The 121896-nt window shown below is 44.5% G+C and overlaps 1 protein-coding gene, 2 long non-coding RNA genes and 1 other non-coding gene across 5 annotated transcripts; 2 read left to right on the forward strand and 2 right to left on the reverse strand.

Annotated features, from left to right (window-relative positions):
• Positions 1–14290: 14290 nt before the first annotated feature.
• On the reverse strand, positions 14291–66552 carry B4GALT1 (beta-1,4-galactosyltransferase 1). Its single transcript, XM_072841626.1, has 6 exons — positions 65990–66552; positions 37018–37253; positions 22245–22432; positions 19628–19750; positions 17308–17412; positions 14291–17099 (listed from the first exon to the last, which is right to left on the reverse strand). The coding sequence occupies exons 1-6, from the start codon at positions 66405–66407 to the stop codon at positions 16967–16969; spliced, it is 1203 nt and encodes a 400-aa protein (XP_072697727.1). The 5' UTR covers positions 66408–66552; the 3' UTR covers positions 14291–16966.
• LOC140641585 (uncharacterized) lies at positions 30379–46187 on the forward strand. 2 transcript variants are annotated; one of them, XR_012038173.1, is made up of 3 exons: positions 30379–30555; positions 32424–32664; positions 42437–46187. It is a non-coding gene; the product is annotated as an uncharacterized lncRNA (long non-coding RNA). The 2 variants fall into 2 exon arrangements; XR_012038171.1 differs by lacking the exon at positions 42437–46187 and having other exon boundaries at positions 32424–37882.
• Positions 66553–77539: 10987 nt separating the features above from the next.
• LOC140641586 (uncharacterized) lies at positions 77540–121468 on the forward strand. The gene is made up of 5 exons (XR_012038174.1): positions 77540–78032; positions 79312–79412; positions 90646–90740; positions 115481–116143; positions 119333–121468. It is a non-coding gene; the product is annotated as an uncharacterized lncRNA (long non-coding RNA).
• Positions 110592–110698, reverse strand: LOC140642099 (U6 spliceosomal RNA). The gene has a single exon (XR_012038666.1). It is a non-coding gene; the product is annotated as a U6 spliceosomal RNA (small nuclear RNA).
• Positions 121469–121896: the final 428 nt, after the last annotated feature.

Genomic DNA, 121896 nt, shown 5'->3' on the forward strand with positions numbered 1-121896 from the left:
GACACACAGAAAACACTTAATGAAGTGATAGATTTAGACTGAAATATATCAATAATTTCTTTGACTATAAATGGAAAAAATTCTCCAGTTAAAATACAAAAATTGTTAGACTGAATTTAAAAAACAACTGTATGCTGTTTATAAGAGATACAGGTTAAAAAAAACATAAGGATATAGAAAAATAGGGATCCCTGGGTGGCGCAGCGGTTTGGCGCCTGCCTTTGGCCCAGGGCGTGATCCTGGAGACCCGGGATCGAATCCCACATCAGGCTCCCGGTGCATGGAGCCTGCTTCTCCCTCTGCCCGTGTCTCTGCCTCTCTCTCTCTCTCTCTGTGACTGTCATAAATAAAAAAAATTAAAAAAAAAAAGGATATAGAAAAATATAGAATATGAAGACTAACCAAAAGAAAGCGGATGTAATTATATTACTATCAGAGGAGGTAGATTTTCTCATACCTTTTAAAGTGTACAAGTTAATGATTACTTCCAGTACATTCACAAGATTATGCAACCGTCTCCACTAATGCCTAGATAAAGTTGACTTCAAGGCAAAAGCTGCAAACCTAGAAGACATAATAATTCTAAATATGAAAGTCTCTAACAATATAGCCTCAAACAGGAAAGGCAGGAATCAATAGAACTACAGAATAACCAGAAAAATGCACATAGTGGAAGATTTTTAACAAGTAAAAGATATAGAAGATCTGATTTAAAATTTCATTAAGGCTATAAAAGATTTGAACTATACAGTTAGCAAATTTGACCTGATGGGCATACACAGAATGCTGTCCTTCAAAATTCTGACTACATTGTCTTTTTATGTGCCCAAGAACATTTACAAAAGTTGACCATATGCTGGACCACAAAGCAAGTCTCGACAAATTTCAAAGGATCAATATCATACTGAAGATGCTTTCTGCTTACAATGAAATTGAGCTAGAAAGTCATAAGAAGCAAACAGAAACTTCTCAACAATTTGAAAACTTGAATATTGATTTAAAAATTTGGGAGCTTCCTGGGTGTAATCTGAAACTGGCTTCTATACACAGAGGGCAGGGAGAGATGGAAGAAAGAGGCGTTCCACTCTAGAATGATAAGCAGCAGGTTTAATAAGCAAGAAGACTTATTTATGAGACTTGTCTTAGGCTACTGCACCCACCCAATAAATCTCAAAAGTTTATATAGAGGCCTTAACTGGGTTCAGTCATGTATACTATCCACATTGTCTGAACACCTTATCTCTCAAGGCCATGTTCTCGAGGCAACAGTTCCCACTATGGAAACGGTAAGCTTAGTGTACATTCTAAGGACAGGGGAGGTGGTGAGGAGTCTCTGATTGCTCAGGTCCAGCTCGTGGGTCAACCGGCAGTCACATTCTTTCCATGAATTTATCTCTACACATGACAGGACATTTTAGAAAGTACATTTCTATGTTACTAGTAGATGAAAGAAAAACAAGTTTATTGGAGTGAGAAAAAATTCCAAAGTAGAAACTAGTTAGTAAGAAATAGGACACATAAAATTGTAGAATATAGTTAAATGTGTGCTTAGAGGGAAGTTTCTAGCTTTCAATAAATATACTTACATATATATCAAGAGCTAAGCCTTAATCTCAAAGCATGAGAAGAAAAGCAAATTATACCCAAATAGAATAGAAGGAAATCTTAAAAATTAGATCAGAAATTAATAAAATGGAAATAATGCAATAGAGGGAATCAACCAAATTTTTTTTTAAGATTTTATTTATTTATTCATGAGAGGCACACAGAGAGAGGCAAAGACATAGGCAGAAGGAGAAGCTGGCTCCCTGCGGGGGGCCCAATGCAGGACTTGATCCCAGGACTGGATCATGCCCTGAGCCAAAGGCAGACGTTCAACCACTGAGCCACCCAGGTGCCCCTAAAATGTTTCTCTCTGAACATTTCTCTCTGTAAGATTGAAATGAAAAGGAAAAATAATTCCTTCAGAAATATAAAAACCTGATGGGGATATTATGAGAAGGAAAATTATCTGCCGATCTCATTTATGAACATAAATACAAAAATCTTGAACAGATTAATCAAGAAAACTTTGCAGTATGTAAAACAGTTAGTAGATAGTGACTAATTTGGTTCTGTTCTAGGAATGTGAAGTTGGTTTGATATTTAAAAACCAATCTGGGGCACCTGGGTGGCTGAGTTGGCTAAGCATCCAACTCTTGATTTGGGCTCAGGTCATGATCTCAGGATCGTAGGATTGAGCCTTAAGACGAACTCTGCACTTAGAGTCTGTTTGTCCCTCCCTCTCTGCTTCTCCCCACCTCCCTCCTTATGCTCTCTCTCTCTCAAATAAATAAAATTTCAAAAAAGAAAAAGAAAAGAAACCCAATCCAAGCAATTCACCTCCATTGAAAGAATAAAGAGAAAGTCATATAATTTAATAGATGCCAAAAAGCTTAATAAAATTCAAAATTTACAAGTAGGGAAAAAACATCTTAGTGAGCAAGAGACAGAAAGGTATTTTCTTTTTCTCTTTTTTTGTTTATTCATGAGAGACACACAGAGAGAAGCAGAGACATAGGCAGAGGGAGAAGCAGACTCCATGCAGGGAGCTCAATGTGGGATTCAGTCCCCAGACTCTGGGATCACACCCTGAGCCAAAGGCAGACACTCAGCCACTAAGCCACCCATGCGTCCCCAGAAAGGTATTTTCTTAATGTGGCAAGAAATAACTACATAAACCTACATTAACATCAATTTTTTTTTTAAGTAAGCTCTTTGCCCAATGTTGAGCTTGAACTCACCACCCCAAGATCAAGAGTTGCATGCTCTACTGACTGAGCCAGCTAGGCATCCCCAGCAAATATCATTCTCAATGGTGAAATAGTAAAGATTTTCCTTTACATATGTGAATTTCAAATAAGCAAAGAATAAAGCAAAAATAAGGGGGACAAAAACCCTACCTCTACTACTTACATTCAACATTGTAATGGAGGGAAGAAATAAAAGTTATAAGGATTGGAAAGGAAGAAACATCATTTGCAGATGATAGGATAGTATACATAGAAAATACAAAAGAATATAGAAAAACTATTAGAATTAATTAGGAAGGTTACAGAAAACAGGGTCAATACACAAAAATCCATTGCATTTCTTTATATCAGCAACAGAAAAAGAAATTTTAGTTTATTTTTTTAAAAGATTTTATTTATTTATTTGAGGGAGAGAATGAGAGAGAGAGATCACAAACAGGGGAAGAGGAGAGGGAGAAGCACACTCCCTGTTGAGCAGGGAGCAGATGATGTGGAGCTCAATCGCAGGACTGTGGGGTCATGACAAGAGCCCAAGGCAGCCGCTTAACCAACTGAGCCACCCAAGCATCCTAGAAAAATAAGTTTTAAAGGCTATTATTTATAACAGTGTAAACATATCAAATACCTAGGAAAAAATAATAAGACTATGTGAGACCCTAAATATAAAGAAGACCTAAGCCAAAAGAGGATTATATTGTGTTTATAGATTGAAGGCTCAGTGTTTCAAAGGTATCAAGTCTCCTTATAGTGATCCATTTCAGTCAGAATCTCAACAAGTAGGGTGATGGTGGTGATTTTTGGTGGAACTTGACAAGCTGATTATAAAATTCATATGGAAATGCAACAACCAAGAATAGCCAAGACACTTATGAAGAAAAGGAATAAGACTAATTGAAAGGTAAACTAATTAAGACAGTATGGGGGTGCCTGGGTGGCTGGGTCAGTTAGGTTAAGCATCTAACTCTTGATTCTGGCTGGGGTCTTGATCTCATAGGTCCTGGGATCAAGCCCCGAGTCAGGTTCCATGCTCAACGGGGAGTCTGCTTAAAGATTCTCTCCTTTTGCTTCTCCCCCCACTCTTGTTTGTGCTCTCTCGCTCTCTCTCTCTATAATAAATAAATCTTAAAAAAAAAAAGTATGGTCTGCACAGGATAGATAAATAAAGCAACACACCAGAATAGAGTCCAGAAATAGACCCTCACAGGTATGGATATCAGCTTCATGACAAAGGTGGCACTGCAGAGCAATGGGGAAAGAACAGCCTTTCCAGTAAATGATGCTGGGATAATTGAATATCTGTACAGAAATAACATAATTTGCCCAATGTCCTACAATGGCTATGTGGTGAAGTCAGGTCTTTTTTTCTTTTCTTTCTTAAGTTTATTTATTTATTTAAGTAATCTCTATACCCAACGTGAGGCTCAAACTCATGACCTGAGATCAAGAGTCACATAGTCTTCTAACTCAGCCAGCCAGGCACCCAGAGGCAGGTTTTTGAACCCAAATACATCTGGCCCTATTTTAAGTCCATATCCTTTACATTCTGCCAATGGCCCAGTCACCTCTCAAAGCTGTCATGAACAACGGGACTGGAAGTTATGGAAGGGCTTTGTGAACTGTGAGTTCTGTGAGCACCTGTAGGAGAGGCTACGTCCATTGAGATGATTGCTGCCTTCCAGGAAGGTAGTGTGGCTTTGTCTGATGGCCCTAAAGCCCCTGGTTGGCCTCTCTCCTTTCCAGTGAATCGTAGCTGGGCCTGAGTACCAAGTCCCCTTTCAAAGAGCAGCCCTTGGGTTAGCTACCAGCTAAGGCACTGGAGCAGGAGGCTGACATTTGGGCACAGATGCTCAGGGCTGGAGCGCTTCCAGGGCACGGTGAGAGTCTGACGCTCTGATATTCCCTTGGGGTCTGTCTCCAGCAGCGTTTGGGAGAAAACAAGAGCTAGGCCACGAGAGACCATTGGGACAAGTTTGTGTTTCACTTTGCAAGCTGAACTTGGTGTTTTTGCAGCTTTGGTCCAGGTGATAAGGGAGTCTAAAGAAGGAAGAGCAACAGGGCCCTCCCGGAAGGCTTGCAGCAAAAGCCTAGCTCCCTTCCTGTGAGCCATGCCCCTGGGAGTGCCTCAGGATTGCCCGGAGTTGCCCCTCCCTGCCCGGTTTCCTGGATTGACAAAGGAGACCTTTGTTTCTGGCCTTGAGTCCTATCTTAAGCACCCCAGCAGGAACCTCAAACAGCAGAAGGAGCTGGAGAAATGAAACAACTTGGAGAGTTCTCCTAGAACCGCAGCTGGCGGCCCTAAAGGGTCCTCACAGCCTCCCCAGTTTCTGGCCTTGGTCACCCATGGAGTCAACACTGGGCTCCTAGTCCAAGGTTTCCTTAGCTCCCTCTACTGCCTGCATCCGCCCCAAGCAAAGCCCCTCCAGCAGTGTCCTCACCCCAGAGCTGGTGGCGGGCCAGGGAAAGGCTTGGCAGGCTTTATTTCCCATGAAGAAAAGCCCTGGAACAGTCTTCTGGAGGGTATGGGCAGTGAGCCTGCAAGATAGGGCAGGCCCAAGATGGGGAGAGCGCCCACAGGCCCTGGGCAGCTGGCAGGACAGACTCATCAGTCAAACCCACCAGTCACCAGGCCCAGGCCTGTGAGAGGCAAAGGTGCACCCCAGCCCCAGAGGCAGAGGCAGAGCAGCCGGCTGCCTCTGGGCTGAGACCAGTCATGGGGGAGGTTTCTTCGGATCTCAGCAGCAAGTCTTGCCCATGGTCTCATTGCGGCTGGGTCAGCTTCCATCCAGCGCAAACCACATGAAACATGAATCAGTGAGGTCTGGAGTCTGATAAAGTCAAACCCAAAGACTTGTTTCTTAACACTCTTGGTTCAGTCTGTCTAAAAATCATGAGTCATCAGACCAATGAAAACACTGCCCTGGCTTCACTTAGGAAGGTACCATTAGGGGCACCTGGGTGGCTCAGGGGTTGAACGACTGCCTTTGTCTCTCAGGTCGTGATCCCAGGGCCCTGGGATCGAGTCCTGGATCAGGCTCCCCGCAGGGAGCCTGCTTCTCTCTCTGCCTCTGTCTGTCTCTGCCTCTCTGTGTCTCTCATGAATAAATAAATAGAATCTTAAAAAAAAAAAAAGAAAGAAAGAAAAGGTACCATCGGCTAAGAACTTGAGATTGGTGGGGCAGCTGCCTCCTTTAGGCAGAGGCTGCATGGTGAGGGAGGATAGGTGCCTCGGGACAATACCTTAGTGAATCCTCCTGACACCAGGTGTCAGCCCAGGGCAGGGACACTGCTGAGCAGGGCATGAAGGAGCTGTGCTGGCAGTGAGCCAGGTTGTTGCTTACCCAAGTGATGCTTCCAGAAGCAGAAAGCAGCCTCACTTCTTTGGGGCCACTGGGGTCTTCAGCCCTCAGGGGTCTTCTTTCCTCCTCATACCCCATGACTCAGGCCTTCTGCATCCCCATGGATGATTTCTTTTTTTTTTTTTTAATTTAAATTCAATTAACCAACACATAGTACATCATCAGTTTCAGATGTAGTGTTCAATAATTCATCAGTTGTGTATAACACCCAGTGCTCATCACATTACGTGCTCTCCTTTGCCTATCACCCAGTTACCCATGGATGACTTCAATGTTAACCACCTCATGTGTCTCCCAGACTGTGGTCACAGTGATGTCTCTGCTCTGGGAGCCGCTGCCAGGAGCTATGCTTGATTCCCAAGTCCTCTAAACTGTAAAAGGAAAACAAAACAAAATGAAAAGTGCACAAAATAAAAACCATGCTCTTGAGCTCAGTCCTCGATCTACACACTTCCTTTGGCAGTGCTGCTGATGCCAGGCTTGAAGTAAGGACCACAGCCTTCCTGCTGGGGTGGGGCACCGCTCAGCCTGCAGCCTCTAGCTTCCTTCTACTTATTCTGTGGAGGGAGTGCTGCTGAGTCTGGACGAACAGCTGGATCATGGTCCGGTGGCCAGTGGGACTCAGGAGAGCTGGGGTGGACACTAACCCGGTGTGACCTTGTACAAGTCACATGACCTCCCTAAGGTTCAGTTCCTTGTCATGGGGATTATTGTGTGAGCACCGCAGAGCAGGTAGGAAAGTGCTAGGTGCGCTGGCAAGGGCAGGGCCTTGTACCTGCAGCCTCCCTTGCCTGCTCTCACTGCTCACATGGCTCTGGTGAGGTTGTAAACTACAGAGCTGGGACCTTGAAGCCAGCCTGTCTCCTGCGTTACTGTTATTAGAGGAGGCCAGAGTCACTGAGATAATAGGACGCTTTCCCACAAACGGAGTGACTTACAAGGCCCAAGTCCCTGGCTGGATAACATCCCCTAGCCCACCATGTCCAAATTTCGCAATGCAGACAGCTCCATCTGGCTGAGCCCCATGGAGCTGGGCAGGGTGGGGCAAGGCTGAGCCCACAACTCTAGGCACCCTACCAGATGAGGATTCAAAGTCAGAGGCATACCAAGGCCTGGTATCCACCCTCCTCTGGCTCATGTCTTCCAGGCAGGGACCAGGTCCAAGAGTACAGGCCAATTGTCCAGCACGCCCATCTGGACCGGACATGAGTCTCCATAGCTCTGTGCTCAAATCTGTGTCAAAATCCAGATGTCAGGGGCTCCCTCAACAACAGAGCTCCTGGACTCTGGGGCCAAAGATCCCTGGGCAGTGGAGACCCCCTCACTTCCTCATTAGGCTCACACTCCTCACTGGGTCATGATCAGGTGCCTGAGGCCAATCTTGCTCCTTTAAAGCTGGGGCACAATGCCCTCTCCCATTCTTTTTGTTCTTTAACATTTTTATGGGGCCGCCCCCCCGTGGCTCAGCAGTTTAGCATCGCCTACAGCTCAGGGCGTGATCCTGGAGACCTGGGATCAAGTCCCACGTCAGGCTCCCTGCATGGAACCTGCTTCTCCCTCTGCCTGTGTCTCTGCCTCTCTCTCCTCTCTGTGTATTCTAATGAATAAATAAATAAAATCTTAAAAAAAATTTTTTTTTAATTTTTTATTTATTTATGATAGTCACAGAGAGAGAGTGAGAGGCAGAGACACAGGCAGAGGGAGAAGCAGGCTCCATGCACCGGGAGCCCGACGTGGGATTCGATCCTGGGTCTCCAGGATCGTGCCCCGGGCCAAAGGCAGGCGCCAAACTGCTGCGCCACCAGGGATCCCTTAAAAAAATTTTTTTATAACCCCAAGTATAAAAGGCATGAACGTTCAATTGTACTCAGGAAAGAGTGCCAAGGAATGCCCCACCTTTTTCAAAATCTGAGAGAATAGCCAGAAGCTCATCAGCTCAAGCTGAGCTCCTGTCTGGCCTCCCTGAACATCCTCACAGCGCCATGTCCTACCACATGGGAACAGGGCACAGGCCTCCACCATTCCTCTGTGGGAGGAAGCCTCCATCCTCCTTCCAAGTCTGGGCACTTGCAAGGAAGGCATGCAACCCCCCAGGGGACAATCCAGCTCATTCTTTCAATGGGGCCAGCACTGTTAATGCCCTCAGGCAACCCCCAAAACACTAAAGATTGTTACCCCCAAATGGGAGACTGGCTGTAGTCTGTGCTGAGAAGGGAAGATCATCTCTTCATTTTATTGCTCATGCATCTGCTCCCACAATCACAGAGTAATTTCTGCACTAAATTATTTGTGTATTTCCCTACCATATATGGAAATACCATTCTCTAGTTTGCTTTTTTTTTATACCTCTTCCTAATCAATAAATATAGATCCACTTCATCATTCTCAATGGTCACTCTGTATTTAATTGCTTGGATGCACCTCATTTTACTTAGCAGAGTCCTTCATTGACGGTAGCTTCTAAGTGTTCCTATTACAAGCAGTGGCCTAGCAAACGCTGCTGCACATACATCTTGGTGCACAGCTCTGTTTTCTTTAGATAAATTCCTAGAAGCTGAATTGCAAGGTCAAGGGATAGGTCCACTTTTAAGATTTACTTCTCTACTAGGGTGCCTGGGTTGTTCAGTCGGTTGAGCGTCTGACTCTTGATTTTGGCTCAGGTTGTGATCTTAGGGTTGTGGCATCGAACCCCACACTGGGCTACCTGCTCAGTGAGGGAATCTGCTGGAGACTCTTTCTCTCCCTCCCCTGGCTGGCTCAAACATGTATGCATGCATGATGGCTCTAAATAAATAAATCTTGGAAGATTTTTATAAAGATTTTTTCAAGATTTTTATTCTAAATAAATAAATCTTGGGGAAAAAAAAGGATTTACTTTTCTACTGTTTGCTCCCAGAAAGGTTGTACCAATATAGCAGCGTGAGGGTGGAGGTTCTCCTGCCCTCACCCACACCAAGTCATAGGACCATCTCTTTGAAGTGTCTCTCCTATCCTCCAGAACCCCGTTGTGCTCTCCCTCCTGACCCTTGGGGGGGTCTTTCCCCTTCATCTAGACGGAACCTGTTAGGTGACTGTTTGCATGCCAAGGTGTAATCTTGCCCAGCTTGTCATTTCTTCCTTTAAAAAGTCTCCACCTCAAACCCTAGTTTCTGCCAACCAGTAAACGGGAACCAAGGGGGTGCTCTGGGAACAGGCGCCTCCTTGCCCCTTAGTCTTGATATCCTACCAGAAGAGTCCAGACTTCACCTTCTCCACCCAAACGCCCCTGGCTAAGGGATAGTCGTACCTATGTCATAGCTCTGCTGCATCTAGCTTCCTTAGGGAAAAGTGTTGGTTTTGGGCAAAGGTAGCAACTGCAAAGCCAGTCATCTGGGGCAGAGCGCCAAGCTGGATTCAGCAAGCACGCTGAATGCCCACGGTTTGCAGATCCTCAGGGGGCCAGCCCTTTTCACGCTCAAAATCTCCAGGTGGATGCTGGACTCACACCACCATACTCAGCCACCTCTCAAAGCAGGATGAACTCAAGTTTGGCTATGGGGAGCTGCTTCATTTTTTTTAAATTGTGGTAAAATATACTAGCTTGGTCTTTTCAGGCTGCTATAACAAAAATCATATAGACTAGATGGCTTATCAACAACAGAAATTTACTTCTCATAGTTCTGGAGGCTGGGAAGTCTAAGATCAAGGTGCTGGCAGATTTAATGTCTGGTGAGGGGCTGCTTCCCGGTGCACAGACTGCACACCTCACCTTCTTGCTATAAAACCTCACGTGACAGAAGGGATGAGGGAACTCTCTGGGTCTCTCTCTCTCTCTCTCCTTTTATTTTATTATTTTTATTTTTTTAATTTTTATTTATTCATGATAGTCACACACAGAGAGAGAGAGAGGGGCAGAGACACAGGCAGAGGGAGAAGCAGGCTCCATGCACCGGGAGCCCGACCTGGGATTCGATCCCGGGTCTCCAGGATCACGCCCTGGGCCAAAGGCAGGCGCCAAACCGCTGCGCCACCCAGGGATCCCTCTCTCTCTCTTTTTAGAAGGTTTGGTGGACTTCTTGTATTTTTGGGTTTTGTTTTTTAAGATTTTTATTTGAGAGATAGCGAGAGAGAACAAGCAGAGGAGAAGGGCAGAGGAAAAAGCAGGTTCTCCTCCCACCATGAGCCCAAGGGGGCGGGGGGCTCCATCCCAGGAACCTGAGATCATGACCTGACACTTAACTGAGCCACCCCGGTACCCCTCCCTGGGTCTCTTTTATAAGGGCATTTTTTAAAAAAATATTTTACTTATTTATTCATAGAGACAGAGAGAGAGAGGCAGAGACACAGGCAGAGGGAGAAGCAGGCTCCATGCACAGAGCCCGACATGGGACTCGATCCAGGGTCTCCAGGATCACACCCCGGGCTGCAGGCGGCGCCAAACCGCTGCGCCACCGGGGCTACCCTTTTAAGGGCATTAATCCCATGCATGAGGGCTCTGTCTTCATGACCTAACCACCTCCCAAAGTCCCCAGCTCCAAATACTATCATATTGGGAATAAAGTTCTGTGGGTTTTTTTTTTTTTTAAGATTTTATTTATTTATTTGACAGAGAAAGAGGGGGAGAGAGCACAATCAGGGGGAGTGGCAGCAACAGGGAGAGGGAGAAGCAGGCTCCCCGCTGAGCAGAGTCCAATGCAGGGCTGGATCCCAGGACGCTTAACCAACTCAGCCACCCAGGTGCCCAGGTTAAAGTTTCAATATGAATTTTGGGGGGATGCATTCAGTCTATAGTAAATATACATAACATGGAATTTAACTACTTTTAAGTACACAGTTCGGTGGCATTTGATACATTCATATTGTGAAACTATCACCACCATCTATCTTCAGAACTTTTTTATCTTCTACCGCTGAAACTCTGGACTCATTGAACACTTACTCCCCATTCTTCCCTCTACTCACTCTCCCTTCTGGCCTTGGACAACCGTCACTCAACTTTCTGTCTCTATGAATTTGATTACTTAGGTATCTCACATAGTGGAGTCATGTAGGATTTGTCCTTTTGTAACTGGTTCATTTCATTTAGCATAATGTCTTCAAGGTTTCTCCATGTTGTAGCATATGTCAGAATTTTTAAAAAAAGATTTTATGTATTTATTCATGAGGGATACAGAGAGAGAGAGAGGCAGAGACACAGGCAGAGGGAGAAGCAGGCTCCATGCAGGGAGCCCAATATGAGACTCGATCCCAGGATTCCAGGATCACTACCTGAGCCAAAGGCAGGCACTAAACCACTGAGCCATCCAGACATCCCTCTTTTTTTTTAAACCACTGAGCCATCCAGACATCCCTCTTTTTTTTTTTTTTTATTAAATATTTTACTTATCTATTTCAGAGAGAGAGAGAGAGAGAGAAGAGGAGAGGCAGAGAGAGAAAGACTCCCAAGTAGACTCCACACCCAGCAGAGAGCCCAACACGGAGCCCAGTCCCACAACCCTGAGATCACAACCAGAGCTGAAACCAAGAGTCAGACGTCCAACTGATTGGGCCACACAGGTGCCCCAGAATTTCCTTACTTTTTTAAGGCTGAATGGTATTTCACTGGATGTATATACATTTTGTTTATCCATTCATTTGTTGATAGACATTTGGGTCATCTCCATCTTTTTGATAGCTGTGAATAAGGCTGCTGTGAACATGGATACATCGATGTTTAAAGTCCTTGCTTTCTTTTGGGTATATACTCAAGTGAAATTACTGGATCATATGACAATTGTTTAATTTTTTGAGGAATCACCATGTGATTTTCCAAAGGTGCTACACTATATTACATTCCCACCAGCTGTGCACAGTGGTTCCAATTTTTCTACATCCTCACCAACACTTACCTTTTTTTTTTTTTTTTATTACAGCCATCCTAATTGGTGTGAGGTCATATCTTAGTGTGGTTTTAAGCTGTACAGGGCAGGTGGGGGTACTATTTTTATAAATAAAAACTCAGAGATAAAGTGACTTCTTTCAAGGTGGTATGAAGGGTTAACCTCAGAAATAAGAGGAAACCCAAGATGAGGGCACTTCCTACTGGAGGGAAGGGCAAAACTATGGGGAGACCAGAGGTGGATTCTGAGGGCAAGTCCGAAAACTGAGGGCTCAGAGAGGGGACTCCACTTCCCAAAGTTACACAGTGAGTGGGAAGGCAGAAAGAGCCAGAGGTAATCACCGCTGTTTATAGGGCTTTTACTGGCCACTTTCCCTGTCTGGTGACATGGCAAGCACCTTGCTCAAGGGCAGATGTCCTTGGAGTGTCACATTCCTCTGGTTTCTGGTCCACTGACCCTATCGCTCCCCACAACAACCATGCCCTGAAGGTTCCTCTGCCTCACAGCCAGGGTACAGTTCCCTGAGCCCAGATAAAGGCAACAGCCACATTCCCTGCCCGGGTACTCTGCCAGAGAAGGAAATGAGGCTGGTCTGGCATGACCTGCTCAGCCAGACAAACCTCATTTCCTTTCTGACAGGGTTAAGAGGTTCCAGTTCTAAGAAATGGGCCCCTGGGAATGTCCAAACTCTCTCACCTCCTGGAACAAACGAGAGGAGGGGAGTCTGCAAGTGTGGCGGAGACTTGGCAACATCTAGAACTTGGCCATCTTCTCATTTCCTTGACCTCTTCCCCCATCCTCCCCACACACAGCTTCCCTCTGTCACCAGCAGCAAACAGTCCTGCCTCGAGAGGTTCCACTCATACACCTCCACAAGTACCCACCAGCCTGGGCACCACAGTCCTGCCTCTGAAGGACGTTTTTAAGTCAGTGATTTGGCATCCAGCTCACATTCTTCCATGTAGGGGGGTCTGGTGCCCACCAAATCCACACAGTAACTACTGGGCTCTGCTGGCTCAGACTTGGTCTGGGTCCATGTGAAGTGGGAGACTAGAGACAGAGCACATCTCAAGGAAGTGGCCAACCCCAGGAGCCTTTCTGCGTCCCCCCACCTTCCTCCTGCCTCCTTCCCTACCTGGCACCCTTGGAGCCTACCGGGGGTTCAAGCCCCCTTCCTCTCCAATCCTCCCATTCTAAACACTTTTGTTCAGGTAAGGCAGGTGGGAAAACATCCCCCGGTGAGGCCCTGGCTATCTCCGGAAGAGGAGTGGTCACATCACAGCACCAGGAAGAGGCAACGGTAGGACTTGAACCCAGGCACTCTGGTCTCTCATAGGCACATGTCAGGTGGTTCTGCATGTTCGTAGGTATGTATCTATGTAGATATGTGCATCTTTGGGGACAGAAGATGCTCCACTTAACCCACACCTTACAGCTTGCAAAGACTCATAAGGCAGCACTCTGTCCAAAAGACCAGAGTCTCCTGTTCAAAGGTCAGACCTGAGCCCTGGGCCACCTCTGTCCAGGTCTGAAGCCCTAGGGGTCCTTCTAGCAGTCACAAGGATGGGTGGGGACAGCTGAATGGCACTGTGGGCACTATAAAGCACTGCCTTTCCTGTTCATGTTTCCCCAGTTGGTTCCATGTTCACAGCTCCGTCAGCCCAGACAGTGAGGGTGAACTCTCTTGCCCACTGGTTTCCTCCAGATGCCAAGTCAACCAAGCCATCATCTAGGAGGCTGCTGGTGCCCGATCCTGGGGGCAGTGAGAAGGAGGAGGCACTGGGGGAGATACAGTCTCAGAACCTCGAGTCACAACTAGACCCCACAGAACACCTCCATAAACTTCCCAGGGCTGCCAGGAAATCTTATTTTGTAGAATACCATTTAGTTACACTGTGAACACCTTGTGCAAATGGCTCGGAGCCCGAGCTCAGAACTATCTTGGCATTTGTTGAATAAAGCAGAATGTGGCCAGAGAATCACTAGGGAAAATTTTATCTTGAAGTGGCACTAGCTACTACGTAGTAAGCACCTGTGAGGTGCCAGGCATTATTTTAGACACATCATCTCTTTTAAGCCTCAGAAACAGCTGATTCCAGGGAGGTGTTTGGAGCATAGATGAGTGAGCAACCCCCCCCCCGCCCCGCCCAGCCCGCAATGATGGGGCAGGCGCAGATGGCAGACCTCTAGTTTCTTCTCATCCTCCCAGTAGGCAATCCCAGTCACTTCCCTCCAGCCCTGGGAAAGCCCAAACCCCTTAAATCAGAAAACAAACCACCTGAGGTTACAAAGATAAGGTCATTTATTCACGTTATATTATTGGATTTTAAAGACAAAAATACAGTTGTTTTGAACACCAAGGTCAGACACCTTCCCCTCACCCCACTTACAATGGTAAATTCATACATTTGCATACACAGGAGATCAAAATACACAACAGGTCCCTAGGACAGGAAAGCTGCCCCCTCCTGGCTGAGTGGGGGCACCCCCACACCCAGCCCTGAGGTGGGCAGAGACCTGCCTGGACTGAGAGCCAGCACCAGCATTTCCTTTTAATCTTTCCCAAAGGCCACTTTTACAGGGTCACCAGCAATGGGATGGACAGAAACAGAGAAAGACACAGCACACAACAACATCACGGTGACAACTTCCAGGCAAAGGAAATGCTCCCTGAACCCTCAGCCCTGAATTTCTCAGGGAGGAAACAAGACACCTGCAACTTAAGAACCAGGCAAGCATCAGGGCCTAACCTTAGACCCAAGTGGGCCCCCCTCCGAGAGCACCAGAAGGTCAGCAAATAGGTAACAGGTGAAAGCAGGATTTCCCTTGGTTCTGAGAATGAACCACATACTTGACTATTCCAATGGAACGTAAAGGAAAGTGCACCAGTAAAACAGAACGTCAGAATTTTCTTTAAGAGTAAAGTAAGTAACAAAGAAATTACCACCCAGGGTATTTGTCTGTTTTCTCTTAAGGCACTTCGGAAAAGTCAGGATCTGGGGACAGAAAGAGGCCTTCATTCTTTGCATTTCCCTACACTCCCTCTCAGTGCGGTCATTCCTGGTTCCACTGACATCTCTTTTAGGGAATGGGGGGAACTGACAGAAGGAATACTCTTTGCATAGCCCAGCTGCTCCTGCAGTGGAAAAGAATTTTTAACCAACACAAAGGCTTCTGGAAAAGAACCACGTTAGCATCTCAAGATGCTCAAAGCAATAAAGGCACAGGTAAGATTGGGGCTGGGCGCTAGCTCAACCTCCACACTAAGGGCGGGGGCTCTGGGCTGCCACCAGCTTAAGGGTCAGCCCTGGGATCAGACTGCTGAAATGCAGGAGCACCCAGTGGTAGCAACTGCCTTGTGCATCTCACCCCGGGGAGGCTAACCCTCTCCCAGCAGAGATGGGTTTGGAGAAGTCACCCCAGTGGATCAGCCTCCCTGGACTGGGAGCACCGGCGAAAAACCTGAGGGGTAATGGGAGGCTTCAGGCACCATGAATGGTTGTCGGGGAGCGTGGGAAGGTTCAGCTGAACTTCTTTCTAGATCTCTAATTAAAAGGCACATTCATGCTGGAGAATGAATAGTCTGTTTGACCCTGAGTCCCACAGGCAAGGTTTAGGGAACGGGCAAGAGGCAAAGGAACAAGAAATTGGGAGGAAGGAGAATGGGTCCTGCAAGGTAGGCCAGGAAGTGTGGCCAGCACAGCAAAGGAGGTGGCCCCCTGACTCCACAGGGGCCGTAACAGAGCTTTCCTCCCCATCCCCAGACTAATGGACACAAACAACCTGATGGCTGTCATTTACAACTCCACAGCCTAGGGCCCCCTCCCACCTGGGGAGGGGGGTGGGGAGCTCTGCTTCACAGGCCTAAGCTTCTGCCTCCCCCAGAGGTCTAGCAAGATAACTCTGGCCAGGGAGGCCTTGCCCTCAAAGGGCCCAAAGGTGATTTTATTCTTCACAAAATCTGGCCTGCCAACTAAATCAGAGGTCTGCTCATGGCCAGTACAGCATACAATATTTTTCCCCCTAAAAATGCTCAGTCCCTCCCTACATTTAAAACACCACAATAAAAATACATAGGAAATTCAAGTTTATATAGCATGCTCAGAAAAATAAATTGCCATGATTTAACACTAAATAGCTATGCAAATCTGGATCAACACAGAATCAAGCTAAATCATAATTAGAACCCGATTTGTTCTTTCTTTAAAATACTACAAACTGCTTTTTAAAAAAGTCTTTACATTCAGAAATCAGACAATCTGGAGAAAGGCCACTGAATGTGAGAACACCCAAGGCTTTTGCTCTGATGACTAATGTTGCCTTGGAATTCACACATAAGCAGGGCAAAAGGTCCAAGGCTCAAGTTTTAAAATCCTTTTGCTAAGAAAAGACACACACACACACACACACACACACACACACACAGTGATTACAGTAATTGCATACCACTAAAAGAAGGTGGGGGAGGGGTAAAATGAGAATAGTTGAGATAGTATTTTTCTGTTAAAATATGCAAACAAAAAACATCACACCAATTCAATTTCAGCAGCACTCTCCATTCTTTCATAAAGTAATAAGAATACCACAATTTAAAGCGAAATTCTTACCTATTTCACAACTAATTAGCAGTTTGTCACTGGGAATGAGTCCCAAAGTCATCAAAGTTGGGGCTGTGTACTGATTCTTTGGGGTGACACTGTGAACATGCCGAGAGTCCCCCAAAGGCTGATGGTTTCTACATTTACAAACACCTTGTAGAGTTAAGAAGTCACATGCTGAGCCAAGTTTGGGGCAAAATATCCCACTTGTCCTGGTCATCTGGGAAGGCATCAGAATGATGAATGAAGGAGGCCTATCACTCTGATTGTTAAGAATGAAAGGGACCAGCCCAGCAGATTGGCAGAGACGCACAGCAAAGGTCCCTGGCCATTTTCAGGTCTCTTACTAGTGTACCAAAATGCTAGCTCGGTGTCCCGATGTCCACTGTGATTTTGGTATACAATGGGTTTCGCTCTTTGTCCAAGACCTTGTAAGTGAGAGTGTTCAAACCATCAGAGAGCATTGTCTCCTTGGTATGTGCAATTCGGTCAAACCTACAAAGAAAAATAGGTAAAAGGTTGGTGTCAAAACAGAAATCTTAATTAAACATCTTTCATCACATGCCCACCAACTCAATCTACCGTTCCCATGGAGAGAACCCTCCCTTTTCGTCAAGGCATGGAGCCCTCTCCAGAGCCTCAATCCTGTAGCCTACCCCATTTGAAAGGGGAAAGAAGGAATGTAAATGAACACAGAACATACCTCTGAGGATTGGGTTCATTTTTCTTGTCTCTTGAGTGGCGGATCATCCGACACTTGCCAACCATAGCATTCGGGCGAGATACAGACATACCTTTAAAAACTAATCTGCAAGGAGTAAAAAGACAAGTCATCACTGTAGAGCTGCCATGAGGCTGGGGTCCAAAAGCCCCAGCTATAAGACTTGTACCCCATCCACCATCTTGTTTACTATTCTCACTCAGCCCATATCCCAACCCACTGTGGTACTGGTTAAAACTCACACTGGTTCTGCAGTTGGTGTTGGTGACTGTTCTGTGCCAGGCACTGGGGGTGTCTGCCCTCATAGATCGTATAGCACAAACTTAGAACATAGGACCATCAGTGTCCAGATGGAGGTGAAAAGGGGAGGTAGGGCTGCTGAGCACAGAAAGAGAAGCCACTCACTCTCCCTGAGCAAGACTAGGCTGAGCCAGCTGTGAAGATGAAGGAGTGTGTGCTAGAGGATTTCAGGCAGCCAGGACAGCTTAGGCAGAGGAAGAGAGAGCAAACACAGGGCCCTCGGGGAACACAAACTTCCGGGGACTGGTGGAAAGGGTCTGGAGTAAGAAGTGGCCAGAGATGAGGCTGGAAAGAAGGGGGGAAGGCTCAATCATGGAGGCCTTCTCAGAGCTTTTAGCCTCCCAATGATCAGTGCCAGTGTCTGAAAGGGATATCATACACCGTTCCCCAAAGGTTTTTGGCCAAAAGGAAGACTCTCTGATAATCATTATAAGAATGAAGAGCAGAGAACAAGACTAGAGGCAGCCAGAACAGGATGGAAGATTCTGTGGAGGTCTGCGGGAAAGGAATGAGGACCAAAACCAAAGCCTTGACAGCAGAAATACAAGTTAGTTAAGAGGCAGGACTGGCTGGTTGTGGATATACTTGAAGGTTTCTGGCCTCATCTCCCCCAGGGCTGAACTAGTGCCTGGCACATGGCAAGTCAGTGTGTAAGAGTGAAGTCCGTTATCTTTCAAGAAAGCTGCTCCACAAATCACTCATCCTTCTAGTCTCTCCACCTTCAGTGCTCCCTCCCATTAACCTTCTTAACCGCTCAGGTCACATCAGCCCTGAGCACCATCCCAAAGGCCCAGTGCTTGCTGCTTGCCCAGGTGGCACTGTGGAAGCAAGTTTGTTTCTGTCTGGACCCCCTATCCTGGGCTTCAGCATTTTCCCCACTGGGGCCTGTATGACACAGCACTCTGCATGCTGGAGATGCCTGTAAATCAATTTGCACACACTCAAACTCAGGTTTTCTTCCAGGCTGATAGTAAAGACTTGGGTCGTATGATAGGTTCTCACATTAAGCTGACATGGGTGCTGCTCTGACAGACACCTTCTGTAAACTGATCAAATTAGTGTACTCGAGGGCACCTGGGTTGCTTAGTGGTTGAGTGTCTGCCTTCGGCACAGTGCATCATCCTGGGGTCCTGGATCGAGTCCCTCATTAGGCTCCCCATGGGGAGCCTGCTCCTCCCTCTGCCTATATCTCTGCCTCTCTCTCTGTGTCTCTCATGAATAAATAAAATCTTTTAAAAAAATTCAATGTACTCCAATTCAGGAAGATGCTAGGGTATATTCTGATATCAAGCTCATTGATAAGCTCAGGCTAGCTCCCAGAGGGAGAAGGTGCAGATAAGATATCTGTGGCTGACAGAGCTAAAGTCCTCATGGCCAGGGAGAACTGGGCAGAGTGCAGTTTCAAATGCCATTGGAATTTTTTTTTTAACTATTTGCCATGACAATCCATATGATAAAGGCTTACCAGCTTACAGGGAGCCCCGGGGTATGGATGGGGCAGGGCTGGCAGTGGAGAGATGGTTGTTGGGGCTGGGTGGGTCCACAGAAGTTCATTATGCTACTCAGTCCTCTTTTGTGTATGTTAAAAATGTTCCAAAATAAACAAAGAACACAAAGATTCTGTAAAGGAACTTAGGATCCTGCCCAAAGAAACTTGTTTCATAATCAAGCGCGACCACAAAGAAATGCCGAATTTTTACAAAGGACACATGTTTACTTCTTCAGGACAAAACAGCATGTGTTATAAATCAAAGTAAACTCAATTCTTCACTTGGTTCTCATTTTGCATGTTCCAAGACTAATGCAAAAATCACAGAAGCTAATCTTCCTGAAGACATTCTTCAGCACCTAGAGCACTGACAGCGGGGTGCATCTAAGAATATGGGCCAAGTGGGGACTATATCCACTGAAGGGTCAATCCTTGCAGAATAACCTGCTACTGATTGAAAAACTGGAAGTGAAGGGAGACAGGGAAGAGAGAGATCTAAATTGTGACCATTACCTGTTATAAATGTCATCATCTTCACCTCCCCAGCCCCAATAATTATTAGGAAATCCATTGATGGTGAGAAACTGTTCTTTACTGAGAGCAGAGACACCTCCAAAGTACTGAACATAAGGTAGGCTGGGGGAAACACACACACACATACACAAAGAAGACCAGTGATTAGTTAAGTTTTGACTTTTCAAAATAAAGCCTGCTCAAAGCATAAACACTTTTTTTTTTTTTTTTTAAGCATAAACACTTCTAAAGTTATTTTTATTTTCTGGGACTTTTTAATTGGGGATTTATGAGGGTTTTCTTTGTTCTGTTTTTATATCAGACTCAGATTATCTTAGAGAAGACACAGATATCAAAGAGTATAATCTTGCTCTAAGAATACTGTGTTGTTTCTGTGGTTACCTGGAAAATTAGTCAGTGACAAGAGCATAAACCCACTTCTTGTGCCCCGTTCAGGAATCTGCTTTCCATGTGTCCTGCTCCTGCATGGAAAATCTTATCCAGGAGGTCCAGGAAACTGAGACTGTGGTAAAGTCTCCCTATGCCCACTCTGTTATGCCCTCCCTTCCCACCCTCAGCCCATCTACCAGTCTAACTTTCATTCTTCCACAGGTATACTTTGAATACTGACCCAAATAGTTGAAATAGCATTTCTGAAAATCTGCTAAAGTAAAATTTTCTAGGAAATTTCTACCACATCCTAACTTGGCAAAATGTATAATGGTGAATCTATTTTGACACATTTTCAAGCATTAGGGCATCTGGACTCTCATCTTTCCACCTTTTTGTATTTTACTACTTCAATGGTAATGAATCATGGGCTCCTGAAGGATGCAGCTGGAGCAACAATGAGAAATGTTAAAGACTCAAGTCATGCCCAGAAGCCATGCAAAGGCTTTCCCATGGGTCCTTTAAAGGCTGTGGTTTTGTGATGACCTTGTGTACAGCACTAAACCACACTAGGGCTCTTACTGGAATCCAAAGAGACTGAAACCCATCATACAAATTAAAGAAAACTTTAACTCAGACTTTGAGGGGGAAAGTCAGCCAAACCATATAGAACATACAAAAAAAGGTGCAATTATTATTTTCAATACTGTTAAGTATCCACGAAGAACCCTGGGGGCCCAATTTAATGAGTCAAAGGTAATCTATCTGTAATTACATGTCATCACCTAGGTGCCTAGTTATCCACCTTTGGGCATACCTCATACTACAGTCTGTGCCTGACAGCAAGGAAGGGTTTGAACCAGGTGGCCAGGCCAATATGTTCTCACAATCAGTGTTTTTACAAAAAAGTACTCTTGGTGACCTCATCGGAAAGTACAGCTGAGATGATGAGATTTGGTTTCACTGTCTGCGCTGTTTTCTCTAACCAACAGCCTGTCCCCCCAAGCCTGACTGGTGCTGGGTAAAACAAGCATGGTGCTATGGCAAAAAATGATGTCATCACCACCATGCTCTAAGAGAGGGAACAGGGTTTGAGCCTGTGTATCTCAAAGAGAAGATACACAAACAAGGAGAGGTAGGGAGGAAAGACGGGAGATGCAGGGTGACATTTATAGTCAAATTCTCCCTTCTTTAAGACAGCGAGTTTAGGGTCAGGTCTGGGGAAAGGACTTCACAGCGTCCATATTTTCTTTTCTTTTTAATTAAGTAGGCTCCATGCCCAATGTAAGTCTTGAATTTGGGAACCCGACATCAAGAATCACATGCTCTACCAACTGAGCTAGCCAGGTGCCCCTTAGCATCCCTGTTTTCATTTCTCAGGCCCCAGCCCCCCAGGAAAGGAGGATAGAATGAAATTATGGGAGTAAAATGAATCTGAAGAATAGCATCTGTATCTAAACCAAGGGATTGCTGGTTGGCACAGGACTGCCACACTGGGGTATCCGCCTAAGCCAGGGATGCATAACACATAGAGTACCTACAGCAGCTTCGTGGAACTTCACGCTGACTTAGAACAGGGAAGGAAAGGTCAGTTTACTCAACTGATAGGTGATTTAAAACAATTCTATATTAATAGAAACATGGATAATTATGGAACAAAATACAGATTTATTTTTTAAGATTAAAAAAGAAGTACAAGGCTATTTTCCACCTATGACAATATGCTTTGGATTATCCCACTGCCCTTGGGGGACAGGCATCAGTTGGCACCCTCACTAGGGGCATTTTGATGGAAAAGTCTGGGTCCCAATGTTTAAACAGAAGCCTGTGCATCATGTTCTTTCTTAAAGCACCAAGGTATATCTGCTAAGGCACCCAAATCCAAGAATTTATTGGGGGCAAATGATTCCAACTTGCTTCCCAAACTGTGTGGGGAAGGGGACAGAAAAAAGCAAGGAAATATGGCAGCTGTTTGGAGCTTAAAGGCTAGAGCCATCCCAAACATAAACACTCTTCTTGCCTGGATATGCAGAGGTATGTGTGTTCCTGGATTTCACTTTCCTCCTCAAACAATAACTGACTTTGGACTTAAAAAGCATCCTGTTCTCAGGGGAAGGATTCTCCTCTAGAACCTACAGAGAAACTCCTGGGCTGGAGGAGCTGCATCTCCTAGTCCTTATGTAGGGGCAGAGCATGTTTTCTGCAGATTCTGGTAAATATCTCTTACCTAAATCCAAACTTATCCATTGCTACAGAAATGTGCCGTGGCTGTGAAAAACACCTGTAGGCATTATGGTCGTTCATTGGAATGAGGTCCACGTCACTGAACACAAAGCAGTTGTAGTCATAGTCCTTCAAGGCCTCTTGAAAGCCAATATTGAGGAGCTTAGCACGATTGAACATGGTTTCTCCAGCCTGGTGCAGAAACAAAAGAAGTGATATCAGATATCATGAGGCCACTGAGCAGAACACTGACAAAGACTGGTGACTTATCGGACTACATGTGATCACGAGTCCACTCGTTTCTCTGCTCTCACTTTATAAATCAATACCAAATGGCATGCCCCATGTCAACAATCCCACTTCTAAGAATTATCATGTAGGACTTGCAAATATGAACAACTTGCTCACCATGGATTTTCATTATAACAAAAGACTGCAAACAATTACATAAGCATTGCTAAGGAAATGGTTATATAAATTATGGAACATCCAAATAATGGAATAGAGTTGTTTTAAAAAAATAAGGAAGCTCTAAAAGATAATTTTCAAGATAGTATTGTTACATGAGAAGGCATTTAAACATATGTGTCATATATTTATGTACTACATATAGATTAATACCATAAAGATAGCCAGGAAACAGGTGTCTATTGGACTTTTCGCTTCTTCTCTTTTGGTATGGTTGACTATTGTTTGATTACCACATTGTGTGCCTTCCCAGGTGTCTGTCACTAAACTAAGTACCAGAGAAATATGATTAACCCAAATCAATCTTAGCTCTCGTTGTGTTCACAATTTAGGGTAGGAAGCACTGTGATACAGGCTATGACAGAAACAGGGTATATGAGAGAGAAGAGGACACCTGCTTCTGGAGGCCAACCACTGAGTCCTGAAGCACCAAGTCTGTTGGTGCAAAGGTACTTCATATTTTATTTACTTACTTATTTTCAGTTCCTTCACTAGAATATAAATAAGCTCAATAAAAGCTGAAATTTTTAACTTTTTGTTCACTCAGTGCCTAGAACACTGCGTGGCTTACAATAAGAGCTCAATAAATAACTGCTGGATGGATGTATGGACACACGGATAGATGGATGAGTAGACCAAAGGATGGATTTCAACAAGTAATGGCAGAAGACAATTCTTCTGGGAAGCTTCAACCATAAGGCTCTCTCAGGGTCACCACCATGGTTCTCTGCTCTTACCAATTCTCACAGCCCCATGTAAGGACAGTAACAGTATCAACACTGCTATCCTTACCCTTAGCAGTCTATAAACCCTTCCATACATGTACTCACCCCAGTCAGAATCCTCCCAAAAATGCCATGAAGAAACAAAGGTACAAAAGTGACACAACTGATGCTGGACCCAATACTCTGAAATCCTCATTTAGTGTTCTCTCCCAATATCTCTTGGGAATCAACAAGACCAGGGCCTAGGACCTTCTACTTTGGGAAAAAATATATCTCACAAGGGCCTACAGTGGCTACACATTCTCAAAGGTGGGATCCCCAATATCCTCTCTCCAGGCCCCCAAGAAAGGATTTGAAAACTAGTGCTAAGGCTGCCTGTGTGAATATAGAGCATACGGATGGTGCCACAGATGCCCAACCTCAGGTGGGTGACCGAGAGAAATGAACACAAGTACCAGGAAGTCAGAAAGAGCAGCCAAGAGAACAGTGAATGAATTAAGGAAACATTTTATACAAGAGAGAGCTCCTCTCTTCAGCCCATGACAAAGCTTTCTAATCAAGCATGGTGAAAGGGGGAAGGCTGAGCCCAACAGCATGCACTGTGATCTTTGGTTGTACCCACCACTGAAGAGTCATTCAGAATCCTGCCTTCACCTAATTCTCTGCAAGTCTTGAGGTGAAAAGAAGTTTAAAGTTTAGAAACCAGACATAAACTATAAAGTTGTTTTAATTGCTATTATTACAACACATTGCTAAAATTCATTGGGAGATACGACATGCAGGGCTAGTGTTTTACAGGCTTTTAAACGTCTCAACAATCTTGTAACAACCTTCATCCCAACCCAGATTTCCTTCATTCTTCCCAGACCCTTACCTCCTGACAATGGAGAGAGGTGTCTGCACCTGGTACTTTTCATCCTCTAGCTCCTCTAACTCCATGAAGATCCTAAATGTTAGCTTCCTCTGAATAGTTTCAAACATAATTCAGCCCCACCGAACACTTTTCTGACAAGTGAAAGGGTGTCCCAACATAGCCTTTTCATACCTGTGTAGTAGATGCTGGAAGATAGCCACTCCAAGCTCCCTTCATTTAATACATTCTCGAGTAACAGGGGCAGGGAGCTCTTGATGGCCATGCTCAAACCACAGGGCCTGGCCTGCTAGCCATCACCGTTTGAGCTAAGTAGATATCTGACTGAGACTATACTAAACATTTTTCCTCTCCCAGAAACCGGGAATTTGGAACCATGAATGGATACCTCTGGCACCATGCCCCAAGAACAATGGCAGCCTAGAGGAGAAATCTAAGGAGCTGATCTATTCTTTTTTTTTTTTTTTTTTTTGAGCTGATCTATTCTACCCTTCCCCCACATGTGGCATAACAGCTCCTTCGACTCAATGAGGCACTTCAGTGTCTGATCCACAGTTAGAATTAGGTAGGCATAGCCTGCACTGTATGTCACTCCTCTCATCCTGGCCTCACCTCTATGACTCTGGTAGAGGGGAAAGGAGGGTACATTTTTACAGTTGTTAATTCCCTACTAGGGCCCTTTGAAACATCAGACCAGCAGAATGGTATAAGGAAAGTACGAATTTTCTCTTTCCTCTCCTAAGAGTCTAGAAAACTCTAAGCTTCTTTGGGTGAAATGGTATAACACCTTGAGTAACCTCGATAAGAAAGGCGGGCCCTGGCAAGTCTGCCAACCCCCACCACTAACTGGAAGTGTTCATTCCTGTCTAGAGGGTGGGAAGACAATCAGCCCTCATTCCTGCCCCTTCTCAACGGGCACATGCATCTGTGAGTCTGCTTCCTTCCCTCAGGTAAGTATTTATCAAGCACCACTACAGTCCAGTCAAGCCAATTATAGACACATGCATTTTTATCCCAGGAATGACAGCTTCTTGGCTTCTTACCTATATGACTTTGAGTAAATCACACCTCTAAGTCTCCATTTCCTCATCTGGTTATTTGGATGACAACAGATATGTTTTATTAGATCAGACAATGCATGAAAAGGCCTTTGCACATTGCCTGGCAACAAATGTCAGCTACTATCATTATTATAGGATTAGGTCTTCCCATCCATCTTGAATAGTCAAATCTTTCAAATTGTCTCCCAGAAATCCAACATGGAGACTTTCCCTTCTCTGGTGTTTGTGTGTGTCTTTCCCAATCAGCTTCAAAAGCCCTTCCAAATCCTGCTTCTCTGACAGTGGGTGGTGGGGGGTTCTAAAAAGGATTAGGGTTCAAGTGAGTTAGCCTGTGCCTCACCTTTTTTTTTTTTTTTTTGGTGGGCAGCAAAGCAAAGTTTGTTGAGCAATACAAAGCTCCCAAACAGGGAGGGAGACCCAAGAGGCTCACAAAATTAGAATCTCTATAGCACCAGAAGAAAGTCAGAGAGACCTTTAGAGGTATGATGTGGTTGGGAAGTCACATATGAATAGGAACTGGGGCACTAACAGCAGAAGTCCCTCTGAAAGGCTGAGCGTTTTAGTGCAGGTTTCATCTTATGTTGGTAGGCAAGAGTTACATATATCCACTCCTTTAAGGACAACTGGCTCCTCTTAACAGAAGGGAAGGAGAGGAAGAAAGAAGGAAGGAGGACAAATATAATATGGCATTCCCACAGTTGGGGACAGAGAAACTGTCTCACCGGTCAAAGCTCATAGAAAAACCTGTAAACCTTTTATGACTGGGCCTGTACCGAAAAATGGGTGTATCACTCAGTCAAGCAAAGCCAACAATGCCAATCCGGAGAGGACTGAAACCTAGGTATGACCAGGCATGCTGGCCTGGAGTAGTAAGGAGATTAGCACAGGTGTGAAGCCAAGCTCCTCAGGAAGAAGAAAAGGGGAAGAGGCTGCCCTCAGTCACCTCACACAACAAATCTAGGGCCCTTCTGGCAGATCTGAATGACAGGAACAAATGTCATAAGAAGCATCAGATAGCTCTGTAAGACTGTTACAACCTTTCTCTAGAGCCCTCATATAGACTAAGGAGAAAACAAGTAGTATATCCATTGAAAACAGAACCCTCATACACTGCCAGTGGGAATGTGAAATGATGCAGCCATCTTAGAAAACAGTCTGGCAGCTCCTTAGACGGATAATCAAAGACTTAGCATATGATCCAGTGATTCCACTCCTGGATCTATATCCAAGAGAAAGGAAATCTTATGTCCCACAAAAACCTTTCTACAACATTCATAACAGCATTATTCAAAATAGATAAAAAGTAAAAACAATCCAAATGTCTGTCAACTAATGAATGGATAAATAAAATGTGGTATATCCCTAAAATGCAATAGTATTCAACAATAAAAAAGAATGAAGTACTAATACATGCTATCACATGGATAAACCTTGAAAACATCATGTTAGGTTAAAGAAGTCAGTCACAAAGGACAACAGATTGTATCATTTCATTTATATGAAACGTCCAAAATAGGCAAATCCATAGAGAGAGAAAGTAGATTAGTGGCTGCCCAAAGCCAGGAGGAATGAAGCGATTTAGTAGCTATGAAATACAGGGTTTATTTTTGGTGCAATGAAAACTTTCTAAAATTGATTATGGTGATGGCTGCACAACTCCTGAATACACCAAAAGCCACTGGATTATGTACTTTAAGTAGGTGAATTGTATGGTATATAATTATATCTCAATAAAATGATTATCAGAAAGAAAAAAAAAAGTTAAGAAAGAAGAGAAAAGCCAGCTCCAGACACAGAAGAGGACCGAGGGTCATATTTCTTCCTCTATCTCATATACTTATTCTGGTCATTTATTGGATGTCTACTTCATGCTTAGCTGTAGGGATACAGAAAAGGAAACACATAGGCCCTACTTTTGAGTAGTTCTGAGTTATAAATGGGGAATTGTAATGGGGTGATGTGGAGTGTGAAAACACTGATCAAATCCTGGGGGACTAGAGAGGCATGAGAAAAGTGTTCCTAGAAGAGAAAGCAGCATTTCTAATGGCTGTGGGGGAGGGGGGGGGAGAACCATTCAAGGAGCTATGAGAAATACAAATGGGGAAGCCAGAATAAAACATGAGAGTGAATGTGGACCCAATCATGCCAGGGACAGGGAGCCTGGAAACTCTACTAAAGTACCCAGGCTTTGTCCTTTATTTAAGCCATAGGGAGCCCTTGAAGATTATAAACAAAGATTGTTCTATGTGTCAAGGAGGGACTTGTGCCCCACCTCACAACTGAAGGCAGGGAGATCCAGTTGGAAGCTGTTGCATGATTCATAGGAGATACATCAGAGATGGGCAGTAATGGCAGGCAGGTAGAGAATGCTTTCCTCCAAGGGCTAATGCAAGGGCTCCACTTTTCCATTTCATGCTTCACCTGCTCCCTGGGCATGTGCACTGTACACAAAAGCAGCCTTCATGGGGCTTTTTTTTTTTTAAGATTTTATTTATTCATTAACGAGAGACACAGAGAGACGCAGAGACACAGGCAGAGGGAGAAGCAGGCTCCATGCAGGGAGCCCAATGTGGAACTTGATCCCGGGTCTCCAGGATCATGCCCTGGGCTGAAGGCAGTGTTAAACCACTGAGCTACCTGGGCTGCCCCATGGGGCTTTTAGAAAAGGTACCAAAGTCTAGTCTAATCCCCAGGCAAGGGATGCCTGGGTGGCTCAACAGTCGAGCATCTGCCTTTCTGTTCAGGGCATAATCCCGGGATCCCGGATGGAGTCCCACATCGGGCTCCTTGTGGGGAGCCTGCTTCTCCCTCTACCTATGTCTCTGTCTCTCTCTCTCTCTGACTCTCATGAATAAATAAATAAAATCTTAAAAAAAAAAAAAAAATCCCCAGTTAGGCAAATCCTAACTGTCGTTAAGGCGAAAGTAGACTTCTCCTCGTAATAGCAAGACACATAACCAGCTGCCGAAGACCATGGCCTCCCTTGACCAAGTTCTAACAGTCTCTAAAGGATTGGTTAAACCACCCTGCCTTCCCTGGATGTTAGGCCCATGTATATATATACCAGTAGACACTTCTCCCAACCATGACAACTTAGGGACTGACCGTATCTGACTCCTCCCCTCCACCAAAAGTCACAGCAACAATAAGGTTGGAAACAGCAAGCCGAAGCCAAGACTCAATGAATCAGAATTTCTATGTGATGGGAGAGACAATTTTGCTCCCATAGACATACCCTGGCCCATCACAAAGCCACACACACACCCTTCTCACTACCCACAGTAACCCACAGGCTTTCAAGCCCACAGATCTGGAAACAGGTCTACAGTCAGTGGAAATGTTTGCCCAAACTCCCCTTGCATGTTTTTCTGTGCCCAATCAGTCACCAAGAGAAAAGGCCTAGGCTGAGTGGGTGGCAGGAAAGCAGAGAAAACTCTGGCTGGGCGGTCCTATGGCAGGACTGACCCACAGCTCTACGTGTGGATGCTGGGGTAGTAGACAGACTGGCTGGGAGGTGATCCCTGGAGAATTGCTGGGATTATACAAATGCTGAGTTTGTGGAAGGCTAATATCCACTCACCCATGATTTCACAGCAGTTGGGCCTCGGCTCTTAACCATAATAATATGGTAGCCTCGAGCTTGGAAAGGGCTCTCAACAAAACCTGGATCTGAGATTTCAGCTCTTCACCCAGAGAGTAAAGAAAATGGGGCCCTTAGGGCTCAGAGAGCTGAGGGGTTGGTGGCTCTGTTTGCAAAAGTAACTGGTAAGAGTGAGCAAATCCTTAACCCCAGCTGGATAGAACACAGGTCAGAAGCCCTAAGTTGCCTTCAGAGAGAAGTGAGCAAATAGAACAGCCCAGCAGGAATTCTAGGTGAGGTGAGCACAGAGAATAGAGTTTTTCAACCCTAGCTCCACAGGAGCCATAGTAGTATGTGCTTCTCTTTCCTTGGACCTGAGGCCCTAAGGCCCTAAGGCCCTGAGATCTGACTTTCTTCAGGAAAACATTTTAGAAAATAAAGTCTTCTCTTTCAAATAGGAATTTGACCACTTATATGAAGGACCATAAACATGTTTAAACTGCTTCTGCACCTCTAAGTCTGGGTTGGAAAATCTAGCCTGGGGAAACAATTCTAAATGTGGAAGAAGCACTGAATAAGCTTCCAAGTCAGAGATGTTCATTACGGTATTATCAACACCAGTGAGAAAGTGGGAATTACCTACATGCCTTCTTTTTAAATTTTTTAAATTTATTATTAGTATTCTTTTTTTTTACCCAAATGCCTTCTAGTTGAGGAATGGCTAAGTTCATTACAGTAAAGCCACATGCTTAACTAGTAGGAGAGTGTGGACAGTGGAGATTATGAAGGCTATGAGAGAACATGGGAAGATGCTGATGACACAGAATTGAAGAAAAACACAAGACACAAAAGGATATACACATACAGTATGAGCTCAATTGTGGCTTAATTTTAAGGCAATGTATCCCAGACCTCTGCACAACAGGCTGGCTTCCAGAGACCTCAGTATTTCCAAGTGAGCCCACAAAGACTATGACCTTGCCTGGAGACCCCAGGGCCCAGGCTCGGGTTTGATTTGGGGCGTGTGGACATTACCAGGGTGGCAGCAGTGGTGGCAGCGGCGGCAGCAGTCACAGCAGGAGTTAGGCCGGCACTCCTCTCTCTCTCTCTCTCTCTCTCTCTCTCTCTAGGAGGTGGAGGGCACAGAAGAGGAGGTAGGTGGAGAGTAAGAAGCAGATCACAGAGAGGAGCTCCTCCTTCAGCTTGCTTTGCTACAAACAGGATTAACAAGTAAAAGCAAAAGGCCCCCACTAGAAGAAAAAAAAAAAAGAAAAAGAAAAAAGAGACAAGGATGGATGCAAGGGAAGTGAGGTAAGGAAAAGAGGCAATGTCAAGGCTGTGAAGAAAAGGGGGGCGCCCATTCTGACCCTCCTATTCCAGGGCAAAGGCAAATTCCGAAGAAGCTGTCACTCCCCTTTATGACATCACAGGTGAGCAAAGAAAACAACAACTTCCCAGAACCATGTCCAGGGAGGCGATTGGCAAGCTCTGTGGGTCCCTGTAAGTGCTCTGCCACATTCCCCAGGAGAGTGGACCAAGCCACCGAGGAGGAGTGGAGAAAACCTACAGCAAAGGCAACAACCAATCACTGGGACAGCACACAAACTCTGGTGGGACACAGACACTCCTAGCCTTCCCACAATGCTCCTGGGCCCCCAGATCCAGAAGAATCCAAGCACTCAAGGAAGGGGCTGCTGCAGGACGGGACTGGCTCTACCACTCCCGAGCCCCATTCCTGCACACATCAGTCTGCAGCTTCAGGGGTGAAGCTGGGTGCCGACAGCTTCAGGAGAAAATGAAAGGCAGGGATTGGGGGGTGAGGAGAAGGATGGTGGACAAAATCAAGACAGAAATCAAACTAGTGGGGGCCATAGGCCCAGGCAATTGTCCTCCTCCATAACAGGATGGACCCATGTGTCTAATTCACTCTAATTCATCCTAGCTTCATGTAGGAAAAAATTCCGAAGTCAAAGACTCCTCAGGCAGGTCCCCTTCTACTGCACACCCGGGCTTTCAGACCAGGATTTACCTGTCAGCCTGACAACTGGGCAAGCCTCCCAGGGGGTTTTGAGGCTATTACTCCGAAGCTGCTACTCACCTCTCATGACCCACTGAGATTCAAAGTGGTGTTGCCAATGGATATGGAGCTGTTTCCCAGTGAGGGGAATGAGTGTGTTCAGGACTAAATGTAGCAAGCCAAGGCACTCCTTAGTCCTCAGGTGATCTCTATCCAAATCCCAGCTCTACCATCCAGCCATCATGGGGGTCCTGAGCAAGCTGCTTACCTTCATGAGCTTTCTCTAAGCAGGAACAAAGAGGGTACTTACGGGGGGGGCTGGTAGGGTCAAAATTTGAAATGAGGCCATGAAAGGACCAAAGGACCATAAAGTTTTATGACCATCAATAACCACAGGGCTAAGGTAGATTCTCTGCATTTTTCCTGAAGAGCAAGGTCACCCTGAGGCAAATGTCCCAGGCAGCCTGCTCCTATGAGTGAGGAGGAGGAAGCTTTGGGGAGAGACCCCAGGGAAGGGCTGTGCAGGTGGGTTCCCAAGGGTCACAACCTGACCTGGGAAAGGAGGCTTTATTTCCAAGAGGAACAGATCTCACCAGAGAACGAGGACAAAGGGGTCCTAGGAATGGGTGTTCAGTAAATGGGCAAGGATCATAGGGAGCAGCTTCTAGCTCCAAACCCTGACTAAGCACTGGACTATGCATGGAGCTGTCAGAGAGACAGAGGGTGGCAGACCTGAAGAGCCTTTGGTCTAGAGGCCACAGGCCAGGGAGGGCATGTACATACAGAATCAGCCCTCACCCCTCACCAGAAAGCACTGACTGGCCTGGGAACAGCAGAGAAGGAGAAGTGGGCTCTACTCCAAGGCTTCACAGAGCTAAGGTGGGGCAAGGGGATGGGGGCCTGGGGGCAGGGGTTCAATGGTGGCTAGAAAGAAAGCAACTAGGGGAAGGAAGGACAGGCACATGGGGAAGAGGGGGCAGCATAAGCAAAGGCACAAGAAGGGAACACAGAGTGTGTCTCAGTGTAGATGGAGAGTCCGTTGTGGCTGTGGTGTCAAGTGTGGCCAAAGAAGGACTGACAAAGAAGTGACTAGAGGGAGGTCATGGGAGGACTGCAGGTCTTAAATGCCAAGCTCGGGGCTTTGGACCCTTTACAACCTTGGCTGTGGGCAGTAGGGACATCTGAAGGGCTTAAGGAGTAACATGGTCAGAAATAAGAAAATCTGGGACAGCTGGGTGAGACCAGAAGCACCAGAGGATAGACAAACAAAATTGGAGAGACCGTTCCTGGGCCCTGACTCAGGACAAAGGGCTGCACAGTTATTACCAACCCACCTGACTGGCTGGGCCTGCATTCCTCATCTGTTTGGTAATTTTTGTGCTCGTTAACCTCACAAATATCCTCTATTTCTTTTGTATGGCTTTTACTACCAGGTAGTAACCTGCCTTTCTTTCCCCCTAGGTGGTTTTACAGTTTCCTTTCCTGAGTATCAAGAATTACAATGCCCCTCCCTCATCTGCTATGGTATATCTTGATATCCACCTCTGCACTGAGGTCCTGGCGTTAGACTGTGGGACATCTGTGCCACAGAGCACCATCCTCAGCTCCAAGAGGGCGGACATGCCAGAACTCTGATGTGAGGCTGGAGCACCGGTGGGAGGAGGAGTGGTGGAGACCTGAGCACGAACAGCAATCTCTGCTGGTAAAGCCTTCCCCACTCCCCTCCACCTCACTCACTGTGAGCTGCAAGTTTGTTGGTTTTTTTTGTTTTATTTTGTTTTTTGTTTTTTGCAAGTTGTTATGGTAATTGGAGGGACCTAAACCAAAAGTGAGTGGTTAACAGCTAGATATGGAGATGGGCAGGAGCCACAAAAGCCCATGAAAGCTCACCCCTGTGTGCGGAGCTTGAGACACAATCCTACTCAGAAGAAGCTGTTAGGCTTGCCATGGTCCCTAAGTCCCCTGAGATTCCGTTTTCTGTCATCATCCACCATCCTCTGACCCCACAGAAGCCATACAAATGGGAGGGAGGGTCCTGGGGCCAGTACTGAGAAGGAGTGGAGCAGGAGGCAGGGGGAGCAGTCAAGAGCTCATCACGACAGCACTGGGCAGAGGAAATAGGCAGGGAGAAAGGAGGGGCGAGAAGGAACACAAATCATACCATGAACAGTAAATGTTTACTGAGGGTTCACCAGGTGCTTTACAGCCCTCATGTGTAAATACCAAAACCTCCCCCTCCCACCAATAAGGAAACAGAGGTCTGAAGAATTCAAGCCTAGGATCACAGAGCCTGGGAAATGGCAGAGCTGGAGCCCAGGCAGTCAAAGCTTGAAGCTCACTGCCAGCCCTTATACCCAGCTTGGAAAAAGACTTTGAAGAAGGGACCAAATGGCCTAGAGAGTGGAGTTAGTGCTGATGCAGTGAGAGGGCACTAGGTAACAGGGGCTGGGCTTTGAGCTGCAGCCCTCCTGTTACTTACGGGACTTCCTCCCGGTCACTTCTCCTCTGAGCCTTGTTTCCTCCTCTGCCTTGGGGGTCCAGGCAGATCTCAGCAAAGACTGAAGTGGGAAATGAGGGTTAGGGATGGGGACTCTACTTTAAGTAGAATAGAGCCATTGTATCCTGATATTGATGGGGGATTACATAACATTTTAATGAGGCAGGAGGTTCCCATTCTCAAAACCTGTTAGAACCCTTGGAATAGATGTCTCCAAGGCCCCTCCTACTGTAAGCATTCTTTCTCTCTCTCATCTTTAATGGGGCAGGCAGTGAATGAAGGGCCTAGGCCACTGCAGAGTGTCTGAGGCAGGGAGATGATGGGAGGCTTGACTGCTGCCTATTTACACAAAGGTCAAAGCCAGATGCGACCAACTCTCTTTCTTCCTCTTTTTTATATAACAAAAGAGAACAAAGGAAATTCCTAATTTGTAGGTGGGCCATGTTCCAAATATTTCTTCTTCTGCCTCTTTCAAGGATTAGGTTTCCTATCACCACCTTACTATTATGTGCTCTTTATGGATACATACAAATGATATTCTTTACTGGAAAGCTAGAGCAAACTTCAAGTTTCTTCATGATTCAGTTATCTGGAAGTCAGATCACATTTTCCCAAATAATCAGGATAGGGGTGGAGCATAATAAATAAGATTAGCTGGGGAAGAGAGAGATAAGGAGGAAAAGATTTTCCTAAGGTGGAAAGTTAACCCTTAGAAAAGAAAGAAAAGATGGAGAAACAAAAAGACATGGAGGGAGGGTGGTGAGATGATACTAACAAGACTGGAGGCAAAAAATGTATCATTATGTTTGGAAAGCTAAAAATAAAATATTTCCAGTGTTAAGTTGCAAGTGGGATGAGATGGGGCGAGAAGGGTCTCAGTATCCTAGGGAAGTTAGAGAGGTTGTAGCGGGGAGGTATTCGTTTAGGCCTGCTTTCCCCAAAGTGTCATTCATAGAACATTCATTGCTTGAGACGTTCTTGGAAAACAGATCTCCAGTCAGCCAAGTTCAGAAAACACCGTGTGCTGAGCAGCTCTGGAGGCTGTAATGTACACCAGCACACTAAATGCTCTGCAGGAATGAAGCCTGCTTCCCGTTGTTCAATCCAGCACTTTTCAAATGCATTTGGCTTCAGAGCTCCTTTTCAGAAAGCACACTTTGGAAGAAGCCCTGTCTTATGCAGGGTCCAGCGTGAGCCAGCACAGTGGTGTCACTGTCCAAGCTGGCTTGTTTAGTTGGTCCCCCCCGCTTAGACTAGGGCAGGTAGGGGCATACAGCTGGTATAAAACATTCAGAAATCTGTTGTGTGACACCTGGGAAACAGTTATATATAGTACACCATAGGAATTTAAAATCGTGAGGAATTTAAGATCGTGGCTAAATTTCACCGATCCAGTGTTTGTTTTGACTTTATACTTGAATGGGGAAGTCTCTCATTCCCCTAAAATATAACATATCTCTACATCACCATCCTTCCCTCCAGTCTTCCTTGACCTCAGTCACCTAAATTCAAAAACTCTGCATCACCGCTAATTCCTTTATCCTCTTTACTCAAAGGTATATTTTAATCTAATTTATATGCTATCTAGCCCATAGTTGTTTCCCCTGTGGTCAGACAGATTTGTGGGAAGCCATCAGATGCTCTGCGTAATAAGATCTGACAATACAGTGATCACTCATCTACTGGTATAACTGTCAAAGAGAGAAGGAGATATATAGCTGGTATAGCTTGTTTTTAGTGATCCTTACTAGCTCCTAGTGATGGTGGCTTCCTCTTCTAGGCAAATCACTGCCACTGCTTTAGTAATGCTCCTGGATCTTGCCATGATCAACATGTGTTCATTGGCATCAAATGTTCCTTGATGACACGGGTTTTCTTAAACAAATAATTGAAGTGGCTTGGATTGTATAGGGCATTTACCTATTCTCTCTTACATTGTCAAATATTCTTCCAAGATGATCTACAATTGTCTGGCTGCCTTGCCTGCAGATTTTCTCAGGACCTTGGTCTGTGCCTCACTTGGCCAGGGGACTCAACAGCCTCAAGGGGATTGCCTGCCACCTACTCCCCCACCTTGAACTTCAGTTTCCTTTTAACAGGGCTGTTCTGCTCTTCCCTCCCTGACAGATTCAGCTCTAGCACCTGGCCCTACCACCTCTGCTGCTTTCCTACCCCTATGCTCAACTATATCTCCAGGAACATGCCAAGCTCCTTTCTGCATTAAAGTCCCTGTTCACTGGCTCCAGTTGGGATGCCCAGGTGTCCCTCTAGCCCTTAGGAACATAGTTTATATCCCGGTTCTTTAAGGTTACTCATTGCTCTCTCCTTCCTTTGAGCTTCCAAAGCATATGGCAGCCACCATCCAATCATGTGCTATTTGGGATTTTTAACAGATTATTCCCTGGAAGGGTCCTATTTGCCACTGTGGGGAAGGAAGCCTCAGGACAGATAGAACTGGGACTTTACTTCTTTAGAATCTCTTTGCAGCACTATGTCATGACAGTGCTCAGAAATGGCTGATGGACACACTGCTATTTCCATCTTTCCTCTGGTCCCAGGAAGGGCATACAAAGTCCTTCTAACTCTGATAGAAGCTGTCAACTACCAACAACTTTACTACCTCAAGCAGATCCACAGCTTATCTTGAAATGAAATGGACAGTGAGTGGGCCTTTTAGAATTGGGCATACTGTATTATCTCTTTGGATGAATTTCAATGAACCTTAGTAAGCAGACAGCATAAATGTGTTATTCCACCTAGCAGGTGATAGTCTATAAAAATATAAATTTAGATATTCAGAATTAACTCAAAACACCAGAGTTACAATCTTAGAAAAATAATGCTTCTCAACAAACTAGAATTCACAAAGTTATTTTTTAAAAACTGCATTTTAGATCAATCTGATTCTCCAGGACATGCTGATAAAGGCTGACACGTCTTCAAAATTAGTTTCCTTAGCATAGCTAAGCTCAACATACACGAGTCAGACATGCAGTATCTTTCTCAGACTCAGCCCGGTGTACATGACACTCAGTGGCCTACGAATCAGACTTTGCCAGCCATTTTGCTGGGAGCTGGTATTCAGGCCTGATCTAAGGGTGTCATCTCCTGCACATGTCCTAGGAGATACAATCAGACCAGATCATTTCGAAGCTGCCTAAAACTCTGACATTTAAATGGGTGTTTTGTTTTTCCTTTTTAAAGGAAAATACACAGACACCCAAAGACAGGAAATAGTCAGTGCTTTACTTTGGGAGACTTAGGATTGTCATTTTTCTCTCAGTTTTGCTGGAAGGGTACTTAACAGCAAAAAGAAAACAAAATACCCTGGCAATTACCCTTGCCTAATGAGCTAAAAGCAACAAGCAAGCAAGTTGTATGGTATTTAGCTTATCTGCATCATTTAAGGAGGGTGATGGCGGTGGGGTTATAAAATGCCACGTATCATGTTCTTTCTCTCACCCCTCATTACTCACATATTTGCGTACATGTATGTGCTCACATGTGTGCAAACACACACACATGCTCCCTCCCTCACTCCATCTTCCCAGACCTCACCTGGTTGATAACATAGATGCCGTAGTCTAACTGCTGACGCTGTAGGATTGGGTGCAAGTAATACAGCCAGTACTTGAGATGTTCCTGCCGGTTACGGAATGGTATAATGATGGCCACCTTGTGGGGAGAGATGCAGTTCTTGGGGGTATAGCGGCCGCCCACCTTCACCTCTGGATTCTGTTTCTCCACAAGCTTCAGGTCCACAGGCATGTTAAACTCGATCACCATAGGGCCGACTAGAGAGGTGGAAGGAAGGAGAAGTTAGCAGGCTACAGGGTTCACCCAGGCCACAGCCTCGGGAGACATATCCTCTGGGAGGCAGTGTGGCTGTGGAAAAGGCACTCATGTCCAGCACTAGCATGATCAACCATCCCAAGAAACCCCTCAGTACCAGGCAAAGCTGGACAGCTGGCCACCCTATGAAGCACTCATCTGCCCAGGACCCACCCCCTCAGATTCTATGTTTCTCAGCTCTAAATGGAAATAGAGTGATTGCTGCTCAGACGTCCTGAAAGGTTGTTGTAAGGATCAGAGAAAATGGATGAGAAAGCACTTTCTCAGAAATCCTGAGGTTGAGACCTAACTTTGCCACCTCCCAGCTCAGCTGTGTGGCCTTACACAAATGACTTCCATCGACTCTCTGAAATTAGCCTAGTTGGAGAAAGGGGGGAGAGAGAGAGAGAGAGAGAGAGAGAGAGAGAGAGAGAGAAAGAGTGTATGTGTGTGTGTTGGGGAGGACAGTGTTATGGGAATCAGCCTCAAATTGGAAGGTAGCAAGAAGTGGCATGAATAACCTATATCTCAGGAAGGCACTTGATGCACTGATTTAAAAAACAAAAACAAAAAACAAAAAAAACTTCAAGGATAGGGACTGAAGGAACTGAGATCCCAGAGCAGACTGAGGGAAAAAAAAGAGGAGAAACAGCTAAAAAGAACACTGAAAAAGAATGCTGAGTAAATATAGGAGGCAGAGTAACAAAGGGGATGAAGAAAGGAGGAAAAATCAAAGAGGTCCCCTACCCCAAGCTTCTGGCCTGGAAAAATATGGCTCCAGATGAGAGAAATATGTTAATAAGACAGCTCTTGGCTTAGAAGAAAAATCAATGAGACATGGATGGTGGATTGTGAGGCAGTGACAGGTTAGGAGTAGAAGGAAAGGCCAATGTTAAGATCCAGATACAGACATGGAAGTCCCTGTTTCCTAAGGTGGAACTAGGAGAGGACTGCACCACTCCACTGGGGAACGCCCCTCATGTGGTATGCAAGGTGAGGACAGGGAAAAGATGGCCTGGGGTTGCAGAGGGAATTGGGGACAGAGCCAATACTCAAACCCAGAACTCCAGTATTCCCTGTGGGCCAGACTTTTTCAAAGTAGGTTGCAGGAAACAATAATTCCAGTAAGACGCTCAATGGAAGAACACGTCCCCTGGTCAAATAAGCATACTTAATCTTGCTTCTGAAAAGTATGAGGCACACCGAAGGCTCTGAGAAGTTGTGCAGTCAAGAAACTCCCTTCACTTTATATAACTCACCATTTCCCAAACTTATTTGCCCACTGAATCATTCTACCATGGAACATATTTTGAGAACTGTTACTCTAGTGTAACCAGCTTCACCTGGTGAAGCCAACTGGCCACAAAGACAAAGGAAACTACAGGGATCCCTGGGTGGCGCAGCGGTTTGGCGCCTGCCTTTGGCCCAGGGCACGATCCTGGAGACCCGGGATCGAATCCCACGTCGGGCTCCCGGTGCATGGAGCCTGCTTCTCCCTCTGCCTGTGTCTCTGCCTCTCTCTCTCTCTCTGTGTGACTATCATAAATAAATAAAAAATTTAAAAAAAAAAACAAACAAACAAAAAAAAAAAAACAAAGGAAACTACAGAATAGAAGTGAGACTGCTGACCACAGATTGCAAGCAAATCCACCTGAAACATGCTGGTGAGACCCACCCAAGGCCAGGCATGCATCACTCCATTGCCCTATTTGTTCATCAAGAATGTGGTGCTCCAAACACCCCGTGTCTGCCACAGATCACTCGCCCTCCTGAAACAAGCCCCAGAGAAGTAAGCTATGACTCTTGTTCCTCCTGCTTCTCAGCAGGTGCAGACTCCCCATTTCCTCCTCCTCAGCATCCCCTGCTACTTCTCACACCTTCCCTTCCTCCAATGCTGACTCAGTTCCATAATCATTGAACCCATTCCCATCCATTTATTTTCTTCTGAGACACAGATCTAATCAGACCATTTTCCTACAAAAACAAAACAAAACAAAACAAAACAAACACCTGTGATGGTCAAAGGCTGTATAGTTTTTGACAAGTAAGGCCAAACCTCTGAGCGCGGCAACAAGGCCCTTTAGTCAGTTCTACCTCCCTCCCCATTCCAATAAACCATGCCTGTGTCCACACTTTTCTCTTTGCCAAAAATGCCCTTCCTTCTTTCCTTTAGCAACAGACTTCTGCATGAAAGGACAGGCCGGAATCTTAAAATTAATAAAGCCCCAATCTGGCTTCATCCTTTTGCTCTCTTCATTACCAGAGCTCAGACAGCAGACGCCCTGGCGCAGGGACACAGGGGCCTCTCAGATCAGTCCTTCACACAACTGACCCAGTTCCAGCTTCCTGGGGTGCCCTCGAGTGAGTAGGTACTACGCTCCAGGACTAAGTAAGGGGTCACCTGAACCAGTTTTCCTCAAACCATCATCAGAATCATGTGAGGTAATTCATAAAAATATGGAATCTCAGGCCACTCCCCTGGGGGATGACTTGGCTGATTTGGGGAAGGACCTAGGTAAATCCCAAGGAACCGGGGTGCTAGGGCAACAGGGAGCTGGACCTCTCATCTTCACAAGCTTTGTGGCTTTCGTAGAGGTAGCCCTTCCCCACGAAGGCCACTAGGCCTGGGCTGCTTCGCCCCAGCAAAGCTTCTGGGAGGCCCTGCAGCACAGTGCACTTGTGAAAAACATGAAAAGAAGATTACTGGGCTCTCCTCACTTCAGAGGGCCCCACAACATCTGCAACACCCCCTCACACACACATACACATACAGCCCCACCCTACCTACTGAAGATGCTGCTAAACATAACTCCATTTTCAGGAACCTAAGAGGCATCTGGACTGTCACCCTACCACACACTTTCTGAAACCAACTCAGAAGACAGGAATTCACATATGGTCTCCCCAACCTCCCTAGAGCAGACATCTGTGGGTTGGAAAGCATCTTAGTTTTGGCCACTTGAGGATTCCTAAAAGGTAGTCCTGAGGTAGTTTCCTTGACAGGAGAAAGGCTGCCTGGGCCCTGATTCAGCTCCACCAGTGACTTGCTGGATAATCTTTAGGCAAGTACTACCCATTCTCAGGATACCAGTTTCCTATCTGTAGATTGCAGGGATTGGAACCCAACTAGCACCAAAAGAACTTTTATTCAACACTCCTACACACACACACACACACACACACACACACACACACACACACACAGACTAATGCATCGCCACCACCTTCACCACCTGTAGTCAAACCTGGCACTGCTCCAGGGTTTCCTTGGCAACTGACACCATTGTCCACCAGACTCTGGGAGCTGATAACCTAGATGATCCATCTTCTATCCCCTCTCCCCTTCCCCAAACCCAGCACACTCACTCACTTACATACACAGGAGGCGTCAACAGCATGTGACAATCCATGGGAGCCTACTCAAGTGCCAAACCAGACTCTTTTTTGAAGTGTTTAATGCCAACTTTTCCTATGGTATGTCAAAGTCACTTCCAATTTGTTTTAATCAGCACTTTCTGGACACCTATTGTGTGCCAGATTGTGTGCCCAGTGGGGGAGGCGGGTGATGGGAGAGTCAAGACCCATCCTCACTTCAAGAAGCTCCCTGCTGACCTAAATGAAAACTACCCTGGTTCAAAGCTGTCTAAGGGACTTCCAATGGCTTCATGCAGAGCTTTATTACTGAACAGCCTCTTCTCACTCTCCGGCTCCTCTCTGGGCACTTCTCACAACACCCATCGTGTCTGCAACACATCCAGAGCACCCTGATCCCCAATCCTGCTCTCTGTAGCAATTCTTTCCCACCTGCTTTCTCTGAAGCCTCCACAGCCCTAAGGGCCCCGTGTCTCATTCCTGAGATTGGTCAACAGCGGCTGCAGACCTGGAGCCAAATGCCTCCTGGGTCCAGTGCCAGTCAGGAGACCTCCCTGAGTGCCCTGCACACCCCCTGCCATGCTGCAGGGGCAGTCCTCCACGGCATGCCTGGCTCTGTCCCAGTGAGAAAATCCAGAGTTCAGACTCCAGGAGGGCAGTGACCAGCTATGCCCAGAACCACAACGAGCCGCTATCAGAGCTCAGAGCCACTGCCAGGGGCCTCAGAGAGGGGCGAGGGGAGGAAGCAGAGGGCTGAGGGCTTCATGACAGTCCTCATGCTGAGCCAAGGCTCCCTTGCTGTGCAGCGCATGGTGTGTGCTACCACAGGCCCTAGGCCCTGCTGGGCTGGCTTGTGTGTTTTCTTGGCTCTGGGAGCTGGAAGCAGGGTTACGTAAGCAGCTGAGCAGATGTGAGCCTGTCCTCGGCTCCCCCGGCTAAAGCCCCGCCACGTGGGCCTCTCGGCTGGGAGTCCAGGTCACGGCCTTGCGTGTAAGGCGCTCAATAACTTCAATGTGTGAGCTCAACTCAGACAAATTCCACTGCTCCCTTGCCCGGCACGGCAAACCCAAACACACGCGTGCCCCTCCATCAAAGCCCTGCTAATCTAGAGCCAACCCAGCACGGATTCCCTGTCTCACTTTCACGCTGGCTGAGCCACTAGTTCATTCCTCTATCCTCAGCAAAACAGCCTTGAACATCTAGTCACCACTTCCCAGCTGACTGGCCAGTGGCTCAGGATACAATCTTTGACGTGGTGCTAGGTCATGACAATGTTCACCAGCCTGCCACAAAATGGTAAAAGTAAAGACAATGTGTTCTTCATAAAGCTAAATGTAATCAGTGGGAATGCCCTTGGTTCCCGTCAGGTGCTTCTGGCTCTTTAAATGTTAAAATGTCCTTTTATGAAATCATGGTGGATTATTAAACTAAGTCGACTTATTTTAATTTTTAAAAAATCCATGCTCAACAGCCCAAGATCAAGGTTCCTAAGTTTCTTTTGAAACTTTCCTGGGTAATGAAATTCAAATATTTAGAAACTGTGAGACCAGGCAGTGCCCAAAGTTCTGCAGCTCTCAAGTTGGGATACTGGCATGTCTTCCTCGGAGAGGCCTCAGCCCTGACAGCATGACATAGTGCCTCTTCAAACCATCTCCCCGTCAACGCCAGTGCGGTTCACAGGATCATGTGGGTAGGCTGTTTTTCTCTGTACTGATCTTCTTTTTTTTTTTGTTTTTTTTGTTTTTTTTTTGTTTTTTAAATTTATTTATGATAGTCACAGAGAGAGAGAGAGAGAAAGAGAGAGAGGCAGAGACAGCAAGCTCCATGCACCGGGAGCCCGACGTGGGATTCGATCCCGGGTCTCCAGGATCGCGCCCTGGGCCAAAGGCAGGCGCCAAACTGCTGCGCCACCCAGGGATCCCCTCTGTACTGATCTTCTGAAGGTCAGATAACACACTGGAAACTGGGTCCTACCAAATCCCCAGGCTTGGGGTAACAGCTGTCTACAGTGGTCTCATGAACTCCTGGGCCTCCCTATGGCTCCTCAGACTAGAAATTAAAAGCACCATCCTCTGCACAAGGCCAGGCTGGCGCCAGGCATACAGAGCTCTTTGCTCTCAGACGGGAGGGAGACCAGCAAACTGGTGAGGATGACAGTGGGAAGAACAACTGAAATGGCACAGAGGAAAGGGTATCTGGTATACCAGGGAAGAGAGTCTAAGAAAGCTTTGCACAAAAGCATCTCCCCTCTCAGAGAAGACTCATCATGCAAAAGTTGTGCCCACTTGGTTGTTATGGACACAGAGTATGCCGACAAATCTTACCTGAGTGGACAGCATACAGCTCTTCTCCCTGCTTACCTGCTGCTGATACAAGCAGCCAAGAGACTTTCAATACACTTCAAGGAAACGTGGCAACAGAGAGCCACCAGAAGAGACTTCTCAAGTCCCATGGTAACCATTACTCATTTAATTTTAAAATCTAGCTCACAAAGGCTTCAAAAGTACTGGAAATGATTTATTTCATGGTGTTTTTTTTTTCTTTATACCTTTGGTCTATCTTTAAAATTAAATAATAAATATTTCAAAATATAACCCAAAGACAGGAAGTGTGACATCCCCTCCCCCAAAACCAAGTATCTTCCAAAATAAAGATTTCAGGGGATCCCTGGGTGGCTCAGTGGTTTAGCACCTGCCTTTGGCCTAGGGCGTGATCCTAGAGTCCAGGGATCGAGTCCCGCGTCAGGCTCCCTGCATGGAGCCTGTTTCTCCCTCTGCCTGTGTCTCTGCCTCTCTCTCTCTCTCTCTGTGTGTGTGTGTCTCTGTGTGTGTGTCTTTCATGAATAAATAAAAAAATCTTTAAAAGAAATAAAAAATAGAAAAATTAAGATTTTAAAACATACAACTTAGTGACCAGAAAAGAGGAATAATTTAGTACTAATGCTGACTTGATTGTGTCTCCAGCATAACATACACTCAATACAATTTCAACACCCACTGCTCTTTCTGCCAACTCACCATCCAAGCCACCATTAGACCCCAGAGAAGGAAACGCTTTCTCAGCAGGAAGCAGAACACATTTGTGGTCTCAGAACCCTGCACTTGGGGGTACAGAAAAAAACAAAAGTATTGCTCAAAGAATAAAGGAGCCTGCCAGAGGAGGTTTGCAGAGCAGAGCCCAGGTGGGCCAAGAGGAAGCTGGACTAATCGAGAATAGTGGCATCCATTTGATACTCCTCTATTTGTGCTTAGAAGTGGTCCTCCCATGTCCCTGAACTGTCACACTTTGTAGGTTTGCCAAAATATCACCTGAAAGTAACGTGGCCATCAACGAACCATCCACATCAGTGAAACTGCCCTTTCTTTGCACTCTGCTCTCTTCCCTCATTAAATTCCTACCCAATGTTCAAACAAAGACCAAGTACTCTTTTTTTTTTTAATGTTTAAAGTTATTTTTATTATTATTATTTTTAGTAATCTCTACACCCAGTGTGACAACCCCGAGATTAACAATTGTGTGATCTTCCAGCTGAGTCACCCAGGCACCCCGAGGTCAAGTACTCTTACTTGCAATTGTACTGGCTTTCAAAATGCTGGTGAGGTTTCCTTCTATTGCAGAGGTTCAAACTGTGGAGTGCAAGAGGAATCATTTGGGAAAGCACGTAAAACTGCAGATTCCTGGATCCTACTCCTCAGAGCTCACGATTTGGTAAGTCTGGGACTGGGGACCAGGACTCTGCCATTTTAACAAGCACTTCGGATAACTTTAATGCAGGTCCTTGAACCTATACTTTTTGAGAAATGGTGGTTTTACAGGCTGACTCATTAGCCACCACCACCCTCCCACCCCACGAAGCTCTTTAAGAGTAGGTACCAAGAGGGATGCCTGGGGGGCTCAGTTGGTTGGATGTCTGACTCCTGATTTCAGCTCAGGTCATGATCTCAGGGTCGTGAGATCACCCTGAGTTGGGCTCTGAAGAGCTGGGCACAGAGCCTGCTTGGGATTCTCCCTCTGCCTCTGCCCAACATCCACACCCCCACCTGGGTACATATGTGCCCTGTCTCTCACACTCTCTTAAAAAAAAAAAAAAAAAAAACACTTTTTTTTTTTAGGTTAAAAAAAAGAGTGGGTACCAAGAAAAACAATCTATACTCAGGAACTACCATATATTTCTGCTCTCTGACAATACTTATCATATAACAGAACATGTTTTACTTTTGGCTTTTGCAAAGGGACAGATGTAATAATTATGTTGGGCCAGAAGGTGTGAATATCTACATTTTAACTCTTCCCCAGGCTTTATCTTTGTAAGTCACATTTTCTCTTCTTTTGATTTTATTTATATCTGTCCTTTTTACAGTATGTACCCTTATAAGCTACGCCAAAAACCCTTGTGAAAGAGGTAAGGGAACAATTCAAAGTTCAAGCCAAATGTCATCTCCTCTTCCAAGTTTTCCCCTTGGACCAGTCAGTCTCCACTCTACCCTCCCACAACACCCTTTAACACCAACATTACAAACTTTATAAGCCTACAGTGGAGACCTGTGGGGTTAGGGTGCCAGTCTACCTACCCGCTCCCTTCATTAGACCCTCCTCTCCTTGAGGGCAAGGGTTGTGTCCCATTCTTTTCTGTACTTGGGACAGTTTCTGGTGGAGTAGGAGTCACAAATGTATGTTGACCCACACAGCACTTGTTCAACTATGAGTTCAAAGAAGCAGAACTAACAGGGCAGGGAACCATCTGGCTTTTGATGTTCGAGAATCTAGATTGTGGTCCTAATTGTGCATCTATGACCAAGGCAACCACACCCCCAAACACTCGCTTTCCTGGGCTCTAAATATGCCTTTTTGTGTCCAGCTATAGCAACTGGTTCATGATCTTGAGGCACAGCCCTCACCTTCAATTTTAAAATGAGTTTCCTCCAGGTTCTAGGCCTATAATTTCAGACTTTGTGGCAGTGGACAGCCTAACCTAATGAAAACATTGCATTTCCTCATCTAAACCTCACACAGCCACATGAAAACAGGCTCTTCTCCAAATACCATTTGTTCCTTGAGAGAATAACCCCAAAACTCAGTCTGACGTGGGTCATGAGATCACCAGAAAAGCCTTGAGTGGTCACTCAGTCCAGGATTCTGTCACCAGAAGTATCAAGACCTAACCCTAAGGAAACAAAGCCTGAGTCAGATTCCACCACCCTGAAGGGTCAGGATCTACCTCACACCAGAACCCCAGAGAGTCCTGGCAGATCAGAGCTACAGGGACCTTAAGAATTAAGTTTCAGGGCACCTGGCTGGCTCAGTTGGTATAGCACACAAGTCCTGATTTCAGAGCCATGAGTTAATGCCCCACATAGAGCTTTAAAAAAATAAACGAGAGGAAAAAATGAATAATAAAGGTAGAAAAAAAATTTGTTTAAGGATTACATTTCAACCCCAAGGCTGTGCATGAGGTAAAATGAAGGACAGAGGGATTGGCACTTTCTCAAGGATACTCCGGAATGGCCAAAAAAAAAAAAAAAAAAAAAAAGCCATCCTTAAGAGACTGTCAAAAATTCCAGGGAAAGACCCTAGTTTGGAAGGTAAATATCCATAAAAGGCAATCTATAGGACAAAACAGCATCTAGGAAGATCTTTGTAAGCATAAATCAGAGCATGCCATTTTATTCAGAACAAAAATCCAAATGCGTAGAAGCCCTATCTAATTGGTTCCTGTCTTTTTTCCCCACCCACATCTATCATTCTCTACCGTGTTCTCTGCCGGCTTTAGCCACACTAACCTAATTGCTATTTTCTGAATTTGCCAGGGTTTAGAAAGGAGATTAAGTGTAAATGGGTTAAGGGGTCTTATTGGGTGATGGAAATTTCTAAAACTAAATTATGGTGACGGATTCATAGCTCTGTCAAGTTAGTAAATATAACTGAATTACACACTTAAAATAGGTGGATTTTATGTATGATAATGCAAATGATACCTCAACTGGTTATTTTAAAAAAGTCACCATCACTTAGGTATCAGGGTATAACCTGATAGGGGGTAATTTTAACATCAGGGGTCCATCCAGGATTTTATCTTGCATAAAGGGAAGGCTTGTCCTTACCAAATAATAATAAAAGTGCTTTTTATTAAAAAAAAAATTCATCCTTATCTTGCCCTCATTAATCCTTTAGGCTTCTGATGTTCATGAATGTGCCTAGGCAGCAGACAGCAAATTGCAAAACACACATGTCCCTCCACTCACTCTCTATGCTACGCCCACCGAGACTGCTTCAGAATCCCTCTTAATCTAGGGTTCCAGGGAGCCACTAACTGATCCAAGGTGGCATAAAAGTGAATCTTATTTGACCTGACTGATCTAAATCCTTCAAAAGCACATTTCTATATCATACATGGTCATGGCTCCAGAACTTAGTGGGGGAGGAGAAGCAAGGACATCTCGGGAAGGCCCTGGAACTGGGGGGTGTAACAGTACACTTCTGTCCTGGGGTGACCCAAGAGAAAGTTTCCATCCATGGTGAAACTACAGAGATACTGAGGTCAAGAAACTGTGCTGGGGACCACAGGCTTTTAAAGCCCAGTCAGTAAACAGGCTTCCCAGTGTTGACCTCCAGGGAAAATCTGTCCTAGGAGGATTTTCTGCTTTGTTTGGTCCTGGCCCAAAGGCAGATTTCCTCCTCACTCAGCTCTTCTCCCTTTGGCTTCTCTCCCTCCCTCCTCTGGAATTTGTGGAAATTCTGGAAACTGTTCCTGCCCACAGTTACCACTACCAGGAAAGGCTTGGGAAGCCAATTTGCCTGGAAATTCTGTTAGCTCCAGGAAGATCTTAGAGCATCTCTCTCTCATCTTAGAACTACAGCACTTCTGCAAGAGAAGATATGAGTGTCTCAAAAAGGATTAGAATGATTTAGGCCTGGGGTTTTATTTTATGTCCTCCCTCTCCAGACCGAGGCCATCTTCCTGCTTCCATTGGGACCTCCACTCTCAGTCTGGAGCCACTCACCAGTCACCAACAGGTGGCTCAGAGCCTACCACTTGAGGACTCTGGGCCTAGGATGGCAAGAGACACATTTGCCTCCATTCTTCTCCTTATTAGTTTACCCTCCTCAGGATGCTGGGGGAGAACACTTTGCTCTCCACCTTCCTAGGCCATTTGTTAGATATAAAAATCTGACACACAGTGGGACAGGAATCAAATTCAGTTTCCAAGGGAAGCAGTATGGTAAGAAGAGGCTCAAATCCCTACTCTACCTCTGAAAAGCCACGGGCAGGCTAGGTTCACAACCTCTGAACCTTTTCAGTAATAGCAGACTGCCTAACACAGAGTAGGCCTACAGCATATAATTGCTGAATAAATATAGGACTAATAATTACATACAGTCCTCACACTCTAAAGGTAAAGTCATTCTTGATACAACTCAGTAAGACTCTAAGTCATCATAAAGATAGACTTTGTTGAAGAGAATTGGCTGAGATCAGCTATGCTAGCACACTTACACTGTGGAGGAACAAAGGGTATGAACATAGTTCTAGAAAATGAAGTGCTGCTGAGAGACCTCACAAACAGGAAACAAAGGGTTTGTATTCAAAATAGGATAGCACAGGCAAAGTGAACAGATAGAGGGCAGATTCAATCCAGAATCTGCAATGTCTGGGACCAGCAAGGGATTATTACCTAGGATGTATAAGGAACTCCTGCATATCATCAAGAAAAATGTAAGAACCCCACAGAAAAAACTGGTTAATGATTATCATGAACAAGCAATTTACCAAAGAAGAAACTCAACAGGCCATCAAGCATAGGAGCATTTGTCATCAGAGAAAGGCAAGTTAAAATGAGACCTATCCCAGGATATTAATACACTTGGCCAAAAATTAGGAAGCTAGTTAATGCCGAGTATTTGTTGGAAGTAGAGACCAGTGGAAATGTATATGATGAGTGGCCATTCTGGAGTAGTATCTGGCACTCCTGCATCAATACATACCCACAGGTCCATCAAGGACATGTAGAAAAGGCTGTTCCTTACAAAAGTATTTGTGAAGATAGTGTTGGAGGCAGTGTGGGAAACTATCCTTACAGGAGAAAGAAAATTGAGATGAACACCATGGACACTAGACATATATACACATAGCAACATGGATGGACCTTAAAAACAAGGGTGAGGGGCACCTGGGTGGTTCAGTCAGTTAAGCATACCAACTCTTGGTTTCAGCTCAGGTCATGTCATCATGGGTCATAAGACTGAGGCACCACATAGGGCTCCATGCTAAGTGGGGAGTCTGCTTGGGATTCTCTTTCCCTCTGCCCCTCCCCCTACTCTCTCTCATGCACGCATTCTCTCTCTCAAATAAATAAATCTTTAAATAAATAAATAAATAAATAAGTAAGTAAGTAAATAAATAAATAAAAGGGCGAATGCCTGGGGCCTAGTTCTTGGTTTCTAAATACCATTCTTTACTAAAAAGAACTAGGGCTTGTTGGAGAAATTGCTGATTCCAGGGCTGAGTCAGGGAATGAACAAAAGTAGCTTGGATCATCTTGCTGTGCCTAAAAGAAAGTGCTCAAAGAATGACGGGATATGTCAAAAAGACAGGAGCCAGCCTGAAGAGGATCTCACTGGCCAATCTGGGATAATCTGAGCATCAATATAAATAATGAGGGGCAGCCCCGGTGGCTCAACGGTTTAGTGCCATCTTCAGCCCAGGGCCTGATCCTGGAGATCCGGGATTGATTCCCATGTCAGGCTCCCTGCATGGAGCCTGCTTCTCCCTCTGCCTGTCTCTGCCTTTCTTTCTCTCTCTCTCTCTCTGTGTCTCATGAATAAATAGAATCTTTAAAAAAAATTTTTTAAATAAATAATGTTAGTAAAGGATTATGAGCTATTGAATAAAGTAAGAATCCCTAAGTCTGAACTCATATATGAATAGGGTAGAAGGGAAAGCTCTTCCTTTCAGGAAAATACCAAGTAATAAATACAGAAGGAATGATAGAATGGGATCACCAACCACCATAATAAGAACGGATTCCGATAAGAATCATCAATAGATGCTAAAAACTAGTGGATGCATGCTTGAAGAATAACCAGATATTTATATAATTTCAAGCAAATGCCTTTAAGATACTTCTTAATTAAAGGCGGCAAAATAGTAAACTTAATAATGGAGAAACAGCAAACACCACCATAATGAAATGACCAAAGTTCACACTGCTAGTAAGAAGGAAACTGATAACAGGTTTCCATCCAGGCATGACACACTAAAAATTAGAACTTAGAATCACTTGAATGTTATTCTCGTCAGAAACACATAACCTGGGATCCCTGGGTGGCGCAGCAGTTTGGCGCCTGCCTTTGGCCCAGGGCGCGATCCTGGAGACCCGGGATCGAATCCCACGTCAGGCTCCCGGTGCATGGAGCCTGCTTCTCCCTCTGCCTATGTCTCTGCCTCTCTCTCTCTCTCTGTGTGACTATCATAAAAAAAAAAAAAGAAACACATAACCTGAACCTCATCACAAAGAAAAATCAGATCCAAATTGAGGGTCCTTCTACAAAATAACTGGCCTATACTCTTCAACAATGTCAGTATCATATAATAGAAAACCTGGGCATTGTTCCAGATTAAGAGCCTAAAGAGACATGACAACTGAATACAATGCATGGGCTTCAATAAGGACATTCTTGGGACAACTGACAAAAATCTTCATAAAGTCTGCAATGAGATAACAGGAATTTTTCTATGTTGATTTCCTGATTTTGATTATTATACTATGGTTATACAAAAAATTATTGTTTTTTAGAAAATACATGCTGAATATTTAGTGGTAAAGGGGCACAGTTCACAACCTATGACACACATATATACATGAAGAGAGAGAAAGAGGAGAAATAAAAGCAACTGCAACTATAGTGAAAGGATATTTGGGGAATGAACTTAGGGGAACCAAGAGAATATCCAGAAATTTTCTGTATAATTCTAGCAACTTTTCTTTAAGTTTGAAATTATGTCAAGCTTTTAAAAAATTAAAAACGGAACTGGGTAAAAAAAATTAGAATCAGGGATCCCTGGGTGGCGCAGCGGTTTGGCGCCTGCCTTTGGCCCAGGGCGCGATCCTGGAGACCCAGGATTGAATCCCACGTCGGGCTCCTGGTGCATGGAGCCTGCTTCTTCCTCTGCCTATGTCTCTGCCTCTCTCTCTCTCTCTCTCTCTCTGTGTGTGACTATCATAAATTAAAAAAAAAAATTAGAATCAGAATAAACAATAAAATAATACACCTTACATAAGTTAAAAATACAGGTACAGCCAACAGACACATGAAAAGATCCTCAAAATCACTCATCATCAGGGAAATACAAATCAAAATGACAATGAGATATCACCTCAGACCTATCAGAATGGCTAAAATCAACAACACAAGAAACAACAGGTGTTGTCAAGGATGTAGAGAAAGGAGAACCCTCTTGCCCTGTTGGTGGGAATGCAAACTGGTACAGCCACTCTGGAAAACAGTAAGGAGGTTCCTCGAAAAGTTAAAAATAGACTACCCATCAATCCAGCAATTGTACTACTAGGTATTTACCTAAAGAGTAGAAAAATACTAATTCAAAGAGATACATGCACCTCAATGTTTATAGCTGCATTATATACAATAGCCAAATTATGGAAACTGCCAAAGTATCCATCGATTGATGAATAAATTATTCCATATATATATAATGGAATACTAGCCATCAAAAAGCATGAAATCTTGCCATTTGCAACAATGTGGGTGGAACTAGAGAGTACTATGCTAAGTGAAATAAGTCAGAGAAAGACAAATACCATATGATTTTACTCATATATGGAATTTAAGAAACAAATGAGCAAAGGGGGAAAAAAGAGGCGGGTGGGGGTGGCAAACCAAGAAACAGACTCTTAACTATAGAGAAGTGATGGTTACCAGAGGGAAAGAGGGTGGAGGATGGGTTAAATAAATAGGGGATGGGGATTAAAGAGTGAACTTGTCATGATGAGCACGGGGCAATGTATGAAAGTGTTTAATCACAATATTGCACACCTAGAACTAACATAACACTGTATGTTAACCAACTGGAATTTAAATAAACTTAAAAAAATAAAATAAAAATCCATGAACATATATTGTATGATACATATTTATAACACTCTCAAAGAGATACAACACTGGTAATGGAGAATAGATCAGTGGTTACCAGGGGCTAAGGGTGGGAGGAAAATGTGATTTCAAGGGGGATTTTTTGGGTGATGAAACTATTCTGAATCCTTATCATGGTGGTGGTTATACAATATACACGGTGTTACAGTTCATAGAACTACATGCCAAAAAAGGCCAATTTTACTGTACATTAATCTAAAAAATTATTTTTAATTAAAAGTGTGAATATATAGATATATAAAGCAGCAGATCCAATTTGGCAAGAGAAAACCAGATATACATTAAACATATTACAATGGTTGCTCATGGTGGGGCTAGGAAATGGAGATAGGAATGAGAATAAAATAGAACAAAGAAAATAAGGCAGAAGAGTCGGTGATGATAACAGGCCATGAAATAAAGTCTGATGGCTAGATGGAAAGACAGGAAAGAAGGAAACAAAAAAGGGAGTGTGAAAATGGAACTGGATGTGTCCTTCCAGGGCTGTACAAGGGAGAAAAAGCCCTGACAATAGACTAAACTCTGGTTCCTGAAAAAAGGTCTGCTATGCTGTGGGGATGGATTCATGAGCCATAAGAGCCAGACACCATCCAACATTAGAGTATAACTCATTTTTCTGCTCTGACTTCTGACTTACCAGCTGCCTGATTTGATTATACTATGGCTTGTCTTGTACTACTGCCAGCAGCCAGAGAACTCTAAACCACCTGACAACAATTCTAATCTTCCCAATAAAGCAGCAATGTAGTATTCCAGCATGTAAATAAGTCTCATGGGAGCTTTATTCATGTGTCAGCTGCCCCTCTGATCACTTCTGGAGCCCTAACTCAATTTCTGGAACTTCAGTGCTGGTTACAAATACATCCTCTCTCCATCTAAAACCAGACCTTGGGTCGCCTGGGTGGCTCAACAGTTGAGCACCTCCCTTTGGCCCAGGGCATGATCCTGGGGTCCCAGGATCGAGTCCCACATCGGGCATCCTGCATGGAGCCTGCTTCTCTCTCTGCCTCTCTCTCTGTGTCTCTCGTAAGTAGGTATAAATAAATAAATAAATAAAACCAGACCTTCAACTATGGAGAGGCTGCTGCCCTATAGGCCATCTGGGCAGTCACCTAGCCACACATTGCTGATAATACCTTTCTGGTACCAGGATGACTTTGGATGCAATCAGTTCCAATTTCCCCCTCTAAGGAACAAGAATAATAATGTGTTCTTTTCAGGCAGTAAATGAGATAACACATATACAGTTGACCCTTAAACACGGGTTTGAACAGCATGGGTCCACTTATACAGAGGTTTTTTGCAGTACCATACCATAAATGTATTTTCCTTATGATTTTCTTAACAAATGATCTTTTTTCTCTAGCTTATTTTATGGTAAGAATATAGTATATAATACATATAACATATGAAATACATGTTCATCATATATGTTATCGGTAAGGCTTCCAGTGAACAAGAGGCTAAAAGTAGTTAAATTTTGGAGAATTAGAAGTTATTCGTGGATTTTCAATAGCACAGGGGGTGGGGGGTCAGCACCCCTACTAACCTCCATGTTGTTCAAGAGTCACCTGTATATACTCATCACAATGCTTAGCAATAAAACAGATATTAAATATTACTTTGCCTTTTCCCCTGAATCTACCAGATTTGGAAGAGGCTGAGACCTCAAAGGGCCTTTTAGGTACAATATAAGGTTTCTTGCAACACATGAAGGTTAAACAGTGATTCTGTTCATCTTTTATGGTCACAGACAAGAACTAAAATGTTAAAGAACCAGCTTAGAACCACAGACAAGAACTAAAATATTAAAGAACCAACTAATAGAAAAAATTTATAATCTTGGGATGAAGACCTTCCTGAGTGTAAAAACACCTTGAAGCCAAAAAGAAAAAGACAGATTTAAATACAAAAAAATTTGAAATTTCTGTATGGTCAAAGATACCAGATACCAGAAAAAAAGTTAAAATATAGGTAACAGACCATATTTACAAATAATAATTAAAAACTAATAGAAAAATGGGTGGCTCAGTAGGTTAAGTGTCCTGTCCGACTCTTGGTTTCAGCTCAGGTCATGATCTCAGGGTCATGAGATCAAGCCCCACGTTGGGCTCCACACTCAGCACAGAGTCAGTTGGAGACTCTCTCCCTCTCCCTCTGCCCCTTCCCCTGCTCACTCACACACATGTACGTGCTCTCTCTCTCACAAATAAATCTTAAAAAAAAAAAAAAAACAGGTAAAAGTATTAACAAGTAATTTAGAGAAGATAAATGGCTAATGAACAAACACATGAAAGTTTGTTCAACATCATCCGTAATCAAAGAAACTAATTAAAACAAGATATGTTTGATCATCGATGGCAAATAGAAAAGATTGATAACTGGCACAGATGTGGGAAACAGGCACTTCTCAAACACTGTTATGAGCATGAATTGGAGGGCAATTTGATAGCATCTAATAAAATATTAAAATTACATGACCTTTACATCTCAAATCAACAACCTAACTTTCCACCTTAAGACACTGGAAAAAGAGGAGCAAACAAAAGCAAGCAGAAGGAACAAAATAATAAAGATTAGAGCAGAAATTAATGAAATAGAGAACAGAAAAACAATAGAGAAGATCAGTGAACCAAAAGTTGGTTCCTTGAAAAGATCAACAAAAACAACATACTTCTGGCTAGAAAAAAGGAGCGAAGACTCAGATTACCAAAATCAGAATAAAAGAGGAAACACCCCTACCAACCTCAGAGAAATAAAAGGGATCCCAAGGGAATACTGTGAACAACTGTATGCCAATGAATTAGGTGGCTTAGATAAAGGAGACAAATCTCTAGAAAGACACAAATTACCAAAACTGACTCAAGAATAAACAGAAAATCTAAATAGACATGCAACAAGAAATTGAATTAGTAATCAAATAACATCCCACAAAGAAATGCCCAGGCTCAGATGGCTCATGGTGAATTCTATAGACATCTGAAGAATACGAATCCTTGATAAGCTCTCCCTAAAACTGGAAGAGGAGGGCACACTCCCCTGCTCATTCTTGAGGCAGTACCACCTCGATACCAACACTGGACAAAGATATCACAATAAGAAAACTACAAATCATTGATATTTATCAATTATATAAAATAAAGCTGTGAGGTACCTGGGTGGCTCAGTGAGTTAAGCATCCTGACTCTTGATTTCGGCTCAGGTCAAGATCATAGGGATCAAGCCCAGGGTCAGACTCCAAGCTCAGTGGGGAGTCTGCTTTGGGATTTTCTCTTTCTCTCTCTCTCAACACTCACTTTCTCTCTCTCTCTCTCTCTCTCTCTCCCCCCCCTTCCTCCCTCCCTCCCTTTACCCCTCCCCTAGCCCCTAGCTGGTGCACGTGTGTGCACTCTCTCTCTTTTCAATAAATCTTTAATATACTTTTAAAAACTGAAAAAAAAAAAAAAAAGAACTACAGATCAATATTTCTTACTTTCTTTTACAAGACAGGCTATCTACAGACTTCTGCCTAAGTCTTTCTAATAACACACCAACCCCAAGTCACTCGGCACCCCAGGCTGCCCCCTCCCCCAACTCCCACTCTTCTTAACACATCTCTTCTCACCCCTTGAGACTCCACGAATCATCCAATGCTCCCTCCATTCACCTATTTATATCCTATGATGGCCTCTCCCCAGGACACTGATGAAAAATGTCCACCTGGAGAAGGGCAGGCTGTGGAACACCACTGAATCCTGGCACATCTGACACATGGCAACACACACTCCAAGCTCCCAGTGTTGTAGATGCAAAAAGATGGAGGCCTCCTTGTGGCCTGGGGTAGGTCTCTTTAGTGACTCTGGTCTCTAAGCAGGCTAAACCTTGTCCTCCAGTTGTGGTTACATACTCACACCTCTCTCCCTGAGCCACTTAATTGCCTCAGGGCAGATGAAAAAACAAACAAACCTGCATTTGGATGAAATTTTACTCTGCACCCTACTATATTGATTATAGGTCTTCTGCACCCAAGGGAATAGGGTTAGACATTGAACAAAAGACAGAGCACTGATATCAACACATACCTCATCTCATTCAATTTTCTTACCAGCCCCTTGAAGTAAGAACTATCTCCCCATTTTACAAAGGAAGAAAGTATTGCCCTGGACACCCCAGGAACAATATGCTAGATAAGAGCTCTAGCCTGACTACACATGGCTCCAGGGAGTATGGTGTTAAAGTGTTAAATCGCAGCTGACTGCTGTGGAATGCAGCAGAAGAGGACAAGAGTGGCTACAAGATGAAAGGAGCAGCTGTCACAAGTTGAATGCACCCCATCTGCTTAATTTGTAAACCTCTGGTCACTGAAATCACTGGTTCTAAAGTCATTCTACTACTTATGGACGTCAGCAGGCACCTGTTCATCTACAAAAAAGGTATGTGAAGGGGGTGGCCATAAAGGCAGAACTGGCAATTCATAGCTACTGATCAACTTATTTTTGCCCGATATAATGTAAGTCTTTCTTCCTTTGGGCCTCATTTCTGAATCCCCTCAATCAGACTGGAGGAGATCCACATGGGTTAACCCGTCAGAACCTCAACATGGCTTTTCTGGATAGGTGCATGTGGTACTTCCAGGCAAAGTTTTAGATCAACACCATTTTTAAGGCAGCCTTTTAAAGCGAGGGTCTGCCTCTATTCTACGGGTTTGGCTTCACAAATAAAGGAAGAAGGACAATTTCTTATCCTGTGTAAGCTAATTCTTTGGCAAAGGCACATGAGGTAGGTGTTCAAAGAGCCACCAGGTAAGGCTCCTTTGTGGATACACCTCAGCAGGAACAGCCCAGATGCCATAGCCTGCCTACAGGAAGAGCCCATATCAAACATGGCAGTAGTGCCCTACACAAGGAGCTTCACACACACACACACACACACACACACACACACACACACACACAAAAGCCGGGAGTGTAAATATGAGACTCCAGATAGATCTGACCTTCCCTAGGTATCTATATTCTTTAAAAGCTAATACCCCTAGTCCAGAAATTTAAAGTTTAGGGCCTGTGGATTATTCCAACCTTTCTGGAAAGCAAAGTAGCAATGTGAACCAATGTCATAAAGGTGACAATCTCCTCTGGCCTAAGAATTCCTCTCTAGAAATTTATTCCAAATTTATTCCAAGGAAATAATTCAACTGAAGCAAAGAGCTAAACATAAGCAAAAATGTTCAACATGATCTATGATATATATTTTTTTAAAAAAGACTATGACAGAGAAACCTGGAATGTTGAATGCTAAGGGAACAGCCACAGGGATTTGATATTTTTTAAAGATTTATTTATTTATTTACTTGAGAGGAGAGGGGTAGAAGGAAAGAAAGAATCTCAAGCAGACTCGCCAGTATGCAGGGAGCCCCAACAGGGCTCCATCTTATGACCCTGAGATCATGACCTGAACTGAAATCAAGAGTCGGATGCTTAACCCACTGAGTCACCCAGGCGCCCCTCCATAAGAATTTTAGATAGCAGCTCGGAAAAGATAATTAGGATAATTGTGAATAACATAACAGTTTAAGGTAAGAGTTGAATGAAACTAGCAGAATGCTAAAATAGTTTCAAACTACGATTACAACAGAGTAGAGTATGTATGCACTTCGAAAGTATAGTCAAGTTTTGTTATAGTGGTAGGCACATGTTTGTTTACATAGTAAACAGAATCATATTTTTTTAAACATTTAACGTGGTGATGTATTTTCAATTAAAAACATGAAGAAATCCTACAAAGCAAAAACCAAAATCATCACAAATAATAACTATTAGTGCTACCAATAATAGATAACATAAATTCAGAGCTTATTCAGTATTAGGCATTAATTTAGGCCCTTTTATGCCTACCAACCCACCTCACAATGAGGCAGACACTATTGTTACCCTATTTCACAGGGGAGAGCACTGAGGCACAGAAAGAAAAATATCTCTCCCATACGAAACAGCTACAGTGATGAAAAGAAACATCCCCTATGCCATTTCAAAGGCCATTCATCCGCTAAAACATTTGTGCCTCCTTAGAGAAGACAAAATTCTCAACAGAAGTTTCACCAGGAGATCCCTGAAATGGGCAGTGGGTAGTGAGCTTCACAGGGAATTTCAGAGGTCTTTTGTGTTGCAGATGTGACCAGGATTTCCCCCCATACCAACCTAGACTTTAGGAGGAAGAGAAGGAAGACGCTCAAAGCCAACAGGTTCAGCCCACTCAAACTTCACAGAGGGAAAGAGGGGCCCCCAGAGTTGGGACTTGCCCAAAATGATGTAATGAATTAGGAGGACCAGATCTCAGAATTCTCACACTGGTGGCCTTTGAGGCTTGCCCCTAACCGCCTGAGACCAAGAACCCCCTCGTTCTGTAGCTTTCTCTCCCTTCACCTTCTTTCTTTCGGGCCCTCGGTTTAGCTATCTTCAGCTCTCCTCTATGCAGCATGGTCCCCACTACACCAGCTTCTCTCTCTCTCATTATCTTCCTTTCACTCTGCCTCCCACTTCCTGTCCTCTCCTGCCCTGCTGGTGACTGTGTGCAGGAGCTGGGACTTCAGCCACGGCCTTCTTCCCATGTCACAGCAACCAGAGGAAATGACGGGCTACACTTAGCAGTAGACCCCTGCTCTTCCCAACCAGGGAGACTGCAAACACACTGAGGGAGACAAGGATGCTAAAATCAGTGTTGGAAGAGAGGCCCTTCATTTTGGTTCTGGACCTGGCCCAGATCACCCATCTGGCTCTCTGCACCTCCTCAGCAGTGCCTTGGGGGCACCCATATTTCCTCTCTCTGACTACACGCTATTGTCAGGGTCTGTCCACTGCTGAGTGGGAACCAGCCCTTGTCCATGTCTATCTCCCATGCTCAGGGAGTGTGGTTACTAACAAAAGCTTGCTGAGTGAGCAAATCAGTCTTCATTCACCTTCTTCCTTAAGGCTCTTCCTGACTTGGCGTGTGAAGACTCAGGTCCACCCGTTTTCAGTCAGGCAGGGACCCTGCCCAGGCTGCCTTCATATTCATCTGAATGCCAGGAGCTACCTAACACCTCAATGCCAAGTCACCAAGCTCCTATAATGCAAATCCCAGTTTCCCTGAAGCCCACCCTTAACGTAGAGTCCTATCCTGTTTTTTTCAAGCTGGCGGTGGTGGTGTCCTGAAACACTAATGACAGCTCTGCACTTTCAGGATTTCAAAAGGCTAAAGGACATTATGCAAAACAGGAAGAAACTTTGAAAGGCATTTTGAAAATGTACCCTGTCACCGGGGCCAGCCAATTATTGAACCCCCTTATCAGGGCCCCTCCCCATGACCTCCTGACCCATGTGGTGGGGCAGGAAGGAACCTGACCTCCTACCTTACTGGTCATGCCAGTCTGACATGACCCTGCCCCTTTCCTCAGCATAGCCTCCCCCCAGAACCCCAGGCTCTGTGCCAAATGACCCCTGGCAGATTCTCAAAGCCAAAGTGTCCCTCAAAAGAGGAGAATGGAGATCCGGTGAGGCCAATCAAAGTGGGATAACTTCAAAGCAGAATGACACCTTGGGAAGAGCCTGGCCTACTGGCCTGAGTCCAGATTGCTCAAACCACCTGAAAGAGTCCCCGACTGAGCACGCTGGGCTCTAATGGTCTCTGAGGCTCTCTCAAAAGCAAGTCCTAGAAGCATATAGGTTCTCACTTCACAGCCCCTCCCCAGATCTCAGAACTCCCTGGAGGTGGGAATGCTATGCTGTCTGTTTCACAGTCTGAGTTGCCAGCTTGTGGAAATAGTTCTTCATGTCAACTGCACTGAGCTAGCAGGCTGGTGTTTCCCTAGCACCACAGTCCACATAAGCCAGGCCTAGGGACTTGGCTGCTAAGGAGACAAATGGAGAAGTTACTGAAAAAGCTGACTCCTGGGGCATCATCCCCATTGCTTCTGTTGACAACAGATTTCTGCTCAAGTGTCTGTCCTACAGCTTTGGCCCACTGCCCCTGCCCTAGGCACTTCCTGTACCTAGTTTCCTTTTTAATCAGAATTCTAGACATATACCTCATTCAGCAATAAATGTTACTCCTCTGCCAGCACTAAGTAAACCTGTAATTTTGAATGGGTCTATCTTTTAGTAAGGCTGGTTTTAAAACCTAGCTCTTCCCAAAAAAGCGTTCACCCTTTATTCCCCCTTTTTAGAAAGCTCTACTAGCCAAACAATCCAGAAAGTGCAATGTTCTATGCAGAAGCCTCAGAGAGCCACTAAGAAAAAACAAAAACTACATGTATGTGCTCAACAACTGAATGATAAAACAAAGTTACAGCATATTCAGTTGACAGAATGACACGACACAGCTTTTGTGGTTTTTAAAGGTGTAGGACCAAGCTCATGAGAAAGAATCTTAAGTGACAAATGCTGGATACCAGGCTATCTATATTTATACCAATCTATCTGTTCATCTATATTCTTAAGTACATACATGAAAAAGACTAGCAGGAGATCTAGCAGGAGATTCACCAACATGTTTCCTCTAGGTGAAAGGAATATAGGTGTGCTTTCCTACCTCTTTTAACTTATTTTCAATAAGCCTGCATTACCTTTTACAAAAAAAAAAAAAGGAGGGAGATTACCCACTTCTCAAAAAAAAAAAAAAAAAATACAGGGAAAAGCAAAGACCCAGAGCCCTAGCCTGTAGCATTCCAGGGAAGCAAATCGTTCTCTCTCTGGGCTTTGTGAGGGGCTTTGGAGAGGTGGCAGAGGGGAAAGGGAAGCAGCTACATAACACACCCAGACCAGACATTAAAATCACTGCCAAAGAATTCAGCAACAGCCAATTATATATCTCCTGGCCTTCATTTGTGTAGGGAAGGGGCGGGCTGGGGCCAGGCTGGAAAGTGGAACCTGAAACACTGAGCGTGTGACTCAGCCCTTCTGCCTTCTAAGGACGAATCCCTTTAGGCCACGTCCACTCAGAACCAGCTCCCAAACAGACTCTATCCAACTTTAAGCCACCATGACCTTTGAACCTGGAAGTTCTGACCTTTACGAGAGGATCTGCAATCTCTCCCCAAGCATGTGACCTGCGTGGGCCCAGGTAAACACAGACCTCCATAACTGGGGCCTTTACAATCACAGCCACAGTCCGGTGCCCAGGAACCCTTACAATCCCAGGCTTTATTAACTTCCTCAGGAGTTAGGGTCTGGCTGGCTGGCCTTTACAATGATCTCATTGCCTAGACTACCCTGGGCAGTGCCAGGGCCAAGTGGAAAATGGCCACAGTGCCAGTACTCAGGGGATTTAAGCCACAAGGGCAGACCACTTGTCCTAAAACAAATGGATTGCTACTAAACTGGATAAGAACAACTGGAATTTCCAGGTGGATACAATTACAAGCAGAATTCCAATCTCTGCTTCTTGTCGTCAGGAGCCGGCAGGGAACACTGAATAGTGAAGATGGCATAGGAGGGGCACTTGGTATGCAAGCAGGGGAGAAATCACTAGGTTCAACTTGACCACAGGACAACTGGGCCCCTTTCTTACACACCCAGAGCCCAGCTCAGCCCAAAGAGGATGAGCTCCCAGACCTGCCCCCAAAGCCCAGAAGGTCCCCAGGGTGAAACCCACAGAAAGGCAGGGACTGCCTGAACATTAACTGTCCCATCGTTCCCAACCCATAAATTAGTCTAGTCTCAGCCTGGACCCTGTTGCTACACAAAGACCATATCATATGACTGCTGATGTCTTATTACAGTCATTATAAAGCAGCAAGGTACGGATTACTCAGCAGAGCTAATTTAAGGCTTCAGAAATTAGAGGAACAACCAAAACCAGGACTGAAGAACTTTGATACCAACTCTGGGTTTCCGAAAAAAGAAAGAAAAGGTAGGATGGACAGGAGAGACTAAACATACATATTTTAGTTTCCTAAATGACATCAGTACAGTTCAATATGCCTCCACTGCCTGGGCTGTGAGTTCCGAAAGGAGGCATTTTGTCATCTTCCTCTTTGCAGGTCTAGTACCAAGCACAACACAGGCACACTGTTGGAAATAAATGAATGAAGCTACCAGATGCCTTAGCCAGCAAGGATGTCCAGCCAGGCCAGGTGCCACATAAGACCTTTCAGGTGGACACACAGACATACCTAGCAAGGATCCTCCCAAATTCTAGGTCATAGTAGCCTGCTCTGAGCCTCTACCCTAGGTGTCTACTGGGCAATAGCCTCAAGGAAGAGCACTGGGCTGGAATCAGGATCCAAATTCCAGCCCCAGCACAATGAGAGATGGGGACAGGGAACTAGAAAGTCCCATCCTGGGATGCTATGGGTCCAAGAGGCTGCAGTTTGAATACAATCCCACATTTGACTCCTGCTCCCCATGCTCCAAGGAGGTGGATGCTTCCATGCTTGCTTAGAGTCTGGGATAGATGGCAACAGGCAGGAATCACTCCTGCCACCATCAGGCTGAGTGGAAGAAAGCAAATCCAACAGTCTTAGAGGGTATTTCTCAATCTCAAGACTGTTAGACAAGAAGGCATATCTTTCTATTTGCCAACAAACTATTTTCCCAGGGTAAAACAACAGGACAAACTGGTTTAAAATACTAGCTATCTAATTTCCCAAAGCTTAAAGATCTGGACAAGGGGAGGCTCCCCATGCCTCACACCACCCTGAGGATGAGGCTCTACTCCAAGCCAGGAAGTGATGAGGCTCCAAAACTCATCCCCAAAAGGGAGAGAGAGAGCTCTTCCCCGAGCTGAGGCTAGGACAGATGTCCTCAAAGTACATTCTGTCCTGGGCAGCCTGCTCACATCCACATGTGTGCATATGGGAGAAGGGAGTAAAAGGGGACAGACAGCATGCTGGTGGAAAAACACCTGAGAGCTGAGAGCCCAGGAGAGACGCAGAAAGTGCTTTGTTTTCCCAAGGGCACAAACCACAACAGAGGCTTGGTTGACAGCTCCCATGAAAGCTGGGCAAGTTGACTCATGGACAAATGCTTTCCCAGGACCCTGGCTACCTATGGTGGCTGTCTGCTGGCCCAGGAGCCCATGACTCTCTGGTGCCCATCTATAGATCATAGTCCTCGTTTGAACAAATGAAGAGGATCTCTTTAAAGCAGAGGTGGGCAAGGGAAGACTCTGGGTTTAAGCAGTATAGGACTACTCACCCCACCCCCACACACACATCCTATGCACCCTTGAGGGGACTGTGTCAGCTGTACCAGGCCCCATTTGAGCCCCTAGGTCAGTCTTGTCCACCTTAACCAGTCCAACCTGAGATACTGCCCGCCCCCCACCTAGACCCTCTCTGGGCTGGCAGTTCTACTACCAGTACCAGTTAAGTCACATTAAGCTGCCACCAAATCTGAGCAGAGGCGAACATTCCAGGAAAAGAAAAGAAAATGTAAGACCACTGCTCCTCCCAGGCTGACTACGCCTCAGACATACCCAGATAGCCGGGAAAGGGAGCCTCATGATCATGTTCGGTGAACTAGATGCCACAGCCTGAGGGCCAAGAGGACAGTGCCTGCAGGCCTGAGCTTTCTGAGAGAACTCCCCTGAGAACTTGTAGGAATTCTCAGGAAAGGCCTATGTCCCTCCCCCCTGCAGTCCCTAGTCCTGAAGGCCTCACACTACCCCATGGGGGATCCTGAGGCAAGGCCTACAATGACTCTAAACACTGCAACCTGCCTTACATCACACAGACAGAGTAAACAGAGGCAGGATTCAAACCCAAGTATATCTGAAGTCTATCCCAAGGCTCTGACAACCCACGAGGGATCCAACAGTGGCCCATCAACAGCCTAGTCTGGTGCCTGGCTCCTTAAGGGAAGGGCATGCTCATTACCCTCCACGTACCACATAGGAGCTTATCACAGTATCTGGCCCAGACCCCTGGACACCAGAAAGTAGAGCCAAGTCGTGGAAAGGAACCGCAAGTAGTGAAAAGGCCACAGTTCTAAACCCCACCAATGCTTTCTCCCATCAACCTCAAAACCACCCCGCAAGGGCTTTGGTTGACACCTGCCCAGATGAACAGATGAGTTCAACTCCCCTCAACCCACACACTCCTAAAGAGACTTTCAGCTTCGAGGACCCCTCTCAGCCAGGAGCCCCCATTCAGTGGGCTGCACAAGCACTCAAAACTGAAGGCTTGATTAAAATGAAAAAAAAAAAAAAAAAAAAAAAAAGCTTTCACTTTATGGTACCTCCACAGCAGCAGCAGCCCAAACATCACAATCCCATGCATGTCACACCTAGTGGCCAAGCTAGAGCAGGCCCAGGGTCTCTCTCCTCGCCCTCCAAATATTATCTCTCAGGAAGTCCCTTCTTGCTGCCAATTCAAAATTCAACTCAGAAATACCAGTAACCGGTCACCAATCATGAGGAACGCCATTACAAAACAAAAACAAAGCACCACGGGTTCTCACGCTTCGTTGAGAAGACCTTATATATATATATACCTCAAATATCTATCTAATGAACTTCGGGGCACTTTAATTTGGTTATTTATTTTTTTCTGCATAAACATAAAGGGAACAATTAAAGAGAAAAAAAACTGGCCTCTCCAGGTTCTGGGGACTTACCTCTCTCTTCCCTCTTTCTCTCTCTGGTGTTCAGAGCCATCTCTTTGGGAGTCTGAGAAAATGGAACTTTGAGTCCCAAGTCCCATTTGCCATGTTCTTAAAGTACATAATCTCATTTAGTCCTAAAAATAACCCTGGGAGTTAAGCACCAACAACCCCATTTTACATACGAGAAAAAGACTCTGACACACTCTGTAAGATGCCTGAGACCAGACACTTAGCAAATAGTTTAAACTTTATTTTATAGGACTAGTCTGCTTCCTAGATCAAGTCCAAAGGGATTCAATTTTCTGCTTTATAAAAAAAAAAAAAAGTCCCCTTATTTCCACAATTCATGTCTGACCAATTCCATGTTCTTCTTCCCAAACTTGATATGAAAATATTGAAGCAATTATTGGACAAATTGAGCAAGACACGTAGAAGGCCTGCTCTGCCAGGGCTTTACGGGAAGGTGACTGAGTTCCTATTGGCAGGATGCCTGCCCTCCTGCCAGGGCCCCTTACTCAGTACCAGAACCTCTACAAACTGGCATTTAAAATGAGCAGCCACCTGTATGATAATCTGGAGAACAACCTGTGGCTGCCTTGAGCCTGACTGCCTGTGGATTACACAGGTCAAGGAAACATCCTGCCGGAGGGGATGGGCTCAGCCTCCTCCAAACAGGAGGAATGCAAAACCCACCACCTCAAGCTCCCAGCATATGCTGACACAGAGGCTGGTGGCCACCCTTCCGATTATCTGGGCAAGATACCTGAGACTCCACGCTTCTCCCTGGAAGGGACAAGTCGGTGTGAACTGGTTACAGTTTAGCCCTCCAAGCCCCTACTACACACGCTCTGCTCCTACAAACTAAACTCCCTCAGTCCTTGGGAGGGTTCAGCTCGCTTAGGCTCACTTAGGGGCAGGGATCTGCACAGAGTTTACCAAGGGCTTACCTTCATTAATGTAAATGCCCGTTTATATTGCTGCATCTAATCTTCCAAAACAATCCTGACAGAGGTACCATTTATTCCCACCAACCCCCCCCCCCCCGCCCCACACCCGCATTTAACTGAGGAGACACCAGACGTTAACAAACACCACATTTGCCCAAAAGCTCAGGAAAAGTTCACCCACGCTCAGGAGAGAGTGGCTGTACGGGAAGACCAGATACGTGAACTAGATGCGAACTGGAAGGCAACTTCCTTCCGCGCTGGAGGCCTCATCATCAGTTTCCCAAACTGGAGTGGGTCACCCTGCGCTGCCTCCCGGTCCCTCCCAGAGCGGCGGGGCGAGGGCAGCCCCCAGCCCTAAGCAAACCCAAATTGCAAAACTCCTTGAGGCGTGGGCCGGGGCACGGAAGTCTCCAAGGCCTTCCCCGGTTCTGGGGCCAGAGGGGCCTGCGGCTTCCTCGTACCACCCCCACCCCAGGCTTCAACGTGAATCCAAAAGGACTCGGCTCCCACCCTCTCACCTCATCCAGCCCGGAACCTCGGCTGGGATGAGGCGCCGCGATCCGGAGCTGGGAGGCTGGAGAGCCCGGGAAAGCGCACGGGCGGACGTCCAGGGGACCCTGCCGAGGAAATTCGGGAAAGTCCCCGAGGACTCACCGAGCAGTGGGGACTCCTCAGGGCACGCGGGCAGCGGCGGCGCCGTGGTGGCCGGCACCGGGGCCGACGTCAAGTTGCTCGCCGAGCCGGGGCGGGGGCCGGAGTCCTCGCCTGGGCTGGAGTCGCGACCCGAGCGCAGCTCGGAGGAAGCGTCCAGAGGCGGCAGCGGCGGGGCCCCTCGGGGCCGGAGCTCCCCGGAGGGCTGCTCGATGGCGGCGGCGCCGTTGGAGCCGCCCTGCAGCGGCGTGGGGACCCCGACCAGCTGAGGCAGGCGGCTCAAGTCGCGGCCGGCCAAGTAGTAGACGAGGGTGGCGCCAAGATGCAGCGCGCAGACGGCCACGAGCAGGCGGCAGGCCCGCTGCAGGGACGCGCCCGGCATCGCGGCGCTGCCGCCCAGGAGCGGCTCCCGAAACCTCATCTTCCCGCCGCCGCTTTAAGAGGCGGGTGGGCTACGGCGGGGAGGGGCGGCCCGCCCGCGGGCCGCCGGCCAGGCTGCCCGACCGCGGCTCTGGGGGGAGGGGCCGCGGGGCGCGGGGGAGCGCAGCGCCCGCTGGCAGGCGGCGGAACGCCGAGACTCCGGCCCGCGCGGCCGCCCAGCGACTAGAAGTGCGCCCGAGGCGCGGGCGGGGGCGGGGGCGGGGGCGCGGGCGGGGCGGGGCGGGGGCGGGGCCGCCGGTCGGAGCCGGGCTCTCGGGGCCCGGGCGGGGGGCGGGGCCTCCGGGGGCGGAGCCGCGAGGCGCGCGCGGGGCCGCGGGGGGGCTGCGGGGGGCGGAGTCGGCTCCCGGGCCGGCGGGCGCCCCCCGGCCCGGCTCGGCGCTGCGCGCTCCGGCTCCCCAGCCCCCGGCGTGTGCCCTCGGCCGCCGCCGAGCCGCGCCTCCGCCGCCACGCCCTCCTCCGCCTCCTGGCTGCCCTCGAGAGGCGCCGCCACTTCCTGCTGTGCTGACGGGCTTGGGCAGTGGGCCTGGGCCCGCGGCGCGGCGGCGCAGGAAGCCGGCCGGTCGTTGACTGGACGGGTTGGGGGCCGCGGCGGCGTTGCGGCCCGGCCGCCTGGGCAGGCCCGGTTGGGTCCGGAAGCGGGATGGGGGACAAGGTTGTCCAGGAAACGGGCTTCGACGCCCAGGAGGTGGGGCCGCCGCGGAGGGATTCTCTGGGGCGTTCTGTGCCGCGGCCCCGGCCGCGCCAGGCCCCTCCACGACGGTGGGGGCCCAGCAGGAGGCGCGGCTCCCCCGCACCCCGCGGGGCGCCGAGGGCGCGAGTCTCCGCGCGTCCGGCTCAGCGTGGGACGGCCCGGCGCAGGGCATCGCGGGGGCCCACCCAGCTCGGTCTGAGGTGCGTCCCGCCCGCCCCTCGAGGACCCGTGCTTCGAGTGGGAGGGCGGCCGAGGGTGGCCGAGGGTGGCCGAGGGTGGCCCGCCTCAGTAACTCCCAGGCGGGCCTGCAGGAGAGCAGCCGGCTTTGTTTACAATTTGCGTGAGCTCCGACGCAATCCCAGGAAGCAGGAATGGCCCCTATTTTACAGATAGAGTTCACGGCTCGGGAAGGTTAAGATCCTAAGATCCCACAGCTGCTGAAAGGCAGAATTCTAACTCCAAAACCGTCATTTACCACATATTTGCCCCTTGTTGATTTGCGCGTGAGAGCTGGAGGCTGCCGGGGTGAGAGACTTAGGCACTGAAGTTGCTTGGTTCGAATTTGACCCAGAGGCCGCTCCTCAGGCACACTTGATGTGTGAGCAGGGGACACCTCACCCCTGGGAAGGACTCGTGGAAGTGTTGTTACTTATGAGGATGGAGAAGCTGAGGCTTTCGGCAGCCAATTCTGAAGTGGAGGGAATAAGCGATAGCTCACATAGCTTGAGAGTTAACTGTATGCCAGTCAAGCACAAGCTTAACTGCTTTATAATGCATTGTCTCAATCCTAACAACACTTTGAAGTAGGCACTTTTACTATCCCCATTTCACAGGTGAGAAAACTGAGACTCAGGAGTTGACTCCTGATCATAGAGAATACTTTCCTCACTTGGCTTCCTAGGATACCAGGCTTTCCTGATCTTCCTCGCTTCACTGGTCACTCCTGTCTTCCTTGTAGTCTTCTCCTCTTCCCCAGTTGTTGAAGGCCCCAGGCCATAGTCCACGATGCTCTTTTCTGTCTGTATGGACTCCCTAGGAGTGACTTATGGTGTCTGTATATTAATGATACAAAATGTCTGTCTTCCCCTGTTGTGGAAGGCCTCGGAACATAGCACATGAGGCTCTTTTCTATCTACACATTCCCTAAGAGTAATTTATAATCATCTGTTCACTGATGACTGTAGAATTTCTATCTCCGGCCTACATCTCCAGACTTATTCTCAAGTGCCTATCTTAGCAGTATCTCAAAGTCAATACATCCTGCCCCTGACAACCTGCTCCCTATACTCCACTCTCACTCTTAACCAACCTCAGAGAATGGCACCATTGTTCATCCAGTTCCTCGAGCCCCAAACCTAAAAGGTGTCTGTCCTTGATGTGCTTCTCTAATGCTCAAATGCCATTTCCAGTCCCTCAGCAAGTCTTGTCAGTGCTACACTTAAATCATGAGAATTAACCACTTACTAATCCTCTCATAACTATCTTGGACCAAGCTACCATCATCTTGTCCTGAGTTATAATGGTAGCTTTCTAACTGGTCACCCTGCTTTCACCTCCTCCATGGCCCCTCCCTCGTCTCATCTCCAAACAGCATCTAGGAAGATCTTCGAAAGCATAAATCAGAGCATGCCATTTTATTCAGAACAAAAATCCAAATGTGTAGAAGCCCTATCTAATTGGTTCCTGTCTTTCTTCCCCACCCACATCTATCATTCTCTACCATGCTCTCTACCTGCTTTAGCCACACTAACCTGATTGCTATTTTCTGAATTTTCTTATTTCTTCCTGCCACAAGGCTTTGTACTTGCTATTCACTTAGTTTGAAATGCTCACCCCTCGTATTTAATTCAGATCTCTCAAATGTCACCTTAAGAGAGTGGTCTTCTCAGACTACCCCTATGTAGAATAATCTCCCACCCAAATCTATTTAACCTGTTTGATTTTTTCAGAGCATGCATCACTACCCAACACAACATATTTATTTGTTGTCTGTCTCTTTTATTAGAAAATAAATAAAAAAAAAAAAAAGAAAATCAGCTCCATGAGTCTGGAAACTTTCTCTCTTCTTCACTACTGTATCCTCAGCTCCTCAAACTAAACTAGTACATAGCTGGCACTGAGTAAATAAATATTTGTTAAACTGCCTGTTTAATGAATGCTTATGATCATCTTGATTATGTGGGAAGGGGACAAAGGAAGAACTATTGCTAAGTTATTTTATTTTGAGAGAGAGAGAGCACATGTGAGTGTGCACACACACGATCGGAGTGGGTGGGAAGTAGAGGGGGAGGGAGAGAAAATCTTAAATAGGCTCCACAGCCAGCACAGAGCTTGACACAGGGGTCAATCTCACTACCCTGAGATCATGACCTGAGCCAAATCAAGAGTCAGATGCTTAACTGACTGAGCTACCCATGCATCCTTAATTTTATTTATTTATTTATTTATTTATTTATTTATTTATTTATTTATATTTATTCAGAGGGTGCATGGGGGGGCGGCGGGTGGACCAGAGGGAGAAAGAGAATCTTTTTTTTTTTTTTTTGAGAAAGAGAATCTTAAGCAAGCTCCATGCCCAACACTGAGCCTGACATGGGGCTCAATCTCATGACCTGAGCCAAGATCAAGAGTTGGATGCTCAACGGAATGAGCCACCCAGCACCCCATCCCACTAAGTTATTTTAAGCACATAAGTTAAGAGTTGTTCACCAGGGAATTGGTGAAGTGTGAAGCTGACCCCAAACAGCCTATGCCTAGAGGAAAATACCTGGCCAGTGAGGGAGGATGGGTCTAAATAATCCCCCATCTGAAAACTGAGAGGCGGGGAAGATGAAGATATATCCTGTATGTGTCCAGGTAGTTACCAGGAGACAGGGTGGAGGGGAGGGAGGTTAGGGGTCACAGACTTATTCCATGACCCTCTTTGTGGCCAGGAAGCAAGGAAAAGAAGCACTTGCTGTCTATTCCTTGGGAACATGCAGAGCCAATGACCCACTCACCCACGTTATCAGTACCTCCACCCCCATCTAGAGGTACCTACAATGTGTAAATTTTTTGCTTCAGAAAGATTCAGAAGGTCAGAAGCCATCAAAGCAATATTGTCCAGCTGTCCAAACATGAACTGGTATGAGAAACAGACCCAAGGCAACCTTCTCTACCTCTTTCCACATCCCACTTTGTCAGGTAGAAACTAATCCCATCAGAGAAGATAACTGGGAGAGGAAGTTGAAGTGCTGACTGGCCAAAAACTGGGATCTGGGTTTTGTAGTTTGCCTGTTCAAAGCAGAGTCACCCAGGTCTCTGGTTCTCCCTGCAGGCTGCCTTCAACTGGTTAGTGGTATTTGCTCTGCCCTTTCACAGCACCCTTATCTGCACCTGTCAGTTTACATTTCTCTTTCACCTTAGTAAATTAGAAGGACACAGAATAGTGCCTGGCACATGGTAGACTGTTATTTCAGTTATCTATTTCTGCCTAAGATAGCACCCCAGAAATTCATATCTTCAACAATTTCTTTCTCACAATTGTGTGGGGTGACTGGCAGTTCTGCTTCACATGGTGTCATCTGAGGCACTGGCACAGTTGGAAATTCCAAAATGGCTTCACTCACATGACGGGCAGTTTGTGCGGGCTAGAGGTTGGCTTAGAATGATCATGGGTCAGGGGTCTTGGTTCTCCTCCGTTTGGACCTCTCTATAAAGGCCTTTCACACAGCTACTTGGGTTTCCTCCCAAACTGTAGGGTACATTCTGAAAAGGGCATTTCAAGACAAGGTAAGAAGATGTGGATCCCATAAGGCCCAGCCTTAAGCATCACTTATTTGGGTATTTTAGTTAAAACAATTCATTGAGCAGGCTAGATTCTAAGGGAGTAGATGTGTCCTCCTCTTCTTGGGTGGAGGAGTAAAGAATCTGCAGCCATCTTTTTTAATCCACTGTAGTTTGCCCAGTGGTCACACATTATTTACATTCTTTCCACATGTAGAATACATTAATCTCCTCCTAGATCCCCCAAAGTCTCAGCCTGTTAAGACTTCAGGTCAGGCTCCAGGTATAGAATTTCATCATCTCAATCAGGTCCAGATATGTTCCTCAAAATCAAAAAAAGCAAATTCCCTTCTTCCCCTTCCTCTTCCTCTCCCTGAGCAAATCAGTCCAAAAACCATTAGGTAGGGATAAGCAAGGTAGGAGTTTAAACACCATACAGTGTGTCAAAGCCCAACCAATAAAGAGAAAGGGTGGAGTGATGAGTGGGGAGGATGAAAGCCCAGTGCAGGGTGTCAAAGCCCAAGCAGAGTAACGAGGACCTACATGGAGTATTACGGTATTAGGGGTTTCTGTGAATTAGGGCAGCCTAGTACAGGGTGTTAGAGCCCAAGTGGGATGAAAGGATTGTTAAACCCAGGGAGACTGGTTAAAAGTAACTATATATACATATACATATACATATACATATACATATACATATACATATATATCTGAGTATATCAGTATATATCAGTATATATACTGATATATATATATGAGAAATTGGTGTGAATTCATGATTTTCAATATATAGATAGATAAAAATATAGATAGATAATGAAATAAATATAGGGGTGTGTGTATATATTTACATGTAAATACGAGTAAATTCCTGGGAGAAGTGCTGGGAGCAGAAACTTCCCAATAGCAATGAGCATATCTAACACTATCATTATCTAATAAAAGGAACTAGGTATTCTTGGAGAAAAGGCTGATTTCAGGGATGGACCAGGGATATTACAAGATGAGCCTAGAAAATCATGTACCGGGCACCCTGGGTGGCTCAGTGGTTTAGCACTGCCTTCAGCTCAGGTCATGATCCTGGGGAACCGGGATCGAGTCCCACGTTGGGCTCCCTGCATGGAGCCTGCTTCTCCCTCTGCCTGTGTTGTGTTTCTGCCTCTCTCTCTTTCTGTCTCTCATGAATAGGTAAATAAAATCTTTTAAAAAAAGAAGAAAATCATGTACCAAAAAGTCTTTAAAAAGGGGTCAAAGAATAATGAGAATATGTCAAAAGAACACAGAAATCAGTTTGAAGGAGCCAAATCTGGAACAATTTGAGCATGAAAATAAATATTGGCCAAATCTGGAACAATTTGAGCATGAAAATAAATATTGATAGGAACAGTTTACAGCCAATTGAACAAAATAAGAAACCATGAATTCATACTGATATAAATAAAAGAATGAACATTTGATGAGTAACAAGATATTTACATAATTTCAAAGTAACTCCACAAAATACTTACAGTTTCAATGGGGAACATTAGAAAAACCCAAATATTGAAACATTCTAGAAAATAACCATCCTGAAATCTTTAAAAATGTTAAGTTCATGAGAGTCAAGGAAAGACTGGGGATCTGTTCCCCATTGGAGGCGACCAAAGAGAAATGACACCTAAATGCAATACCATGATTCTGAAGTGGATCCTTCTGCTGTAAAATATTTCGGGGATGACCAGTGAAATTGAATGGGGACTAAGGATACAGTGATAGTATTGTATCAACATTAATTTCCTGATTTTATTTATTTATTCATTCATTCATTCATTCGTTCATTCATTCATTCATTCGAGACACAGAGAGAGAGAGGCAAAGACACAGGCAGAGGGAGAAGCAGGCTCCATTCAGGGAGCCCAACGTGGGACTCGATCCTGGGTCTCCAGGATCACACCCTGGGCTGAAGGTGGCACTAAACCACTGAGCCACCCAGACTGCCCAATTTCCTGATTTTGATGGTTGTATTGTGGTTATGTTAGAAATATACATATAAGAATTGGAGGGTAATTGATATCATGTCAGAAGTTTACTCAAATAATCCAAAAAAGTGCTTGTACTGAACTGGCAAGTTTTCTGTAAGTTATCTTTCCCCCTATACATCCAATATACAATAGAAAACAGGGACAGAAATCACAGTAGGCAATCCCACTTAGAAAGGACGTAAAAATAGGCATTGGTCCTTAGAAAATCTGAGACCCAAGCATGCAGATCACCAAATTCCCCTTCTCCAGAGGCAGGGAATGTGATACCTCCCATTTCTACTATTCTTCATGCTTTTTGGTTGATTTTCTGCCCTGTTCTGGTCATTCTTCTTTGACTAGGTTCCAGTCTGCCTATTTCCTTCATAAAAGACCAGTGCCCAGGACTGGATGCAGCATTCCAGCTGGAGTGCAAGCAACAGTAGAGAGCAGGATCATCAATCGCCTTCATAATTCCAAAGATCATACTTTCATCAATGCCTTCTGACACAACATTCACTTTTTGATATTCATGTTAAACGATAGAGTGGGCCGAAGATAGAGCCCTGGAACAATGCAAACACTCTACAAGTTGACTTGGATCCTTTAAATACAGTCATTGTGCCAATCAAGGTTTTTGGCTGCAAAATAATCAATCTCACCCCTGCTCTGCCATGATCACCACTGCTGGTGAATACTCAACACCACCACTTCAAGACTGTTCAAGCTGCTGCTACTGGCACCATAAATACTTTCCACACTTTCCTTGCCTCTTCTTACTCCCAGTGGCTCCCAACAACCCAGCATTCATTGGCTTTTAACTGCATCACTCCAATCTGTCCCTGTCTTCACATAGCCTTCTCTGTGTCTATGGGTGTTTTTGGCAATGGGTCCTCTCCCCTTCGTGCTAGGACACCAATCACTGGAAAAAGGGCCCACCTAATCCAGTATGACCTCATCTCGACTTAACCAATTACATTTGCAAAGACCCTATTTTCAAACAAAATCTATTCTGAGGTTTTGGGTAGACATGAATTTTGGAGGTACACTATTTACCCCCTACAAGCTATCATATATATGGAAAGAGCTTCCCTGAGAGTTAAGCCAACACAGAAACAGGGGTATGTGCCTTAGTATGGCCATATTTGACTGCCCCTGGACTAATCAGTTACATGAATTGGCAAATTTCCTCCTTTTCCTTAAGTCAGCTTGAAATGACAGAAAGAACCTACCACCCCTACTTTTACAAAATTAGAAAATCATTAGCACATGACCAATGTTCCAAACTTCTTCCTACTGCCTGTGTCCTCCAAAAGTCTCTGACAGGGATTGTGCAATCCCACTGGAAGTGGAATGGATTTACTTCATGTACTTCATTTGGCCAGGAAACAAAAATTTATTTTGAGCAGCTAGATGATTTCTTACAATGTAGTCCACCATTATTCCTTTCTCTTAATTTTTATTATGGAAAATTACAAAATTACACACAAGTGGGAAGAATAGTATAATGAACCTCAGCTTCCATCATCCCATGTTTGCTCCATCTATACCTCCAACTTCCCTCCACCTCCAGCAGGATTATTTCAAAAGAAAATTCTGATGCCATATAATGAATTTATCCTCTTCAACCACTATTTTAAGTTTTAATCCCCTCATTACTGCATTTGAGAAGTTTTGTCCCTTGCAAGGCAATGCAAGGCACTTTGAACATAGAAAGGGTACAACAGACATCTGCTGAATGGAGACCTGCCATTAGAATTTCCAGTCTATTAGAAGACAAGGAAGCCCCTCCAGTGCTTACTAAGCTTTAATGTAAATCACCTGGGGAGATGTTAAAATGCAGAATATGTGGGCAGGGGTGGGGGAATTCTGCAGTTCTAATAAAAACTGTAAATGCTGCTGGTCTGTCGATCTCACTTTGAGTAGCCAGATCCTAAACCAGAAAGGAAAGGAGAAAAAAGCAGGGTGCCATATAAGGTAGAGGTGATGGGTCACCAGGCTTGAGAACTAGACTTTGATAGTTTACCACAGTTACCCAAATTTATTTTGACAATATTCTAAAGTGAGAATAACCCTGAACCAAGCAAGCACTGAGGAACCCACAAAAGAAATTTTATAAACTCTGCAAAGGGAAGACACAGTTACTTGTCAGTTCTAGAAAATCTGTATGATAGAGAGTAAAAGTGTCTAGCCAGCTCATGGTGAATTTTTCCAAAAAACTTGACCCTGCTGGACCTAGTTCTCCATATCCACTCTTGTACTGCTTCCACCCACCCTCCAGCCACAGCTGATTGGACCAAATGTGAGAATCTGACCCAAGCTGGGCCAGTCAGAGGGTCTCTCCTGAGAATTTGGTTTTGAGATTCAGAACAGTCAGTCCCACCCTAAGAATGGCTGGAATTGAAGTTATATAACTATTCTACCTTCTGTCAATACACAGAGAAGCAAAGAAAGCTGATTGAAAGAAACAGACCATAGAGAGGACCTAGAAATGAAAAAAGCACCACTTACATTCCTTAGGCTTCTTGCCCCATTCGCATCCCTCCTGAGGCCTGATACCATTTCTGTGCCTCAGAACCCAATCTCCTTATGTTGAAATCTTCTAGATGTTGCATTAGTGAGTTTCAGATCTTCACAACCAAAGAGACTGACAGATAGACACGTTCATATATGGCAAGTGGGAACTAAGCCAGAGAGGAAGAAGGGTAAGAGCTGCTGGGCCTAGAATGCAGGTCACTGTGGGTTTACCAGGCAGGTATGTAGACAAGAGGTCATCCATAGCAGAAATGAAGTCTCAGGAATCAGAAAAGAAACTTCCTCCCTGCAAGCAGCAGGCTGGGCTGTGGCTTCCTTTGAGACTACCAAGTTGGTGGCTGCCAACCTCGCTGCCACTCCTCACCTGAGAATTTGCTCCAGCCTTCCTGATTGTGTTAGGACTGGCCATACCACAGGGCACCTTGTTTCCCCGAACCTCTGAGGGCTGTGATGTCCCTAATGTAGAGCCACCTGATGGTATAATCGGCTCTTCCCAAGAGTCTGGTTGTTACCCTGACCACCTTCCTAATCAGCATGCCACTCTGTGAATCTCTAGCCTGGAGATATAAGAAGGAGTTTAGCCCACAGGCAGGTCCTGAAGTCTATGGCAATGATTCAAGCTCAGCCCAAACCCCAGGGAGTTTGTTACAGATAGGATGGTAAACTTACTTCTGTTTGCCCAGGACTATCCCACGTCCCAGGACCTAGTTCTGGAAAAACCGGGAGTATTAGTCACTCTAATTTTAAAGCCTCCAGGTCCTAAATGGAAACCTGCCTTAGCATAGTGCCTTGAAGGCATCATCCCAGGTTTTGGTGACTCCAAACCTCCATACCCCACCATCCTGAGGATTCCCACACAACTGGGGTTTCTGAACTGCTTTCTGAAACCACTGCATCTCTACTTACACCTGTAGACTGTGTGGCAAATTAAGAGCCCAGACTCTGAAGCCTCCTATTCACTAATTTGGTGACCTTAGGTATCTAAAATCTCATTGCCTCACTGAGAATACTATACCTACTTCATCGTGTTATAAGAAAAGTGAGAATAGTGCCTGACTGTATAAAAGTTGGCAATTATTGTCATGCTCTTTCCCCAGTCTAATCATTGTCTCCTCTCACTAAGGAGACCTTCACCTCTGGGCACACTCTGTAGTCTTAGTGGCATGGCCCAGACCCAGGCAGAGGGCAGTGGGGGACCCAGGCTGTCTACAGAGGCTTCACCTGGTCCTCCTTTCCCTGGGCTCAGATGTTAGTCCTCAGAGGAGGGTCTAGTTTCTCCCATTTCTGGGCAGAGTCCCTGAAGGGGAACACTCATGGGGCTCTTTAGAAGGACCTAGTAGGAAGGGACCAGCAAAGGACTTCAGTGGCCTGGCCAGCCCTCTGGTGTGGACAGAGGATCCCCACATCTCGAGTCTCCTGCCATTGTGATCAGCCTAATCCCTCAACCTGCTTTCTCAGAAGCCATGCTCTCACACCTGTCAGAAATGAGAGATTCCAGGCCAGGAGCAAGAACTCTGCAAACAGCTAGACATGCCTTGAGGACATTTTGTGTACGCAAGTTGGGGAAAGTATAGGAAGTTCCCACAGCTAGCTATCCCACATGATCATTGACAACTGGAGGTAAGGTCTGTCTGCCCACAAAGGCACCTGACCCATGTTGATTTCCTCCCCCTGTTCACCACGGGAAGTGTACGCCCCAATACAGGCTTTGTATGTCATAATGAAAGCAAATCCCAAAGCCCTGGTGCTGGGTTTCAGGCCCTTTAAGGAGAAAACCCCCGGGGCAGCCCACGTGGCTCAGTGGTTTAGCGCCGCCTTCAGCCCAGGGTGTGATCCAGGAGACCCAGAATCAAGTCCCACGTTGGGCTCCCTGCATGGAGCCTGCTTCTCCCTCTGCCCGTGTCTCTGCCTCTCTCTCTCTCTCTCTCTCTCTCTCTCCCCCTCTGTGTGTGTGTGTCTCATGAATAAATAAATAAAGTCTTAAAAAAAAAAAAAGGAGAAAACCCCAGGAGTGCATGGAGGTCTCACTACCTCCCCTCAGGCCAGCCACGCCAGGCCAGCTCTCAAAGGCCTCTTGTGACTGTCCTTTCTCTCATCTTTCCTCACTGTGATAAATGTCCTGGGATTAGCCCTTCTGTGTTTATTGGATGAGCAATTTGTGTCTGTCTGAAAAGCTACGTCTGAATAATGTTTGGCACGAGCTGAAGAAATGTGAGCCTCTGCAGTCCCCTCCAGCCAGCATTCTGGAGCCAGCCGTTCTCCTGCCAAGAGGGTTCGACAGCTCTGCAGCTCGTCTGCAGCCTAAACATGTTTGCCGGTGGGGAGAGGAGGAATTGGTAGGAGGGGGAGGGAGGTGCCCCTGGTGGGACCAGACACCCAGAGGGACAGAAGAGTAGAGCAACTTCAGCAAATCTGCCAATTGTTCTGGAGCCCCTGTAATAATTTGGGGTCATCACAGATGCCCATGGTAGTCACCTGTGTGACTGGGGACAAGAAAACCAGGGCCCCCTGTGCAGCTCAGGAGCCTGGCCCAGAGTCCCAGAAGTGAACTGCAGCTGAGACTGCACTGAAGTGCAGTGCACTGAAGTGAACTGCAGAAGAGACTGAAGGAAGTCCGGTGGGTAGCATGAGGATCCCAGGTCTAGAAGGGTAATTAGTGCTGTGCTCTTGAGGTTTGTGGGCGATGGGGCCATATAGAGGGGTTGTTAGGATATACTAAGGCTGTTTAAATATTTACTAACGTCATCCTTTTGGGTCCTGGAACTGGGAGGACAGCTTGCAGCAATCAGGTGACATAGTTATAAGCTGCTGAGGAGTGTAGACAAAGGGAATTTGGAAGGTGTGAGTGGGTGTGTCAACAACCTCTACCACCACCCTCTCCACTCCTCCAGCAACCTTCTGCTGTTCTCCCTCAACAGTCTCCTGCTCTTCTCTCAGGGTGCACACCACTGCTCTCACTGCTCTGTCCTATCCTATGACTTGGCTCTCAGTCTTTGCCTCCACCTCTCTCTCCCCAAGGCAGTGATCAGACAGGAGGCAAGACACTATCCATGGGCCTCTAACAGTGAGCACCAAACTGGCCACCAAGGAGGTATCAAAATGGTTTATTGAGGGGGCATCTGGGTGGCTCAATCAGTTAAGCATCCAACTCTTGATTTCAGCTCATGATCTCAGGGTGGTGAGACGGAGCCCCACCTGAGGCTCTGCCTTGGGCATGGAGCCTGCTTAAGATTCTCTCTCCACCCTCCCTCTGCCCTTCCCCTCTGTCTACAAAATGGTTTACTGAAAAAGCGAGGCTGGGAGGTCTGACTTCAGTGGTCACAGACTCACAAAATGATAGCAAATGACAGGTCAGACAGAAGTAACAATGCGGGAAATAAGTTCCCGCAGGGAACTTGGCCACAATAACACCCATCCTAAGAGTCTGCTAAGTCAGCTTATCAGAAAAGGCCCCTTGAGACTGTTCTGTAGGTGTACACTCATCTTGGTGTTCCACGTGATTTCATTCATTCTGTTAATGTGTTTTGAATCCCTACCTGTATCATAATCTGTAGGACACCATCTGTCTCTTCAAATAGAAAATAAACAAAATAGGACAACAGAACAGATGTACCCATAAAAGGTAGGGAGCAATCTATACTATCACAGAAGTGTAGAGAGAAGGTTATAAATATTCAGGGAAAAAAAGAGGTAAATTTTACTTGGAAAATTAAAGGAGGAGCAAGGAAGTCTTCATGGGGATGGGGGAGATGCATTAGACCTTGACCTGGAATGAAGTCTGCAAACGCACCCCTAGTGTGCTGTTTATCCCCATTCCCTGTCCCTCCTGGCAACATTCACTCAATGTGGTGACTGTCGAAGATTTTGCTTACTAATTCCTTTATTCTTTCACTAAGCCCAGGCATATCCACAGAATCCTTCTCAACGCAGCAACACAGCGAGATGATCAGAAGAGGCACATGAGAGAAGAAAGGCATTTGCCATCACCCCTTGGAAGGTATATACAATTGAGACCTCCAGGGATAGAAACAGAAGGAACAGAGTGAGGAGACACATGGTGGTGGAGAGACACTGAATGTGTACAATGAAGCTGAATGGGCTGCAAGGCTTATGGGTAAGGTTTGTGAATAGGGAACAGTGGACAATGTGCCTGAGAAAGTAGGTTGCAGAATATCTGGTTTAGGATCTTGCCAAGTTTAGGAACGTGGGTTTAGGCCTGCAGGGGGCAGAGGCAGAGGCTTACACAACTGAGCTGTGTTCAGAAAGACAGTCTGGCAGCAGAGGACAGGGTGGACTGGGATGGGGAGGAGCTAGGGGCGGGTGTAGACCAGCCAGACAACTGTCCTAGGCAACCAGTACTGGAGCCTCCTGTGAGCTCTTGCAGCACTTGGCAAAAGCATCTGTTTAACACTCACCCTACTGTCTCTCTCAGAGCCGTCTTTTGACAGCCTGACAGCCCTACAAGATGCAGGATCCTTGACATCAGGAACCATTTGCTGCCTCTCTGGGACCCCAGGCCTGACATGGTTCTTGGCAGGTGTTCATTATATATTTGTGAATTACTAGGGCAGTGAAAAAAAAAAAAAAACAGGACAAGGGGCATACAGAGAAGGGCACGAATTTCCAGGATCACATCCTGTTTAGCAACAGTTCCTTCGGCCTAGACATCAGTACAGCTGTCTTTTGATGTGTGGAGGAGAAGCATGTGCAGGCAGCACGGGCAAGGAAGGAGTCACAGCTGACTCCAAGAAGCTGGGAATTGCTGTGTGTGTGTGTGTGTGTGTGTGTGTGTGTGTGTGTGTGTGTGTCTCAGGCTTACAAGAGGTTTTGGCTTTTTAAAGAGAGGTGGACAGACAAATGGAAGACCACACAATCTATACTGTCCTAAGGTGCCGTAGGAAGTGTATTAAATTAGCTTTTTTTTGTTGCAAGTGGCAGAAGTTTAATGCAAGCAAGCCTGGGGAGAACAGGAAGCTTGTAAGGTGCATCTGGGGAGCACTAGAGTGAAGGATTCCAACGATGCCAGACTCTTTCCATCTCTAATGTCTACTTCTCTCCACATGTCAGTCAGCCTTATTTTTAACCTGGCTTCCTCCACAGGCTGGAACCATGGCTATCAGCCTGCCAGCAACCTGGGTCTCACATCTGAGAGCTCCCCACCAGAGAATCGCTAAAAGCTTTCTTTCTTGTGTCCCAATTTCCGAGATCCCAGGAAAGGACTCTGATAGGTTTATGTCAGGAACCTGCTCCTGGCCTAAGACCTAATGCAGCAACTAAGGAAGCAGGGTCATCCTAAAAGGAAAAATCTTCCACCAAAACCTCATCGTTGAAATGGAAAAGAAATATTTCACAGAGGTGGAACTAATAATAATAATAATAATAATAATAATAATAACAACAACAACCCTGGGCACCTGGCTGGATCAGTTGGTAGAACATGTGACTCCATCTCAGGGTTGTGATTTCGAGCCTCACATTAGGTGTAGAGATTACTTAAAAAAAAAAAAATCCTGTCTGAGTCTGCATAAGTTAACTCTTCTGCACAACAACCCCAATAGGTGTCACTGTGGTAGACATTATTACCCTTGAGAATTATTACCTCAGGGAACCAAGGCACGGAGAGGGTAAGTAACTGTCATAGATCACACAGTTAGTAAATAGGGATGGAGCTGGGATTTAAATCCATTTCACCTAGCTCCAGACCCTGTATCTTCCTATCATATTATGCTGCCTATTACTACAGAAGGAAAGAAAGCAAGGTACTGGGCTGTGAGGAAGGAACCTTGACAATTTCTCCTGGGAAAAATTAAGGCCTGAGCTGAGGAGCCTGTGAGGAGTGATTGGTCCAATGACATGGGAATCTAGAATAACAAACACCATCACCCATTTTAATCTCACTGGAGATATCTGAAAAAGGAATGTTTCATTTTCACTTAAAAAAAATTTTTTTTAAGCAATCACTACACCCAATTTGGGGCTTGAACTCACAACCCCAAGATCGAGAGCCACACATTCCACTGACTGAGCCAACTAGGCACCTCTCATTTTGACTTCTTTTTCCTTCCATCTTTATTTACTTAAAGTAGAATTAGATAAAGCCAAGAAAAACAAAAGAGAGAACAATGAGGTCCCATTTTCACCTATTAAAAATTTAAGCAGCAGTATAATAGCCATGCTGGCAATGGTGGGGAGATGGTTTGCTTCTAAATGACTGGTGACAGCATAAAGTGGTCTATCCAGTGAAAAACAATTTATTTCGCCATGGGGGTCAAGAGCTATAGAAGCTTTCTTTAACTTTGACCTGATTACCTCACTCTTTGGCTCATGGAGTCACAAAATAAAACCCAACCAGTGCTACGTGCAAGAGATACATCTAAAATAGTGTTCCTCAGAAATACTGAAAGTAAAAGAGTGGGAAAAAATAGAACACAAGAACAAATACCATACATGCAAATACAAGAACAAAAAACAAGGGTTTTGGTATTAATATTAGACACAGTTGAATTCACAGAAAATCAAAAAATAGAGGCAAAAATATTAAAATGATAAAGGCAGAGAGCAACAATGAAGATATGTCATAAATATTTATGCACAAAATAACATCAGAGTTCATAAAACAAAAACAACTGGAAATGCATGGAGAAGTGGGCATAAATACAGTAACAGTAGAAAATTTAATTCACCTCTCTTAGCCCATGACTGATCAATAAGCTATACAAAAAGTAAGGGTATAGAGGACTTGATTTGTTAAATTAGTAATACATTGAATTAAAGACTATCAAACTCCATACCTTGAAAACCTAGAATTTGTACTTTGTTAAGTATCCATGGGTCATTAACAAATAACCACATGTAAGGCCATAAAAAAAAATAAAAAAATAAAAAAATAAAAAAACCTCAATACATTCCAAAAAGTAGAATGAATACAGATAACAGTCTGTTCACAATGCACTAAAACTAGGAAGTAATAGCAAAAACAGAAACTGTAAAGCAATAGAAAAGTTGAAAATTAAACAAAAAAGCCAAAAAACAATATCTGGATGGAATATTTTTCCATGTTAAAAAGGAAGGAAATTCTGACACATGCTACAAACCAATTAACATTGAGAATATTACACTAAGTGAAATAAGCCAGTCTTAAAAAGACAAATACTGTATGATTCGCTTGCATGAGGTGTCCAGAGTAGTCAAATTAATAGAAACAAAAAGTGGAATTGTCACTTCCAGGGGAAAGAGGATGAGTGGGGAATGGGGAGTTGTCTAATGGGAATAGAGTTTCAGTTTTGCAAGATGAAAAAGTTTATTTTGTATATTGCACAACACCGTGAATGTACTAAACAATACTGACCTAAACACTTGAAAGTAGTTGAGATGGGGATCCCTGGGTGGCGCAGCGGTTTGGCGCCTGCCTTTGGCCCAGGGTGTGATCCTGGAGACCCGGGATCGAGTCCCACGTCGGGCTCCCGGTGCATGGAGCCTGCTTCTCCCTCTGCCTGTGTCTCTGCCTCTCTCTCTCTCTCTGTGACTATCATAAATAATAAATAAAAAAAAAAAATTTAAAAAAAAAAAAAAAAAAAAAAGTAGTTGAGATGATAAATTTCATGTTACATGTATTTTTTTTAAGGTTATTTATTTATTTATTCATGAGAGACACGGGGGGGCGGGGGGCAGAGACACAGGCAGAGGGAGATGCAGGCAGGGAGCCCAACATGGGACTTGATTCCCAGGTCTCCAGGATCAGGCCCTGGGCTGAAGGTGACCCACCCTCACCTTGGCTCACCCGCTGAGCCACCCGGGCTGCCCACGTTACATGTATTTTAAGAAATTCTCTTAAACAATTCTCAGACTGTAAACTATCTTTTGAAAAAAAAAAAAAAAAGATAATTCCCAAGGCGACAGTGCAAAAGATAAGTCAAAGGAATGAGTGTTTTCATGGTTCTTGGCTATGTCTCACATAATCTTCAGGTGAGAAGTCAGAGGGATAAATTTTGAACAGTGCAAGCTCTGAGATGGACATATCGTGTTTGAAAATGTTGGTCTTCTTCCTGCATTATTTAGCCAGGCCTTGTGTGCCAGGCCTAAAGAAACCAGAAAGGGTGGAGTTTATCTCTACTTACTTATCTCTACCACAGAAGCAAAGGCCCAGAAAAACAAAAGAAAATTCTATTCAACCCCACAGGGTAGTTCCAAGTAAAAGGAGAGGGAGAAGTAGTTCAGATGACCAAAGATTAAGTTCTCTTCTCTGAAGCTGAGCCCTCCCTCACCTGGGCTTCAGATTGTGGCTTCCTCATTGTGACAGTTGGTAAATCATTTTACCTCTCTGAGAGCACTTTGCTCATCTACAAAATGGAACTGATAGTGCCACCTGGTTTTCATGAGGAACAAATGAGATATGTGTATTAAGAGTTTAGGGAAAAAAAGAGTTTAGAGCCTGACACATATTCAGCACACAGGAAATGCTGGTTCAAGCTGGTGCGCATATTTTATAGACAAGCAAGTGTTCTCCAACTCATCTACATTACTTGTTCTCTTTGAGGGTTTTGATATGTCTGATTCTTCCCTTCCTAAAGTTTCTCCCAAGATTCTGACTATGCACTTATACTTCATCAAGTTATCAGCTCCCTGAGGAAAGAGACAAAGTTGACTCTCCCTGGTATCTTTAGGTCCTAACACTTGGAAAAAAAAAAAAAGAAAGAGAAAGAAAAGGAAAGGAAAGGAAAGGAAAGGGAAGAGAAAAAAGAAAAAAAGAAAAGAAAAGAAAGAAAACAAAAGAAAGAAAACAAAAGAAAAGAAAGAAAAGAAAAGAAAAAAGAAAAGAAAAGAAAAGAAAAGAAAAGAAAAGAAAAGAAAAGAAAAGAAAAGAAAAGAAAAGAAAAGAAAAGAAAAGAAAAAGACTCTAGCTTCAGGCACCACATCAAAGTCACAGCTGCTCTGGGGCGCCAACCACTGTGCCATGAACACTGAACACCTGGGCCTCAAGAGACGTTGCAGATGAACATGTCTACACGGTCAGCAGCAAGTCCATATCCTTTGGGGGTTTTCCTTTTCTCCCTACACCTGGCAGATATCATCCTTCATGCTTAGTGATTCAGTTCGTTTGTTAACTAATTTATTCATCCACAACAGATATGTCAACAACAAAAATTACACTAGAAAGCCACGTGAAATGCAGTGGGAACTAGGAGAGCAGCTAAGCCTTAGTGGGCATAGCAGGGCAGGCTTCACAGAGGAGTAGCATGAGCTGGACTTGGAGTGATCTATAGGAAGAGGACATGGGTGTTAAAGAAAGAATAGGCAGTTAAAGAGTAGAACTTGGAACCCTTGGAGTTTCTTGCAAGGCTGAGCAGCTGTTTCCCATGAAGCCATGCCCAGTGGCAGGAGCACAGCAAGTATTAAACACCAGAGGACTCTCCATAAGTCCCCTTACTGCCTCAACCCTCCCAGCCTTACATCATTGGTCAGAGCTTTCCCCTAGGGAGAACCCAGCTCTGCCAGAGTCCCATCGTGAGCAGTAATGGAACAGAGATTAGGATCTGAGTGAGTTATAGTCCTAGCTTTTCTATTCTTAACTCCTAGGCTTTTATGGAGCTCTGGGGGCTGAGCTGCCTTTTAAAAGCCCACACATGGAAAGCATGGTGGGTACAACTGGCTCACCATTAGGAAAAAATTTAAGTTTAGAGTTCCAAGTCATGGCTGACATTAGAATAAATTCCAGATGGCTGAAAGATTTGAATGTAAAACATGAAATCACAAAAATAGTAAAAGAAGAAAATAGATGAATATTTATAATTTTGGAAGGGAGAGGAAATACGGAAGACCATTCTAAGTTTAACACCAAGGGCAGATAATAAAAGATTGGTTTAAAAAATTACATATATATTATATATATATATATATATATATAAAATATATATTCATGCACAAGAAGACTGGCATGAAAGTAGAAATGTTAACAAAGAACTGCAATTTCAGACTTAATAGGTACAAGGAAAGAGGCCCCGGGAAATTCCTTGGAGTGGTTAATTGGGAAAATGCATTTGAAGTATCTGATGCGGTTAATCCCTTCTCCTCACATTTGTACTACTCAGGCAGCTGCAAGACGGTTTCTCCCCAGACCAAACTAGTAATTGTGGGCTCTTGGGCCAGAGGCAAAGCTTTGCCCCAGACAACAACTAATGCCCAAAAGGGGAAGAAAATTGCTGCACTCAAAAGAGAAAACTGGTCCTCTTCTTCCTTTCATACACCCCCACATCTCCAACCAACCAGCACATTCCACTCCTCCATGAAGTTACTACGTGCAGGCTCTGTAAACAGGACAGACAAGCACAAGAATGCACACTTTAAAAATGAACATGTATCTAGAATTACTAAGCATTTGAGAAAAGTCAGAACAGTGAAACAGGGCCATCAAAATCTATCATCAGAAAAACTAACATCCAAGAAGCAGAATTAATAACTAGTGAAGAACAAAGGCTTCAGATTAAGTGTAAATAATGTCTTCACAAGAAATGTGAAAGGATATTTCATCGATTAAAAAGAATTAACTAGGGATCCCTGGGTGGCGCAGTGGTTTGGCGCCTGCCTTTGGCCCAGGGCACGATCCTGGAGATCCGGGATCGAGTCCCACGTCGGGCTCCCGGTGCGTGGAGCCTGCTTCTCCCTCTGCCTGTGTCTCTGCCTCTCTCTCTCTGTGACTATCATAAATAATAAATAAAAAAAAAAAAAAAAAAAAAAGAATTAACTGGTGATTTTGGAACTTTAGGAATATGTTTTTCCAGGGATGCCTGGATGGCTCAGCGGTTTAGTGCCTGCCTTTGACCCAAGCATGATCCTGGAGTCCTGGGATCGAGTTCCACATCAGGCTCCCTGCATGGAGTCTGCTTCACCCTCTGCCTGTGTCTCTGCCTCACTCTGTGTCTCTCATAAATAAATAAATAAAATATTTTTTTAAAAAAAGGGAATATGTTTTTCCAAATAAAAATTCAACGGGCCAAATCACAAAATAAATATCAATGAAGAGTCAAAACAGAGTTGAAAGGTCAAGTGGAGAAATTCTCCTGAAACGCAGTTCAGAGAAAGACAGATAGGAGATGTAACAGAGAAATTTGAGGCAGTGACAGGTTTGGCCCATTGACTAGAGTTTGCCAACCTCTGCCCTATGGCTCTCACTTCCCTGCCTCATGAAGGCAGTAATTGTACCAACTTCATAGGGCTGTTGTGGGAATTCAATGGAGCCATGTGACAAGTACTTTGCCCATTGTCTTGTACATAATAAGCAGCCAATAAATGCTAGTTATCATTGTTGATCTAGTTGTTTGGGTGCTGAGAGTGAAGAAAAGGAGGCACATTTATTTAGCACCTGCTGTGCACACAGCAGACCCAAGTCTTAAAGGGACTTAAAGGACTTCATTTTATTATTTTTATTAGTCACTTAATAAAAAATACTTCATGTTGGCATAGGGGAAAAAGAAGTTAGGAAGCATAAACAAAGGATCCAAAAGTTCTGTCATCCTATTTAATAGGCATTCCAGAATAAAAGAACAGAGGGAATGGAGGGGAAAAAAATAAATAAATTATGGCCTATTTCTTAGGAGTAAAGAAGAAAGTCATTAACTTTCACACAGAAATGGCCCGCTGAGTACCAAGAAGAATAACTGCCCCCTGCCCCCCACCAAAAAAAAAGCCTATGCCTGGATTAATTACATGGCTGTCAAAGAGAACACTGGATTAATTATGATGAAATATCAGGATACCAGGTATAAAGGAAATGTCAAGCAATTCTGTTCCATTCTCTAAAATTTGTAAGTGCACTTTTCCAGGAACAGGATCTGAAACATGTATCCAGTTCTTCTTCTTCTTCTTTTTTTTTTTTTTTTTTGTATCCAGTTCTTAAAAGACCAGAAAGGAAGTCTAAGAATTGCTTGTCCTCTAGGAAGGGAACTTCTCCAAACAAGGAGGCCAGGTGAGAAGGGGCTCAACCCTTAATCAAGGTGGTTCTACATCTTGTGCTTTTCATTCTCTTTTCTTACACACTCGCAGAAGGAAAGATTCCCAAGCTCAAAACCAGACTGCCCTTAACCCAGCACATTATACTTTCTTCTCTCTGGGAGAAACAGCCACAAAGGTTTTCCCTTGGGAATGTGTCTGGTTTTAAAAAGTCGCTGAGACTCAACATGCTAGTAGCCATTTACTACTGTGAAAATCTCGCTGGGGAAATGGGAGGAAGGAGAGTGCTGTGAGCTCACTGAAGCTGTGCAGCAGTCGGGTCATGGAGATGTGGGCCTGAGGGTATGCAAGCCCAGGTTAGCGGATGGAGACATGCATCCACTCTTTTCTGTGTGATCCAGACAGAGCACCTTTACTTTCTGAGCCTCTGTTTCCTGGTCAGTGAAATGGGAACACATTGCTTCTTAGGGTAATTCTTGTGGCTAAGATTTTTTTTAACCAGTGAGACTCTCTGAGAAAGCAAGTTTTGTTTGTTTGGTTTTTTTTTTAAGATTTTATTTATTTATTCATGAGTACACACACACAGAGAGAGAGAGAGAGACAGGCAGAAGGGAAGGAGGCTCCCTGCAGGGAGCGCCATGCAGGACTGGATTCCGGGACTCCAGGATCTCGCCCTGGGCCAAAGGCAGGCGCCAAACTGCTGAGCCACCCAGGGATCCCCAGAAAGCAAGTTCTAAACTAAGAGTCACTTATGCAAATGTCTATAAGGGCTACTTGTGAAGTGGCCAGGGCACGACATTAGGGAATGATGTGGATCCTGACCTAACAAACAAGTTTAGGAGCCAAATTTGGCCCTGTGTCACCAACTTGTTACCCCGCTTTAAACAAAAATGAGGGTAATTACAGCAAAACAGCTCTCAAAATTGATAGAAAATACAATTTTTCTCTACCCTGTTATGGGTTGAATTATGTCTCCCCTTCCCCTGAAAGTTAGTCCTAACCCCAAGTATCTCAGAATGTGAGCTTATTAGGAAATAGGGTCACCGCAGATGTCACTGGCCAACATAAGGTCATACTGAGGTAGGACTGACTTCTAATCTGATTCCGTATAAAGAAGACAGCCAGGTCGCCTGGATGGCTGGCTCAGCAGTTGAATGCCTGCCTTCAGCCCAGGGCGTGATCCCAGAGTCTCGGGATCAAGTCCCACATTGGGCTCCCTGCATGGAGCCTGCTTCTCCCTCTGCCTGTGTTTCTCCCTCTCTCTCTGTCTCTCATGAGTAAATAAATAAAATCTTTAAAAAAAGAAGAAGAAGAAGACAGCCATGTGAAGATAGAAAGACACAGAGAGGGATCCCTGGGTGGCTCAGCGGTTTGGCGCCTGCCTTTGGCCCTGGGCGCAATCCTGGAGACCCGGGATCGAGTCCCACGTCGCACTCCCGGTGCATGGAGCCTGCTTCTCCCTCTGCCTGTGTCTCTGCCTCTCTCTCTCTCTCTCTCTGTGACTATCACAAAAAAAAAAAAAAAAAAAAAAAAAAATTTAGAAAGACACAGAGAGAATGCCCTGTGAAGACAGAGACCAGTGATGCATCTATAAGCCAAGGAATGGCAGGATTGCTAGCTCTCATGGGAAACTAGGAGAGGGCCATGGAACAGATTTTCTCTCAGAGTCCTCAGAGGGAAACAACCCTGCTGTCATCTTGATTTCAAACTTCTAGCCTCCAGAACTATGAGAGAATAAATTTCTGTTGTTTTAAGCCACCCACTTTGTGATACACTGTTATGGCAACCCTGAGGGAAACAAACACACTCCCCTAAAGGAAACTTTATTTTATATCAGGTATGAATTTCTGCTTCTCCACATGAGTCAGTGGGACCCCCAGCTTAAGTCTCGGTGGGGCCAGGACTAGGATGAGGCACCTAGAGTCCAAAATTTCAGGAGGCAGTTCAGTTCCTCTTTGGCTTCTGCAAGTGCTGATCTTCAGAGAGAGCACCTCCTTGGGAGCCAGGAACCTGTCTGTGGCCATGCTGGAGCGTGTGGCAGTAGTCCTGCCTGAACCCGTTATCTAGAATCTTTTGATGGTGCTTTGGAGCCGATTATAAAATGTACTTTCCAGCCACTTTAACCTAGGGCAGAGCAATATGTATTTCTCACAATCTCAGAATCCTTCCTCTTCACTTAAGGTAGAAGCTGGGGCACCTGCGTGGCTCAGTTGGTTAAGCGTCTGCCTTTGGCTCAGGTCATGGTCCCAGGGTCCTGGGACTAAGCTCCACATTGGGCTCCCTGCTCAGTGGGGAGCCTGATTTTCACTCTCCATTTGCTGTTCCCCCTGCTTGTACTCGCTTGCTCTCTCCCTGTAAAATAAATAAATAAAATATTAAAAAAAAAAAGTGGAGGGACGCCTGTGTGGCTCAGTGGTTGGGCAGATGCATGATCCTGGGGTCCTGGGGTCGAGTCCCACGTCGGGCTCCCCCTCGGGGAGCCTGCTTCTCCCTCTGCCTGGGTCTCTCTCTGCTTCTCAATCTGTGTCTCTCATGAATAAATAAATACATAATATTTTTTTAAAAAGTGGAGACTGAAGGGTAGCAGAATATGCCACCTCAAAATATGACTGTAGGAGTTCAAGACATGACACCCCAAATTAGGCTGCTTTGGTATATTGATTATTTTAAGCTGTAAGCACTTGAAAAGCAGCAAATGCAGGGAATAGCTTTTTCTGAATTACTCCTTTTTTTAAAGATTTATTTACTTATTCATAAGAGACACAGACTGAGAGAGAGAGAGGCAGAGACACAGGCAGAGGGAGAAGCAGGCTCCATGCAGGGAGCCAGATGCTGGACTCGATACCGGATCCCAGGATCACAACCGGAACTGAAGGCAGGCGCCCAACTGCTGAGCCACCCAGGTGTCCCTGAATTACTCTTATCTGCCTACATCCTCCAAGAGGATCTCAGCTGTCATAAATCCCCTCCCAGGGAGTTTCATCAACCAGGGAGGATTGACTGTCCTCACAAGGCAGCAGCCTGGAAATCCACATCACACCCAGACAAACTTTATTACAAACTATTATATCTCCTATCTTTCCAGGGGCCAATTCAACTTTCCCCCAAATCATTTATTCTCCAAGCCCTACATCTTCCCCTCCCATTTTCCTATTAAGATCATATTTAATTCTCACTTTGGGGGGATCATTAATTTTTCCAGGGTATCTCCCCTGTATGTATGGGATATATATGTTAGTAAACTTCTGTTTGCTTTTCTCTTATTAACCTGTGCTTTATTGCAGGAGTCTCAGCCGACTCAGAAGGACAGAGAGAAAATTATGAGGACAGGATCACTGAAACCCTACCCATATGGAATCCTGTGAAACCTGGCAGACGGGTAAGAGTTATTAAAATCAGCTCTCCTGGATCTCTGTTTGTAGCGACTAATTAAGAGGAGGCTAAAATTTCATGTTGTCCTTTCATCTTCAAATTCAGATTAGCAGGAGAGAAATATCTATAAGAATGAATTATTTGAACTGTAACTTTTAGGAATTTGGTTTTTGGGAATACCCCTGGGTTATTTATCCTTTCCCTCCCAGGAACAGCTAGCTATTTCTTTCCTGTTTGTCTTGTTTTACGTCCTGAGAACTTGGCTTGGCACACAGGTTTTTGGTGCTTGTGTGTGCAAGTAAGTAGTTCCAGCTCTTGGCAGGATTGCATCTTTTGCACCCTCTTTAGAGATACCCAACTTGCACTCACGTTAAGTCACAAAAGGTTTATTAGTTTTGGGTTTGAGCCACTTACAAGTATACCTTGAGTTTAAAAGAAAAAGGGGGAAATAATTTACTTGTTTCTTTTTAAAAGATTTATTCATTTATTTTAGAGAGAAGAGGGGAAGGGGCTGAGGGAGAGGGAGAGAGAGAATCCCAAGCAGACTCCCCCGCTGAGTGGGGAGCCTAACACTGGGCTTGATTCCACAACCCTGAGACCACAGAGCCGAGCTAAAACCAAAAGTCAGATGCTCAACCAACTGAGCCAGTCAGGCACCTCAGGAAAAAAGTAATTTAAAAAAGAAGTTTAATACTGCCAGAAATAGTTACTGTTTGTTCCAGCTGATAATAAGATATCAAAAAGGATTTTTAAAAGAGCTGTTCGGTAGGAAAATTGGCCTAATTAGAAGCTGATATTCAGAGCCTGAGAGGGTTTTATTTGGTTTTGTTTTGTTTTTAAAGTCTCTGTGTTCTGTTTTTCCTTGATCCTGTTCCTCCTATAGGGACTTCTCAGTCCACTGAAACCCTCTTCTCAAACCCCTGCCAAGTACATGCTCCACCAACTCTATCTACTTCTTTCATGTTGGCACAATTTTACTAGGATAATTTGGAACTTGATGGGCTTCTTCGGCCAATCATATATATATATATATATATATATGATTCCTATATATATATATATATATATATATATATATATATATACATATATATATACACACACACACACACACACACACACACATAGTATTTTTCTACCTCTGGGTGATATTGTCAAAATTGTGAAAGAGCTCTGTTTAATTGGCTTAAAGGTAAGTGCTTATATAAATTAAATATTCTTTCAGAGCAATATAGAAACTAACGCAAATATTTTTCAAGTTCATGTGACTTGAGTAGTCTTCCTTTTTTTAAAGATTTTGTTTATTTATTTATTTATTTGAGATGGGGGGAGAAGGGAGATAGAGCACAAGTGAGGGGGGAGGGGCAGAGGGAGAGGGAGAAGCAGGCTCTCCACTGAGCAGGGAGCCCAAGGTGAGGTTCCATTCCAGGACCCTGAGATCATGACCTGAACCTAAGTCAGACGCTTAACCGACAGAGCCACCCAGGCACCCCTTGAGTAGTCTTTGGTAAGAAAGAATATCATTGGTTTAGTAAAAAAAAAAAAAAAAAAAAAAAAATTAAAAGAAAAATAATCAGCATGTCAGCATTGGGCCCCTGGGTAGCTCAGCAGTTGAGCATCTGCCTTCAGCCCAGGGCATAATCCTGAGTCCAGGGATGGAGTCTCACATTGGGCTCCCCCAGGGAGCCTGCTTCTCCCTCTGCCTATGTCTTTGCCTCTCTCTGTGTGTCTCTCATGAATAAGTAAATAAACTCTAAAAAAAAAAAAATACTGTCAGCATTATAAATAATGCAGACACACAACATTTATTCTAGCTGGATCTACTAGTCAAACATCTGCCAAGAAGAATAGTAACTTAAAATGATGCCTAATTTTGGGACACCTAGGTGACTTAGTCGGTTAAGTGTCTCTCTTGGGCTCCATCATGATCCCAGGGGCCTGGGATGGAGCCCTGCCTTGAGCTCCCTGTTCAGTGGGGAACCTGCTTCTCCCTCCCTCTGCCTGCTGCTCCCCATGCTTGTGCTCTCTCTCTGTCAAGTAAATAGATAAAATCTTTTTAAAAAAATGATGCCTAACTTTGTCTAATGTCTTATGAAATTTTCATGACTGATCTAAACATAATTGTTAAAAAAACATGAATCAACTAAACATAGGTGGGAAAGAAGTTTGTAAATGATTTTTTCCACAGTGATTATGTTCTATAAAATATGTCTGCTTAAAAACATTTCCAAAATCGTTTCGGTAACTTGAAACCTTAAAGTTATATTAAGTTAAATTAAATGGCAGATAGTCACTGAATACCTAGATCATTTCCAAATAAGATAATGTACTGAAACATTAATTGCTAAATATAAATCTAAGTTTACCTAATTTTACCCTCTCATTACAGAGGAACAAAAGCTATTTTGACATCTACAGAATATAGGTGTGACAGTTCACATGGCTTACTTCTGTGTACACTAGAAACTAAGGTTTCTAAGAGTTCAGAATTCTAATTAATGTTTAATTAAAACTAGTAGAAAAAAGCTCTACCTGCAAAATATATAAGGAAAGTAGAGTGTGTTTTTGGTTTAAAAAAAAAGTGTGAGTTATAGAGATATATTTTTGTTAAGGGAAAAATAGTAATTTTGTCCTAACATAGACTAACTGGTTATTCCAGAACGAAAGAGAGAATTAAAAAAAAAAAGAGAGCGAGAGAAGAAAGGACAAAAACTAGATGGATATAGAAAGTTGGAAAGAGGGACACCTGGGTGGTTCAGGAGATGAGCATTTTCCTTCCGCTCAGGATGTGTTCCCTGAGTTCCCGGATCGAGTCCCACATTGGGCTCCTGCATGAAGTCTGCTTCTATTCTCCTCCCTCTGCTTATGTCTCTGCTTCTTTTTGTGTCTTTCATGAATAAATAAATAAATAATCTTTAAAAAAAAAAAAAAAGAAAGAAAGTTGGAGAGAGAAAGAGTGAGAGTGAGACAGAGTCTCATTTCATGTGGTCAAACTGGCCAAAATGGAATAAATTTGTTTAAACAGTTTTAGAAATAAGCTTTAGTATCAAGAGTGTGCCTATGCAAAACTAAAATTTAATTTTCTTTCATCTGTTAAAAGGAAAAAGTTCTCAGCTTATTGGTGTACTCTTTTTTAAAAATTGAGGTGTAATTGACATATAACATGATGTTAGTTTCAGATATGCAACATAGTGATTTGATATATGTCTGTATTGAGAAATTATTACCACAGTAAGTCTGGCTAACATCCATAACCACAGTTACATTTTTTTTTCCTTTTGTAATGAGAATTTGTAAGATTTATTTCACTCACCTTCCACCTCCTCTGGCAACCACTAAACTATGTTCTCTGTATGAATGAGCTTGGCGGGGGGGTTGTTTTTCATTTTTTAGATTCCACATGTAAGTGAGATCATATGGCATTTGTCTTTCTCTGTCTGACTTGTTTCATTCAATAATGCCCTCAAGGTCCATCCATGATGTTGCAAATAGCAAGATCTCTTTCTTTTTATGGGCAAATTATATTCCATTGAATATATATATACCACATATTCTTTATGCATTCATCCATCAGGGGACACTTAGGTTGCTTTTATGTCTTGGCTATTGTAAATATTTCAGTGAATGTGGAGGTGTGTATAACTTTTTGAATTGGTGTTTCTGTTTCCTTTGGATAAATACCCAGAAGTGGAATTGCTAGATCATATAGTAGTTCTATTTTTAATTTTTTGAAGAACCTCCATACTCTCTTCCATAGTGGCTGTACTAGTGTATATTCCCACCAATGTGCACGAGGGCTAGCTTTCCTCACATCCTTGCCGACACTTGCTGTTTCTTTGGTTTTTGGTTAAGAGCTATTATATTATACATAATATATAATATATATATTATATATTATCTTGTTGTGGTTTTGATTTAAATTTCCCTAATTAGTGATATTGAACACCTTTTCATGTACCTGTTGGCCATCTGTATTTCTTCTTTGGAAAAATGTCTATTCAGAATCTCTGCCTATTTTTTATTGGATCGTTTGGGTATTTTTAGTGTTGAGTTGTAGGAGTTCTTTGTATATTTTGGATATTTACCCCTTATCAGATATATGATTTGCAAATATTTCTCCCATTCAGTAGGTTGCATTTTCAATTTGTTGGTGGTTCCCTTTGCTGTGCAGAGGCTTTTTAGTTTACTCTAGTCCCATTTGTTTATTCATGCTTTTGTTTCCTCTGCTTCTGGGGTCAAATTAAAAAAAAAAAATCATCACAAAGACCAATGTCAGGGAACTTACTGCTTATATTTTCCTTTTTTTAATTTTTTTTTAACTGCTTATGTTTTCTTCTAGGAGTTTTATGGCTTCAGGTCTTCAGATCTTGCATTCAAGTCTTTAATCCATTTTTATCTCATTTTAAGAATTTTTTTAATTTTTAAAGATTTTATTTATTTATTTATTAGAGAGAGAGCACGCAAGACAGAGAAAGGGGCAGAGGGAGAGGGGAAAAGCGACTCCCTGCTGAACAGGGAGCCTGATACTCCCAGGACTCTGGGATCATGACCTGAGCTAAAGGCAGACACTTAACCGACTGAGCCACCTAGGCGCCCCTTAATTACATTTTGTACATGATGTAAGAGAGTGGTCGTGTTTTATTGGTCTGCTCTTGATAAGAGATTGTGAAAGGTTTTCTTTACCTCTTAAATAATCTGTCTAGAAAACAAAGATTCTGTGTTTAATCAAAATAATTTCCCATGCTTCATGTTATCTTTATGAGGTCTTTGATTACTTAAGAAAACTCTATTAAAAGTTTTTAATAATAAAAAAAAGTTTTTAATAGTTCTCTATTAAAAAAGCTAAGATTCTTAAAACTATATTATTTTCTATATTTGCCTTTGAAATCCTTAATAGTCATTTTGTCTAAATCTCTAATTATCACTTTAATTATCATTTAATTATTCTGCAAGATTTCTGGAACATCTCGAAAGATTTGTTCTCTCTCCTTTTAAAAAGAGAGACTAAGTTTATCTGACATGTTAAATTACATGGGAACATTGTCAAATAAGTCATGTGTAACCTTCTTAGGTTATATGCGTATGGGCATATGTTATTAATATGTGTGTTCTAGAAATTGTATGAAATTCCTAGAATCTGATACATCCTAGTTTATTGTCATCAGTCACAACTCCAGTTATCATCTTAAAACATTGTATGCTATAGAGATCATCATATTTCCTTGTCAACTGTGTTTAAATGAACTATCATGAGATCTTTAATCATGACCATTTTTAAGCTCTTTGTCAGTCGGTTATTCTTTTACTCTGATATTTTTCCAAAAGCTTTTGCAAGCAGTTATAATCCAAAAGTGCTTTATCTTCAGACCAATTCATGCAAAGGACTCTGACAGGTTCTCTAGATTGCAGGCTTCTCATAATTTTAAGGTCATACCATTGACCTGGGTAAGAATTTCCAGAACTCTAATTAAAAAACAAAACAATTCATAAAACTGCTAACTTAGAATCAAGCAAAACAAGAATTAACTACATGGGGGTGAATAAACTGATGAAGATGATTATAATTTTTATGACTTTGAAACATCACTGGTTCTTTAATGTTTTGTTTTCCAGATTTAAGGAGACCTTTCCTCCTTTTTCTTAAGTGATTGTGACTGGCTGCAAGTTGGCAAAATATACCTATATAAAAAGAATTGAAGCAGGCATCTTTTTTCCCTACCTGATCCTGCCAGAATTCAGAAACTCTTGAGTATTCTTATTTTCATGACAATATACCTATTTGCATAAGTTCAATAAGAATTTTGTAACAAGACACAATTGGAAATACTGGTTATTTTACCAAGACTTTGACTGGAATGTCATATTTGAGCGATGGGCACAGAATAAGATATAACTAGACAGCTTCAAGGAAATAAGGTTGATTTTAAGGGGCCAATGGTTATCAAGCCCCCTTTTGAGAAAACACCTGATACCTTGCTTTCAGGGTTTCCTATCTTACCAGGTGAGTCCTGGCAGACTCAGTCTCCTCAGGATATTTTTGGGACCTCAAACAGAGAAGAATTCATCCAAATATGTAGATATTTATTTGAAGTCTGACAAAGAGTCATTGGTGTGGCTTCATAGCCTTGAGAGACTTTTTTAAAAGTCCATTCTGAGATTCCTTATGAAAGTTCCATCAAAGCAAATTTTAAACAAGCCTATATGGTCAATTGCTGTTTTGCTGCACTTACATAAATAGTCTGGCCAAATTTAATGAGACTAGATTTATTTTGCTAACAAATTAGTCTTACTGTGATTATCTTGCTAGAAATAGGCATGATTGTAGAGAAGAAAATTATTTTACTAGAAACTATTGAAAACTAAAACACACACTTGTCGATATCAGATTCTAGTCCTATTCATTGTCTTTGAGGTTTTGTTACCTACTTGCAAGCTGGATTGGATCTTGAATTCTTCTAATTTCCTCAAATATCTGGCTAAACTCTCCAAACTAATACTTCTGATTCTTTCATCCTTCTGACTTGGAATCAGTAAGAACAAAAACTTCTGTTTTCCCAAAGCCCTGGAAGTTGAAGCTGGACCACTTGATATCAACTTCACAGAAATTACCACAGCTTAACATGGGCAGCCTTCGTGTCTGTTGCTGTGTGGGCCACTCAGCACAATGGAACACCCAAAAACATAATCAGAGACATTCAAACTGTGAAAGATGCTTCTAGCCTGATACCTAGAAATCTCCATTGGCTGTCCTCTGGACTCAGAAATAGATTTATAGTCTGTTTCAATCATTAACTTTTGTATTTGTTTTGTTTCCAAAGAATTGCCACCTCTCAAATATCTGCTTACTTGTAACTTTGGGTGGGACCCACCTACATTACTACTTCCTGGGGATCCCTGGGTGGCGCAGCGGTTTGGCGCCTGCCTTTGGCCCAGGGCGCGATCCTGGAGACCCGGGATCGAATCCCACGTCGGGCTCCCGGTGCATGGAGCCTGCTTCTCCCTCTGCCTGTGTCTCTGCCTCTCTCTCTCTCTGTGACTATCATAAATAAATAAAAATTAAAAAAAAATACTACTTCCTGAAATGAAACACAGTTGTTTAACTGAACTGACCTATTCTCAGACTAAGAGATTGATTCAGTGAGATCTATCGACTCAGCTTCTAGATTGTGGAACTTCTTGAAGAATTTTCAAAGGTGGGAAATGAAGGGTAGCAGAATGTGCCATGCCAAAATATGATTACAGGAGTTCAGGAGATGCTACCCCAAAATATGCTGGTTTGGTGTAATGATTGTTTTGAGCTGTAGACACTTGAAAGATAGAAATGCAGGGAGACTGTTCTCTTAATTTCCTTCTCTAAATACAGGTCTCCCCAAAAAAGAACTTAACTGTCATGAATCCCCACCCCAGGAATTTCATAAACCAGGGAAGACTGACTCTTGTCTTAGGAAAAAGACTAGAAGTTAATACCACACTCAGGCAGACTTTGTCACAAAACATCACATCTCCCATCTATTCTTCTAAAGATCCATTCACTTTTCCTAAAAAAATCATGTCCTCTACACTACAAGGCCTACATCACCCCCTTGTCCCAGTTAAGATGGCATTTAAGGGCAGCCCAGGTGGCTCAGCAGTTTAGCACCTGCCATCAGCCCAGGGCCTGATCCTGGAGACCTGGGATCGAGTCCCACGTTGGGCTCCCTACATGGAGCCTGCTTCTGTCTCTGTCTCTGTCTCTGTCTCTCTCTCTGTGTCTCTAATGAATAAATAAATAAAATCTTTTTTTAAAAAAGATGACATTTAAACCTGATTCTACCTCAGGAGCTTATTCATTTTCCCACGATATCTCCCATGTATACATGTTAATAAAGTTCTATTTGTTTTTCTTTTGTTAATCTTTTTTTTTTTCTTAAGTAGGTTCTATACCCAACATGGGGCTCAAACTCATGACTCTGAGACCAAGAGTCACATGCTCTACTGACTGAGCCAGCCAGGCAGACCTAACCTATCTTTTATTATAGGAGTCTCAGCTAAGAATGCAGAAAGGTAGAGGGGAAATTGTTTTTCCTCCCTGGAAAGTTTACAAATTTTAATTCTCTTTCTCTCACCTACCTCATTTACTCCTATCTATCAATTAATCAGTTAGTTCTCAATCCTGGGTGCTAGGGATTAAAAATAGAATGAGACACCGAATGTGGGGCCAGGGATAGACAGATACACTAAAAATGTTTTTAAAGAAAGAAAGAAAGAAAGGAAGGGAGGATGGAAAGAAGGAATTACCATAAAGTATGACAAATCGTATTAAGAGAGACAGATTTAGGGGCCTATGAGAACTCAGCAGAGTGGTTCGTCACTCAGATTACCAAGGAGACGTCATAAAAAGATGGTATCCATACTGCCTCTTTAAGAATGAATAATTGTTGGGGTGCCTGAGTGGCGCAGTTGGTTAGGTATCTGACTCCGGCTCAGGTCATGATCTCAAGGTCTGATCTTGAGGTCCTGGGATCAAGCCTTGAGACAGGCTCCGTTTAGTGGAGAGTATACTTCTCCCTCTTCCTGTCCCTCTACCACTCCCCCTGCTCATGCACATGCTCTCTCTTTCTCTCTCTCAAACAAATAAAATCTTAAAAAAAAAAAAAAAGAAGAAGACTCTCTTCCTCTCCCTCTGCCCCCCCCTAGATAAATAAATACATACATCTTTAAAATTTTTTTTAAAAAGAATGAATAAGGGGATCCCTGGGTGGCTCAGTGGTTTGGCGCCTGCCTTTGGCCCAGGGCGCAATCCTGGAGTCCCGGGATCGAGTCCCACATCGGGCTCCCGGCATGGAGCCTGCTTCTCCCTCTGCCTGTGTCTCTGCCTCTCTCTCTCTATGTCTATCATGAATAAATAAATAAAATCTTTTAAAAAAAGAATGAATAATTGTTAGTCAGATGAGAAGAAAAGAGGAAGGAGAAGGATGGATGAAAGAGATTGCTTAATAAAGCCAATTAGATCTTCAAAACTAAACAAAGAATGACACCCAAGTAGCTTGAATGATGGGCAAATATGGGGCCAGTTGCTAAGACAGATAAGACCAGAAAAGGGACAGATATAAAAGAAAAGGGATTGATTAGGTCTTGGACATGCTCAGTCTCAGGTTCTTGTAGATATTCAGGGAAAGATGACCAACACAGCACTTCCAGAGTATGTTCTAGGAAACTGACTTCCAGGAGATAGTAATATTCTAGGAAAAAGGGGATGGGGGAGTCTGTGGAAAGTTGTATTAGCCCAGATTCCCTGGAAAACAGAGCCAAAGGCAAGAATTATACGCCGATGCCTTATATGAAGATGCAAACCCAAAGCCTCAAGAATGATATAAAAGAAGTGAGGCAGGGAGGGGCTGGAACAGTGCAAGATTCAGGAAGGACAGCTGATGGGCAACAGATCTACACTGTTGGCTACGGTTCAAGAAAAGCAAAAGGCTGAAAGGTCAGGACTCAGGCAGTGGTAACAGAAACTGAGAAAACAGATTGTATCCAATACAGATGTCAAATAAGTGCTTTTTGTTTTAAAGATTTTTATTTATTTATTCATGAGAGACCCACAGAGAGAGAGAGAGAGAGGCAGGACACAGGCAGAGGGAGAAGCAGGCTCCATGCAGGGAGCCCGACATGGGACTCGGTCCCGGGTCTCCAGGATCATGCCCCGGGCTGAAGGTGGCGCTAAACCGCTGAGCCACCCGGGCTGCCCAGATGTCAAATAAGTTTAAGTATTGGGTATTACAGGCACCTCTTGGAAATCTGCAATGCATTTTAGCACATTAACAGTTTTAGAAGTAACTCAGCAAGGAAATAAATTTCACTTTATTTAACACAGTATTTCCCAAACTTATCTGACCATGGAAGCTTTCTTTCCTGCCCTGCTCAACTGTAGAACTCAGTTCTAGTCAGCTGTGGATACTGGAATCTGGAGCAAAGGAGAAAGTATAGATTGGAGAATGGGATTTGAGAAGCGTATAGGCAGTGTTTGAAGACCAGAGGATGGAGGATATTATCCAGGAAGAGTCTGTAGAATGATCCTAAGCCAGAGTCATGGCGTACACCAATATTAAGGGACAAGAACAGGAAAAAGATCCCTTAAGAGGGAAGGAAGAAACAACCAGAGAATTTGGATAATCAGAAACCATCATTAGGTAGTTAAAGCATAAAGGAATTTATGAACAGGTATAGGTAAGCACCTAGGACACCCTAGGACGGAGCAACTCAAAAATCTATCCTAACCATCAGATACTACCCAGGAGCTTGTTAGAAATGCAAAATCTGAGATCTCACTCCATATCTACCCTTTACCTGTATCCTTAGGTAATTCACATGAACTTTAAAGTTTGAGAAGTTCTGGTTTACAGCATTGCTGCAAGGGGTGGGGAAGCAGACTAAAATGAAGCTTCCAGAGATACCTGTAGACCCTCAAAATCACCATGCCTCTGCTATTATAATCAGGAAAGAAGCCACAAAAACACTTGTGCTACAAGAAGCTGCTGAACTAGGAAGCTGGTGATCATGAAACTAGCCGGCCTCTGTCCACACCAGCAAAATTGATGCCTTGCCTGCTGCTTCTCTCCTCTTAGTTCCAGGATCAAATCTCACATAATTTCATTTAATTAGTAGTTCCTAAATCACATGTGGAAGGCCAACTCCATCTGCAAAGAACTCTGGGAAATGTAGATTCCCAGCTATAATGTACTAGAAGAAAATGGAAAGGAATGTTGTGTGAACCAGTCAACAGTATCCATCCTTGGAGGTATCCAGGAGGGTATGACAGTTGCTGATAGCTATCCCCCAAAATCTATTCTACCCTTCAGCTTGGCACATGATTGCTCAGAATAAGCACATCTCCCAGCCTCTTTGTAGGTAGATATGACCACATGACTAAGTTTGAGCCAATAATGTAATGGCAGTGTCACAAACCAGCCCCCAGGAATCTTTGAGAGACAGGAGCAGCATATCCTTTATACTCTTTCTTTTTTGTCCCTCCCTCTAACATGCTGCTTGGAGCATGAGATGACATCATCTTGAACTATGAGGTTGAAGGCTATATCCTGGGGTTGGCAGAGCAGAGCTAGAAAGAAGCTGAGCCCCTGAGTACCTCCTATGTCAGAGGCACCATTCCTGCTCTGATGACTTACCTCTGTATACAACGAAAGACTCATCAATCATTGTTATTTTGGATTTTCCCTGGAAGAAGCCAATACAGATGTCAAAGGCACTGGTTCTTAACAGTGGTAATTCATTGATTCCTTTGAGAAAGCAATGAATGTCCTGGACCATCCTCCTTTAAAAAAATGCATGCTTGTACAATTTTTTGTTTAATGATTTCAAGGATTGCATGTTGTTTTTTTCCTGACAGTCTAAAAACTCATGGAACCCTTGTTAACAACCCCCAGAGTTGAGATTTTCTTTCTCTTTTTTTATAAAGATTTTATTTATTTATTCATGAGAGACACAGGAGAGGCAGAGACACAGGCAGAGGGAAGAGAAGCAGGCTCCATGAATGGAGCCCTATATGGGACTCAATCCCAGGAATCCGGGATCAGGCGCTGAGCCAAAGGCAGATGCTCAACTGCTGAGCCACCCAGGTGTCCCTAGAGTTGAGATTTTCAAGAAGAAAGGATTATAATCAATAGGCATATGGCTCAGAGGTAAAAGTAAGAACTGAGAAGTGGTCCTGGTCCCTAGTCTCCGGTCCAGACTGTTGATGCCATTGGTCGGAGCAGTTTCAGTGCGGTAGGATAGAGTGGGGCAGAAATTAGACTATAGAGTTCTAGGATTATAATCCAGAAAGTGGAGGCAGCAAGTATTGCCAACTATTTGGCATAGCTTGGCCTCAAAGATGGTGCTGGCTGGGAGATGGTGGAGGCCATGGGTTCCAGAGAGGGTTTTCCTGGCCTTGCTCTGCTTCTAGGACCGGACCAGCCAGTAAGGGTGATTTGGAATATCCAACACCATTCCATGTTTCAGGCCATCTGGTAGCCCATTTGTCCTTCAATGCCTTGGAAATGATGGTCCTGTGGCAGGAAAGAAGGGAAAGTGGAATCGTAGGAACAGAAAATGTTCCTGAGGGAATGAAGCCTAGAAGATGATTTTGGCTCAGCCAGAGTAGATGCTATTAAATCCTTCCTCTTCAAATACTCTGCACTAGGATGCCTCCTCTCTTCCCACCTCTGGTGTTGCTGCTGTAGCTGATCCCAGACCTGAAACCAGTGTGTCTAATAGCCTTGACATACCCATGGAGCTAACATCAAAGCAGAACACAGCTTGTCCTCTGGAGAGGAAAGGCAACCACATCATGGGTCCTGGTTTCTCTTCTTACTGGGAAGCTCTATCTTGTTTTTCTGCAATCAGGTCTCAGATTGGCATTCCTGATGTGCCTCCATGATTTTCTTCCCCAGTACATCAACCCTGCTCTGGGATCCCAGGCTGATCCTGTTCCTGCACCCTGAGCTGTTCCTCTGCATCACCCCCTGAACACATTAGTCACTTAGTCCTGTCTCTTCTTTACATCATCCTTTTGAATGTTATAACCACCTTCCCAACCAGAGATTTACTGTGCAAACACCCTCCCCAGCTTCCCACGGTGGTGAAATTAGACAAAGTCTAATCACACGTGGGAAACTGGAGACAGAAGTGGCTCTGATTTACATTAGAGCCCTAGGAAACAGCACTGGCAGAGGGAGCCTTTCAAAGAGGCTCTGCTCTGAGCAGCCTACCTTTTGTGGAGATACAAAGTGCTCATTTATCTCCCATCTTGGGAGGAAATGAGGGTCCTCACTGGGGCCTTGCACTTGCCAGTGAGCCAACTGCTGAGCCAAACTGTTGTGTTTAGTCATCCCTCAAAGGCCTCAGGCATCCAGGGAGAAAGCAAGGGTCCCAGCTCAGAGCCAGAGCAGGGTTTGCTCTCACCTCTGTGGCTCCCACTTCCCAAGACATGTTCTTGCTGCTCCGTAACGTGGCTACCTCCAGAGAGGAGACTAGGTTTACAAAGTGGAAATTGTCCAACAAAACTTATACACATCCCATCTGTACCACTCCCACTTCCCACCCCCTGGGGCCCCAGTGTTTGAAAACAAATCTTAGCGGCCACCAAAAGCCTTTACCATAAATAAGAGCTGAGCCAAACAGGTGGGGCTGGTTCCTTGGGGCAGCCTCTTCCTCCTCCCCTGACCAGCATTTCCTGGGTGAGAAGAAAGAACTCACAAAAGGAATAAGCTTCCCCAGAATTTTAGCAAGGTGCTTAGAAATAAGGGCTTCTGGCCTCTGAAAAGCCTCAGTCCCAATCCAATCCCTGCCACTTACTTACTGTGTGACTTTCCCTGAACTTTTCTGAGCTTCCACTTTTCTGAACTGTAAAATAAGGCTTAGAATTCCCCTTACAGAAATAGTGAAAGGGACCATAAGGGGAGGGGGGGGAACTGAGTGGCAAAAAATTAGAAAGGAAGATAAACGATGAGACTCCTAACTCTGGGAAACAAAGTGTTGTAGAAGGGGAGGTGGTGGCAGTGGGGGGTGGGTGGGCGGGAATGGGGTAACTGGGTGATGGGCATTAAGGAAGGCACGTGATGAGATGAGCACTGGGTGTTATACTATATGCTGGCAAATTGAATTAAAAAAAAATTGTAAAAAGAATTCCCCTTTGGTTGTAAGAATTAAATGAAACAATGTATGCATAGTTCCTGGCCTTTTTTTTAATTGTTAATAATCTGCTTGGAGATAGAGCCTCTACATAACTTGTTTCCCATTTTCAGAAATTCTTTTCTCTCTGCTCTCAGTTTACCCTTCTCTCATCATTTCTCTCCCCAGCACCTGGAAAGATCTCCTAGGTCTTTATTATTCAAAGGTCTGGAGCAAGCAGCCTCACCTAAGAGCTTGTTAGAAATGCAGAATCTCACGCCTGCACCAGACCCTCAGAGTCTGAATTTACATTTGAATAAGATACCTAAATTTTTCTCTGTGAATATTACAGTTTAAAAGTACTTGCACTGGGTCATCCCTTGCAGCTTTTTTTTTTTTTTTTTTTTTTTTTAAGATTTTATTTATTCATTTGAGAGAGCGAGAACACAAATGGGGGTAGGGGCATAGGGAGAGGGACAAACAGACTGCCTGCTGAGCAGGGAGCCTGATGTGGGGCTTCATCCCAGGACCCCAATATTGTGACCTGAATTGAAGTCAGATCCCTAACCAACTAAGCCATCCAGGCACCCCACATCTTTTCTTTATAACACCAAATAGCCCTGGATTTCAGTAATTCACACCACTTAACAGGAGTTTCCCCCCAACAAATTACATACTACATACTGAAATTTCTTAATAAGCCACTTAAATAACAAGAAATCATAATATCAATAAAATAATAGTAATACAAGGGGCGCCAGCGTGGCCCAGTCAGCCTAGCATATGCCTTCAACTCAGGTCATGATCCCAGGGTCCTGGGATCAAGTCTTGCATTGGGCTCCCTGCTCAACAGGGAGTTGGCTTCTCCCTTTGCCTCTCCCCCTGTTCATGCACTCATGCTATCTCTCTCTCTCTCTCTCTCTCTCTCTCTCTCAAAAATGGATTAAAATCTTTAAAAAAGAAAATGATGGCTGGAGCTCCACCCATCGAGTTCATGTCCCAGGGACAAAGAAGCAAAAACAGGGGGGAAAGGACAAAGGAGTGCTTGCTAGCTAAGTGAACCCTTTAAACAACTTTCTGAAAACCCTACCTAAATGCCTAGGTGGCTCAGTGGTTGAGCATCTACCTTCAGCTCAGGTTGTGATCCCATCAAATTCCGCATCAGGCTCCCTGTGGGGAATCTGCTTCTCTCTCTGCCTGTGTCTCTGCCTCTCTCTTTGTGTCTCTCATGAATAAATGAATAAAATCTTTTAAAAAACACAAAAACCTACTCAATCACTTCCACTGACTTCTCATTAGCCATCCCTCCACATTGGGAAATGTGGTGTTATTAGCCAGTCACACTGCTGCCCCCAACATAGGAGTAAGGAAGGTGAGGATGATGGCTATTAGGATGAAATCTAGCAATTCTCTACTAAAAAGGGGAATGAATGAAAGGGAGCATTTTGTGTTTCTCCCCTTGCAATATCTCAACAAGGAACAGAAGAGTCTGGACAAGAAGGCGTGATCCCTGCTGGGCTGCTTTCCTGGCAAAAGGAAAGAGTCTTCTTACCTGCATATTAGCTGAGGGCCCAAAGTAGGGGCAGGTGAGAAATCAGGACCCTTAATCCAGTGTTTCTTTCTCTCCAGAAGATGCTGACTTCATGATAGAGTAATGATTCATTCATGCTCTTCTTCAGGACTGGGATGCTCTCCCTCCTTTATGTCCTAATTCCCAACCCATTCCACTCCACTCCTGCTCATTCCTTCAGTTTTCAGCTTATATGTCCTCACAATCTTGTTACATGTTCTTATAAACCTGGATTTTACCTCTATAGTACTTGTTCCAGGGCTACCCACCCCCCCCCCAGCCTTTTATCCCACCTCCAAGTAAAAGGTCCCTTAGGGTAAATACTATGTCTATCCTATTCATCATTGGATTTTCAGCACCTTGCATGGTACCTGAACATAGTAGTTGAGCCAGAAGGATGTATTTGAATGAATAAATGTATCTGGTAAGAAAGTTCACATGATTCTTTAGCCTTTTGAATTGTAAATAACAAAAATCCACCTGCACTATCAAGAAGAAAGTGAATTATAATGATATGGAACTAGAGACAAGGGACTAGATTACAGCCTGGCCTCAGGAATGGAGCAGAACCAGAAACTCAGATGCCCCTGGAAGTCTCCTCAACTTTTGTTCTCTCATCAGAAAAGTTTTTCCTGCTTGCTACTTTTACACAGTGAGGAAAATATGGTTGTCAAGAGAACCTCAGAGTTATATGTTATTGGACCAATCAGCAGGGGAGAAATTAAGATAGCTCTTCCCCTCTTATCTCTAGCTCTTCAAAATCCCAAGGGAAAAAAAATCCAAGCAGAAAAAATATTGTTCCAGTATGGGTCAATTGCCTGACCTGGACCAGGCAAGTGACCAGGGACCAGGGTCATATTATAAAACATAGCAGTTCCCATTGCAACCTTGTAGTTTGAGTATGGGAAAGTTGATTCCTGGAAGAGAGGTTTGGGGCAGACCAAACAGTGATGTCCATTGGAGTGAGCATCAGTTCCCCAACACACATAGCCCCTGCTCCTCAGCCACAACTCCAGCATCTCGTTGGATTAATGCCTGGATCTCTGAGGCCACTGCAGATGCCTTCAAGGCCATTGCCAGAGTTCTCTGGTAGATTCTACTATATAGCTTCCAACTCTTTATTCATTCCCCAAAACCCTTCTTCCCCAACAATACCAGCATTCAGAGATAGCACAGGCACTTAAGCTTCGCAGGGAGGGCCTTCTCAACAACCAGGTGAATCTGCTGGGCTTTCCAGGCTGCAGAAGGTGGTAGGTGGAGTTGGAAGGGCTGTTGCGCAAAGTCAGACCTCAGGTGGGAGAAGCTCTCTCCAGGATTTCTTCCAACCAGTGCTCTACTTCTCCTTTTACATCTATCTGTCCATCATGTAGCAATGAGGGATGATCTTCCAAAATCATCTGACAAATAAGGAAATTGATGCCCTAAAAAGGGACAGGATATGATGGTAGTCATTTAGCACATCAATAGCAAAGACAACACTTGAACTTAAGTTTCTCTTCCTTATGCTTGATATAGGGACTGGAAGAGCTTGACAACTCTTTTGCAGAGACAATGCTGTGTTCGCTAGATGTAAACTACATTTCCTAGGCCCCTTGCATCTAGACATGGACTATATGACTGAGTTCAGGCAATAGGAGAAAAGTAGAAGAAAAGCATGCCATTTTCACATTTGCCCATAAAATATTCCAGGTTATCTTCCACACCTTCTGTCCTGCACCTGTGAGGCCGGAAACAAAAGGTTCTAAGATGGCAAAACCTCCTAATAGAGGAAAGCCAAATCTCTGATTTCACTGCTTGGAGGAGAGCTGCCCAGGAGTCACCAAGATCTTCATTGGACTTTACTAATGCAAGAAATAACTCTTTACTGTGTGAAGCCACTGAGATTTTGAGGTTATATATTACTACATATAGCATAGCATTCACAGACTGGCACACCATTGACTGAGCCCCTCTTCTCTATGATGAGTTAGACTCTTTTTAAAATATTTTATTTATTTATTCATGAGAGACACACAGAGAGGGGCAGAGACACAGAAGAGGGAGAAGCATTCTCCTTGCAGGGAGCCTGACGAGGGACTTGATCCTGGGACCAGGATCACGCCCTGAGCCAAAGACAGACGCCCAACCACTGAGCCACCCAGACGTCCCAAGACTTTTTTTTTTTTTAAGATTTATTTATTTATTTGAGAAAGAGAGAAAGAATGGGGTGGGAGGGGCAAGGGAGAGGGAGAGAGAGTCTTAAGCAGACTCCACTTGAGGCTTGATCTCATGATCCTGAGATCAGGGCCTGAGCTGAAACCAAGAGCTGAACACTTAACTGACTGTGCCACCCAGGTGCCCCTATGAAGAGTTAGACTTGATCTCCTCCAGCACTGTCTCTGCCCTTTGACCCTGACAAACACCCAAACTACAAAGGGGCAATAGAGCTTTGCAATTAGGAACACATGCCTTAAATCGAGTCATATCTGAGTCTGAACACAGACTCCCCCACACACACACACCAAGACAGACCAAAAAGCGTTTCTTTGTCTCTTTGAGCCTATTTCCACATATGTAAAATAGAGATGGCACCCAGTCAAAATGTGGTTATAGGGTTTAAATAAGATATTACATAATCAGTGGTTCTCAACAGAATGATGTCACAGAAATTATAAGGTCAGGTTTGGTTGTAACAGTGATTGTAGAACTCTTCTAACTAGAGATACTATGTGCCTTGTGATGCTTAGGACACTCCTACACAATGACAAGCTGTCACTTGCGTCCCCCCCCCCTCAGCTTTTACATGGTCCACTGGACATTTATCTATCCAACATTACAATTATGTGAGCCTAGAAACTAAACTCTGTTTTACAAAGAATCACAAAGTATTTTCGCATGGTTTTAGTATCTATGGAATGTTCCAGGAATGTATTTGCCAGTGTAGCTGTCAGGGCCCTGACAGGAAATCAGCACACTCAAGTTAAGATAATTCAGGGAGGGGTTAATTTGCAAAATGACTAGTTACAAAGGTGTGGACAGGTGTGGGGGAGCCAGACAAGATAGGGCAGATACCCAGGTCCAGCAGCGGTGCAGCTGTCACCACCACTATAACCAAGGCGTGAGGGGAGGCGAGATGCCCAGAACCTGAGAGGGAAGAAGTGTTGCTGAGATGATTAGATCCCCTGGGCTGCCACAACAGATTACCACAACCTTGGTGGTTTAAAAAAACAGAAAACTATTCTCACAATTCTCAAGGCCCAAAGTCTGAAATCAAGGCCATGGCAGGGTCACAGTATCTTCAAAGGCCCTGGGGGAGAATCCTTCATGACCTCTTCCAGCTTTGGGTGGCTCTCGGTGTTCCTTGGTTGGCTGTATCACTCCAGTCTCTGCTTCCGTCTATACGTGGCCATTTCCTCTTCTCTGTGTCTTCCCTTCTGTCTTGTACAAAGACACTCGTCATTGGATTTATTTTTTTAAAGATTTTATTTATTTATTCATGAGAGAGAGAGAGAGAGAGGCAGAGACACAGGCAGAGGGAGAAGCAGGCTCCACGCAGGAAGCCCGACGTGGGACTCGATCCCAGGTCTCCAAGATCAGGCCCTGGGCTGAAGGCGGCGCCAAACCGCTGAGCCACCCGGGCTGCCCTTGTCATTGGATTTAGAGTCCACCCTAATCATCTAGGGTGATCACATCTGGAGAGCCTTAATTACATCCACAAAGATCCTCTCTCCAAATAAGGTTACATCCACAGGTTCCAGAAGTTAGGATATCAGCATTGTAGAGGTCACTTCTAGGCAACACACTTGAGCAATGGAAACCTGAGTAAGGTAAAAGGGCCCATAGTGACCACTGGGCTGAATGCAAACAGGCCAATCAGGTGACATACATCAAAATATCCATAGCCCTAGCTGATGCTCTACTTACACCCGAGCACAGGTTCCAGAAAAGGAAAATCCCATACATTCCCATACCCCCCTCACCTTCCTCCCTTAATCGCCTCTTAACTACAGCCCCCCAAACACTGCCCCCTGGCAGACAGTCTCCTCTGCTGTCCTGCCCACTGTTCCCTTGCAGTGTATTCAATGAACTTCTATCTCCTTTGTTCTGCCTTGAGTGAATTCTTTCACTGCCAGGACCACCAGCCTCTACCGTATCAAGTTGTCCCACAGACATAGCTTTTGGGGGCCCTCATTCAACCCACTATAGCCACCTTGACAACAGCAGTGATCTTAGGATGAGGGATATAGACAGGAAGGTAGGCAGAAGGATAAAAACCCCAAGCTCCCTTTCCTCCCTCACTCCATCTCTTGTCAGGGCTTTCAGTGGCCAGACCCAACAGGAAATCAGAGGGCATGAGTGTGGTTGGTATGTCAGGCTCCCAGGGCCAAGAGCAGGGTAGAGAAGTGGGGGAGAATGGATCTGGAGGGGGAAGCGAAAGACAGCAGGGTACCATGTCAGTCAAGGGAAGACTGGACTGTTTTCTTTAGAACTTTAGCAGGAGAGTTAACCACTGCAGAAGGCATAAGTGAGTGGCAACGGTGCTGGTGGTACTGGAGCCAATGGTGTAACATATCTGCATCAGTATGCATTCAGAGTTGTTACCCATTCACAGGGAAGGGCTGCTTCATCATACCTGTCAGTTGGGGTCAGTTGGGGAAATAGCATTTCCATATTGAATGCTTCACAGATTTACATGTTGTCCTTGCACAGGGGGCATGCTAATCATCTCTGTATCGCTCCAATTTTAGTTTCTGTGCTGCCCAAGCAAGCACAGAATATATAGTCTTGTATTTTAGATACCTTTTATTTCCTCCTTTAAATTGGTTACGGCATTTTTTTGGTTTAATATTATGAAACCATGATGCAGATTGGTTATATTACCTATGAATTCTAAAAATGGCTTTGAAAAATATTATCGGGTTGCATAAAATTGCTACAAGGTGTAGGTGACTCATAGCACCAACACACTAAGTGCTGGATACACAGTACCTATTGTCATTAAGGCTGTTATCCGCTCCATCACCTCTAAGCACAATTGGATTGAGAACCCTAGAGACCAGGCCTGCTGTGAATCACCAGGCAAGGAGAGGGCCGGGAGCCAGTCCCCAGAAGGTGGTATGATGTAATCCTGGGTCCTGAGAAACCCTGGCTCTGATACTATTCTTCCCCTCCCCGAGCAAAATGTCTCCAGAGGAAGAGATTCTTTCTCTTGAGCTCTGGAAGCCCTCAAAGAGCTACTTGAGCATACCAGCATCCTGGGCTTTCCCATAAAGCCAGGAGCTGTGAGGGAGGTGACTAGGCCTGGTTCCAAAGCTCAAACCAGACACACTCCACCAAGCTGACATCAGTGGGCTAGTCGGGGAGGGTGGGGTGGGATTGGTCTGGGAGCCAAGCTGTCTCACTCCCAGGGGAAGGGAGGAGAGGAAGGGGTGGGAAGTGAGTCCAGGGAAGTCTGACTCAGACCTGTCAGGACAGCTGTAGGGAGGGGAAACGGAGTACACGTTAACTCCTCATTTGAAACTTAGCATTCAGGACCCCTGCTTACATCTCCATCCTTATCTCATGCCCTTCCCTGCCATGCAGAACTACTTATAGATCCCTTCAAAGGCCAGGCTAATCCATGCCTTTGGTTATACAGTTCTCTGCCTGAATTGCCTTTCTCTGGCTTTTCTAGCCCAAGGCTTCCTTGAAAATATCACTTTCTCCATGAAGTATTCCCCAATCCAGACACAATTGCTTGTCTCTGCGCTGAAATCTATAGATGTCAAAAGTAGACTAGAATTACCATTTATTTTTTTTAAGATTTTATTTACTCATGAGAGACGCACAGAGAGAGGCAGAGACATAGGCAGAGGGAGAAGCAGGCTCCCTGTGGGGAGCCTGATGCAGGACTCGATCCCAGGACCCTGGGATCATGATCTGAGCTGAAGGCAGAGGCTCAACCACTAAGCCACCCAGGTGCCCCTAGAATTACCATTTATTAATTTAGTATAGTGTTCACAAACTTTAGCGGGCATCAAAATCACCCACAAGGCTTTTAAGTAGATTGCTCATTCCGAAGTTTCTGGTTCTAATTCTGGTCTTGGGTGCTGTAGGAAGAGGTAACTGAGAAGACATGACTACTGGTTGACCCTCAAGCAGGCCCCGGGCAATGGGAGGCTCCTCACCCCCTTCCCTGTCTTTGGAATGTACACTCTGCCTACTTTCCCACCATGGGAGCCGTTCCATGGACATAGCTTTGAGAGAATATGATGCTGTTGAGACCAACTGGACTGAAGACATGGCTGAACCCAGTTAAGACTACTATATAAACTTTTAAGATTAGGCAGGTAGGTGCAAAAATGTACCTCTTCTGTGGCCAAAAAAGCCAAGCCTTGTGAGTAAGTTCCCTTGCTTATTAAACCGGCCACCTGCCAATCTGGAGTGATCGGCCTCTTTTTTAGGTCTCTGCCTTCTGTGTACGAGGCTAGTCTGTGAACCAACAGGTGGAGTTAAGAATTTTCATTTTTGGGATCCCTGGGTGGCGCAGCGGTTTGGCGCCTGCCTTTGGCCCAGGGCGCGATCCTGGAGACGCGGGATCGAATCCCACGTCAGGCTCCCGGTGCATGGAGCCTGCTTCTCCCTCTGCCTGTGTCTCTGCCTCTCTCTCTCTCTCTCTGTGACTATCATAAATAAATAAAATAAAATTTAAAAAAAAAAAAAAAGAATTTTCATTTTTAGGGCAGCCTGGGTGGCTCCAGCGGTTTAGCGCTGCCTTCAGCCCAGGGTGTGATCCTGGAGACCGGGGATCCAGTCCCATGTCAGGCTCCCTACATGGAGCCTGCTTCTCCCTCTGCCTGTGTCTATGCCTCTCTCTCTCTCTCTCTGTCCCTGATGGGTAAATAAATAAAATAAAATAAAATAAAATAAAAAGGAATTTTCGTTTCTAGTAAGTAATGCTGCTGTGTGTCCCAGGATCACACTTTGGTTGGTTTGTGCAAGAAACGATCATTCCTGGGTATGATCAGTGCTTATTTATTAATTCATTTGCTCATATCTCCTACAGGCTTGCAGTATGCCATGCATAGACCACATGTTAAATACTCAATAATGAGCAAAGCAAGCATAGAACTTACCCCCGTGGAGCTTCCAGTCAACAGGGGAAGACAGATATTAAGCAAATAAACATACTATTAAGTACATATATAGTAACAAATTGTGGTAAATGCCCTAAAGGAAAATTTAAAAAATATTATGAAAAGCAAGAGTAATTAGAACCTTTTTCAGACTGGGTGATCAGATAAGGCCTTTTGGGCAAGAGACAATTATACAGGCATGCTTTAAACAAACTCCTATAGGATACACTTACTGCACTGTATTGTTATCTATTTTTAGGTTGTTCAGCTAACCATTAGACTATGTGCACCTTGAAAGCTAGAATCTTGTTTTATTAATATTTGTGCCTTTAGCATGCTACAGAGAGTAGGGCTTTTGTAGATAGTGTAAAAATGGATGGAAAGATGGAAGGATCATTGGAAGGAGGATCGAATGTCAGTTGTATGAATGTATATATGCATGGATGGAGGAATGGATGGGTGAATGGATGGATGACTGTCTCTGGCAGCAACACGGGGAACTAGGATTCCTGGTGATATCAGTGAGACAGGAGTGGAAACCAATAGAAACCTAGCTGACTCCTTTGCTATATTTCCAAACCCTGTCTATCATTTAAGGTGACCACCAATGGCACCTCTTCCCTAAAGCTCCCTTGATTACCATTGCTGAGCCCCACTCCCCACATGAATGAGTTACTATTACCTCTTGCATCCCCACACATCCCACACTTACTTCAACACACACAACTGCCTCATACTTGCCATCTGCTCACCACCTGCAAGTTTCTCGGGGCAAGCCATATTCTCTGTGTCAGTTTTAGAAGGCAAAAGGAGGAGGAGAGGAAAGAAAAGAAAGTTTTTCTCTTACCCCAGAGGCAAAGAAGGCACAGAGCTCAGAGGGGGGTGAGGAGATTCCTGCTCTGATAATTTGCTGCATGACTTCAAAATAGCACTTTCAATGACACATTTCCTCTAAATATGTGTCTTAGGCTCCTAAGAGGAGCATAGTTTATTTAAAGACTCAATTTGAGTCAAATAAGGAAAAGAAAAACACCCAGGGTCTCTCTGGGGTATTTAAAAATGGAGAGTGAAAAGAAAACTATATACAGACCAATTCCTTCCCTCTAAAGACTCTTCACCCAGGGATGAAACTCAACCTGCGTTGCAGGCTTCATACACTTGTTTCCATTCTCATCGAAGCTCAAAGCTCACAGCCACCCAAGCCCAGCCCTCCTACACCAAAGACACTTGAATTCAGAAGGGAATTTCCAAAGGAGTTAGAAGTGGGAGAAGAGCTCCCTTCTATCTAAAAGAGGACAGAATGAAGAATCTGGGACATGAAATTCTCCAGAGATTGAAATAAAATTCATCTCAATTGTGAAGGACTTGAAGAGATGACTCTCAGAAGAGGGCAAGAGGACTGAATGCCTCTTGTGAGCATGAATATCTAACATTAATACTAACTAAAGAGATGTAAAGAGGGCAGCCCGGGTGGCTCAGTGGTTTAGTGCTGCCTTCAGCACAGGACCTGATCCTGGAGACCCGGGAGCAAGTCCCACGTTAGGCTCCCTGCATGGGGCCTGTGTGTGTTTCTGCCTCTCTTTCTCTCTCTCTCTCTCTCATGAATAAATAAATAAAATCTTTTTAAAAATCCTTAAAAAAAAAAAAAGAGATGTAAAGAAAGCAAAATTTTGGGTAGCCCAGGTGGCTCAGCGGTTTAGTGCTGCCTTCAGCCCAGGGCATGACCCTGGAGACCCAGGATGAAGTCCCACGTTGGGCTCCCTGCATGGAGCCTGCTTCTCCCTCTGCCTGTGTCTCTGCCTCTCTCTCTCTCTCTCTCTCAAATAAGTAAATAAAATCTTTTTTTAAATAAATAAAATCTTTAAAAAATACCACTCAAGGCTTATACAGCCATCAAAGGCCAATCTATTAGATCACAGTGGATGATATCCCCTCCTAGATAGCAGAATATGTGTACTCACTGCCCAAGATCAGTCCCTCAACTGATATTGGGGTAGGTGGTAAGAAAAATCAGAAGATTTCTTGGTGAGCTGCATGTCTGAATAAAAAGAAATGGGGGGCACCTGAGTGGCTCAGTTGGTTAAGTGTCTTCCTTTAAGCTCAGGTCATGTGCCCCCAGGGTCCTGGGATCGAGCCCTGCCTTGAACTCTCTGCTCAGTGGAGAGCCTGCTTCTTCCTTTCTTCTCTACTCATGCTCCCTCCCTCTTTCTCTCAAATAAATAAATAAAATCTTTAAAAATAAATAAAAGGGAATGGGCACTCTTGAGGAGTATTTTTCAAGCCGCGGTAAGGCTTGATGAAGTGTCCATGACTTATAGGACAGACGATTTCTCTAGTGACTGAAATGCTAGTTTCTCTTCCTTAGAGAGCAGCCTATGACCGCTTTGTTTTCTTGCACCTTCCTTCCCATGCTCACTGCTTCTCTTTTTATTAATGCAGTTCCATTCTCAACACAAGTGACTGACCAATCCAGGCTGGCAACCAGCTGGACCAATCATCATCCCTTCTCTGGACATATGCCTTGGGATTGTGCTCATGATTAATTTATTGCCTCTTGGCTCCAAATTCAGCCTTCATTGTCTACTCTACAAAAATATAGCAGTTCATCTCAAATTTTTTTGCTAGCTGACCAATGTAAAATTTTGTCAGTAGAGGGCACTGGAGAGACATTGTACGAGGAATTTTCTTTCCTGATTCAAGTGTGCTCGGTTCAACAAGCCCCCCCGTGTGGCACCTGACTCCTACAGCATGGGAAACTTCTCCAGTATCCAGCTCTTGCAATGCAAGTGACTTATCTAGTATCAAGTTCCTGAACGACAGATGGTTTCTTTAGCGTCAGCTCCTGCCGTGCATGGGGGGCCAGCATCCTCCACAGGCCAGCAACGTCCCCCGGCACTCCACTCTACTCCCTTTTGTAGAAGAGTGACTCCAGTGAACACCTCCCAAACACATTCTGCTAGTGCAGCACCATAGTGGTGTCTCTACTGTCCAATGAACTACAGCCACACCCTTTCCAAAAAGGTCCAGATCTCAGCCCTGGGAGTGGCAGTAGGAAGTCCTGCCCTGGATGCTCCATCTCAGCTCCAAAGAGACTTCACTAAGGTAATCTGACTCTGAGAAACATTGCACCTCCTCTCATGATATATTAATTTCATTAGAACATTTAGAGTTTGGGAGATATCCCCTTTTGAAATAAGATTATTTATAAAAGCAAAAACGAGAAACAACTTGAAAGCCCAATAACAGATATATTTGGAAAATTATTAATGTGCTTTTTTTCTTTCACCTTTTCCCTCTTCTGCACAAATCACATGGAGTGGTTATCTCCATCTACCCCTTCAAATCTACTATCTACTGTTTCCTACCTGTTCTCTGTGCTGGGAGATTAACCTCTGTGGAATACTTATTCCTCTGCCTTCCACTTCAGTTCAGCTAATGGGTGGCACTGGGAAGAGATCTGAGGGCAGGTGGAGAGGTGTCAGAGTGATCACTCCCCTGGCTCCCTTTCAGCCAGACCACAGGGAGCCAATAGCTGCATGCCTCCTCTCTCCCACAAGTGTAGCTTTTACTGTCTCTCCTTCAGAACTAGGGGTGGTAATGTCCTCCTACATCTCTAGTCCTGAGTGCTTTGTCATTTCTTATTTGTTACCTTAGCTTTGCTGTCACTTTTGTAAAGAGTCCCTTCATTAAACTCTTCAGTGACACATCAAGTAAATCATCTGTTTTCTGCTGAAACCTTGGGGGATTCAGCATCCATGAGGAGGGGAGACTAGGGATTAGAAGTTATTACAGAAGCCTTGCAAAGAGAAAGACTGGAGTTTCTGCCATGCAGAATAGGATCATGTAGTAAGATAAGAGCCTTAAAAGGCAGGCTATTTAAATTATTTCTTAGGAGCGCCTGGGTGGACCAGTGGGTTAAGCATCCAACTCTTGATTTCAGCTCAGGTCATGATCTCAGGGTCATAAGTCTACTTAAGGTTCTCTCTCTCTCTCTCTCTCTCTTCCTCTCGGGACACTTGGGTGGCTCAGCAGTTGAGCATCTGCCTTGGGCTCAGGATGTGATCCCAGGTCTGGGGATTGGGTCCCAAATCAGGGTCCCTGAGAGGAGCCTGCTTCTCCCTCTGTTTATGTCTCTACCTCTCTGTCTCGCTCTCTCCCTCTTCCCCATCTCCCACTTTCTCTAATATATACATATATAATATATATCTTAGAATATTCTTTAGTTAGACCTGTGGTTAATTTTCCTTATTAAGTGGGTGAGAAGTTATACAGAAAGCTAGGTCAACTAAAGAACATAGAAATCACAGATTTTCTGCACAATCCCAGTTGAAGTGTGATATAAATCTGTCAGCACTACAGAGACATGGTTAACTAAATGATAGATGGATACAATGGAATATTAATGAGGATTACAGCAAATTGTAATGAGTAAGAGCTTATAAAGTACTGCCAAGTGAAAAAGTAAAGCATGGAACTTATAGTCAACTTGATCACAACTATGTTAAATATGTCACATACATGCATAGGAAAAAAAACTTCTAAGGAATTCACCAAAATGTAACGTTGCCTTTATGTAGTGGGATTAGGGTATTTATTTTTTCCTTTACATTTCTCTTTATTTTTTAATTTCTCTGCAATGAGCATGAATTACTTTTGTAGCCAGAATTTTATTTGGTTTTTTAAGAGAACACATACATCATGTTCTATTCCCTATCAGAAACAAGTCAGACTGACCCTGGTAAGTCCCAGCCAAGGAATTTGCCTCTAGATATGCGTTGGCCTGATTAGTGTCCGGAACCTCAGCACATCACTCTCTGAGTTAACTCTTTCTTCAAAGAAGAGTGGGAGGGGCACCTGTGTGGCTCCATTGGTCTCTGCTTTCCTCTCAAATCATGATCCCAGGGTCCTGGGATTGAGTCCCACAACAGGCTCCTTACTCAGTGGGAGCCTGCTTCTCCTTCTCCCTCTGCCCCTTCCCCTGGTCATGCTTTCTCTCTCCCTCTCTCTCTCTCTCTCTCTTTCCCTCTCTTAAATAAATAAATTAAATCTTCAGAAAAAAAAAAGAGTAGGAGTGGTGAGGCAGGAAACGCTCTGATGAGGTCTACCTGTAGGAATGGGGTTCCTACAATGAATCCAGTTGTCCTGAACACCTGCTGTGGAGATATGGGAAGTTCTTAGTGTTCCAGTCAGGGTTAGGTTGGGCCACTGTAGTGGGCTGCTGAGAAACAAGTTGAACCAGAACTAGCCTTGTCCTTGAGGAACAACATAGGGTTCCACATGCATAGGGTACGAATGGTGTCCTTGGAGTGTGGAAAACATAGTAAAGCCAACTTACTTAGGGATTACTTAAAAAGAAAATATATTTTTTAAGATTTTATTTATTTATTTATTTATTTATTTATTTATTTATTTATAGAGAGCATGTGAATGGTGGGAGGGGCAAAGAGATAGGGAGAGAGAATTTCGAGCAGGCTCCTTAATGAGCACGGAGCCCCATACAGGGTTCCATTCCATGACCCTCAGATCATAACCTGAGGCAAAACCAAGAGTTCAACGTTCAACTGACTGAGCCACCCAGGCGTTCCTAAAAATAAAAAATTTATTTAAAAGATTTTATGTAGGGGCATCTGGGTAGGCCAGTGGTTAAGCATCTGCCTTTGGCTCAGGTCGTGATCCCCAGGTGCTGGGATCGAGTCTCACATCAGGCTCCCTACACGGAGCCTGCTTCTCCCTCTGCCTGTCTCCGCCTCTGTGTGTGTGTGTCTCTTGTGAATAAATAAATAAAATCTTCAAGATTTTGAGAGAGAGAGTGAGAGAGAGCCCAAGCAGGCAGAGCAGCAGAGAGAGAGGGAGAAGCAGACTCCCCTGCTGAGCAGGGAGCCCCATGTGGGGCTTGATTCCAGGACTGTGGGATCATGACCTGAGCCAAAGACAGACACTTAACTGACTGAGCCACCCATAGTCCCCCTAAAAATAAAATCTTAAAAAAAGGATAGACATCTAAAGAGCTTCTCAAAGCCTTTAATAAACTGATGGTCATTGCCAGCGTCCAAGAGAGGGATCCAGTAGGCAAGATGACCATTACTTATTTGACCACAGAAAACTTTCCTCAGAAGCATCTAATAGGGTTAGTGTGCTGAGAAATACAGGGACGGTCGTCACGCGGAGTATTCATCTAAGGATTGTAGATAAAAACTAAGTTATATGGGAGAGCTAGAGATAATAGCTCCTTGTGAGAAGAGAGGATATGAGAGCTGAAAAGAGAGACTTCCTTGTTTGTTCTCCTTGCAGACTGAGTCATCAAACTTCTAAGGTCATATCAACCACAGTGGAGCTGTCCTTCCTCTTCTGGATTCCCAGGTCGGGGAACTCCCTCTTCCTCCTCTGATGTATCATAATGGCTGAGAAGGAGACCAGAAAACCCAGAGAAAAGAGAACCTGGAGGACTGCCTGGACCTCAGTCCCCTAAAAGGCTAAGGGCTCCAGTAAGTATCTTCAGGAAGAGCTTTACTATAGCCACGAAGCAAGTGGGGGACATTTTAAAAGGGATCACATACAACAAGTCTGTAACTGAGATTAGGGTTGAAATAAACTGGAAAAAAAGAAAGGCAGATACTGGAAAAAGTGAATCCCAAGTGAATCCCAAAAAGACCCCAAGTGAATCCCACAGTTCATTTACCTCAAAGTAGTGGTTCTAGTGGTTTTCAGCTAGATGGGACTCTACCCCAATCATTGGACATTTGACAACGTCTGAAGACATTTTTGGTCGTCACAACTGGGGAGAAGAGTGACTGGCATCTACTAAGTAGTGACCAGGGAGAGTGCTAAACATCCTCTGATGCACAGGACTGCTCCTTATTACAAAGAATTAGAAGGCCAAAATGTCAATAGTGCCACCACTGAGAAACCTTGCTTTATTTGACAGAGAGAGAGAGAGAGAGAGAGAGAGGGAGGGAGAGAGAACACAAGCAGGGGGAGTGGCAGGCAGAGAGAGGGGGAGAAGCAGACTCCCATGGAGCAGGGAGCCCGATATGGGACTATCCCTGGACCCTGGGATCATGACAGAGCCAAAGGCAGACACTTAACAGACTGAGCCACACAGGCGCCCTGAGAAACCTTGTTTTAAATGTTGTTCTGAAATATCACCTTTAATTTAAAATTTAGGATGTTGCTTAAACTCAGCTATTTCACAGCAAAGAATTGGGGAAAGTTTATTCCATAGTAGAAAAATCTGTGATCATCAATATGATGGTCCAAGTCTTAGTCAACAATACCATTTTGTAAGCTTAAATCACATCACGAATAAAGGGATGTGTTTTGCAAAGAGCTCTGTAGAAATAAAATGACTCATAGTAAATATTTCCCCTAATTTAAAATTTGTTTTAACACAAAAAAATTGGCGGAATTTACTAAGTAGAAGGAGATAAAAAGATATAAATAAATAGTGAGTAGAGATGAGGAGGATCCCACTCCTGGCCATGCAATTAGAGAAACTCTTGCACAGGTCCATGAAGAGATATGTAAGAGGATAAAATATCGCAAAATTATTTGTGATGGTTGAAGTGTTGGATACAGTGAGGCATCCATCACTGGACTATTCTCTCACAGTAAGGAGCAGCGAACTAGATATACACAACATAGATTTTTTTTTTTAAGATTTTATTCATTTATTCATGAGAGACACAGAAGGAGAGAGAGGCAGAGACACAAGCAGAGGGAGAAGCAGGTTCCACGCAGGGAGCCCAATGTGGGACTTGATTCCAGGACTCCAGGGTCACGTCCTGGGCCAAAGGCAGGCACCAAACCACTAAGCCACCAGGCGTCCCTAATCTTTAAAACACAGTGCTGAATTGGGGGGGGGGGGGGGGGTAAGGAACAGAAAGAAACCTCCAGCAGGATACTATTGATTGAAATAAAAAATACATGCCCCCAAAACAATGTCTCATGCTTTCAAGAGCAATCACAAATAGAATGATTTGCGAATCTTAAGTCATTACACAAGCTTTACAGTTGAACTCTTAGGAATTAGACACCACTGCCACCTGGTGGTAGCAATTCAAAATTGAGGCATAATTCAGGTTGGTTTTTCGGGTTTGTTTTCTTAAGGATTCCGCTTGTTCCAAATCTTTGCCAATACTTGATATTGCCTATTTTTCTTGTTTTAGCCATCTTGGCGAGTGTGTGGTGATCTCACAACATAGCTTTTTAAAAAAATTTTATTGAAGTTGACACACAATGTTACATCGTTTTCAGGTGGGCAACATCGTGATTAGACAACTCTATATATCATGCTTTACTTACACGAATAGCTACCGTCTGTCATCATATCATGCTATTACAATACCATTGACCATATTCCATATGCTATGCCTTTTTAAAAAGTTTTTTTATTTTTTTAAAAATATTTTATTTATTTATCCATGAGAGACACACACAGAGAGAGAGGCAGAGACACAGGCAGAGGGAGAAGCAGGCTCCTTGCAGGGAGCCCAACGTGGGATTCGATCCTGGGTTTCCAGGATTATGCTCTGGGCCAAAGGCGGCACTAAACCGCTGCGCCACCCAGGGATCCCTAAAAAATAAATGTTGGGACACCTGGGTGGCTCAGCAGTTGGGTGCCTGCCTTCTGCTCAGGTCATGGTCCCGGGATCTGAGATCGAGTTCAGCATCAGGCTCCCTGCAAGGAGCCTGCTTCTCCCTCTGCCTGTGTCTCTGTCTCTCTCTCTCAGTCTGTGTTCTCATGAATAAATAAATAAATCTTTAAAAAAATTAAATAAAAAATAAATGTTTAACATTAATTTTGGCAATTGTGTACATCAGTGCAATTATCACTCTAAACAATATATAGAACACTT

Source organism: Canis lupus, chromosome 10 (genome assembly GCF_048164855.1).
Source record: "Canis lupus baileyi chromosome 10, mCanLup2.hap1, whole genome shotgun sequence".
NCBI lineage: Eukaryota > Metazoa > Chordata > Mammalia > Carnivora > Canidae > Canis > Canis lupus.

What these genes read in the sequence shown, in the direction of transcription:
- B4GALT1 (XM_072841626.1), bottom strand. Translation starts at nt 66,407, where the DNA reads ATGAGGTTTCGGGAGCCGCTCCTGGGCGGCAGCGCCGCGATGCCGGGC. An exon ending in ATGGATAAGTTTGGATTTAG is followed by an intron (nt 19,751 to 22,244) that starts GTAAGAGATATT and finishes TGTTTCCCCCAG; the next exon opens with CCTACCTTATGTTCAGTACT. An exon ending in GATGATGACATTTATAACAG is followed by an intron (nt 17,413 to 19,627) that starts GTAATGGTCACA and finishes TACTCCTTGCAG; the next exon opens with ATTAGTTTTTAAAGGTATGT.